The sequence below is a fragment of the Schistocerca piceifrons genome, chromosome 2, assembly GCF_021461385.2.
Source record: "Schistocerca piceifrons isolate TAMUIC-IGC-003096 chromosome 2, iqSchPice1.1, whole genome shotgun sequence".
Classification (NCBI taxonomy): domain Eukaryota; kingdom Metazoa; phylum Arthropoda; class Insecta; order Orthoptera; family Acrididae; genus Schistocerca; species Schistocerca piceifrons.
The window spans coordinates 584,372,613-584,516,791 of record NC_060139.1 but is presented as its reverse complement, the minus strand read 5'-3'; the positions used below and the strand labels follow the sequence as shown (position 1 = coordinate 584,516,791).

Genomic DNA, 144,179 nt, shown 5'->3' with positions numbered 1-144,179 from the left:
AAGAGAAACTCTGAAAGTTTTTTGCAAACATTCAATATGAGTGACCCAGCAGACGCCAATATGGTAATCAAATTCTTGCCATACCCATCCCAGCATGGCATAATCAACTATGGCAGCTGCTTCCCATATTCTCTCCCGAAGCTCTGCTACATCTTGTGGTAGAGGTGGCACATACACCAGATCTTAAATGTGTCCCACAGAAAAAAGCCACATGGAGTGAGATCTGGTGACTGGGGAGGCCATTTCATGAAACAGCTGTCCCCTTCTGTAGCATGGCCGATCCATCAATGCTCCGTGTTCTGGTACCCACTACTTCACGATGAAAATGGGGTGGAGCCCCATCCTGCTGAAAGATGAATGAAGAGTCTAGTTGCATTTGAGGCATCAGCCATTGTTGCAACATGTCCAAGTAGGAACATCCAATGACAGTGCTCTTGGCAAAGACGATTGGTCCATACAGTTTTTGACATGACAAGGCACAAAAAACATTTACCTTTGTGAATCATGCTCAAATTCATTGCGTTCGTGTGGATGCTTTGTACCCCAAATTTGAGAGTTATGCCTGTTCACTTTCCCATTATTGTGAAAAGTGGCTTTGTCACTAAAAATTAAGCAATCAACAATGCCATCCCCATCCTCATTCAATTGTTGCAACTGCGAACAAAACTCAGAATGCTTGTCTTTGTCATAGTCATTGAGCATTGAGGCATTGAACTGCACTAGCTCCAATCTGAATGGTTCCATAAACAGCTTCTCTTGCAGGACTTTCCACACTGTCATTGGAGCCATTTAGAGTTCACGGGATGCACTGATTACTTTAGACTCCTTATGAATGTCTCTCGTATGTGCTCCACATTCACTTCACTCACACTGGGATGTCTGCTTCTCTTTGCCGGGCACAAGCAACCCATTGTAATGAATTTATTGTGCCAGTGGTAAATGGCCTTCCTTGTTGGAGGCTTCTTACTGTACTTGGTTTTAAACATCCATTGAACAGCTGTAGCACACTTGTTTTTGTCGAACTCCAACACACAGAAAGCCCTGTTTGTGACTAGTGCTGACCATCAGCTAATTACCAAACTATGCTGAGGCAATATACAAGAAAGAAAACTTTCAAGGTTTCTCTTCAAAATGACATATGAATGATATCTGTACAATGTTTGGTTCTTGTGCAATAAATAATTGAAAGTGTTCCCAGACTTTATGTACACCCTATATGTACCACCTCCATTTACCATTAATCCGTCTGTTCAATTTGCACTTAGATTTTTCCCAAAAAGTTCCACTACTGTCGATTTAAGGTTCTACTCAGCTTTCTGTACTTGGTATTATGTGAGTTCCTCTGCTTTTTAGGAATGCCTCATGCAGCGATATCTTGTTGCAAATGCTTTGGTAATTAATCACAGCCAACAGTGAGTGACTGTAAGATGATACAAGAAGACTTAGACAGAATTTCTAGTTGGTGTGATAAATTACAGCTGACTCTAAATGTTGAAAAATGTAAGATAATGCAGATGAGTAGAAAAAACAAATAGATAATGTTCAAATACACCATTATTAGTGTCCTTCTTGACTCAGTTATGTTGATTAAATACCTAGATGTAATGCTGCAAAGTGATATTAAATGGAATGAGTATGTAAGGACAGTAGTGGGGAAGCAAATTGTTGTCTTCAGTTGATTTGAGAGAATTTTAAGGAAGTGTAGCTGTCCTATAAAGGAGACAGCATATAGAACATTAATACAACCCATTCTTGAGTACCACTTGAGTGTTTGGGATCCCCACCAGATTGGATTAAAGGAAGACATTGAAGAAATTCAGAGGAATACTGCTAGATTTGTTGTCGGTAGTTTCAAACAGCATGTGAGTATTATGGAGGTGCTTCCTAAATTCAAATGGGAATCTTTGGAGGAAATATAATGTCCTTTTCATAAAACACTATTAAGAAAGCTTAGAAGACAGGCACTTGAAGTTGACTGCATAATGATTCTACTGCTGCCAATGTACACTTTGCATAAGCACTGCAAAGACAAGATAAGAGAAATTAAGGGTTATACAGAGACATATAGAGAATCGTTTTTCACTTGTTCCATTTGTGAATTAAATAGGAAAGGAAATGACTAGTAATGGTACTAGGTATCTTCAGCCATGGGTTATGGAACATGTACGAGGGTTGACTGAAAAGTAATGCCTACACCTTCGTAACTCTTCAACAGTTGGCAGCATTGGTATGTGGCAGGTACTGTCTTGTTCCATAGCCTCTTCTCTACATCGTCCGCAGCTCGTGGTCATGTGGTAGCGTTCTCGCTTCTCACACCTGAGTTCCCGGGTTCGATTCCCGGCAGGGTCAGGGGTTTTCTCTGCCTCGTGATGACTGGGTGTTGTGTGATGTCCTTAGGTTAGTTAGGTTTAAGTAGTTCTAAGTTCTAGGGGACTGATGGCCATAGATGTTAAGTCCCATAGTGCTCAGAGCCATTTTCTTCTCTACATCTGCAGTTGGTGGGAACCCTTATGTTATGGCCGAGTGGTTCTATGCGCTTCAGTCTGGAACCACGTGACCGCTACGGTTGCAGGTTCGAATCCTGCCTCTGGAATGGATGTGTGTGATGTCCTTAGGTTAGTTAGGTTTAAGTAGTTCTAAGTTCTAGGGGACTGATGACCACAGATGAGACCCGTAGTGCTCAGAGCCATTTGAATTTGGGAACCCTTAGCACTGAACAGTTGTGTTGTTACAGTGTAAAGTATGGAACCGTGTGTAGATGGTCAATCAATGCGATTTAAGCAATGTGCAGTCATTGAATTTTTGACAGCAGAAGAGGTCATCCCAAAGGAGCTCATCAGAGAATGAAAGCAGTTTATGGTGATTGTGTTGTTGTGAGTACTGTGTCTCATTGGGTGAGTAAGTTTAAAGATGTTGAGGTGGGAACATCTGACCTGCATGACAAACAAAGAGTTGGATGTCCTGTGACAGCAACCACCATGTTTCACAAGCAAAATGTTGACAGATTGACTCAGGATGATCGTCATATCACTCAGAGAGAAACTGAAAGCACAATTGGCATTTCACAAGAACGTGTGGGTCACATCATAGCTTTGCTTGGCTATCAGAAGACCTGTGCACGATGGGTATCCCAGATGCTGACTCCTGAAGTGAAAGCACACAGACTTGAAATTTGCTAGGAACTCCTCTCTCTTTATATGAATGAAGGTGACGCTTTTCTCCATTCAGTTGTGACAGGAGACGAATTGTGGGTACACCATTATGACCCGGAAACGAAACATCATTCTATGGAATATTGACACAAAGAGTGTCAACTTCTTCCATGAGGGCTTCAGAAAACTTGTTCATCATTGGTAGAAATGTATCCAATTGGCTGGTGATTATGTGGAAAAGTGAATATTGGTAATCAAAGATCACATTCTAAACATTAGTTCTGTGTTTGATTTATTAAAATATTCCCATCCAAATCCAACTAATGAAGATGGAGGCATTACTTTTCATTCAACCCTTGTATGTAGATTTAGATGTAGGATTTTAACATTATCGCCTGTAGGGGGCATTTCTTTGGATCTTATCTGTCACTTCCTAGCTACCTACAGCTATTGTTATGCAGATTGGAAGTACGGTTGCACATTGTACATGATGAATCATGTTCAAAGCAATGGAAGAGTGACACAATGTCTTCATTTATGTGTGATGTCTTTTTTCCAGTACTTGCAAGTGCAAGGTAACCCTTTTTTGTATATAAACTTTTACACGAATTTTGTTCACAAACTGTGTGTTTTTGTACTGCATGTAATGCAGCACGCAAATGTCATATAATTTCAGCAGAATTTTTTGAAGTATCTAAATAAAGAGGAAGTTCAGTTAAAATAGATTTTATTTTATTTTTCATGCTGCAAATGATTGGGGGGGGGGGGGGGGGGGCTGATGAGAGCACTGCCATCTGTTGGGATTAAGGAAGGCTCAATAGAGAGAGCATGAACTGTTGATTGGAATGATATTTGTGAGTGAGTGAGAAAACCTGAACAGAGCCATAGAGTTTTTTTCAAAAATTGAGTGGAATAAATGTAATTATAAAAACAATAATCATCATTTGATATTGCAGTGTATTAATTAATTACTTTTATTAACATTTTTGCTTCTTGGATGGCGAAAGGAAATGTACTGCCTCCTTCTGAAATAATAATGAAATTGATCTGTGATATTATTTGCACAGAAAAGGTTTTTGTTGTGAGATTTTAATGAAGAAGGAGTGCTGAGTACTGAAAAATTTTTCAGAGAATTTAAATAATAGATGTTGCTAATTAATTGAAATGTTAGAAAATAACATAAGAAAGCATTTCATTGCTTTCATTAATCAGATTGTAGACCATTTATTTTCTTTCAGAAATTGAATTACAGCCTTTAAGTGAAAGGAAATCATTATAAGATAGTTCTACTGGTGATGTAAGTAAACTAATGCAAATCAGGAAATGTTACACACATGTGGGACTGGTTACATCCTTATTTTCAGAATGAAGCATAGCAGGGCATCGATTCACTGAGTAGATAAATTGAAAAGCCATTATATGAAAGTAATTCACATTGTGCAGTTGGCATAATGTTTCCTTGTCTGAATACAGCAGAGAGACAGAGAAGGCTAGCAAGATGATCTCGATTAGACAAATCCACTTGCTCTTGTAGTAGCTGCAGCCTCCCAGGAGTGCAACAACATTTTTTCAAAGAACTGGGATGCAAACTTTTATCTACTACCTATGGATTGCAATCTATCACACTAAAAAACTATCATTTCAATTGTGAAAACTAAGTACTGCATATTCAGTGAAATATAGGTCTTAACGTTCTCTCACTTTACCTTACTACATTATTTACTTTGGATACAGGTTTTGAATCAGTATCCTGGTGATCAAATTTGAGCAACCAGTATTTAAAATACTTTGTTCACCTCATGGACGAAGTCCAATACACACAAGCCTTTTTGAGAACTAGGGTAATGTCTTCCTCATCTAACTGTGGTTTAAGTTTAAGCCATCCATATCCAGTACCCCCTTATTGTTATTATATGGTACTGTTTATCAAGATCCTCCCCCCCCCCTCCCTCCCCTAAGGAGCATAGTCCACAGGTGAACAATAAGACCTGCCATTAACAAATGTTAGAAATAGGAGAGGCCACTATGTGGTTCATGCCATATTCTAACTTCCGTTCATATGACAATTATTCTTTGAGTGAATAAAGTCTGTTTTAAAAGTAGGACACCAAGGTTGTATGGCAACACCGGTTACACCAAAGAACTTGCTCAACAATTCCTTAAGTTATGTTCAGAAAAATGTTTTCTTAAGGTCACAAAGTGTTAATACAATCGATTTCTTCTCTTCACATATATAACTTATCTTTCTTAGTAAATCAGACATTGCAGTAGTGTTCATGATCCTTTTTTAAAATCTGTGTTTGAATTATGAAATATGCTGTTATCTTCAAAGCAACTGAAAAGTCAATTTTTCCATATCAATCCATCAGTTATGTCAGTACAGGAATTACTGATAATAGTGTGAAACTTCCATTGGATCACCTTTTAAAATGTGTGGATAAAAATTCTAAGTGCAAGCCACTAAAATTCCTTTATTGATAAATAAATGATTTTTATTCATACATTTTAACATAGCAGATCACCTGTCTTCTGATTTGACAATGTCAAATAACAATGGATTACCTTTTTCTGTAGACCAGTGCTGGTTGAGCTTGTTTCAAAAACTCTGGGAAAACACTAGAAAAAATTTTGTTTATTACTGTGGCTAGTGGTCTTGCAATTTTAAAAATAATTTTCTGTATGGCAACATACGAAATGTTGTTGGCACATGGCAAAGCTAAATGCTTCAAAACTTTCTTGTTGTTTATGATATCATTTGGATGCATTTCTTTCCATTCATTCATGGAATAACATTTGTTTCATACAATTTATGTGACAGTGGCTATAATAAAATCTGGAATCTAATTTACAATTTTTTCCTGCTATTCTCACAAAGCACCCTTTGGACTAAAAGAGAACTATAGTACCTGTGATCTAAAGAAGCTCTAGGTTCCATAATATTTTTCTTGACTAGGTACCAAACTGCCTTGCATGGAGTGTACTTTTTGTCTGTTTTGCTCATGGGACACCTCTTACATACAAATGGGAAAATGCCATAAAATTTATCTCTAAGGTCATTCATTTCAGTTTTTAATTTATCACTTTCCATTTTCCCATAAATTTCATGTTGTCAGTCAACCAGTGATAGCGCGATTTCCAGATGATTTAATTTCCTTTTTTAGTGTTTACCAACTGGTTTTGTGTCTCACTCCATAATAATGTTTGTGAGCACTAACTTGTGGAACTGTTAAGTTAATAATACAATCATATTGGGTTCCTAGAAACTACTAATAATTTACCAGAGTCAAAATGGGGTTATGAAACTCATTCATTCATTCTTGTTTATGCTCATTGCAGTTATCATACATTCCAGTTTGTGTTTCCATTCAAATAAGGTAACAGTATGGGATGAAGTTTATGATGTCATCATCAGTGGAATAGTAAAATGGAATGACAGTGCATCAAAACCTAGGAGCTACAAAGCAGTCATCTCTAAATTTAAGTCAGTGCTACATCTGTAAGTGAAGCTACTGTTGGCTTATACATCCACACCACCATGAAGAGCTGTTTTTTGGTATCATGTTCAGGTACTCACAGTGTTTAAAGTGTTCATCTTATTGTTTTGCCAGCCAGTGTTCACAAGCTGGCTTCACTTCCTCAGCAAAAAATTACAACACATCAAGTGGACTGTAACTGTAAATTCATTTAACTTAGTATTCTTTCCCACTCACACAGGATTCCATTGAATATGTCCTTTGGGAAGGCTGTATTATTTACGCACTGGTCAATTTCTGAAATAAAAAAATTCCAAACCACAAAATTTTTATTCCTAGTTTTTACTGATCATTATCTTGTCTTTTAGATCAAAGTTGACACTAATCTTAAAACTGTTTTTCACACATCTTGTTTCTAACTTCCTAATTACATAGTTTTTATATTGTTGTACTCTTCATCCTTGTGCCACAGTCTATACTCTTTAGGAGCTACAGAACTGAAATTTGACTGATCCTTTGTTTGCTTATCACCCACAAGAGAATTTTTAGCAAAATCAACATTTTTGTTTTTCCTGTTTAACGCTAGTTGCTGACTATTAAAAACAGAAAAAACAGTCAAAACTATTGGGATACTGGTTTTTCCCAGTCTGAATCTGCATTCAGTATTGTGATGTGCTCTGGTCCAATGATATGTAAGGACATAAGTGAGACCAGTGCACCATTTTTAACTATATAAGTTAGCCCTATGTCAGAACACATCAGTATCAGTAATTTATTTGTCCAAGGATAATGTTACATTCTTGTAGGCTCTGTCAGCTCAATACAAGGGCCATCCAGAAGGTAAGAAACATTTCACTCTACCAAGACATTCTCTAACGATAATATAAAAACTGAATGTACATGTTTTGACACATACTTCATCTAATTTTACATGAAATTGCCTTTGACTTCAAGGCATTTGTCATAGGTTGGCACCAATTTGTGTATACCCTCTCCATACCATGTTGCTGCCTGGCTATTCAACAACGTTACAACAGCATACCAGCATGCTTCAGGTCATCATCATTTGTGAAGCATTTACCAGCAAGGTGCTCCTTCAGTTTTGTAAACAGGAAGAAGTTGGACAGTGCCAGGTCTGGATTGTAGGCAGGATGGTCAAAGATGTCCCACCAGAATATCACATGCAACAAGACTTGTGACTGCCAGGCAGTATGTGGACATACATTGTCATGAAACAAAATAATGGGTAGCCAGATGAATACATTCAAGGGCGGCACAGTATGCATCACTATTGATCATATGTAATTCAACATTTGGAGCAAATTGCAATAGCTAAAGGTTTTCTGTAAATGATGTCACACTCCCTTACAATAAGCAAAAGGAACATATAATAAACAGCAGACAGATGCACACTCATCTAAAAAAAGAGAACCAATAAAGAACAAATGACAGTCATTCCAATGAAATTTTCACAGCAAAATGTCTCAGCAAATAGAGAAATGTTTCTGAAAATCCAATGTTAGATACGGATTTCAAGTTAAAAACACCCTGAAATTACAATAAAACATAAGTTGAGAAGGACGTATGATAAATTTGATGGCTGTGGAGTATATAGGATTTATTATAATAACTGGAATAAATATTATATCAGCCAAACTGGTCACTCTTTTAAAGTAGGGTTTAATGAGGATTCACAACCATGTGATAAAACTGCTTTGGGATTGCATTTATCAGAAACTGGTCATTTCATATGGAGCATTGAGAATAATTTATATATTCTCCACAAGATGCAAAAAATTCATGCTCTCAACGTGTTAGAAGAGTTTGGAATTTATAAAGTGGAAAAAGCACTCAGAGGGCAGGGCAGTTTTGTACATAATGCCTAGTTTGCCTCATTTGACAAAGTATTGCTCATTTCATATTTTTTCCCTTTATTGTATTTCAAAGCATAGGCACTGTTCTTCAGCTAAAAGACATTAAGTATATGACAGAAGACATTTAAAACAACATATAGGAGAAGATATGGCAGAACATAGATATAAAAAGGGGTAAGTTTTTATTGATTTATTTATGTATTTCATGTTCCATAGATCCATATGGGAACATATCCCTGGATATAGAATGAGTCAAGGTTTTTTACAGATTATTGTTTTGTGCACAGATACATTGATCTTATCATTAGATTAAAGAAACTGTGAAGTTTAGCATATACCCTTATGTATTAGTTAAGATACAGGACATCTGAAAGAATATACAGTCATACATAAATTTGGGTATTGTTCTTAAGTTATACAGGAGTCATATATAAATTTGGGATTGGATTGGATTGGTTAGGGGAAGAGACCAAACAGCGAGGTCATCGGTCTCATCGGATTAGGGAAGGAAGTCGGCCGTGCCCTTTCAAAAGAACCATCCCGGCATTTGCCTGGAGCGATTTAGGGAAATCACGGAAAACCTAAATCAGGATGGCCGGACGCAGGATTGAACTGTCGTCCTCCCGAATGTGAATCCAGTGTGCTAACCACTGCGCCACCTTGCTCGGTCGTAAATTTGGGATTTGTATTAAGTTACACTGTACTTACAGAGTATGATTAATCAACTGTAGAGGTCACACAGTAAGGTTTAAGCACAAACAGGAGATTCTATGCATTTTTGCTAAGAAATTCATCAATACTGTAACAAGACTCATCTAAAAGGAACTGCTTCAGATTTTCTTTAAACTTTGGCATGTTTCCAACCAGTTCTTTAATGTGCAATTGGAAGGCATTAAAAATCTTGGTGCCACTGTATAAAACCCCCTTCTGGACCATGCTTTTCGTTTTTAGCTCATAATGGATATCCAGTTTCCTTCAGGTGTTACAACTATGGTATGAGCTATTGATTTTGAATAAGTTGCTATTTTTTGAAAGAAAGCAGATCAGGGAAAAATATATTGGGCAGGTGTTGTAAGCATTTGTAGAGCTCTAAACAGATCCCTGCACGAGTGCCTAGGATGTACTCCACACATAATTCTTATTGCTCACTTCTGTGCATGGAACACTTTTTTTGCTATTGGTTGATTTCCCCAAAATATTATACCATAGTCCATAAGTTGGTAAAAATAACCAAAATATGCAGTTTTTATTGTGCTCATTTCCCTAGTGTCTGAAATTATTCTTAAGGCAAACTTTGCTGAGCTTAGCCTTTTGCACAGATCTTGAATATGGTGGTGCCATTTCATTTTGCTATCTACATGCAGACCCAAGAATTTGGAGGACTCAACCTTCAAAATCTCATGCTCACCCATTTTTAGGTTCATTTCATTAGTAACATTTGTGTTAGCAGAGAAATGAATGTAATTTGTCTTTTTTAGGTTGGCTGTAAGGCCATTGGTTTCAAACCAGTTTGTCAAATCTGCAAAAGCTTTATTTGCAGCCTCATTTTACACATTTCCTGAGAGATTATTAACTGATCAAGTGGTGTCATCAGCAAACATGAGTATTTTCCCATATTCTGTACATAGTGCTAAGTCATTTATAAATATTAGAAAGAGCAGTGGGCCCAATACTGAGCCTTGAGGTACTCCTGCAGTAATGGAGCCCCATTCTGAAGATAACTGGCCACCATGCAGTGCTTCCATGACTACTTTCTGCTTTCTACCACACAGATAGGATTCAAGCCACGTGCCGACGGTTCCACCCATTCCTAGGGTCTTGGCTTTACTCAAGAGAATATGGTGACTTACACTGTCAAAAGCTTTTGACAGGTCACAAAATATTCCAACCATCATCATATTATTTTTTATGGCTTCCATAACATTGTCAACAAAGGCACGTATTGCATCCCTGGTTGATACCCCTTTCTGAAAGCCAAACTGGCTACTGCTGAGGATGTTATATTTACTAAGATGCTCAACCATTCTGCTATACATAAATTTCTCTTGTACCTTGGAGAAAACTGAGAGTAATGAAATTGGTCGATAGTTTGTAGCCCCAGTCTTTTCTCCCTTTTTATAAATTGGTCGTATAAGCCCATATTTTAGCCTGTCGGTAAAATCACCTTCTTCCAATGACGTATTACTAATATGGCAGAGGTCTGTACTTATTTCTTTACAACAGTTTTTCAGTAACTTGCTGGAAATGTTGTCAACTCCAGCAGAATTTTTACATTTTAAAGACACAATTATTTTTTCTAATTCTATCACTGTAGTTTTTCAAAGATGCATCTCATCTATTTTGTTAGTTAAGGTGTTATGTAAGTATTCTGTAGCTTTCATTACAGAACCCTGGCATCCCATGGAAGAGAGCATACAACAGGGGTGACTGTAAAAATGGAGATAAAAATCTAAAAAGGTATTCTACACAAAAAAAACCACACACTGTAAAGATTAAAAGAGGATTAAAAGAACACAAGGTGAAGTACGACTGGAGCATAAAAGTTGTGATTACATAGCACACTAATGGCGAAGAACAGACTGGGAGGATCTACCAGGGGTAGGGATATGAGGGAGAAGGGAAGAAAGGAGGGAAGGGATGGTGCTAGAGGGAGGGGTAGAGAAGGGGCGATGGGGTGGGCCTAAATGGGTTGGGGAGGAAAGAATGTGAGAGGAAAACAGCCAAGGAGGGTGGGCAGAGACTTGAGGGGGGGGGGGGGGGAGGAGAAAAACTGCTCTTGGGGAAGGAGGGGAAGGGAAAAGGGGGGGCCCTTGGGAGGGCGGGGGAATAAGACCAGGCTACAGGTGGTAGGGAGGGTAGACGTCACAGTGAAGTTCATCATTTGGGAGGGGGAGGTGCTGGAAATTGCCCTGATGAAAGATATGGAGGATGTGGAGGATGTGGAGGAGGAGAGAGGGAGGGATGTAGCAATAGAGGTGCAGCAATGGGCAGGGGGTGGAGAGGAAGAAGGACACCAGGGGGTGGGGGAGATTAAGCCTGCAGACAGTGTAAAGAATGAGAATATGTTGGAGGAAAAGGAGGAAGTGGGGGAAGGGGATGAGGTCATACTGGAGCCATGTGGGGCAGAAGGCGGATACGGAAGGCAAGGCGGAGAGCGGAGGGTGTGGTGTTCCAGAATTTGGATGGCCTAGTAAAAGCGGAGGGGGGGGGGGGACATTTGTAGGTGTCAAGGATGGTGATGAGAGGATGCAATCCCCATGTCCGGACAGGACAGGAGTTTCAGGAGGTAGAGGTGAATGTGTGCTTTCTACTGGATTGTCAGGAGATGAGGGCTCCAGGTGAGGTGACGGTCAAGGGTGAGGCCAAGATATCTCAGTGTGGGGGTGAGGTAGATGCAATGACCATAAATGGTTAGGTAGAAATCAGAGAGACGGAAGGAGCGGGTGGTGCAGCCTATGATGATTGCCTGGATCTTGGAGGGGTTGATACGAAGGAACCACTGGTTGTACCAAGTGGTGAACTGGTCGAAGTGGGTTTGGAGGTTGAAATGGGGCCTTTGAAGGATAGGATAGAGTGCCAGGAAGGTGGTGTTATCAGCATATTGGAGGAGGTGTACGGGTGGGCATGACTTGGGCATATCAGAGGTGTACAGGAGATAGAGGGGAGAGGACGGAGCCTTGCGGGACACCAGCAGTTGGATAAAAGATACGGGAGTTAGTATTGTGGAGGGTGACATAGGAAGGACAGTGTGAGAGGAAGTAAGTGACCAGACAGACAAAAATTGTAGGCAGGGCATAGGTTTGGAGTTTAAGAGGAGACTGGGATGCCATACAAGGTCATAAGCATTTTGGAGGTCGAGGGAAGCAAATATGGCAGAGCGATGGGAGTTAAGTTGGAGGGAGGGAACGTGGATGAGGTTAAGAAGTTGGTCTTCAGTGGAGAAGGAGGGTCGGAAGCCACACTGGGTAAGGGGGAGGAGGTGGTGTTGATTAAGATGGTGATGGATATGACACGAGAGGATGGATTCGAAGAACTTACTGAAGATGGAGGTGAGGCAGATGAGATGATAGGAAGAAGTGGCAGAAGGGGATTTGATGGGTTTGAGGAACAAGAGGATGCAGGAAGTCTTCCACAGGTCAAGGTAGACGCCGGTGGAGAGGATGACGTATAAATCGGTAAGGACAGTCAGGAAGGAGAAGTAGCATTCTTTGGGGTGGTGGTAGTTGACACAGTTGTGACCAGGAGCCATGTTGCATTTTGATTGGAGGATAAGTTTAATGTTTTGTGCTGTGATTGGAGTGTAAATGTGGGAGGGCGTAACTGCCCTAAGTACTGGAGATTGGGAGCGAGTGGAGAGACTGAGGTATCGGTGCGTTCCATGACAGTGGAGAAAAGGGAATAATCAAAGTGGGGATCATAAGGGACCAAGAAGACATCAGAAAGGTGGGAAGTGAGGTGGTTTGCCTTACTGAGGTTGTCGGGAAGAGGGTGGCTGTTATGGAGAAGGGGGTAATGGGATGTGGAATGGGAACCAGTAAGGCAGTCGAAGGCTGACTAGTACTTGGAGGAGTTTATAGGGAGGGTGGCATTGAGTCACATACAGGTCTGGTGCTAATCCTGGCGTTTCTTTGCTGTCATTAGGTTCAGAACGTGTTGCTGGAGTTGCCTGTGGTGGTGGAGTGTATTCCTGTCACTAGTGTGCAGGAGGGAGCGAAAGAGGCTGTGGGATTCATGGAGAAGGAGGACATTCTGTGGAGCGAGAGTGAGAAAGTGGAAGTGGATGGTTTTAGTAGGAACTTGGGCCTCCATGGCGTCAGTAACGGCCTTCTAAAGGAAGGATGAGGCATGGGTGATGTTGGGATGGTGATAAGTAGGAGGGTGGCTTTTGACCTGGGTGGCAATGGATTCCCAGTGGGCATCCCAGTTAGTGCGACAGTAGTCGTGGACTACCTTGGGAGGGGGTGCAGGGCGAGGAGCTAAAGGTGGGTGGTGATCAGACATTATGGTAAGAAGGACAGGGAGATAGTCACTACCTGTGGGATCAAGGATGTCTAGGGCAATATGCCCAAGGAGGTTGGCAGAGGCAACAACAACATCAGAGCTGGTGTTGCTTTCATGGCAGGTGTGCTGAAGAAGAGGAACAAGGTGACCTTGGATCGTGGGGAGGAACTGATGCCACCACCGAAGGGTGGCAGGGGAGCGGCTGGGGATGTTGATGTCGGTAGCAATGACATAGGTGGAGAAGGTGCAGTCAGTGTGGAAGATGAAGTCATAGGGAATAAGACCAGTGGAGTGGACATAGATGGTGGTGCAGGTGATGGTGAGGGAAGGGAAAAAGACGCTAAGGATGAGGTGTTCAGTGGGGTCATTGAGGACGGGTTGTGGCTGGATGGGGATGTGAGCTCCCTGCTGCTGCTGCTGGATAAGCAGCAGCCAGCAGCAAGTCATACTCTTAGCTCACTTATATGTTTCATAGTTTAATTCTTAATTTATTTGCGTGTTTTTGGATACTTGCATAGTTTAATTCACAAATTTCTGGCATATTATAGTAAGTGAGAGTTGTAGCATGGCGTTTTAGTACTCGTATAGCGTAAATTTGCGTCAGTCATCAGTCATCTGTTTGTTTTGAATGGCTTATGAGATAAAAGAGAGGAAAAAAAAAACATTGTTAGGGATGGATAGGGACTGCGACTTGTGTATGGATTCAGGGGGAATTGGCCACTGTCTGTAAACAACTGGAAGCTGTGTTGGCTGTGGTCGACAGGCTCCAGGCTGTAGCCCTGAGCTGCGGTGACATCGGGACACCCAAGGTGAGCACTTTGGCAGCTCTGGAACCTGTAGCATCGCCTGGGATCTCTGATGCCACTGTGCTTTTGGATTCTAACATCCCTGTTGATCGCACTTGCCCGACGGTGATTGGCGAACCGTGGTGGGGTCGTGAATCCCTGGACGGAAGGCAAAAGTTGGTGCTGGCCTCAAGGCTGTACCCTTATGCCACTGTAACAGGTTTGAGGTGCTGCTCACTGCTGAAAGTACTTCTGAGCCAGCAAGGGTGGCCTCGCATGTTGCGACAGAGGCTGGTCTTCCCGAGAGGTTCGGACAAGTGCAGAGGGTGGGATTGCTTGTCCCTGGGAGCTCCAATGTTAGACGTGTGATGGAGCCTCTTAGGGATATGGCAGCTAAGGACGGGAAGAAAGCCAATGTGCACTCTGTGTGCATACTGGAGGGGAGTCATCCAAGATGTGGAAAGGGTCCATCTGGATGCCATGAAGGGTACAGGGTGCACCCAACTGCAGGTGATGGCTCATGTCGGCACTAATGATGTGTGTCGCTATGGATAGGAAGAGATTCTCTCTGGTTTCCAGCGGATATCTAAGTTGGTAAAGACTGCCAGTCTTGCTAGCGAGATGAAGGCAGAGCTCACCATTTGTGGCATTGTCGACAGGACTGATTGTGGACCTTTGGTACAGAGCCGAGTCGAGGGTCTGAATTGGAGGCTCAGATGGTTCTGCGACTGTGTAGGCTGCAGATTCCTCGAGTTACAACATAGGATGGTGTGGTTTTCGGTTCTGCTAAATATGTCAGGAGTCCACTAGACACAGGAGGCGGCTACATGGGTAGCAGGGGCTGTGTGCCGTGGACTGGCCGTTTTTTTAGGTTAGTCAGTCTTGGGAAAGATCAAAAAGGGCTCCAGTCTCAAAGGGTGTGGCAAAGAAACGACTAGAATTGACCAAGCAACAATTGGTATTGTAGTTGTAAATTGTCATAAGTGTGTTGGGAAAGTACCAGAGCTTCAAGCGGTGATAGAAAGCACTGAAGCTGATATCATTATAGGAACAGAAAGCTGGCTAAAGCCGGAGATAAACTCTGCCGAAATTTTTACAGAGGTGCAAAGGATAGATTAAATAAAGTAGGTGGTGGTGTGTTTGTGTCTGTTGGTAGTAGTTTATCTTGTAGTGAAGCTGAAATAGATAGTTCCTGTGAATTACAATGGGTAGAGATTATACTCAACAGCCGCACCAAAATAATAATTGGCTCCTTCTACCGACTACCCGATTCAGATGATATAATAGCTAAACGCTTCAAAGAAAACTTGAATCTCATTACAAATAAGTACCCCACTGATACACTTATAATTGGTGGAGACTCCAATCTACCCTCGACTTTTTGGTGAAAATACATCCTCAAAGCCAGTGGTGGACAAAAAACATCTTCCGAAATTGCACTAAATGCTTTCTCTGAGAATTACTTTGAATGATTAGTTCATGAGCCCACACAAATTGTAAATGGTTGCGAAAACACACTTGACCTCTTAGCCACAAATAATCCTGATCTAATAGAGAGTGTGTGATGGATACAGGGATTACTGAACACAAGGTACTTCTAGCGAGGCTCAAAACCATATCAACCAAAACCACTAAAAAAACAGCAAAATATATCTACTTAAAACAGCAGATAAAAATTTGCTTGATGCTTTCCTAAGAGAGAGCCTCCATTCCTTCCAAGCTAATTATCTAAGTATAGACCAGATATGGCTCAAATTCAAAGATACAGTATCGGCAGCAATAGATAGATTCATACCATATAAGTTAATAAGAGACGGGACTGATCCACCATGGTACGCAAAACATGCCAGAACACTGTTGCAGAAGCATGCCAAAATTCAGAAGAACGCAAAATCCCTAAGACTGGCAAAGTTTCACAGAAGCTCAAAATTTAATGCAGACATCAATGCGAGATGTTTTTAATAGTTTCCACAACGAAATATTGTCTCAAAATATGGTAGAAAACCTGAAGAGATTCTGGTCATATGTAAATTACACCAGTGGTGAAAATCAGTCCATATCGTCACTGCACGATAGTGATGGAAATGTTACCGATGAAGGTGCCACTAAAGCGGAGTTACTAAATACAGTTTTCTGTGATTCATTCACGAAAGAAGACTAAGTAAATATTCCAGAATTCAAAACCAGACCAGCTGTTAGCATGAGTGACTTAAAAGTAGATATCTTAGGTGTTGCGAAACAACTCAAATCACTTAAGAAAGGGATGTATTCTGGTCCAGATGGTATACCAATCAGGTTCCTTTCAGAGTATGCAGACACAATAGCCCCTTTCTTAGCATTCATATACAACCACTCACTTGACGAACAGTCTGTTCCTAAAGACTGGAAAGTAGTACAGGTCACACCAATATTCAAGGAAGAAAATAGGAGTAACCCATTGAATTACAGACCCATATCACTGACCACAGTTTGCAGTAGGATTTTGGAGCATATACTGTACTCAAATATTATGAATCACCTTGAAGAAAATGACTTATTGATACATAACCAACACGTATTCAGAAAATATCGTTCTTGTGCAACACAGCTAGCTCTTTATTCCCATGAAGTAATGAGTGCTGTTGACAAGGAATCTCAGATCGATTCCATATTCCTAGATTTCCAGAAGGCTTTTGATACCATTCCTCACAAGTGACTACTAATCAAATTGCATGCATATGGAGTATCGTCTCAGTTGTGTGACTGGATTCGTGATTTCTTCTCAGAGAGGTCACAGTTTGTAGTGACAGACGGCAAATCATCGAGTAGCACAGAAATAATATCTGGCGTTCCGCAAGGTAGTGTCGTAGGCCCTCTACTGTTCCTGATTTACATAAATGATCTAGGTGATAATCTGAGCAGCCCCCTTAGACTGTTTGCAGATGATACTGTAATTTACCGTCTAGTAAAATCATCAGATAAGATAAGATAATTTTACTGTCGTTAGGCATTTACAGCAATAGACAAATTTTTGCACAATGGACAAATTTTTGTACAGCACAATCATTAAATTAATAAACAGAATAATAAAGCATTATTGACTTACCATTAAATGTCCCAGTCAAAGAATTCTTTTAATTCATAAAAGGTGTTGGCAACAAGCCACTTATTTAGTCTTTTCCTAAATTCAAACTCTAGAAGATCTTGTACTGTCTGTGGAAGCTTATTAAATAGTTTATGGCCCACTAGCTCATAGCTATTGACTGTCTTTGCTAGTCTACAGTATGATGCATATTGTTGTTGTTGTGGTCTTCAGTCCTGAGACTGGTTTGATGCAGCTCTCCATGCTACTCTATCCTGTGCAAGCTTCTTCATCTCCCAGTACCTACTGCAGCCTACATCCTTCTGAATCTGCTTAGTGTATTCATCTCTTGGTCTCCCTCTACGATTTTTACCCTCCACGCTGCCCTCCAATACTAAATTGGTGATCCCTTGATGTCTAAGAACATGTCCTACCAAACGATCCCTTCTTCTAGTCAAGTTGTGCCACAAGCTCCTCTTCTCCCCAATTCTATTCAATACCTCCTCATTAGTTATGTGATCTACCCATCTAATCTTCAGCATTCTTCTGTAGCACCACATTTCGAAAGCTTCTATTCTCTTCTTGTCTAAAGTATTTATCGTCCACGTTTCACTTCCATACATGGCTACACTCCATACAAATACTTTCAGAAATGACTTCCTGACATTTAAATCTATACACGATGTTAACAAATTTCTCTTCTTCAGAAACGCTTTCCTTGCCATTGCCCTCTACATTTTATATCCTATTTACTTCGACCATCGTCAGTTATTTTGTTCTCCAAATAGCAAAACTCCTTTACTACTTTAAGTGCCTCATTTCCTAATCTAATTCCCTCAGCATCACTCGACTTAATTCGACAACATTCCATTATCCTCGTTTTGCTTTTGTTGATGTTCATCTTATACTCTCCTTTCAAGACACTGTCCATGCTGTTCAGCTGCTCTTCCAAGTCCTTTGCTGTCTCTGACAGAATTACAATGTCATCGGCGAACCTCAAAGTTTTTATTTCTTCTCCATGGATTTTAATACCTACTCCGAACTTTTCTTTTGTTTACTTTATTGCTTGCTCAATATACAGATTGAATAACATTGGGGATAGGCTACAACCCTGTCTCACTCCCTTCCCAACCACTGCTTCCCTTTCATGCCCCTCAACTCTTACAACTGCCATTTGGTTTCTATACAAATTGTAAATAGTCTTTCGCTCCCTGTATTTTACCCCTGCCACCTTCAGAATTTGAAAGAGAGTATTCCAGTCAACATTGTCAAAAGGTTTCTCTAAGTCTACAAATGCTAGAAACGTAGGCTTGCCTTTCCTTAATCTATCTTCTAAGATAAGTCGTAGGGTCAGTATTGCCTCATGTGTTCCAACATTTCTACGGAATCCAAACTGATCTTCCCCGAGGTCGGCTTCTACCAGTTTTTCCATTCATCTGTAAAGAATTCGCGTTAGTATTTTGCAGCTGTGACTTATTAAACTGATAGTTCCGTAATTTTCACATCTGTCAACACCTGCTTTCTTTGGGATTGGAATTATTATATTCTTCTTGAAGTCTGAGGGTATTTCGCCTGTCTCATACATCTTGCTCACCAGATGATAGAGTTTTGTCAGGACTGGCTCTCCCAAGGCTGTCGGTAGTTCTAATGGAATGTTGTCTGCTCCAGGGGCCTTGTTTCAACTCAGGTCTTTCAGTGCTCTGTCAAACTCTTTACGCAGTATCATATCTCCCATGTATGTATGATGTATATATGGACTTGTTTTTCCTTGTGTTGTGATATGGATATTATTTCTACATTTTACTTCATGTAGGTTATTTTTTGTATAGATTAACACTTGGTATATGTACAGATTTATAACAGTCATTATTTTGAGTTCAGCGAACATGTCCTTACAATGTGCTTTATGCTGGGAACATGTAATGACTCTGATTGCTTTCTTCTGCAGAAGTAATATATTTTGATTATGGCTTGAGTTCCCCCAGAGAATAAGTCCATATGACACAATAATTTGGAAGAATGCAAAATACGAAGTCTTAACATAGGCTGCTGGTACATATTTTATAAGACACCTTAATACATAAATTACTATAGACAGTTTGATACTAATAATATTTTATGTGTTGTTCCCTGGACAATTAATTGTCTAAGTATATCCCAAAGAACTTTACATAGCTGGGATCATTAAAATGGCTTTTGTCCCTTAGGCTAAATAACATTATTTCTGTCTTGTTCTTATTCAGGAGAAAACCATGTGACTTAAACCAATATTTTGCTTTGATAAGTGTATTGTCCACAGACTCTTTTAGCTTATTCAGGTCATAATTGTAGTTTAGGAAGGTTGTGTCATCTGCAAATAGGACCGTACTGGAATTTACAAAGGATCAGTTCCAATTACAAAATGATCTAGAGAGAATTTCTGAATAGTGCAAAAAGTGTGAGGTTATCCACAAGGGTACTAAAAGAAATCCGATAAATTTTGGGTATATGATAAATCGCCCAAATCTAACGGCTATCAGTTTGACTAAATACCTAGGAATTACAATTACGAACAACTTAAATTGAAAAGACCACATAGATAATATTGTGGGGAAGGCGAAAAAACCTAAACACCTAAACCATGGTAGAACACTTAGAAGATGCGACAAACCCACTAAAGAGACAGCTTACATTACGATTGTCCATCCTCTGCTGGAATATTGCTGCATGGTATGGGATCCTTACCAGGTAGGATTCCCGGAGGACATGTAAAAAGTACAAAGGAGGGCAGCTCATTTCATGATATCGCGCAATAGGGGCAAGAGTGTCACTGATATGATATGCGAGTTGGGTGGCAGTCACTGAAACAAAGGCAGTTTTCTTTGCGGCAAGATCTATTTACGAAATTTCAATCACCAACTTTCTATTCTGAATGCTAAAATATTTTGTTGACACATACCTACATAGGGAGAAATAATCATCATAATAAAATAAGAGAAATCAGTGCTCGAACGGAAAGATTTAGGCGTTCCTTTTTCCCACGAGCCATTTGAGAGTGGAATGGTAGAGAAGTAGTTTGAAAATGGTTTGATGAACCCTTTGCCAGGCACTTAAGTGTGAATTGCAGAGTAACCATGTAGATGTAGATGTAGATGTGCATAAGGTGCCTGATCATGACTCTACCCTGTGCTCGAGGACCAGGAGCATAAGTTAGGTGGAGGATACAGGGAGAGGTGCAGACAGTATGGTGGGTCTGGAGAAAGGTTTCATTCAGGAGGAAGGTGTCGACCCGGTGTTGGGAGAGGGTGTTCATGAGGGGGTATTTGTTGGTGTGGAAGGAGCAGATGTTCTGGAAGAGGTAGTGATAGGATTGGGGAGGGGATTGGGAGGATTCAACTGGGTGGAGGAGGTGAAAAATCAGGTCACTGTGAGTGAGGAGGTGGTCGATGGAAGGGGCGGACTCCAAAAAGACCCTGATGAGGTAAGTGGGACCAAAGGCATTGTGGATACAGTGGGCAGGGCAGATTTCAAGGTTAGGGTGAGAGTTTAGTTCAGCCAGCACCTTATCCTCCATGATCATTGGGTTGAGCTTGGTGATCGTGGTGGTGTAGGCTGTGGGGCGACAGGGAGAATGGGGCTGACAAGGAGAGGAAGAGGAGAGGAAGGATGTCAGGGATGTGTGGAGGCCAAACAAGATGCATGGGAGTTTACAGAGGATGTTTGTGTGAAAGAAGGGGGAGGGGGACTTGATGAGGACAGAATCCCTGTGGGGAATCAGTTGGGAGATGGGAGCACCTGGGAGATACTTTCGTATTTCCCTAGTTAGGGTACGGGCATTGAGGAACTTGGGGTCTGGGGTTGACAGGACAAAGGTATGGAGGGTGGAGGCCATGGTATGCGTGACAGAAGGAGGGGTGGTATCCATAGAGAGGATGGCAGGAGAGGGAGGGTGCTGTGATTTATTGTTGGAAGGGGCGGCAGCAAAGTTGGCATTGACGTGCTTCTGGGTTTTTTTGGTGAGGGTAGCCTGGGAGGAGGGGAGAGAGATGGGAAGGAGAGGTAGGTGGTGGGCGGCAGATCCTGTAGGTATGGTGGAGGTGCTGGGAGGTGCCATTGGTTCAGTGGTGGCAATTGTGGCCCAGTGTGGCATAATTCAGGTGGGGAAGGCAGACAATGAAGTGATGGGGAGGGTGAAAGAGGGGAAGCTGACCACATGAGGGGTTGCAGCAGAGGTGACAGCTGAGCCATGTGTGAGGGCGGGGGCCAGAGTGGGAGCTGTTGCAGGTGTAGAGGTTGGAGGAAGAGAGTAAAAATGGGGATAGACAGCAGGGGAGGAGATGGGGAAATGGGTAAGTGGGGGAAGGGGAGGCGAGGTGTAAAGGGGAAGGCCAGGGGCGGCACTCCGGAAAGTGATAGTGGAAGTGGGTGTAAATGACCGTGGACGTGGGAGGGCTCATGGCGAAGGTAGTGACAGATGGACAGCTACGGACATGACAGAAGGACAGTGATGGATGGTGATGGATGGACGGACAGATAGCGATGACCACTGGGCAGCAATGGCAGCGGCAATGAGCACCAATGGTGGCAGCAGCAGCAGTGGCGAGCACCAGCAGTGGTGAATGGCAGACGGATGGATGGACGGATGGATGGCGGCTGGCAGACAGACGAATGGACTGACGGCATCAGTAGACGGCAGTGGTAGACAACCGGGAGGGGGGGGGGGGGGCTCTTCCATAAACGTCGATTGCACCCTGAGAGTAGCCCAGGCTGGGAAATATTCTGATTTGGAAGTGAGAGGATCTAACCCTTGAGATGTGCTCATTTCACTTGGCATGCCTCTTTTGTACATCTTGTCTTTGCCTAGTATAGAGAGCTTTACACCTTTACTTCATTCTCTCATGTTGAGCATTTCGTTATCACCTTTTCTTCTCCTTTCTCTGAGTATACAATAAGCTTCTTAAACTAGATAATGTTGTTAATTGAGTGGTATGGTGTTTTATCATTCTTTTCTAGGAACAGTATGTTGCAGAGTGCAAGGGGCACTCTGACGGTTAAGTTACCCTGATCACTTATCGCCTATGCGGCATTCTGGCGCTCATTCCAATAGAGAGCCTGATAGCTTACTATGGTCTGTTTTCATTCATTTGGCTTCTTTCAGTATTTGTTTTGTCATTTGTGTATTATTCTTTGAACTCTGTAACCTTTTGCTTGTGTATGTCATCATGTTTGTACTAAAATTAGCCACAAGAGTGTATGAGAATAATTGTTGCTTAACTATTTCCTTTTTAACAGTCTAACTTTGGTCATGTTTTATGTATTGCAGTTTATTACTGTAATGTCTTACATAACTTGTAAGCCTACTGTACACTTTACCAATTGTATTCTTCTTTTTGTTCCATATCACTCAAGTATATAATTACAGAATATTTGTATACCTACAGCTAGTGACATCTGGCAAACTTGCAACACAAACATTTTGTGGCTACTGTACGTCAGTTTGTCTTGAACAGTAGTGCTGTTAACGAAGTGACTCTTAGTGTATAGGATATTTCATTTATGTCTGATGATGCTGAGCTGATTTTGTGTTTATCTTTTGATGATGCCACTATGGCTCCATTATATTATGACTTGTTTTTGAAACAGGTATGTTTCGTCATAGTTAAAGCACATAACTTTCACATGTATGTCAGTAATACTTTTCATTACAGTCTATTTTGTTCTTTTAAGCCACAGACAATCTGCTAGTTGTATTTGTGTTTTTTGTATTCTATTGATTGCTGCCTTGTGGGGAATAATATCGATGAGTGGGACCACTTCACTGTACCAGGGTACTGAAGCTAGTTTTCGAGTTGATGCAGTTAGTTTCAACTTGCGTGGTTTTGTGGCAACTGCGGATGATGTCATTCTGTAGACTGTCATTTCATTGTTGGGGTGTTACGAGAAACCTATGTTTCATCTCCTGTAACAAGCTGGTCTACATCTACATGTACATGACTACTCTGCAATTCACATTTAAGTGCTTGGCAGAGGGTTCATCGAACCACAATCATACTATCTCTCTACCATTCCACTCCCGAACAGCGCGCGGGAAAAACGAACACCTGAACCTTTCTGTTCGAGCTCTGATTTCTCTTATTTTATTTTGATGACCATTCCTACCTATGTAGGTTGGGCTCAACAAAATATTTTCGCATTCAGAAGAGAAAGTTGTTGACTGAAATTTCGTAAATAGATCTCGCCGCGACAAAAAACGTCTTTGCTTTAATGACTTTCATCCCAACTCGCGTATCATATCTGCCACACTCTCTCCCGTATTACGTGATAATACAAAACGAGCTGCCCTTTTTTGCACCCTTTTGATGTCCTCCGTCAGTCCCACCTGATAAGGATCCCACACCGCGCAGCAATATTCTGACAGTGGATGAACGAGTGTAGTGTAAGCTGTCTCTTTAGTGGACTTGTTGCATCTTCTAAGTGTCCTGCCAATGAAACGGAACCTTTGGCTCGCCTTCCCTACAATATTATCTATGTGGTCTTTCCAACTGAAGTTGTTCGTGATTTTAACACCCAGGTACTTAGTTGAATTGACAGCCTTGAGAATTGTACCATTTATCGAGTAATCGAATTCTGATTAACTTCCTTTTGGAACTCATGTGGATCATCTCACACTTTTCGTTATTTAGCGTCAACTGTCACCTGCCACACCATACAGCAATCTTTTCTAAATCGCTTTGCAACTGATACTGGTCTTCGGATGACCTTACCAGACGGTAAATTACAGCATCATCTGCGAACAACCTAAGAGAGCTGCTCAGATTGTCACCCAGGTCATTTATATAGATCAGGAACAGCAGAGGTCCCAGGACGCGTCCCTGGGGAACACCTGATATCACCCAGTTTTACTCGATGATTTGCCGTCTATTACTACAAACCGCGACCTTCCTGACAAGAAATCATGAATCCAGTCACACAACTGAGATGATACCCCATAGGCCCGCAGCTTGATTAGAAGTCGCTTGTGAGGAACGGTGTCAAAAGCTTTCCGGAAATCTAGAAATACGGAATCAACTTGAGATCCCCTGTTGATAGCGGCCATTACTTTGTGCGAATAAAGAGCTAGCTGCGTTACACAAGAACGATGTTTTCTGCAACCATGCTGATTACGTATCAATAGATCGTTCCCTTCGAGGTGATTCATAATGTTTGAATACAGTATATGCTCCAAAACCCTACTGCAAACCGACATCAATGATATAGGTCTGTAGTTTGATGGATTACTCCTAGTATCTTTCTTAAACACTGGTGCGACCTGCACAATTTTCCAATCTGTAGGTACAGATCTATCGGTGAGCGAGCGATTGTATATGATTGCTAAGTAGGGAGCTATTGTATCAGCGTAATCTGAAAGTAACCTAATCGGTATACAATCTGGACCTGAAGACCTGCCCGTATCAAGCGATTTGAGTTGTTTCGCAACCCCTAAGGTATCTACTTCTAAGAAACTCATGCTACAACTGTTCATGTTTCAAATTCTGGAATATTCCATTCGTCTTCCCTGGTGAAGGAATTTCGGAAAACTGCGTTCAATAACTCCGCTTTAGTGGCACAGTCGTCGGTAACAGTACCATTGGCACTGCACAGCGAAGGTATTGACTGCGTCTTGCCGCTTGTGTACTTTACATACGACCAGAATTTCTTCGGATTTTCTACCAAATTTCGAGACAATGTTTCGTTGTGGAACCTATTAAAGGCATCTCGCATTGAAGTCCGTGCCAAATTTCGCGCGTCTGTAAATTTTAGCCAATCTTTGGGATTTCGCGTTCTTCTGAACTTCGCATGCTTTTTCCGTTGCCTCTACAACAGCGTTCGGATCTGTTTTGTGTACCATGGGGGATCAGTTCCATCTCTTACCAGTTTATGAGGTATGAATCTCCCAATTGCTGTTGCTACTATATCTTTGAATTTGAGCCACATCTCATCTACATTTGCATAGTCAGATCGGAAGGAATGGAGATTGTCTCTTAGGAAGGCTTCTAGTGACACTTTATCGCTTTTTTAAATAAAATTATTTTGCCTTTGTTTCTGGTGTATTTGGAAGAAACGGTATTGAGCCTAGCTACAACGACCTTGTGATCACTAATCCCTGTACCAGTCATGATGCTCTCTATCAGCTCTGGATTGTTTGTGGCTAAGAGGTCAAGTGAGTTTTCGCAACCGTTTACAATTCGCGTGGGTTCGTGGACTAACTGCTCGAAATAATTTAGGACAATCTTGGAAGATGTTTTCTGTCTACCACCGGTTTTGAACAAGTATTTTTGCCAACATATCGAGGGGAAGGTTGAAGTCCCCACCAACTATAACCGTATGAGTGGGGTATTTATTTGTTATGAGACTCAGATTTTCTCTGAACTGTTCAGCAACTATATCATCGGAGTCTGGGGGTCGGTAGAAGGAGCAAATTATTAACTTAGTTCGGCTGTTAAGTATATCCTCCACCCATACCAATTCGCACGGAGTATCTACTTCGACTTCACTACAAGATAAACCACTACTGACAGACACAAACTCTCCACCACCAATTCTGCCTAATCTATCTTTCCTGAACACCGTCTGAGACTTCGTAAAAATTTCTGCAGAACTTATTTCAGGCTTTAGCCAGCTTTCTGTACCTATAACGATTTCAGCTTCTGTGCTTTCTATTAGCGCTTGAAGCTCATGAATATGTTGCCATACCTTTAGTAATGCTAATGCAGCACCCATTCTCAAAGTTTTCTGGTCACCTGTTAGCATGCAGGACACCAGCTGTGCACAGATTTCATGGCACGTTACGTGCTGAGTGATACTTACTTGCAAAATTGAACGAAACTCTATCTGACATTGTTCATGGATGTCGCTGATAGTGATCCAAATTTTGTTTCAGCTCATCTGTGATGATGGAGGGTGCCCCTGATCTCTCTTTGTCATGAACATCTTTTCTTCCATTCTCAAATATTATGCACCACTTCTGGACACTAGCTGCATTCCTTACAGCTTTGACTTAAATGGTAACAAGACTGTGGTGAATGTAAGATAGTCCAACATTTCTGCCTATAGAAAACGAATAAACCTGGCACCTCACAGTCAGGGGGATTTGCAAGTCATAGTCACAGACCTCTCTGCAGTTATCGCGTCATGAGGTCCAACTTACAACTGCATGCTGCAGCTGTCTGCATCTCACTCAACACTACACACCATGGAGCAGGTGCCACAAGACAAATGTGTGGACTGTATTTGCAAATGTTCTTTAGTTTCTGGATGGCTCTTGTGCAACAAAACTCTAAGTCATGTATACAGACATGAATAATCAGACATGTTCCATGAAGAGAGAACAAGTTGAAAATGTATGTCATTAAATATCAGTTATTAGAGATAGGTGACGTATTTTATTGATTAAATGAATTTACCGTATTGTACATATTTTATTCCAAGCTTAAACAAGACTGCAAATTAGTCTGCTACTTTGTGTTGACCTAAGGGAAACACTTATGATTTTCTGATTATAATATCCAGCTACTATTCACTACTGCTACAAACACAGATTCTCTCTGATCTTACCCATTATGTTGGAAATAACATTGACAGGGCAGTTATGGTATTTACATCATGACTAACTTTAAAATATTCAGTTTCATGATCAATTTCTTTGTATGTTAATATTTTGATGGTACAACTACCATATGTTTCTGTGGTCCCACAAGGAAATATTTAAATGGGCAAAGAAAATGATTGGACGTGATCATTCTCTTTTCTCCATAACTTGTCTGTCTTTTTAAATAAACCTGGTAATGGAAAGTCCTTGACAGAATATAAATAGTGAAAGGAGTAGAGGTAACAACTCATCATGCAGTTGTCACACTGAGTAGCTGTTGGCATGAGATAAGAGGGAAAACATTGATAAGCTTCCAGACAATGTCCTTCTTCAGAGATTATAAGCAGGGAAAGCTGCTTCTGTAGTAGCTATCTCTGAAGGAAAAACGTATTGTGTGCTAGTTAGCTCTGAAAAAGGAGAGTATCTGAAGGCTTAGCAACATTTTCACTCTTGTTTATGTTCTATTAACAATACATTCCTCAACTGTACAATGTCTTGTTGGTTTTACTTCTTTCATTATATAAACATAGCCAGTTAGTGACATCAAGTCCAGATTTCAGAACAAAAGGATTTAATTGTTTTAGATTGTGATGAAAGGTTACTTAATGAGCTGGGGGAAAGTGTTCCTGTAACAATGAAAAAAAAATATTGCTTAGACAGGACAATAGTTTTATTGACTGTGAAAAAAAAATTGCTTAGACAGGACAATAGTTTTATTGACTGTGATACACAGTGATATACTGTTTTCTTCATATTTCATTATTTTGGGAGCAGGATTTCATCATAGGGTATGACATTGGCAAAGCTGGTTAGGATTCTCTTCACAACTTGTATGATTGTCTCCTCAATGGGAGCACGGATTTCTTGCATCACATCTCTCCAGTTTTCATTGATGAATTTGTTGACAGAATCTCCTAAAAAGGGAAAGTGATAGTATTAAGTAACATATCAAATTGGCAGGCTTTTAGATTGGGAATGAAAGAAACATTCTGGTGCTGCAACTAGATTGCCAAGACAAGAATATGTGTGAGTGACTTGTCCCATGATCTTCCTCTACTGATCTTTTAACTTGTGTTAGTTATATTTCTTATTCCAAGAGCATTCCTCTGAGTTTAGTAATACATTTAGGTATTTGTGTAACAAATTGTTTATCACTGGAACATTTCCTGACTGGTAAAAATTTAAATTAAGCCTCTGTATAAGAAGGTAGATGAATAAAAAGCATCAAACTTCCATCCAATTCCACTTTTGCTAGAATTCTTGAAAGTTTTAGAAGAGGCAATGTATGAGTGGCTTCTTAATTATCTCACAGCAAATACCATTAATATGTTTTCAAAGCCACAGTTCATACTTCCAAAGGGTGCTGATGTTGAGATAGCTACACACAAATACAATAAAAATATACTTAATTCATTAAACAATACATTTTAGACTACTAGCGGATTCTGTGAGCTGTCAAAGATGTTCTACTATGCAATATCACTAGGATATTGTGGTATAACAGCAAGTGTCACAGAATGTTTCAAATTGTGTCTCTTGAATAGGAAACAGAGGGTATCAATAGGAGAGAGCCCTGTTTCAAGCTATCAGTTATCACCCAACTGGGAATTAATTACTTGTGGTGCCCCATAGGGCTCCAACTTAGACCCCTTACTTCTTCTATGTGTACGTTACTAGATGTTAAGTTTGTTTTGTTTGCGGATGATACCAACTTTGTAATTAATCACAAATCAAGTATAGTTTTAGAAATATTTATTAATGAAATTTCCATGAACATCAAAAACAGTTCCTAGTCAATTATTTCGTAGTATACTTAATAACAACACACTATAGGCAGTTCAGAAATTGTAAGACGTTTCCTCCCAGTACATGTCTAACCTTTGACAACAAGCAGATAGAAGGAGTTGACAATGTTATACTCTTGGGATTACAACTTCATAACAGATTGATCTTAGAGGAGCACACCACAGAATCGCTGAAACATGTAAAAATATATGCAACATGTATATTTCCAGTCACAGGCATTACAAAAATAATAAAGCTAGCGTAATTTGCTTACTTTCAGTCCATAATGTTATGCAGAATAATTTCTTGCGTAGCTCATAAAGCCAAGCTCAAGTTTTCTGAGCCCAAAAGTATTTTATATGAATTATTTGTGGTGTGAACTCAAAAACATCCTCAGACGCCGGTTCAGGGAACTGGGGGGAAACAGTAAGTAGACCAGAGATGAATGGAGAAACTTTCCAATGATGAAATGGGCCACAAGTTGCGAAAGCCGCTGACATAAGCGACTATTTGTGGCCCAGTGTCTGCAAATGAGCATCTTGGAAATGGTGGAGCTGTCTATCTGTTTGCATGCTACTGCCATCAGCATATATGGAAATGGTTGAGGGATAGTGAAGCCACAAGTAGATGAGATCGTTTTTGTGTTTGCAACTTGTCACTGATTGTGAAGGTCAGATGCTTCCTTGCTCTGTAAAGCAGGATGTATGGCGATCTGCAACAGATCTAATGACTGAGTACAAAGCAGGAGCAGACACAAGTGTTTCAGAGTGCACTGTTCAGTGAAAATTGTCGATGTTGTGCCCTGCAGCAGACAAACCTTACATATTTCTATATTGACCCAATAACTTCATCAATTATGATTGTGCTATGCGTGGGACTATCATGATTAGACTATGGATCAATTGAAACAGGTGTCCTAGTTGAATAAATAACATTTCATGTTACACAAGTTCAATGATCACGTCTAGGAGCCCTGTCATCCAGAAAATAGATGCTTGAAACATTCAGTGTTTCACAGACACAGGCGAGTAGGGTTAGTGCTATGCTATGGGAGACAACCCCTCCATGAACCATGGACCTTGCCGTTGGTGGGGAGGCTTGTGTGCCTCAGCGATACAGATAGCCGTACCGTAGGTGCAACCACAACGGAGGGGTATCTGTTGAGAGGCCAGACAAACATGTGGTTCCTGAAGAGGGGCAGCAGCCTTTTCAGTAGTTGCAAGGGCAATAGTCTGGATGATTGACTGATCTGGCCTTGTAACAATAACCAAAACGGCCTTGCCGTGCCGGTACTGCGAACGGCTGAAAGCAAGGGGAAACTACAGCTGTAATTTTTCCCGAGGGCATGCAGCTTTACTGTATGATTACATTATGATGGCGTCCTCTTGGGTAAAATATTCCGGAGGTAAAATAGTCCCCCATTCGGATCTCCGGGCGGGGACTACTCAAGAGGATGTCGTTATCAGGAGAAAGAAAACTGGCGTTCTACGGATCGGAGTGTGGAATGTCAGATCCATTAATCGGGCAGGTAGGTTAGAAAATTTAAAAAGGGAAATGGATAGGTTGAAGTTAGATATAGTGGGAATTAGTGAAGTTCGGTGGCAGGAGAAACAAGACATCTGGTCAGGTGACTACAGGGTTATAAACACAAAATCAAATAGGGGTAATGCAGGAGTAGGTTTAATAATGAATAGGAAAATAGGAATGCGGGTAAGCTACTACAAACAGCATAGTGAACGCATTATTGTGGCCAAGATAGATACGAAGCCCACACCTACTACAGTAGTACAAGTTTATATGCCAACTAGCTCTGCAGATGATGAAGAAATTGAAGAAATGTATGATGAAATAAAAGAAATTATTCAGATTGTGAAGGGAGACGAAAATTTAATAGTCATGGGTGACTGGAATTCGAGTGTAGGAAAAGGGAGAGAAGGAAACATAGTAGGTGAATATGGATTGGGGGACAGAAATGAAAGAGGAAGCCGCCTGGTAGAATTTTGCACAGAGCACAACATAATCATAACTAACACTTGGTTTAAGAATCATGAAAGAAGGTTGTATACATGGAAGAACCCTGGAGATACTAAAAGGTATCAGATAGATTATATAATGGTAAGACAGAGATTTAGGAACCAGGTTTTAAATTGTAAGACATTTCCAGGGGCAGATGTGGACTCTGACCACAATCTATTGGTTATGACCTGTAGATTAAAACTGAAGAAACTGCAAAAAGGTGGGAATTTAAGGAGATGGGACCTGGATAAACTAAAAGAACCAGAGGTTGTACAGAGATTCAGGGAGAGCATAAGGGAGCAATTGACAGGAATGGGGGAAATAAATACAGTAGAAGAAGAATGGGTAGCTTTGAGGGATGAAGTAGTGAAGGCAGCAGAGGATCAAGTAGGTAAAAAGACGAGGGCTAGTAGAAATCCTTGGGTAACAGAAGAAATATTGAATTTAATTGATGAAAGGAGAAAATATAAAAATGCAGTAAGTGAAACAGGCAAAAAGGAATACAAACGTCTCAAAAATGAGATCGACAGGAAGTGCAAAATGGCTAAGCAGGGATGGCTAGAGGACAAATGTAAGGATGTAGAGGCCTATCTCACTAGGGGTAAGATAGATACCGCCTACAGGAAAGTTAAAGAGACCTTTGGAGATAAGAGAACGACTTGTATGAATATCAAGAGCTCAGATGGAAACCCAGTTCTAAGCAAAGAAGGGAAAGCAGAAAGGTGGAAGGAGTATATAGAGGGTCTATACAAGGGCGATGTACTTGAGGACAATATTATGGAAATGGAAGAGGATGTAGATGAAGATGAAATGGGAGATATGATACTGCGTGAAGAGTTTGACAGAGCACTGAAAGACCTGAGTCGAAACAAAGCCCCCGGAGTAGACAATATTCCATTGGAACTACTGACGGCCGTGGGAGAGCCAGTCCTGGCAAAACTCTACCATCTGGTGAGGAAGATGTATGAGACAGGCGAAATACCCTCAGACTTCAAGAAGAATATAATAATTCCAATCCCAAAGAAAGCAGGTGTTGACAGATGTGAAAATTACCGAACTATCAGCTTAATAAGTCACAGCTGCAAAATACTAACACGAATTCTTTACAGACGAATGGAAAAACTAGTAGAAGCCAACCTCAGGGAAGATCAGTTTGGATTCCGTAGAAACACTGGAACACGTGAGGCAATACTGACCTTACGACTTATCTTAGAAGAAAGATTAAGGAAAGGCAAACCTACGTTTCTAGCATTTGTAGACTTAGAGAAAGCTTTTGACAATGTTGACTGGAATACTCTATTTCAAATTCTAAAGGTGGCAGGGGTAAAATACAGGGAGCAAAAGGCTATTTACAATTTGTACAGAAACCAGATGGCAGTTATAAGAGTCGAGGGACATGAAAGGGAAGCAGTGGTTGGGAAGGGAGTAAGACGGGGTTGTAGCCTCTCCCCGATGTTGTTCAATCTGTATATTGAGCAAGCAGTAAAGGAAACAAAAGAAAAATTCGGAGTAGGTATTAAAATCCATGGAGAAGAAATAAAAACTTTGAGGTTCGCCGATGACATTGTAATTCTGTCAGAGACAGCAAAGGACTTGGAAGAGCAGTTGAATGGAATGGACAGTGTCTTGAAAGGAGGATATAAGATGAACATCAACAAAAGCAAAACGAGGATAATGGAATGTAGTCTAATTAAGTCGGGTGATGCTGAGGGAATTAGATTAGGAAATGAGGCACTTAAAGTAGTAAAGGAGTTTTGCTATTTGGGGAGCAAAATAACTGATGATGGTCGAAGTAGAGAGGATATAAAATGTAGGCTGGCAATGGCAAGGAAAGCATTTCTGAAGAAGAGAAATTTGTTAACATCCAGTATTGATTTAAGTGTCAGGAAGTCATTTCTGAAAGTATTTGTATGGAGTGTAGCCATGTATGGAAGTGAAACATGGACGATAAATAGTTTGGACAAGAAGAGAATAGAAGCTTTTGAAATGTGGTGCTACAGAAGAATGCTGAAGATTAGATGGGTAGATCACATAACTAATGAGGAAGTATTGAATAGGATTGGGGAGAAGAGAAGTTTGTGGCACAACTTGACGAGAAGAAGGGATCGGTTGGTAGGACATGTTCTGAGGCATCAAGGGATAACCAATTTAGTATTGGAGGGCAGCGTGGAGGGTAAAAATCGTAGAGGGAGACCAAGAGATGAATACACTAAGCAGATTCAGAAGGATGTAGGTTGCAGTAGGTACTGGGAGATGAAAAAGCTTGCACAGGATAGAGTAGCATGGAGAGCTGCATCAAACCAGTCTCAGGACTGAAGACCACAACAACAACAACATGGGAGACAATCACCATGTCTAGGCCACAAAATTATCCTGTTCTAAACTCAACGGAACACTTCTGGTATGCTATTGGGTGCCAGCTTCAGGCTCACAAATAAACAGCCCATAATTTATGGGAACTGCATAATAAGTGCATTGACAGATGGTGCTGGATACCTCTGGAAACCTACCTAGGACTTATCGAATATATTCCCTGCATAATTTCTGATGTATTGCTTTCTAAAGGTGTGACAGTATGCTATTAAGTTGGTTTTTGGCTCGTCAATAGCATAGGAAGATCTAAAACCAAGACCCATAATGTCAAAATTAAAAGTGAGGGCAAAGTGATAGAAGATGCTCAACAGGTAGCCAATATACTCAATGAATATTATGTGAACATAGCATCAAACCTAATTAAAAGTCTGTGCAATTCAAACAACAAAAAGTACCAACTTGTGAAAAGACAAAGTTTCTGTGCCCAGCAACAGAATGTGAAGTTACAAATACTATTAATAAACTAAAAAATAAAACATCTTGTGGTCCTGACGGAATTCCAGAAAAGGTAATCAAACATAGTTCTACTAGTATAGATACTCACCTAACTGACATTATTAATACTTCTTTCAGGACAGGAGTGTTCCCATCAAAACTAAAACTCTCCATAATAAAGCCAATTCAGAAAAAGAATAGCACAGCTGACATAAATAATTATAGGCCGGTGTCATTATTGTCAAGTTTCTCTAAAGTAATTGAAAGAGTAATGTATGAAAGGCTAGCTGACTTTCTGAGTAAAAATAAAATACTGACTAATGTTCAGAATGGGTTTAGAAAGAACAGATCCACAGAAATGGCAGTCTTCCAATTCATGAAAATGTTTCTAAATGCCTTGGACAAGAACGAATTAAGCTGTGGGATATTCTTAGATTTATCTAAAGCATTTGATTTAATTAGCCATGACTTATTGCTTACGAAACTAGAATTTTATGGGGTCCGAGGACTTGCCTTCAAATGGTTCAAGTCCTATCTCTCTGATAGGCAACAGACAGAACAAATATGTCATGAAGGCAAAGAGTATCTTTGAGATAAAAAAAAAAAGCTATTGAGTCCCCCAGGGTTCTGTGTTAGGCCCTCTGTTGTACGATTTGCCAAACCATCTGACAGTTGGAGAAACGGTGATGTTCGCTGATGACACTAGCATTTTTATAAAAGGATACGCTGAGGATAATCTACAACAGAGTGTCTCTAGGACAATAAATGAGACAGGAAAATGGTTTAGCTATACTTCTTTGATCATAAAAAAGGATAAAATGGTATTGATGAATTTCAGTAATATTAAAAGTAAAGCTAGAAGAAGAGTACAAGCTGAGTTAGCAAACTATGTTATTGCACAAGCTCCATACACAATATTCCTCGGTACATGGGTGGATGAGCACATGAGATGGGAAAAGCATCTATAAGTTTTGAGTAAAAAATTAAGTAAATGCTATGTGCTAAAAATGCTTTGGGAATGTTGCAACATGAATCATTGCTGTGTGCCTATTATGCTTACATGAACGGTTTCCTTAGATATGGTGTGATCTTCTGGGGAAATACAGGTATGGCAAAACAAGCCTTCAAACTTCAAAAAAGGGCTATTAGAATAATGAAAGGGGTTCCCTGCAGAGTGTCATGCAGGGAAATATTTAAAGAATTCAAAATAATGACTAATTCTAGCTTATACATCTATGAACGTGTATGATTTCTGAAAACTCACCAGGAATTTTCAACATTAAATAATCAGGTTCATAACCATGAAACAAGGAACAGGGATGATTTTCACAGAGACACCCACAAAGGAAAAGTGTAAACTACCAGCCCAAAATACTTTTTAGTGAATTGCCTTCTACAATAAAGAAAATTAAAGAATTTCATAAATTCAAGGTAGATCTTAAACAATTTATACTAACACATAGCTTTTATAACATTGAAGAATATCTGAATATGGAAAAGTAATATTATTTGTATATACTGACATAAAACATTTGTATTTATTATCCAAGTTTTTGAAAGATAAGAAACTATATTGTAATTGACTAAACTCATACAATGTATATAGTTAACAGATGAATAAAGAGATAGATTGATTGATTGATCTCTCTCTGTGTGTGTGTGTGTGTTCATCTCATACCACACGATTATGTAGTCTCACGTTATACATGGATTTATAAATGCAGCAACACTTATTACCTTCAGGGTAGGAAAGAGCATAATCAAGATTATGAAAAGAATTGAGGGGGTTCAAACAAGGTATGGTGGTACTGGCTTTCAATTTGGACTTTCTGTGAGAGCTTAAATGTTCCTTGGTTGAGTGTTAACGATATTATCGTGAAGTGGAAAGTCGAATAGAGAAGTAAATTTAATCATCACTCTCATTATGGGTTGATAATCTCAGTACCAGTCACTATTCATCTTTGCCATCAGTGGAATAGGGATGTGACGAATTTTAGTCATGCCAATGCATAATTGCTACTGGTCTCGGAAGCAGTTCCACAACGTGATTTAAAGTGGTTGCATCAGTGCCATCACTGGTCTGTTTTGTTTTCAGGATGTAAACTGTCTGCTATGGTATTTAATGTCCAATGTTTTTCTCCCAATATGTTGATGGTATTAGCTGACCAAAACCGGTAGTCTAAGAACCAAAACTTTTGTAATCGGTGGCGGAAATAAAAGAAATTTATTCTAATCATCAGGATTTACGTCTACATCTACATAGATACTCTGTAAGCCACCGTATGGTGCATGACGGAGGGTGCCCTGTACCACTACTAGTCATTTCCTTTTCTGTTCCATTCACAAATAGAGCAAGGGAAAAACGACTATCTATGTGCTTCCCTATGAGCCCTAATTTCACGTATCTTATCTTGGTGCTTGTTACGTGCAATGTATGTCGGTGGCAGTAGACTCATTCAGCAGTCAGTTTCAAATGCCGGTTCTCTAAATTTTCCCAATAGTGTTCTTCGAAAAGGACGTTACCTTCCCTCTAGGGTTCCTCATTTGAGTTCAGATCTACCGGTAACAAATCAGGTAGCTTTCCTCTGAATTGCGTCGATGTCCTCGTTCAATCTGATCTGGTACGGATCCCAAACACTCGCACAGTATTCAGGAATAGGTAGCACCAACGTTCTATATGCCGTCTCCATTACAGCTGAACCACACTTTCCTAAAATTCTCCCACTAAACCGAAGTTGACCATTCGCTTTCCCTACCGCAGTCCTCACATGCTTGTTCCATTTCATATTGCTGTGCATTTTTAAACGGTGTGACTGTGTTAAGCAGTGCACTACCTATCCTGTATCCGAACATTACAGGTTTTTTTCCCTACTCATCCGCATTAATTTACATTTCCCCACCTTCAGAGCCAGCAGCCATTCACCACACCATCCAGAAATTTTGTCTAAGTCACCTTGTATCTTCCGACAGTCACTCAACATCGACACCTTATGGTACACCACAGCATCATAAGGAAACAATCGCAGATTGTTGCCCACACCGTCCACCACATCATTTATGTATGTAGAGAAAAACAGTGGTCCTATCACACTTCCCTGAGGCATTCCTGACGATACCCTCATCTCTGATGGACATTGGGCATCGAGGTCAACGTACTGAGTTCTATTATTTAAGAAGTACTAGAGCCATTCAGATATCTGTGAACTTACTCCTTATGTTTCTAGCTTCGTTAACAACCCATAATGAAGCATCATGTCAAATGCTTTGCGGAAATCTAGAAATAAAGAACCTGCCTGTTGCCCTTGATCCATAGTTTGCAGTGTATCATATGAGAAAAGGGGAAGCTGAGTTTTGCAGGAGCGATGCTTTCTAAAACCATGCTGATTCGTGGACATAAGCTTCTCAGTCTCAAGAAAATTTATTATATTCGAATTGAGAATATGTTCAAGGATTCTGCAGCATACCAAAGTTAGGGATATTGGTCTGTAGTTGCGGGTCCGTTCTTTTACCTTTCTTTCACACGGGCGTCTCCTGCACTTTTTTCAGTCGCCTGGGACTTTGCAATGGGTGAGAAATTCACGATAAACCCACCATGGTAGCCGAGCGCGGTAACGCGCTGCTTCCTCGACTTGGGTAGGCGCGCCGGCCCCGGATCGAATCCCCCCGGCGGATTAACGACGAGGGCCGGTGTGCCGGCCAGCCTGGATATGGTTTTCAGGCGGTTTTCCACATCCCATTAGGTGAATACTGGGCTGATCTCCACGTTTCATCTCAGTTACATGCCTCGCAGACATTTGAAACACATTTGCACTATCTCACCATGTACACTAGATGCAGGCAGTTATGGTACACTGATTCCATCCTGGAGGGTTCAGGGTGGCAGCAGGAAGGGCATCCGGCCATCCCTAACACTAACATTGCCAAATCCGTTGTAACCACGCCGACCCTGCGATCGTTGTGGGGCTATGGCGTAAGCGAAAGAAAAGAAATTCACGATAAATGCAAGCTAAGTAAAGGGCCAATGCTGTAGAATACTCCTTGAAAAACGGAATTGGGATTCCACCCAGGCCTTGTGACATTTGTTTTCCTCCTCCAATTATTTCTTTACATCAGGGATGCTTATTACTATGTCGTCCATACGGAAATTGTTCGGTAGTCGAACGACCGTTTGTTTGTGCCCTGGACGAACGATTCGTTGAACGTGAAATTTAAGACTTCGGCTTTCGTTGTGCTATCTTCAACTGTCACACCATACTGGTCAACAAGTGACTGGATAGAAGCGATAGACCCGCTTAGCGATTTTACATAGGACCAGACATTTGCCAGGTTCTCTGCCAGATCTGTTGCTAAGGTATGACGGTGATAGTTGTTGAACGCTTCATGCATATATCTTTTCACAGACGCACATATATCTACTAACCGTTGCTTGTCGTCATTTGCGTGTTCTCTCTCGAACCGAGAGTGCAACAGCCTCTGCTTTCTCAGTATTTTCTGAATCTCGTTACTAAACCATGGCGGATCTTTTCTGTCCTTAATCCAGTTACTAGGCACATAATTCTCCAGATTACGATTTAAAGTCTGCTTGAACTTTGCTCATAAGTCCTCTACGTCAATCTTACTTGAACTAAGTGAGATGCTAACAACTGCTGTTCTATCTAGCAGAAACACTCTCATAGTTTCTTGACTGATTTATTAACTTTGGTAACCATAGTTACTTTAGCGACATCATGATCGCTAATCCCTGTTTCTATACTGACATTGTCATAAGATCCGGCCTATTTGTAGCTACAAGGTCTAAGATATTTCCACTGCGTATGGGCTGGCGAGCTAGCTGCTCAAGATAGTTTACAGTAAACGCGTTCAAAAGTCTTTTGCACAATTGTCTGTCAGTACCCCCCGCAATGAATACACAAGCATCCCAGACTATATTCGGTAGGTTAAAGTCGCCTCCAACTGGTACTGCATGATCTGTGTATTTGCTCGCCATTGACCGTAGACTTTCTTTGAATGATTCTAGAACTGTCACAGCAGAATCGGGTACCGGTAAAAAATCCAACAACTAACTTGGATTCACCTAGACCAGTTACACACGTCCAGATAATTTCAAAGTCATACTATAGATAGCCGTACCGTAGGTGCAACCACATTGGAGGGGTATCTGTTGAGGGGCCAGACAAACATGTGGTTCCTGAACAGGGGGAGCAGCCTTTTCAGTAGTTGCAGGGGCAACAGTCTGGATGATTGACTGATCTGGCCGTGTAACACTAACCAGAACGGCCTTGCTGTTTTGGTACTGCGAACGGCTGAAAGCAAAGAGAAACTACAGCCGTAATTTTTCCCGAGGGCATGCAGCTTTACTGTATGGTTAATGATGATGGCGTCCTCTTGGGTAAAATATTCCGGAGGTAAAATAGTCCCCTATTCGGATCTCCGGGCGGGGACTACTCGACATCGTTATCAAGAGTAAAAAATAAATACTTTAAGGTTCGGCGATGACACTGTAATTCTGTCATAGACTGCAAAGGACCTAGAAGAGCAGTTGAACGGAATGGACAGTGTCTTGAAAGGAGGGTATAAGATGAATATCAACATAAGCATAACGAGGATAATGGAATGTAGTCGACTTAAGTCGGGTGATGCTGAGGGAATTAGATTAGGAAATGAGACACTTAAAGTAGTAAAGGAGTTTTGCTATTTGGGGAGCAAAATAACTGATGATGGGCGAAGTAGAGAGGATATAAAATGTAGACTGGCAATGGCAAGGAAAGCGTTTCTGAAGAAGAGAAATTTGTTAACATCGAGTATAGATGTAAGTGTCAGGAAGTCGTTTCTGAAAGTATTTGTATGGAGTGTAGCCATGTATGGAAGTGAAAAGTGGGCGATAAATAGTTTAGACAAGAAGAGAATAGGTTTCTAAATGTGGTGCTACAGAAGAATGCTGAAGATTAGATGGGTAGATCACATAACTAATGAGGAGGTATTGAATAGAATTGGGGAGATGAGAAGTTTGTGGGACAACTTGACTAGAAGAAGGGATCGGTTGGTAGGGCATATTCTGAGGCATCAAGGGATCACTAATTTAGTACTGGAGGGCAGCATGGAGGGTAAAAATTGTAGAGGGAGACCAAGAGATGAATACACTAAGCAGATTCATAAGAATGTAGGCTGCAGCAGGTACTGGGAGATGAAGAGGCTTGCACAGGATAGAGTAGCATGGAGAGCTGCATCAAACGAGTCTCAGGACTGAAGACCACAACAACAACAACGTCAATTCGACCTCAATAAAGACAATATTTTTGTCGACTGCAATGAACACACCCCCTCCTATGGCCTCCAAACTGTCTATCCGATGTATGTACTACGAGTCGCTAAATATCTCACAGTTTTCCACTTCTTGTGTTAGCCAGCTTTCGGTCCCAAGAATAATTTGAGCGCGAGAGATTTCCTGGGGGGAAGTAAATTCGGGACCTTGTTACGAATACTTCGGCAATTTACTGATAAAATTTTGATAGTCGAAGTGTCTTTACTCTGAACGCGGTGTGACTTCTCTTGCTGCATATCGACTGGCGAATGTTCATCAGAGTACCTCAAACCACCGTCTAGTCTTCAATATTTTTTATGAAAATGTTAAAATCTGCCTTACTTGTGGAGAATTTGGACAAAAGGACAAAATGAACTGTGGTACAGATGCGTGTATTACACAGGGTGCTCATTTAGACTGAAGACCCTGAAATATCTCGAAAACTACACATCTGATCAAAAAACAAAAAATATAATTCCAATATGTATATCTTGGAGGAGGACATCCAACAATGCCACACCCGACCCTCTATCCTATCCCGTGCATCGGTGGTGGTGGTGGTGGTGGTGGTGGTGGTATGGCGGGGGGACAACTTTGAAACCTTCAATTGGAACACCCGTTTTTTATTGCAGATTACGATTCTATGGCAAAATGTACATACGTTTTGTCCAACGCATTTTCTTTTTTTCCCCACAGATCGTGCTGTAATCGGAGGAATAGAAATGGGTACACAATCACAATTTACGACACACTATTCGATGGCCCTTCAATATTCAGTGGCACGTGGGATCCCATCTCCAAGCTAGGACAGGCTAGTATTTCATAACTTCTAATTGGAAACCCGATTCGCAACGTTGTATTTTTCCGACACATCGAACCGGTAGTACTAGACGCGCCACAATGGCCTTACGGCGAACTACGACGTATCACAAAAGGCAGTACACAGCGACCGGAGCACATGCATCATGCAGACGTAGAACGGATAGCGGCTCTATACATTACAATACTTGCGCAGTGTTTATTGCCTGCACATCTACCTAACATTTGGAGAACAGACGTGCAAATGGTCGATAACCACAAAAGAAAATTTCAAATGATCCTGATTTAGGGAGAATGTAGGAGAAATGTTGAAGATGCTGTTGCCTTGTATGCTGAGCGTTTTCCAGCGAAAATACGATCATTTTTATTAAATTTTCTTTACAGATTACAAAAATTTCCAAAATCTGTGTAGAAAAAAATTGCAGAAAGGTAGTTTTTACCGAGGGGTGTGGGAGGGGAGAACCGCTTTGGCATTGCTACCAAGGGGACAGGATCAGCGCGGTGCAGCTCTGGTATCGCGTGTATTTGTGCAAGATTGGAAAGACCCGTTGTGGTTCGAAAGCAATTATAGGAAGCTGCTATGAAAGCAAAGAATGCTTCACTGCAGCTTTAAACGTAGCAGGCAGACGTGGTGGCCGAGCGGTTCTAAGCGCTTCAGTCTGGAACCGCGCGACCGCTACGGTCGCAGGTTCGAATCCTGTCTCGGGCATGGATGTGTGTGATGTCCTTAGGTTAGTTAGATTTAAGTAGTTCTAAGTTCTAGGGGACTGATGATGTCAGCTGTTGAGACCCATAATGCTCAGAGCCATTTGAATCATTTTTAAACGTAGCGAAAGTTTCATAGACAAATAAAAACGAAACAAAGCCAAAATAAACATAAGAAGACCCTTGTGTGATGCATTCAGTGAACTTCAAAGCAAAATTATATCTACCGATCTGAAAGAAAATACTGAGACCATTTGGTCTATATAGTTAGTAAACAAATCAAAGCATATGTCCAGGCACTCTGTGACCACAAGCGCAGCGATGCAGGAGATGGCAGAGGGAATATTGAAATACTAAATTTATTTTCCAAAAACTGTTTCACCGAGGAAAATCATACTGCAGTTCCTCCTTTAAATCATTGCAAGAGCATCAAAAAGACATATCGAAATACCTGGCTACAGGATATAAAATTAACTGAAGCCAGGAAACAGAGGAAACATGATTGTATGTATGCAGGTGGAGTACCTATACGATTCTGCATTGAGTTATGCTTACCACACGGGATTAGCCTGGGCAGTCCTGGTTCTTTACTGCGGTCTGGGGTAATGTCCAGTATTGCAGAAATGTCCAGGGTTTGAGAATTTTTTTAAATCTTAGACATTCATGTTCAACATGGTGTTATAAACATTCTCTTACTGGCGTCCCTCGCTCAGTCGACCTTTCCGCAGGCACGGACATCGATGGAGAGTCGTGACTTTTCACTTAGTCATTTGGCAACACAACGGGGGCAACAGGTCCACATTATGTGGTCAAAACCATCCGGACACCCCAAAAACATACGTTTCTCTTATTAGTTGCGTTGTGCTGCCACCTACTGCCAGGTATTCCATATCAGCGACCTCAGAAGTCATTAGAAATCATGAGAGAGCTGAATGGGGCGCTCCGCGGAACTCACGGACTTCGAACGTGGTCAGGTGTTTGGGTGTCACTAGAGTCATATGCCTGTACGCGAGATTTCCACACTCCTAAACATTCCTAGGTCCGCTGTTTCCCATGTCATAGCGAAGTGGAAATGTGAAGGGACACGTACAGCACAAAAGCGTACAGGCCGACCTGACTGACAGAGACCGCCGACAGTTGAAGAGGGTCGTAATGTGTAATAGGCAGACATCTATCCAGACCATCACACAGGAATTCCAAACTGCATCAGTATCCGCTACAAGTACTATGACAGTTAGGCAGGAGGTGATAAAACTTGGATTTCAAGGTCATAAGCCACGCATCACGCCGGTAAATGCCAAACGACGCCTCGCTTGGTTTAAGGAGCGTAAACATTGGTCGATTGAACAGTGGAAAAACGTTGTGTGGAGTGACGAATCACGATACATAATGTGGCGATACGATGGCAGGGTGTGGGTATGGCGAATGCCCGGTGAATGTCATCTGCCAGCGTGTGTAGTGCCAACAGTAAAATTTGGAGGCGGTGATGTTATCGTGTGGTCGTGTTCTTCATGAAGGGGGCTTGCACCTTTGTTGTTTTGCATGGCACTATCGCAGCATAGGCGTACACTGATGTTTTAAACACCTTCTTGCTTCCCACTGTTGAAGAGCAATTCGGAGATGGCAAATGCATCTTTCAACACGATCGAGCACCTGTTCATGATGCACGGCCTTTGGCGGAGTGGTTACACGACAATAACATCCCTGTTATGGACTGGCCTGCACAGAGTCCTGACCAGAATCCTATAGAACACCTTTGGAATGTTTTGGAACGCCAGGCCTCAGCGATAGAGGTATCAATCCTCTCCTCAGTGCAGCACTCCGTGAAGAATGTGCTGTCGTTTCCCAAGAAGCCTTCCAGCACCTGATTGAACGTATGCCTGCGAGAGTGGAAGCTGTCATCAAGGCTAAGGGTGGGCCAACACCATATTGAATTCCAGCGTTACCGATGGAGGGCAACACGAACTTTTAAGTCTTTTTCAGCCAGGTGTCCGGAGATTTTTGATCACATAGTGTTTAAGTTGCTATCTGCAAAGAAACTTGTAAGTCATTTTCCGCCATGTGTCCGGATGCTTTTGATCACATAATGTATGTTATACTTGTGTGTGAGGTAACTTCCACATGTTTTTTATCTTTTTAATTTCTTTTCCTTCTTTGTCTCATTGATAAGCGAGAGGTAAAAGAAAGTGTGTATTTAATGTTAACCTGTAACAGGGATACAAATTTTTGAAACTTTGTAATGATGGTAGCAATGAATGTTTTCATTGCACTCTACGTACTCGAGAATTTTCTGTTGCACAGAAAGGGAAAGGTTGATATTAAAGGCATCTTCTCCAGTTGAGAATTTTTTTTCGATTATGGGGAACATTTGGTCTGCAGAAAGGGGTAAACTTTCAGTATTTATTGTTAAACATTTGCCAAGTGTTAAAATTAATTCAGGGCATTCTTGATGTCAATGTTATGATGTAATTAAAACAAACAACCCATTTATGAAAGACTCATGCCTAGTGAAGTACACAACTGAATAAATAAAGGTTAATGTTTCATTAAACTGCTGAGACTTTAAAGTAATTTAAGAACTATGTCCTGAGTTGAGTCCAAACTAAGTGTGGTAATATATCTTCGGTTCGACTCAATAAAATATGAAAAGTCTACACAGAATATATGAAAAAACTTGGTCCTTTCCTAACGACAGTGTAATGTTGGTCACTGGAGGAGTAAAGTAATGGAGAAAAAAGAGCAGCTCATTTTTGTTTTCAAGAATGGTTGTCGAAAAGACGCATAAACTATAGATCCACATCGCTGACATGGCTTGTTGTAGAATTTTGGAACACTTTTTATGCTCACATATACGATATTTCTGCAGACTGAAAATGTGCGCTGTAGGAATCAACATAAACTCCACAAGCACCAGTCATGTGAAACCCATCTCACTCTGTTTATCCACCAGACTCAGAAGGCAGCAGACGCCACAGCACCCAAGATGATGTCGTGTTTCTTTTCTTTTAGAAGGCAGTTTCACCCAGTGAACAAAATGTGACCACATAGAATATCAAACCAGAATTGTGATTGGACTGAAGAGTTATTAGCAAACAGAACACAACATGTCACTATTAATGGACAGATATATTCAGATGTAAAAGTAACTATAGGTGTACCTCAGGGAATTTTGTAGTAACACTGCTTTTCACAATATACATAAATGACAGAGTGGAAAATGTCAGAAGTTGCATAAGTCAATTCGCAGATGACACTGTTGTATACAGAGAAGTTGCAATCGTAGAAAATTATAGTGAAATGCAGAAAGACACGCTGAAGATCAACGCTTGGTGCAGGGGTTGGCAGCTAAAGAAATGGGACATACAGCGCATAAATAAACAGAAAGACCAACCAGAGCATGATTACACGGTGGCAGAACAATCATTAGAAGCAGTCACATCCATTAATTTTCTGTGAGTGTGAGTACGGTGGGATTCAAAGTGGAATGGCCACAGAAAACTAATAGCAGGCAAGGCAGATGACACACAAAGATTCATTAGAAGAGCCATCAGGCATTGTAGTCCACTCATGGAGGAGGTAGCTTACAAAGCCCTCGTCCGATCAGTAATTCAATATCGTTCATCAGTCTGGGATGCGTTCCAGATAGGATTGATAGAGGAAATGTGGAAGGTCCAAAGAAGAGCAGCACGTTTTTTTACTGGCTACCGCGTTTCTTGCCCAACTGCAGTGGAAGATGCTACAAAGGAGACATTGTGCATCACGGCGTGGTTTACTGTTAAAATCCTGAGAGTGTACGTTTCTGCAAGAGTCAATCGATATGTTGCATCCTCTCACGTATATCCTGTGAAAAGGTCGTGAATTTAAGTTTAGAGGCACTCGAAATCACACAGAGGCTTATCAGCAACCATTCTTCCCGCGGGCCGTTTGCGACTGGAACAGGTTGCAACTATGACAATCCTGTGAGTCAAACAGTATTCACTGAGGTAATAAAAGTCATGGGATACCTCCTATGCAGCAGTCGGTTAATTCTGGCCCAAATAATAATGGTGAAACAACTGGCAACTGACTCTTAGTCTATGTCTACATCCATCTACTTTACTCCAAACTAGTGTAAAGTGCATGGTAGAACACATAATTATCCCGTTGTATCGCTGTTAAGGTTTCGTACCCTTCCGATTGCGTAAGGAACGCGGAAGAATGACTGAAAGCCCCTGTGCGCACTGCGGGAGCCATACGTAGTTGCCAGTAATATACCGGTATTCCTAGAGCTCTCACGTGATATTGGCTCTCGACACATTTTACGAAGGGTTTCGGGGGATAGCTGATATTTTCAAGCGCCCAGCAGTTCATGTATTTCAGCGTTTCTGTGATAATCCCATGAGTCAAACAGTATACACTGAGGTAATAAAAGTCATGGGATACCTCCAGTGGAGCATCTAGACATTTCATGGACTCAACAAGACGTTGGAAGTCCTCTGCAGAAATATACAGCCATATTGTCTCCACAGCCGTCCATAACTACAGAAGTGTTTCCTGTGCAGGAATTTGTGCACGAACTGATCTCTCGATTATTTCACATAAATGTACAATGGTATTCATGTTGGGCGATCTGGGTGGCCAAATAATCCGCTCAAATTATCAAAATGTTCACCAAACCAATCGCAAACAGTTGTGGCCTGGTCATACGGTGCACTGCCATTCATAGAAATCTCATCCTTGTTTGGGAAGATGAAGTCTATGAATGGCTGCGAATGATTTCCAAGGGGCCGAACATAACCATTTCCAGCCAATGGTCAGTTCAGGTGGACCAGAGGACCCAGACCATTCCATGTAGACACGGCCCAAATGGAAGCAGCAGCAGCTTGCACAGTGCCTTGTTGACAACGTGGGTCCATGGCTTCGAGGGATCTGCACCACACTCGAACCCTAACGTCAGCTCTTACCAATTGAAATCAGGACTCATCTGATCCGGTCACCGTTTTCCAGTCGTCTAGGGCCCAGCCAATATGGGCACAAGCTCAGGAGAGGCGCTAAACGTGATGTCGTGCAAAGCCACTCGTGTTGGTCGTCTGACGCCATAGCACGTTAACGCCAAATTTCGCCGCACTGTCTTAACGGATGCGTTCGTTGCCCACAGTGTTTCTGCAGCTGTTTCACGCAGTTTTCCTCGAATGACAACTCTACGCAAACGCCGCTGCTCTCGGTCGGTAAGTGATGCTGTCGGCCACTGCACTGCCCGTGGTGAGAGGTAATGCCTGGAATATGTTCTTCTCGGCAGACTCTTGACAGTGTGGGTCATGGAATATTGAATTCCCTAACAATTCCCGAAATGGAATGCCAACACGTCTATCACCAACTACCATCCTGGGTTCAAACTCTGTTAATTCCCGCTGTGTGGCCAAAATCACAACGGACACCTTCCAACATGAATCACGTGAGTGCAAATGACAGCTCCGCCGAACCGCGTGAGGTGGCGCACTGGCTAACACACTGGACTCGCATTCAGGAGGACGACGGTTGAATCCCGTGTTCGGCTATCCTGATTTAGGTTTTCCGTTATTTCCCTAAATCGCTCCAGGCAAATGTCGGGAGGGTTCCTTCGAAAGGGCATGGCCCACTTACTTCCCCGTCCTTTCCTAATCCGATGAGACTGATGACCTCGCTGTCTGGTCTCCTCCCCCCAACCCAACAGCTCCGCCAATGTCGTGCCCTTTTATACCTTGTGTATGCAATCCTACCACCAGGGGGGCGCAGAAAGCTATGCGCAGAAAGCAACGTGTTTTCTCAGTTGTGCGCATGACGTCACGGTGGAAGCAGCTGTGCCAAACAGTACACAGTTCGAATTGTGTGTGATTGTTTTTCTTGTGTTGTTTTGTGTTTGAAGGAGTATTTTGATTGAGTTCTTTCTTCTGAGGTACTCAGTCAACGGCGAAAACATTCGGAATTCGGGAGTGTTAACGGTTTTTGCTGTAGTTGATATCTGATTCGGAACTGAAATAGTTAGCGATAGTGGACAGCGGAATCAACATTGTGTTCGCCAGCTCTATAGTTTATGGTTCGTCCTGTGAAATTCTTATTGGAGAATCTACAAGTGAGTGAGAAAATTAATTTTTACAATGCCAGGCTGTGCTGTAACGGGCTGTTTTTCCTGCAACTGGAGCACAAAGGGAACTGACGTAATATATCACAGTTTCCCGCATAATGAAACATTACAAAAACTATGGTTGTCGAAATGTTGAGGGAAAGACAGTGTAAATGTTGCGCATGCAAGAATATGTTCTCGCCATTTCGCAGAAACAGATTACTTAAGGGATTTACAGTCTGAATTGCTTAATTTGCCCCGAAAAAGAATGCTCAAGCCAGATGCAGTTCCTTCGCGCAATTTGCCGTGCAGTAGTGCGACTGTCAATGTGTCACCCGCAACAGAAGACAGAACCAAACGGTATAAGAAACGAGAACTACATAAGAAATCTCTGGAAACTCTGGAAAAGCTGTCACCAAATAAGAAACATCATAATAAGAGCACATGTACAGATGACAGTTTTTTTTTTTTTTTTTTTTTTTTGAGACACAGATAAAGTTACTTTGATGAATACTATAGCGGCTTTAGAAAGAAAGAATGCTGTTCTTACAAACAAGTGTGTTCAACTTCGAGCTCTTAAGTAAATTCATTTCAATGCGATTAAATGAATAGTTTCTGATTTATTTGAGCCGAGGTTTCGAATTTCAAGTGTGTGTCAGTGTGGTTGTGTTCTGACCTTTTACCGATGTGTGAGGCATAAGCTGCGAAAGAATATAACTCATCAGTTTTAACTGTAATATTTTAGTAGCAGAAAAGCAGTTTAGACATCTCATTTCTGGTATAAACAAAATCTTCCGCCAAGAACTTGACGTAAACGCGCATGCCGTGTCGTCTGCTTGTGAGCGCTTGCTTCCACGCTGACGTCACTAGGCCAGCCAATGGCAGAGCAGAGCGCTTACTGCCCAACCTTATTATTTAGTAACGACTACCACCATCTGTGTCTGCGCCTATCGCTATCCGATGACTTTTGTCCCTTCAGTGTACATTCGTGCTGGCTGTCCTTCTCCACGTATGTTAAATACATAAGATGGATCGTGTGACTGGTACACTTTTCATGTAGATAAATGCTTAGTTGTGCCCTTCAGACAACGTAAAAGTGGAGCGTCTGTTGGTTACCAGGTTAATGAGTCACAACTAGAGCCAGTCATAGCATGCAGTCATTTGTGAGTAGCTATGTGTAGAAATATGAAGTGGGACGTTCGTATTGGCATAGTTGGAGGAAAAGCGATTCATTGATAGGACACTAATAAACTGACGTTTGCATATAAAAGATATTTCTTACAAAATATTTGTATGGCCTATGCCTGAATATCATTCAGCAGTGTGGGATCCACTGATGGACTAACAGAATGATACTCAACATTTTCATTTATTTATTTATTCATTCGCCTTTGAACATTTTGTGTATTATTGGTGTAACTATTTACATATAAAACTAAGAGAAGGGATACTTAAAATTTCATAATGTTTACATCAATGGTACAGCGCTACTCATAATCTCTGAATTATGTAAGCATGAACCATTATAGACCATTTGATATAGATTATTAGTATTTGCTAGTAATCTGTAGTGTTACAATTTAGTTTGAGAGTAATGAGTCAGAATTTCGTATGTCACTTAAATTTGGTTCCTATTACACTTTTACTGAGTAGTATGTTTTTTTCGTAAATCACTCTGCTAAAACAATTTTAAATGTGCTCTAGGGGACACAATGGTTAGTTTTTTTTAAGTCTGTTGAAAACTCTGAGACCAAGTTGTTTGTCGGTGATATGAACCTTAAGGAGCCTACTGTAGGGTAAATTAATTGATTGCCCATTTCTTATATTGCGTTTGTGTTTTGACAACCTAAAATTAAAACTAATTAAATTCTTTTTAACACTGAGGAGACAACTATACACAAACAGGCTAGGTAGTGTCATAATATGAAGCTCTTTGAAATGATTTTAAGTGCTTCTGTTGGAATACGTGCCTTTATACATCTGACAGCCTCTTTTTGTCATTTGAAAACAATTTTTGAGCCAGGGCAGTTACCCTACAGAAGAATTCCATAGGTAAGGTGGGAGTGGAAAAATGCGAAATATGCATACGGTAATAGACTTTTGCTTACATTTTTCCTCAGTTTACACAACAGGTGAATCACTCTAGACAGTTTGGAGCACAATTTTTCTGCGTGACTCGCTCAGCTGAGTTTCTCATATATGTGGAAACCCAATAATTTAAATATTTTGGAATCGTCGTGACAACACTTGAATTGAACACAATGTCTGCAACTTAATTACCATTACTTTCCAAACAATTTACCTGGAACCAGTTAGTGCATCTGTCCATTGGGGTATCTGCGTCGTCTAGCAGCTCCTCTAAATTATCAACTTGTGCGAACAGAGTTGTATCACCTGCTGATGACCTCATAACTTTAGTTCCATAGTGCTCAGATCCATTTGAACAATTTTTTTTGAGACATGCGTCTCCACCACTGCTGAGAACGGCTAAGACTCTTCTATCATTGGGCAAAATGATGATTGGTTTTTGGGGCTGCTAGGGTGTGGTACTAACGGATTATGCTCATAATAAGCTACCCGTTTCAAGGGCATACTACCGAAATCTCCTAACGAGTATGCAGGCGGCTCTGAAAATGAACTGTCGAGGAAAGGTGTCTAGGTCCTAGAGCAACCTCTGGTGTCCCATGGGTCTGATTCTCATACTTACTTGAGTTCTTGAGGCGCACATGAAGTTTATTGGTGAATAATGCAGTGAAGAATTTTTTAACTGTTTTTCCTCTTATTTCATTCAGCACATTTTTTATTTAATATGCTAATAAAACCTTTTTTTGAACCGATCATTATAAGTGCTCCATCACACGTTACTGCAGATTGAACGTTCCGTTAAGTTTTTCACTTCTTCAGAAATATCTTCACCAGTAGTGGTTCCTTTTGATATCTGTGATGCTAATAATTCTTCCGTTATATTGCAGCCACCGTCTACACCACGAGCAATAACTGCTAACTGAGCAGCCCCTAACAAATCAATGTTCTCGTCCAAAGTGATCGCAAATGCTTCGAATGTGGCAGCAAAATCACAAACTTTGTCATCGGCCTTCATAACAATTGGTCGAATAACAGATTGTCTCGATAAACTTATTTGTTCGGACTCTTTTTCTTTATAAGGATATAGTATATCTGCAGTGTCCAAGCGGCACTCCTTTACAAATTCACCCTCAGCAAGAGACTTAAACCATTAGACAGTTTTTTTATTTATTATAAAACTAGGTTTAACCGAATTGTCGCACTGTGCCCTCGATTTGGCAAAGTATTACTGTTGCTTGTGCAAATTGGAAATGGATATTTTAACTTCGTCTTTTTGCAATTTCGCTATAAGCTGTTGTTGAGTAAAATGTTTCGTAGAAAAGTACATTTGCGTACCATGTTACTTCACAAGGAGTAATGATTCTCTAAACAACAAACAAACAGGTTTATCTTTGTGCACTTTGAAGAAATAATTAGCCGGCCGGAGTGGCCGTGCGGTTCTAGGCGCTACGTCTGGAGCCGAGCTACCGCTACGGTCGCAGGTTCGAATCCTGCCTCGGGCATGGATGTGTGTGATGTCCTTAGGTTAGTTAGATTTAATTAGTTGTAAGTTCTAGGCGACTGATGACCTCAGAAGTTAAGTCGCATAGTGGTCAGAGCCAAAGAAATAATTCGTCTATTTCTCCTAATGACGACATTCATTATATAGTTTTCCATCGTCAGTAAAAACGCATGTAAATACTTGCATGAAATTAACAAACTAGCACAGAACTGACAGCAGATAACTAATTTGTTCAGCAAGTTATGGCGTCTGCTGCCGTTGTCAAATCGTCACATTTCGCGAATAGTCGGTAATCTTAGTGCCGCTGTTGCCCATTAACTACTTTTGTGATCTATCAGTGTGTAATACAGACGTAGGCAGTAAGCAACAAATGACCTGCATTTGTGCTCAGCACTGATCCACAGGCGAGAATACTTCTCCCCGCAACCCTTCAAAGTAGTAAGCTGTTTCCCCCACTTTCCGCGCACTTGGCCCATAGCTTCGCGCTGAGACTGGAGAGGTGTTTCTCTTTGTTGTTAAAAATCCAGCGGCGGTGAAATGGCTCTGCATATGCACTGAGTAATCAAAACTTTCACTGGTCTGCGTAATTAGCCGTAAATCCGAGTACAGTCGAGCGTCGGTGGGAATGTCCGAAAACGTGTACCGGACGGAGTCCAATGCGAGCGCCTATTTCCCTCTCTCTCTCTCTGTCCCTCACGAATTTCTTCTACAGGCCTGACTGAAACCAACAGCGGCCACCCGTGTCCTAGGGTGTGGTTTTCTCCACGACAACGCCCCAGCTCATCCTGACAGGACACATAGACACATGTTGCAACAATATTTTGCCTGTTCCAACTCCAGTCCCCCTCCCCCCACCAACATTCTCGCCATATTAAACCCAGTGCCTTTTCATTCCTTGCTCAGATGAAGAAATCATTGCGTGACAGACATTTACACAATGACTACAAAGTAATTTTCGAGGTGTAAAGTTTCCATAACAACTAAAATGCAGAGTTCTGCTACCAAAGTCTCCGCCCAGTCATCCATACTTGGGAAAAATTTGTCACACCGAAAGGTGAATATGCAGGGAAAAAACAACACCATCACCAGGTTTGATGGTCGCAGTTTGATTTTTTGAAGTGTTAATTTAAACTTAATGACTACCCCTCATACTGATCAGTGTAATGTCATGGAAATATACTGACGGGAAAAAAATCACAACACCAAAAAAATGGAAATGAGCGTACAGCATTGTGGGCCGAGAGTCCCCCTTTCGAGGGCGTTCGGCCGCCGAGAGCAAGTGCTTATTGCATTCGATGCCACATCGGACGACTTGCGCGCTGGAGATGGAGATGAAATGATGATGAGGACAACACAACACCCTGAGTGGAGAAAATTTCCCGCCCCAGCCGGGAATCGAACGCGGGCCTCTGAGCGTGGTAGGCGGTAACGCTACCGCTACGCCACGGAGGCGTTGGACGACATAAACGAAAGTTGGTAGACGTGTTTCTACAGCTGAAAGGTGAAGTTTGTTCAGATTTCGCGCCAGACGCGTAAAAGTGCATTAGTAGCGCCACTATGAGGATGCAAATCAGCTTTGCTATAAATACACGCTGTAACGGTCGTCAACGTTAGTTACCTTTGAGACTGTCCGCCCCCATAGCTGAGTGGTCAGCGTGACGGACTGCCGTCCTACGGGCCCGGGTTCGATTCCCGGCTGGGTCGGGGATTTTCTCCGCTCAGGGACTGGGCGTTGTGCTGTCTTCATCATCATTTCATCCACATCCGGCGCGCAGGTCGCCCATTGTGGCGTTGAATGTAATAAGACTTGCACCAAGGCGGCCAGACCAGCCCCGCAAGGGGCTTCCTAGCCAATGACACCAAACGCTCATTTCCATTTTCATTTTCCTTTGAGATTGGACGTCGTGAACTGAAGTTGATGTTAGTCAAGAGTATAAGGCCAGAAAGACGCCATTATCAGCACCTCGCAGAGTTTGAACGAGTCGTGTAATAGGTTTACGACAAGCTGGATGTTCTTTCTACGATACTGCAGAAAGTTTGGTTCACAGGTAGATGCCATGTTTCTTGACTTCCGCAAGGCGTTCGATAGAGTTCCCCACAGTCGTTGAATGAACAAAGTAAGAGCATATGGACTATCAGACCAGTTGTGTGATTGGATTGAAGAGCTCCTAGATAACAGAACGCAGCATGTCATTCTCAATGGAGAGAAGTGTCCCGAAGTAAGAGTGATTTCAGGTGTGCCGCAGGGGAGTGTCGTAGGACCGTTGCTATTCACAATATACATAAATGACCTTGTGGATGACATCGGAAGTTCGCCGAGGCTTTTTGCGGATGATGCTGTGGTATATCGAGAGGTTGTAACATTGGAAAATTGTACTGAAATGCAGGAGGATCTGCAGCGAATTGGCGCATGGTGCAGGGAATGGCAATTGAATCTCAACGTAGACAAGTGTAATGTGCTGAGAATACATAGAAAGATAGATCCCTTATCATTTAGCTACAATATAGCAGGTCAGCAACTGGAGACAGTTAATTCCATAAATTATCTGGGAGTACGCATTAGGAGTGATTTAAAATGGAATGATCATATAAAGTTGATCGTTGGTAAAGCAGATGGCAGACTGAGATTCATTGCAAGAATCCTAAGGAAATGCAATCCTAAAACAGAGGAAGTAGGTTACAGTACGCTTGTTCGCCCACTGCTTGAATACTGACTGCTCAGCAGTGTGGGATCCGTACCAGATAGGGTTGATAGAAGAGATAGAGAAGATCCAACGGAGAGCAGCGTGCTTCGTTACAGGATCATTTAGCAATCACGAAAGCGTTACGGAGATGATAGATAAACTCCAGTGGAAGACTCTGCAGGAGAGACGCTCAGTAGCTCTGTACGGGCTTTTGTTGAAGTTTCGAGAACATACCTTCACCGAAGAGTCAAGCAGTATATTGCTTCCTCCTACGTATATCTCGCGAAGAGACCATGAGGATAAAATCAGAGAGATTAGAGCCCACACAGATGTATACCGACAATCCTTCTCCCCACGAACAATACGAGACTGGAATAGAAGGGAGAACCGATAGAGGTACTCAAGGTACCCTCCGCCACACACCGTCAGGTGGCTTGCGGAGTATGGATGTAGATATAGTAGATCTGTAGATCTAGAATGTAGCTACTGTACATGACTGCATTGGTCAGGAGGATGTAAAGTAGCAAGAAGACGGGACTCCTGACGGCCACGTGGCACTATCGAGAGGAAAGACCATCGTGTTCGGTGTATGGCTCTGGCGCATCGTACTCCATCTGCAGCCGCAGTTCGAGCAGCAGTTGGCACCAAAGCGACACAACGGACGGCTACAGATCGATTACATGGAGGGCTGCTCCGAGCCAGGCGTTTTGTAGCGTGCATTCCACTGACCCCCCAAGACACAGACATTTGCGACTTCAATAGCGTCGTGCGGGAGTTCACTGTAGGGCAGGGTGGAGGTCAGTTGCGCTTTCTAATGAGAGCTGGCCCTGCCTCGGCGCCAGTGATGGGCGTGTGTTGTCTCACAACCAGGTTTCATCTCTCAGAATTGTTAGAGAAGCATCTGACCGGCCCCTACTGGAGAATGAACGTCGACTTTCAGATGGTTGTTGTACTGTGACTCAGACCTGGAGCCTGTTTTCCTTTATGCCGGTTTCAACAGATCGATTTACCGCTGGTACAAATACGTAGATGACCATGGTGACGTTGGGAAAAGTAATAAGTACCAGTGTTGTGTGTTTCTTTGGTATCTCGAACAAAACCTTACATTTTCAACCACTCTCGTATTTTCTGAGCAAAGCGCAATGTTGACACTGGAGGAAAACGGCTGTTTCAACTTGCTTGTCCTAGCTTCAGAAGTCTACGCACGGATTACTTTTTGACATACGTAATGCCATTTTCGAATTTTTGAGGCTAATATAATTTCGAGAACAATTTTTAAAATTATTACTTGTTGAGTGTTTATGGGGTATACTGTATCGACATCCTCTACACAACGCCTGTCGAAAAAGGCAATAAATAAAAAAACTGAATGAAAAAGACAAGACTGTTCGCATGACTAAAAATAATATGTTGTATTAAGACGGAATTTTCTCTGCGTGTTTATTGTTTACTTTAGTTAGATTTTTTCCGTTATCTGAAATTCGTATATTTTATATATGGAACTTGTATATATTTTGTAATTTAAGAACTGTGCCTATTGAAATCCATATACAATCAGAGGAACAGGGAGTAGTGAAGTCGAGAGAGAAATATGGCGTTTGCTGGTGTGGTCGGTGGCACCTCGCGCAAGAGGGCCAAAAAGTTACACGAAATGATACTAAGAACTAATTATTTGTGTAGAATGATGTTTAAAGTCAAGAACGGTAAAGTCAGGGCAGGAGAAATGGCATTCTGGTAAATTGTTTGGTGACGTGATGCCTGAGAGACATTTGTAAAAGACACAAAAAGTTTATCATTTTTGTGGAAAGCAGTTTAAGATGACTTTAGACTGTTCGATTTTGAAGGGTTAAGTATAAGAGGAATTGCTAAAGAACATGTTTATTCGCCGTGCTGTAATTAAACAGGAAAGAACGTTGTTAGTAAAATTTTTCTGGGTTTGTGACCGCATTGTCAATACGTACAACTATATATTGACAATACGATCACAAACTCAAAAATTTTTTATTGACTGTGACAATGGCTGCGGAAGCCTACGTTTATAAGAAAGAACGTTATTGGAGGGGTCATTTATACAAACAATATTGTGATTGGAAGAATAAGAGTGTGTGGTTAAATTATAGGAGAACATACTTGCACATCGGATTTAGTAAGCGATCGATCATGTGTTCAATTACGAATGAAACCGGTGTCCGGGAGCAATTAATATCAATCCTGTCACAAAACGTTCGATGGATGTTTGATTCCTGGGAACTGTTATATTACAGCAATGCATCACTCATTGAGCTTAACTGTGAATTTCATTATGTTCAAATTTGAGGAATCGCTATACTGGCTATAGGCAGCCAGTGGACTAGAGATCGTAGCGTCACTCGCCACTACATACATCTGATAGAAACAGCTTCCTTGCGTACCTCTTTGGGCACCGAAAAATATTGACAGTAAACAGAGTTGCGAGCAAAATAAACTGTGCAAACATCAATTCACACACACACACACACACACACACACACACACACATACAAATAAATACGTACACATACACAAAATTTTAATGTCTGACCGGCACGATGGATGATATTGTCCCAGAAATAAACTGATATAATTCCACTCCCCCAGACCAATTGTCAGGCGAATGCCATTTTTTCCAAATGGGAACCAATCTACCCCGCTCCCAAGCGCACTGGGACATAATACTGTATAGAACAGTGACAGTATAATAAGACAGATCTCAAATATCCCTCTCTACTCTGTGGAATAGAGAAAAAGAAGCGTAAAAAAGAAAAAAAGCACGTTTTATGGAAGGCCAATAAATTCAGAGCCAAAGAACAACACAAAACCTTGTTGTTGGCTGTCACTAAAGCGATAATCTTTTTTAATAACCAGCAGTAAACTCATTAACAACCTGTAGTGTTACGAATTTTCTAGCAGCCAGTGTTATGTATTCGAAAGAATTTTATATACGTTGTGAACTGAATTTTACGCAAAAGTAAAGATCAACAGTGGGAGGACAACAACAAAGAAGGAAAGATACATTTATAGTTCGATTTCTAACAGTGATGAATTGAGACTGATGGTTTAAATTTGGCTATTACCAATTATTTTTGTTATTGGTGTTCACTTTGAAAATAAAACTTGTTTGAGTCAACACACGTCTCATTACACTGCTTACAACATTTCTGAATGACATTTTCAAAGGCTCCGCTGTGTTTTTCTTCCGTGAGAGAGCTATAACACGTATAACACGTTCATAGTAAATTGATCATTAGTTAGTTTAATGTTCAATAGATCATTTGCACGATGCAAAATAGTAATATGGAAGAAGTAATTTTTCATTCACATCGCAAATTAATTTGTGAATATAGACAAATTTTGAATATTTATAATTTATAATTATTATTATCATTAAATACGCAGATGTGAGTTAATAATTCCTAGCCACCACCTTTTATACGTTACGATAACACAAATTATTCTACAGAATGCAAGTGTTGTCAAGGAGAAACTATTTTAGTTTGTTTTCAAATTGTATTTTGCTGCCTGTCAGTCATTTTATACCACTGGGTAAGTGATCAAAAATTCCAGTTGCAGCATTGTGCACCCCTTTTTGTGCTAAAGAGAACCTTAAAGTGGAATAATGAATGTCATTTTTCCTTCTAGTAGGGATTGTAATTATGTACATCATTGTTCTCGTAACTACAGTTATTTACAATAAACTTCATGAGGGAATAAGTATATTGTGATGCAATAGTTAGAATATTGCCGGCTGGTGTGATCGAGCGGATCTAGACGCCTCAGTCTGGAACCGCGCGACCGCTACTGTCGCAGGTTCGAATCCTGCCTCGGGCATGGATGTGTGTGATGTCCTTAGGTTAGTCAGGTTTACGTAGTTCTAAGTTGTAGGGGACTGGTGACCTCAGATGTTAAGTCCCATAGTGCTCAGAGCCATTTGAACCAGTCAGAGTGCTCAACTTCGCAATCAGACGTCCGCACGATGTTTATGGGTGAGCACTACATATTATTCTTACAGCACGTCTTTGAGCAATGAAGACTTTCTATCTTGAAGACGAGTTACCCCCGAACATAATTCCATATGCCATTACTGAATGGAATTATGTCAACTTAGCGATTTGTCTCTTCCCAATATTTACAATGATTCTAAGTGCAAACGTTCTTTTAGGAGTTCTAAAATGTGCTTTTCCCAGTTTAAATTCTCGTCAATATGGACACCTAAAATTTCTGAATTTTCCTCCCTCTTTATTATTTTCTCGTCGTGTGTTACGCTTATCATTAGTGTAGTACCTATAGATGTGCATAACGGAAAATGTTGTGTCTTTTTAAAATTGAGAGTGAGACCATTTGCAGAAAACCAGTCAATAATACTGTTAAGGAGACTGATTACCATTTCTTCTGTTGCTGTATGTATCGTTCATTGTCGATGAGCTACTCAAACAAGTTAGATTTTGTTTGGACGGGAAAACAGTCGGGTACTAATACTGTACGACAAATAGCTCCTTAGTAATGCGAATTGTCTCCTATCCCTTTTATCAGAACTCGTACATCAATGTTAAACATGATACAACCCTGTGTGGCGATTAGCTCATGGCTCTCAAAGTAAATGAAGCGCAAAGGAACCCGTGTTCGTGTTATTTCTCATACGCCCACAAAATATTTAGTGACTGGAGAGAAGTCTAGCATGTGCTTTTCACACGGATTCTTCGTAGGGATTTTTCACTTGGAGTACTTGACTTGAAATATGTATCCTAACGGTAGGATCACGAAGAAGTCGAAAAAAAGCCCGTGGCGAAGGCGTTTCCCCAGAATTATTGAGTTTCTTCAGAGAGATATAACAAAACTGTCCCGCCTGGTATCCAAGATATATGAGTCAAACGAAATACTCCGACTTCTAGAATATTATAATAATTCCAATTCCAAAATAGCCAGGCCCTGACGGGTCTAAATATTATCCAGCTGTACCTTTAATAAGTCATGGTTGCAAGATATCAACGAGAGTTACTTACTGGAAAATGTAAAAACTGGTAGAAGCTCACCTTGGGGAAGATACAGGGACGTAGAACATTAAAGGGAAACAGTAGCTGAGGAGGGACTGAGACAGGTTTGTAGCCTATCCCTGACGTTATTCAATCTACATTTTGAGTAAACAGTAAAGAAACCAAGGACAAGCTTGGAAAGGAAATTTAAGTTCAGGGAGTAGAAATAAAATTTCATGGATTGCCGATAACATCGAAATTCTGTAAGAGACGGAAAACGACCAGGAAGATCAATTGAAAGGAGTAGATAATGTCTTGAAAGGAGATTATTAGATGAACACGAACAAAGGTAAAACTAGGGCAATGCACTGTAGCCAAATTAAGACTTGCAATTCTGAGGGTATTAGGTTAGAAAATGAGACGCTACAAGTAGTAGATGACTTATGTTCTTTGAGCACCAAAATAAATGAGTATGGCCGAAGTAAAGAGAATATAAAACGCAGATTGACAAAATATAAATTGAAACGTTAGGAAGTCTTTTCTGGAGGTATTTGTCCGGACTGTAGCCTTGGACAGAAGTGAAACATGGACGATAAACAATTCAGACAAGATGAGAATAGAACCTTTTGAAATGAATTTAGTGCTACAGGACAATGCCGAAAATTAGATAGGTAGACTGGAGTGTCAGCATTTGCAAAACGTCTAAAAGGGACATATGCATCGGACATTTAGGACGCCTCAACTACGTAGTGACGTGAAAATGAGAAATATTTTTGAAAATAATAGTAGAAGAAAGTGACAAAAACTGTGGTAAAATCTGACCCTCTGAAATTACTCAAACGTTATTAAAATCGTGGCTATTTAAGCTGAAAACATGGAATTACAGAAAGTACCGTTGCAACATACCTAGTTTCTTGTCGCCGTTGAAGAGGTTTTCGAAGTGTGCACCACCCTTAGCTGCAGTCACCCTTAACGTGTGCTCATTGCCTCTGATGTACTGCTTGCCGTCAGACTTCCTGAATAGGTCGTGTTTGAACGTGTAAGACGCGTGCACACCGTCTGAAACACACAGTGTCCTCTGAAGAGACAAGCTGTTACAGCACTTTTTGATTTTTTCCATCCTTATTTAACAGTGAGCCGTAAACTTGCTTACCAAGAGTGATATTTGCTTTCCCTTTTCCCGTAATCGGTACCACCAATACCTTCCCCTGGATCTCATAGTTTCCCACAATTTCAACATGTGGTACAGACAGGTTGATTTTCATAGTGTGCGTTGGTATCTCCAATCTGGAAAGTTAAACAGGGAATAATTGCTAGACATCTTTTGCTCTCAGAGCGTAGGGAGGAAAATTTTCAAATTCATCATAAAAGTTCAGCATATATTACAGCAGATGTCCTTAACTGTAAGAAAAGCTGCTGTTGCAGCAGTTTCTCTCAAGCAAAATACAGGTATCGTGGCTGACGTTGTTCGCCATTCCTTCACAAACACAGACAGTATCATGCTAGAAAATCTACACTGCCTGAAAAAAAAAGGCACCCATGAGACATGGTCAGATGTCAAGGTAGACTCATACACGTACACAACATGGGCGGGTTTGTAAACGATTACAGTTGCCATTCTGTGTAACGGCCGCCAGCAGAAGAGTGTGTTAGTGTTATTCGTGTTAAGTGTTGTTAGCGGACTTGTTATGTTATGTAAGAGGCATGAATAGCGCCAGATGTTAAGTGTTCACTGTGAAGGGCAAGGGATGCAGCGTACTCGTTTGAGACAGCATTATCAGCATCTGACTGAGTTTGAAGGGCCTCACTGCGTGTCCCCATTTAGATGGCTGATCAAATCGAACAATAACCAAATTTTTAGGGCAGCTGTATGTGACAGTGACCAAATATTGGACTGCGTAGGAACATGAGGATAGGCATATTTACTGTCAAGGTTCCATCTGACCATCACGAGAGACGATCGTTTTATTATGCGCTAAGCACTTTACAGTACCTTCATATCTGTACGTGCCATCTGAGAGCAAGTAATGGACTCCCTGTAACATGTGTCCTCTTGTTCCATTGATCGGGAACTAGCAGCAGCCAGGCCAGGGAACTACCGTCCCACACGTGGGCTGCCATTAACGTCACGACACAAACAGTTGCCTTTGAAGTGGTGCCATGGATGGGAAGGAAGGGCTGCTAATGAGTCGCATCGTACTGTGTTCAGCAATGAATCATGGTTCTGCACTATCCCAGATGACCACCGTCAGCGAGTATGGTGGCAACCTGAAGAACCCATTCTGTTAACGTTTTGGAGAGGCACAGCAGTGTCACTCTTGGCGTCATAGTGCGAGGAGCATCCGGTGACGGCGGGAAATGATTCCAGGAACTTTGACAGCACAATCGTTTGTCACGGATACCCTGCATCCTAGTGTATCATTCCTCGACTGACAGTATCTTGATGCCTTTTTTCACCAGGACAATATTTCCCCACCCATGGTACATGTCTCTGTAAATTGTATGTGTGAAGTTGATGTACTCCCATGGCCAGCAAGATCCTCAGAGCTGTCCTTGAAAGAAGATGTGAGGGACCTGCTCGAACACTAAAGTACGCGTCATTTACGACGGCGGCCGAGTTTAGGTTCGTTCTGCGCATCTGACGTCACAAAACACAGTCAGCCAATGAACAGAGAACGACGTTGCCAGAGCTCGACTGCAGTGCAGAGCACGGACGAGTGGCTTCAGTTTTAGAAACGTTCAGTCATAAATAAAGCAGTTGAGCAAAAGCAATGTCTTGATAGCAGAATTTCTTTTATAGAAAGTTTGGAAAAAAGCATTCTTTATACCAATTGCTTCATATTCTATTAATTAATTAAACCAAACAAGCAATAAGCCTCATAATTCAGGCGATAGCAGGGAAAGGTGTTTGTATCATTCCCATTAACCGCTTTTTCGCAATAAAGAACAGCGGTAATTGTTTATTTCCTATTGTACTTCGACGAAACGTGAGTAATTCATAGTCATACCAACAGTGTTTGTCGGTATTTTGCGTCATATTTTAAAATACTCCAGAAAGTCTAGTGCATGCTGCGCTCTGTTAGCGTAATGGTTAAAGTGTTCAGCTGATGAGCGAAAGATTCTGAATTCAAACCTTGTTCGGTGCTTGATATTTTCTTTATTTAAAAACAATATCGAAGTATCTTACTTCATGAATTTTATTCGCTTGAATGTAATTTTTTGAAATTTCTAGTGGCAACTAAAATCTACCATACGGAAAGTATACGCTATGGACTTTTACCTCTGCAAACTCTTCAAAATTTCGTGCAATGGTTTACTACATTTAATGCTGCACAATAACTGCGTTGAACATCGAAACAAAACTAAGTCATTTACGAATAAAAGAAGGTTGTATACACGGAAGAAACCTGGAGATACTGACAGATTTCAGATAGATTATATAATGGTAAGACAGAGATTTAGGAACCAGGTTTTAAACTGTAAGACATTTCCAGGGGCAGATGTGGACTCTGACCACAATCTATTGGTTATGAACTGCAGATTAAAACTGAAAAAACTGCAAAAAGGTGGGAATTTAAGGAGATGAGACCTGGATAAACGGACTAAACCAGAGGTTGTACAGAGTTTCAGGGAGAGCGTAAGGGAACAAATAGCAGGAATGTGGGAAAGAAATACAGTAGAAGAAAAATGGGTAGCTTTGAGGGATGAAGTAGTGAAGGCAGCAGAGGATCAAGTAGGTAAAAAGTCGAGGGCTAGTAGAAATCCTTGGGTAACAGAAGAAATATTAAATTTAATTGATGAAAGGAGAAAATATAAAAATGCAGTAAATGAAGCAGGCAAAAAGGAACACAAACGTCTCAAAAATGAGATCGACAGGAAGTGCAAAATAGCTAAGCAGGGATGGCTAGAGGATAAATGTAAGGATGTAGAGGCTTATCTCACTAGAGGTAAGATAGATACTGCCTACAGGAAAATTAAAGAGACCTTTGGAGAAAAGAGAACCACTTGTATGAATATTAAGAGATCAGATGGAAACCCAGTTCTAAGCAAAGAAGGGAAAGCAGAAAGGTGGAAGGAGTATATAGAGGGTCTATACAAGGGCGATGTACTTGAGGACAATATTACGGAAAGGGAAGAGGTTCAAAAATGGTTCAAATGGCTCTGAGCACTATGGGACTTAACATCTATGGTCATCAGTCCCCTAGAACTTAGAACTACTTAAACCTAACCAACCTAAGGACATCACACAACACCCAGTCATCACGAGGCAGAGAAAACCCCTGACCCCGCCGGGGATCGAACCCAGGTACCCAGGCGCGCGAAGCGAGAACGCTACCGCACGACCACGAGCTGCGGACAAGGGAAGAGGATGTAGATGAAGATGAAATGGGAGATATGATACTGCGTGAAGAGTTTGACAGAGCACTGAAAGACCTGAGTCGAAACAAGGCCCCGGGAGTAGACAACATTCCACTAGAACTACTGAAGGCCTTGGGAGAGCCAGTCCTGACAAAACTCTACTATCTGGTAAGCAAGATGTATGAGACAGGCGAAATACCCTCAGACTTCAAGAAGAATATAATAATTCCAATCCCAAAGAAAGCAGGTGTTGACAGATGTGAAAATTACCGAACTATTAGTTTAATAAGTCACGGCTGCAAAATACTAACGCTAATTCTTTACAGACGAATGGAAAAACTAGTAGAAGCCGACCTAGGGGAAGATCAGTTTGGATTCCGTAGAAATATTGGAACACGTGAGGCAATACTGACCCTACGACTTATCTTAGAAGCTAGATTAAGTTAAGGCAAACCTACGTTTCTAGCATTTGTAGACTTAGAGAAACCTTTTGACAATGTTGACTGGAATACTCTCTTTCAAATTCTGAAGGTGGCAGGGGTAAAATACAGGGAGCGAAAGACTATTTACAATTTGTATAGAAACCAAATGGCAGTTGTAAGAGTTGAGGGGCATGAAAGGGAAGCAGTGGTTGGGAAGGGAGTGAGACAGGGTTGTAGCCTATCCCTGATGTTATTCGATCTGTATATTGAGCAAGCAGTGAAGGAAACAAAAGAAAAATTCGGAGTAGGTATTAAAATCCAGGGAGAAGAAATAAAAACTTTGAGGTTTACCGACGACATTGTAATTCTGTCAGAGACAGCAAAGGACTTGTAAGAGCAGTTGAACGGAAGGGATAGTGTCTTGAAAGGAGGATATAAGATGAACATTAAGAAAAGCAAAACGAGGATAATGGAATGTAGTCGAATTAAGTCGGGTGATGCTGAGGCTATTAGATTAGGAAATGAGACACTTAAACTAGTAAAGGAGTTTTGCTATTTGAGGAGCAAAATAACTAATGATGGTCGAAGTAGAGAGGATATAAAATGTAGACTGGCAATGACAAGGAAAGCGTTTCTGAAGAAGAGAAATTTGTTAACATCGAGTATAGATTTGAGTGTCAGGAAGTCGTTTCTGAAAGTATTTGTATGGAGTGTAGCCATGTGTGGAAGTGAAACATGGACAATAAATAGTTTAGACAAGAAGACAATAGAAGCTTTCGAAATGTGGTGCTACAGAAGAATGCTGAAGATTAGATGGATAGATCACATAACTAATCAGGAGGTGTTGAATAGGATTGGGGAGAAGAGAAGTTTGTGGCACAACTTGTCTAGGTGAAGGGATCGGTTGGTAGGACATGTTCTGAGGCATCAAGGGATCACCAATTTAGTACTGGAGGGCAGCATAGAGGGTAAAAATCGTAGAGGGAGACCAAGAGATGAATACACCAAGCAGATTCAGAAGGATGTAGGTTGCAGTAGGTACTGAGAGATGAAGAAGCTTGCACAGGATGGAGTAGCATGGAGAGCTGCATCAAACCAGTCTCAGGACTGAAGACCACAACAACAACAACGGGGGGAAGGTATCAGTCAAGAAGATGTGTAAAAATCAATTTTTTGGACCAAATGGTTTTAGTGAAATCGAATGATAAGTGTGTCACAGCAGTCGGAACACCATGCGTCTGCACTGGCGAGCACCGAAAGGGTTAATGCGGCCGTGGTGGCTTTACTTCATAAACTGCGCGCTCCCCCCTAAACGTAACTTTGCTTGGCGCGTACAACTGGCAACGCAGCAATCTCCCGCGTCTGAGCGGACATGCGCGAACCGCCAAGATAAAAGAATTGAACTATATCTCCGTCCCAGTGCTAGACGTAGCAGTTTATGGGCCATCTTGCTTCAGAAGAGGATACAATTGCTTTACGAATCCCTTTCCAATCGAATACGAGCATGCATCCAGACCAGAGGGAGGGGGGAGGGGCAACATCATGCTGATAAGAGAGCTTGTACTGCGAAGTTCTTTGCAAATTTTTGTAATCACGGAAATACTATCACATATCTTCTCAAGTCATAAAGTTTCATTTCATTTTCTGTTCCCCATCTGGACGCTTTTTTTTTTGTCAGACAGTGTATTTTTAAGTCTATATACACTCCTGGAAATGGAAAAAAGAACACATTGACACCGGTGTGTCAGACCCACCATACTTGCTCCGGACACTGCGAGAGGGCTGTACAAGCAATGATCACACGCACGGCACAGCGGACACACCAGGAACCGCGGTGTTGGCCGTCGAATGGCGCTAGCTGCGCAGCATTTGTGCACCGCCGCCGTCAGTGTCAGCCAGTTTGCCGTGGCGTACGGAGCTCCATCGCAGTCTTTAACACTGGTAGCATGCCGCGACAGCGTGGACGTGAACCGTATGTGCAGTTGACGGACTTTGAGCGAGGGCGTATAGTGGGCATGCGGGAGGCCGAGTGGACGTACCGCCGAATTGCTCAACACGTGGGGCGTGAGGTCTCCACAGTACATCGATGTTGTCGCCAGTGGTCGGCGGAAGGTGCACGTGCCCGTCGACCTGGGACCGTACCGCAGCGACTCACGGATGCACGCCAAGACCGTAGGATCCTACGCAGTGCCGTAGGGGACCGCACCGCCACTTCCCAGCAAATTAGGGACACTGTTGCTCCTGGGGTATCGGCGAGGACCATTCGCAACCGTCTCCATGAAGCTGGGCTACGGTCCCGCACACCGTTAGGCCGCCTTCCGCTCACGCCCCAACATCGTGCAGCCCGCCTCCAGTGGTGTCGCGACAGGCGTGAATGGAGGGACGAATGGAGACGTGTCGTCTTCAGCGATGAGAGTCGCTTCTGCCTTGGTGCCAATGATGGTCGTATGTGTGTTTGGCGCCGTGCAGGTGAGGGCCACAACCAGGACTGCATACGACCGAGGCACACAGGGCCAACACCCGGCATCATGGTGTGGGGAGCGATCTCCTACACTGGCCGTACACCACTGGTGATCGTCGAGGGGACACTGAATAGTGCACGGTACATCCAAACCGTCATCGAACCCATCGTTCTACCATTCCTAGACCGGCAAGGGAACTTGCTGTTCCAACAGGACAATGCACGTCCGCATGTATCCCGTGCCACCCAACGTGCTCTAGAAGGTGTAAGTCAACTACCCTGGCCAGCAAGATCTCCGGATCTGTCCCCCATTGAGCATGTTTGGGACTGGATGAAGCGTCGTCGCACGCGGTCTGCACGTCCAGCACGAACGCTGGTCCAACTGAGGCGCCAGGTGGAAATGGCATGGCAAGCCGTTCCACAGGACTACATCCAGCATCTCTACGATCGTCTCCATGGGAGAATAGCAGCCTGCATTGCTGCGAAAGGTGGATATACACTGTACTAGTGCCGACATTGTGCATGCTCTGTTGCCTGTGTCTATGTGCCTGTGGTTCTGTCAGTGTGATCATGTGATGTATCTGACCCCAGGAATGTGTCAATAAAGTTTCCCCTTCCTGGGACAATGAATTCACGGTGTTCTTATTTCAATTTCCAGGAGTGTATTATAAAATTTTAAGTGACTACTGCAGTATTGATAAATCTAATCTGGGAAATTCCCTTAGTTCCTCACTCGTATTCCTGATTGTATACTGAATACTTTCTTACCTAATACATTAGCAATTTACGCTACTGGCCATTCAAATTGCCGCACCAAGAAGAAATGCAGATGATAAAAGGGTATTCATTGGACAAATATATTGTACTAGAACTGAATGCGATTACATTTTCACGCAATTTGGGTGCATAGATCCTGAGAAATCAGTACCTAGAACAACCACCTCTGGCCGTAATAACGGCCTTGATACGCCTGGGAATTGAGTCAAACAGACCTTGGATGGCGTGTACAGGTATAGCTGCCTATGCAGCTTCAACACGATACCACAGTTCATCAAGAGTAGTGACTGGCGTATTGTGACGAGCCAGTTGCTCGGCCACCATCAACCACACGTTTTCAGTTGGTGAGAGATCTGGAGATTGTGCTGACCAAGGCAGCAGTCGAACATTTTCTGTATCCAGAAAGGCCTGTACAGGACCTGCAACATGCGGTCGTGCATTCTCCTGCTGAAATGTGGGGTTTCGCAGGGATCGAATGAAGGGTAGAGCCACGGGTCGTAACACATCTGAAACGTAAAGTCCACTGTTCAAAGTGGCGTCATTGCGAACAAGAGGTGACCGAGACGTGTAACCAATGGCACCCCATACCATCAGGCCGGGTGATACGCCAGTATGGCGATGACGAATACACGCATCCAATGTGCGTTCATCGCGATGACGCCAAACACGGATGCGACCATCATGATGCTGTAAACAGAACCTGGATTCGTCCAAAAAAATGAGGTTTTGCCATTTTTGCGCCCAGATTCGTCCTTGAGTACACCATCGCAGACGCTCCTGCCTGTGATGCAGCGTCAAGGGTAACCGCAGCCATGGTCTCTGTTTGCTGCTGCAAACGTCGTCGAACTGTTCGTGCAGATGGTTGTTGTCTTGCAAATGTCCCCATCTGTTGACTCAGGGATCGAGACGTGGATGCACGATCCGTTACATCCATGCGGATAAGATGCCTGTCATCTCGACTGCTAGTGATACGAGGCCTTTGGGATCCAGCACGGCGTTCCGTATTACCCTCTGAACCCACCGATTCCATATTCTGCTAACAGTCATTGGATCTCGACCAACGCGAGCAGCAATGTCGCGATACGATAAACCGCTATCGCGATAGGCTACAATTCGACCTTTATCAAAGTCGGAAACGTGATGGTACACATTTCTCCTCCTTACACGAGGCATCACAACAACGTTTCACCAGGCAACGCCGGTCAACTGCTGTTTGTGTATGAGAAATCGGTTGGAAACTTTCCTCATGTCAGCACGTTGTAGGTGTTGCCACCGGCGCCAACCTAGTGCGAATGCTCTGAAAAGCTAACCATTTGCATATCACAGCATCTTCTTCATGTCGGTTAAATTTCGCGTCTGTAGCACGTCATCTTCGTGTTGTAGCAATTTTAATGGCCAGTAGTGTATAATGCACAATGGTATCATGAGGGCACTTGACCAGATGAGACCTCACCACACTCAGAAATGCTTCGTTGTGGCGATTCTCTTTAAGCTATTCAGTGTATCTATCCAACAAAAAAACACGCCCAGAAGGTGTGCAATATCCTTATCTGCCCACAAAAACATTGAGAGAAAGTGTCATTCACCCTGGAATTTAGGAACATGAAAATTCAAGAGGATGAGTTAGCTTTTGTGCAATTAAGGTACCTGTAGGAGTGACATTGATAAAATGTGTCATCAATTTGCATGCCAACATTTTGCTGTTCAGATTCCAATCATGTGTCAGTGAGAGTAAGAATCACTGAAAGCGAGGGACTATAAGCCGTAGCCAGTAAAACTAGCTTTTTTCAGGTACCGAAGAGAAATGGAGTCCTCCTCAAGCTGAAAAACTGTCCTCTGCACATGGGTTTCTTTCCTGGGGTGTTCCGCCACAGTTCCACCTGGTAAAATTACTCTTGCAATGGACCCAGTAAACCGACATCATGAGGAGGGTAACTCCAGGCATCTCAATAACCCCAAAGGAAAAGGAGTTCTTCAGTAGCCAAGAACATGTACTCAGTAATCTGACATTGCAGAACACACTGTCCCAATACTTATGAAAAGAGAAGTTATGACACATTACAACACTAACAGCGCTTCTGGAGTCGCTGATCTACTGCGAAAGATATGATGTCACGATATCGTAATAGTTACAACTGGCAGGTCAGACCTGTTATAACTTAGTGAGCGGGAACACAGCCAAATCAGAAACACTAGCCCAAAGGTCGACAATACAATTACTGAAATTTCTTTCGAAAGCCAAATTTTTATACTTTTGGGCAAAGATAGCACGTTATTATGAACTGGATTACGGTACTTCTGAACTAGCGTTTGCTATAAACGTTTTCAGTCTGACTGAGATACATTCTCTGAGGTCAACCCCTTCCAACTCTCCCATACACTTCATAATGTTTATAAGTACCACGGATAAATAATTAATATACACATATTTATTACCCATAAAATGTGAAGTGTGTGGCCTACGTTAGTTTCCCAGATTATAGGCTGTAACAGTGAAGATTAAATAAATAGACGAAACGCGAAGTTATTTATTTTATCTTCTTTTCTTCATCCTCTATATATTCAAACAATCTCAACATATCTTCCCCATTACTCGACCCCGCACCTTCACTCACTCCACAATGCTCTCAAAAATTAACTTAATAAACTTTAAGTAAAGGTTTAAGTCTTAGTTAAAGTATGAATGTCAATCAATATCACACTTAATAGAGATATAATTTACTGAAGTAAATGGTTGTAGTTTCATCATAAGTTGCTTTTATTATTTCTTCATGGTGACTATTTTTGGACACCTTTGTCCATTTTCAAACAATCTTACAAATAAAAACACAGTTGCACTGACAGTTTTATACAAACAAGGCATACATATTTGCAATACAATTATATTAAACTAATATATATGTGAGGTATACAGATTTTTCATTGTTATTTAGTTATATGAGTTGCACGGTTGTATGTGTGACAATACAGGCGAAAGTTTATGTACAAAACAGCCCCTTCAGTTATGATAAAAGTGACACTCTGGCCGACTCAACAACAGTAAGTAGACCACACAAGACAGGCATTGGAGAAATGGCATGCACAGACAACGGTGGTTACCATGTAAAACCCATCCTTTTTTATTTTTGAGTCATCGGTCTTCTGACTGGTTTGATGTGGCCCGCCACGAATTCCTCTCCTGTGCCAACCTCGTCATCTCAGAGTAGCATTGCAGCCTACATGTCCTGTTAGCGTAAGCAGGGCTATGCCCGAAGCGTTCAGTGAATTCGAAAGTAAAATTCTGTGTACCGACTTGACAGAAAATCCTAGGAAGTTCTGGTCTTACGTTAAATCAGTAAGTGGATCGAAACAGCATATCCAGACACTCTGGGATGATAATGGCATTGAAACAGAGGATGACACGCGTAAAGCTGAAATACTAAACACCTTTTCCCAAAGCTGTTTCACAGAGGAAGACCGCACTGCAGTTCCTTCTCTAAATCCTCGCACGAACGAAAAAATGGCTGACATCGAAATAAGTGTCCAAGGAATAGAAAAGCAACTGGAATCACTCAACAGAGGAAAGTCCACTGGGCCTGACGGGATACCAGCCCGATTCTACACAGAGTACGCGAAAGAACTTGCCCCCCGCCCCCCTTCTAACAGCCGTGTACTGCAAGTCTCTAGAGGAACGGAAGGTTCCAAATGATTGGAAAAGAGCACAGGTAGTTCCAGTTTTCAAGAAGGGTCGTCAAGCACATGCGCAAAACTATAGGCCTATATCTCTGACATCGATCTGTTGTAGAATTTTAGAACATGTTTTTTGCTCCCGTATCATGTCATTTCTGGAAACCCAGAATCTACTCTGTAAGAATCAACATGGATTCCGGAAACAGCGATCGTGTGAGACCCAACTCGCTTTATTTGTTCATGAGACTCAGAAAATATCAGATACAGGCTCCCAGGTAGATGCCATTTTCCTTGACTTCCGGAAGGCGTTAGATACAGTTCCGTACTGTCGCCTGATAAACAAAGTAAGAGCCTACGGAAATTCAGACCAGCTGTGTGGCTGGATTGAAGAGTTTTTAGCAAACAGAACACAGCATGTTGTTCTCAATGGAGAGACATCTACAGACGTTAAAGTAACCTCTGGCGTGCCACAGGGGAGTGTTATGGGACCATTGCTTTTCACAATATACCTATAAATGACCTAGTAGATAGTGTCCGAAGTTCCATACGGCTTTTCGCGGATGATGCTGTAGTATACAGAGACGTTGCATCATTAGAAAATTGCAGCGAAATTCAGGAAGATCTGCAGCGGATAGGCACTTGCTGCAGGGATTGGCAACTGACCCTTAACATAGACAAATGTAATGTATTGCGAATACATAGAAAGAAGGACCCTTTATTGTATGATTATATGATAGCGGATCAAACACTGGTAGCAGTTACTTCTGTAAAATATCTGGGAGTATGCGTATGGAACGATTTGAAGCGGAATGATCATATAAAATTAATTGTTGGTAAGGTGGGTGACAGGTTGAGATTCGTTGGGAGAGTCCTTGTAGTCCACCAACAAAGGAGGTGGCTTACAAAACACTCGTTCGACCTATACCTGAGTATTGCTCATCAGTGTGGGATCCGTACCAGGTCGGGTTGACAGAGGAGATAGAGAAGATGCAAAGAAAAGCGGCGCGTTTCGTCACAGGGTTACTTAGTAAGCGTGATAGCGTTACGGAGATGTTTAGCAAACTCAAGTGGCCGACTATGCAAGAGAGGCGCTGTGCATCGCGGTGTAGCTTGCTGTCCAGGTTTCGAGAGGGTGAGTTTCTGGATGAGGTATCGAATATATTGCTTCCCCCTACTTACACCTCCCGAGGAGATCACGAATGTAAAATTAGAGAGATTCGAGCGCGCACGAAGGCTTTCCGGCAGTCGTTCTTCCCGCGAACCATACGCGACTGGAACAGGAAAGGGAGGTAATGACAGTGGCACGTAAAGTGCCCTCCGCCACACACCGTTGGGTGGCTTGCGGAGTATAAATGTAGATGTAGATGTACATCTTCAATTATTTGCTCGATGTACCCTAATCTCTATTTCCCTCTACAGCTCCCTCTAATACCTGGAAGCCATTCCGTGATGTCTAAACAGATATCCTACCGTCCTGGTCCCTCTTCTTGTCAGTGTTTCCCATGTATTTCTTTCCTCGCCAGTTCTCTGGAGGGCTTCCTCATTTTTTACCTAATCCATCCACCTAATTTTCAACATTCTTCTGTAGCATCACATCTTAAATGCTTCGATTCTGTTCTGTTCCTGTTTTCCCACAGTCCATGTTTCACTACCATGTAATGTTATGCTCCAAAAATACATTCTCAGAAATTTATTCCTCAGCTTAAGGCCCACGTTTGATACTAGTGGACTTCTCTTGGCCAGGAATGTCCTTTGTAGACTACGAGCTGCGGACAGATGGGGGACTGGTCCAGAATCTTTTGCTCATGGAGAGATCTTCATGACAGTTTTTCGCTAACAGGCCACATGTCCTGTGGATACGTATTATGTGTCTTTCAAGCAGTGATTTCCATTGCCCTCTGCGTCCTCAGCCGTTGATTATTGCTGATTCTTCCGCCTTTAGGTGTAGTTCCCAGGGGCAAGAGAGTGCCCTGAACCTCTGTCTGCCCCTGCTCCCTCTTTGACGAGGCCTTTGGCCGAATGAGGGTGACTTCTAAAGTCATTTCTGATGATTTTTAATTATATATTTAAGCGATGGCGGGGTTCGAACCCAGGACCGAGGATCTTTTGATAACTAATCAAAGACGGTAGCTCTGGACCCTAGAGGCCGCTGACAACAGACGCTACAGTTGCAAGAGCTGCGCTCAATAGTTGTACTTTTATGCATGACACACAACTGATGCCCAGTTCTGGAAAAGTTACATGTGTTTACTACAACACAAGACGAGAAAGTGCGGCAGCACCCACACCAAAAAGAAGTTAACCTGTCAGTTGTGGACCTATATTTTATCTGCACCATGCTGCAATTTCGTAAATATATTTTAGTTATAAAATTAAATTATGAGATTTCCATGAAATTAAATCATGGCAATAAGTGACGAACACTAATGTGAACAATGACGTTGCATCTCCATGGACAGATGGGTAAGTCGAGTTTCTATGTCATTGTTTTTAATCTTAGGCGTAATTCCAACTTCTAGTCAATAAGACTTCTTCTCTATTTATTCTTGATAAGGCTCATGCTTGAAAATGGTTGTTTGCATGAATATGTGGGAACATCGAGAGCTGTAAAAGGTGAAAACCTCTTTGACGCACCAGGGAGAAGATCGTTGGGGGAGAAAAAGCAGGGACAACCAGTGCGTTTTCGACGTTGTAACGGTGTGGAAGCTCAGTAAATTCATTCTATGCAAGTAAAACCATTCATGCCGTGTCGTATATAATTCAGTGATGGTTCTAGTATACCTTAGTACCCCACTTTCACAATGGTGACCCAGACGTGATATGGACATGCAACATCTCGCTCCCTAGCACTCGAGCTGTCAGAATGCCGTCGGACGGAATCATAATGTCGCACGATAACGCCTTCCTCCACAGTGCCAACAGGACGAAGGCTATGCTTCGGTGATTTGGTTGTGAAGCACTGCACCGTCTTCTGTACAGCCTCGATCATTCACAGTGTGATTTTCACATCTTTGGTGACCTGAAGAAAGACATGTGTGGTCGTCAGTTCCTGTCAGATGAGGAATCGCAACTCTGGTTGCGGTTGTGGATCTCGTCTCCCAGTGGGATAAATGTATTGACACGTGTGGTGATTACTTTTGAATGGGACCATTCCATGGTCCCTTTGTGGTGGGTGTTCGGTTTTCATTTGCCTGTGCTCATATACATTTAAACTTATTAACAAATATCTAAATGAAAACTGAACTTCTTTCCTATTTTCAACATCATTGAGGATACGTATCGGATCTGTGGAAGGAACAGTACCATATAGTCCTTTTTCAAATAGCTAATTTGTATATATAGGTTTAGTGCGGAAGGAAACTGTAAAATGAAAACCGCTGAAGGGATTGTAATGCCATCGCCTATCGAAGAAAGTGTAGTCTCTGTAAGAGTGTTGTGAACCATACTCGTCGCTAGAGGGACACGAGCACGTACACGCTTCGATTGTTCACTGGATTCAGTAATGCTGAAAACAGAGAAATGGAGGGTTCAAAAGGAAAGTGAGGGGATGTAGTGCGTCCCCTGACAGCGGAAGGAGGACAGCGAAGGGAAACTCATTAAACAATGGTAGAAGTGTTCGAAGAGCGCTGCATGTCCGTTGCTAGGGTCAGGGTGTTGCGCAAGTGCTTCAAGAGACGATGGATGCCGTTGGTCGATGACGCACGGCCTGGAACGCCACACCTGCGTGACCGATGCTACGGTCCAGCAGTTGGACGCCCTTATTAGTGAAGGCCGGCGAGTTGACAGCCATTCCCACAGAGGTCAAACTGAGCGTGAGAACTGCAACGGACATGCAATGTTCTCCGTACACTTGTGACATTCTTCGATGAATTTCCATTCGCCACACTCCTTCCACTGTGAGGAAACGCACTACATCTCTTTTCTCTTAATTTACAGCCTCCATGTCTCTGTTTTCAGCACTACTGAGTGCTATGGACGTCGACGTGTGCACGTTTTCACCCTGTCGTCACGTAAGTGTGATCCCATGTCTCTCTAGCAGCGCGTTAGTGTCGTCAGCGCTCTAATAGGGACCGGACCACTCCTTCTTCCGTAGACATTGGCGTATTAATACCTTCGGCGGTTTTCATTTTACAGCACTCGGCTCGTTCCTTTTTGAAAGCACCTTATTTTTTGTAAAATATCAAATGACAAACGCCTTCAGTCGTCTATATTTCCAATATTAGTTTACTTTTGCTAAGTGTTTCGGCGTTACACTACGCCATCTTCAGGTCCCCGAATAAAGACGACAATAATAGCAGTGTAAACTACCCAATGAAAGGGACGGTATCAAATTTAAGAAATCAAATTGTATACAGTCGTAATACATAGTAAACATGTGATAAAAACCAAACTGTGCGGCGAGTGGCATCAAAGTTAAAGATAAATTAAAGGTTAAAATGAGAGAACAGTTACACACTGTATGAATATAAATTAGGGAATAAAATATGCTGACTGAACATTAAAAAAACCGACAAACTGCAGGAACCATTCCCGACTGGAAATGGAGGGAAAAAAGGTCCTATGAACATATATCCGGAAACAGACGGTGTGCGTATAACGACAACAAATCGTCCCGCAACACAGCATAGAGATGTATCGCATCCACGTCACAACGTACACATAATCGTACTTTGGCTTACGCCATGTTGGCAGGCCACTTGCCTGGACGTTGTACTAGGGCTCGTCTCAAAATCCTGTACAATGGTCATCCAAATCTGCTGTACGCACAGTCCGCCGCCTCCCTGCATGAGCATCTGTCTGAAAGGGTCCATTACCTCAAAAACGCCCAAAAAGGTCCTGAAATGTTGTGAGATGTGTTCGGTGTCTGTGAGAGTACTTGTTTTTTGTATAGCCGTGCCGCCTCTTGACCGTTTCCATCTGCTTGGCCGTATAACAATACCATCTCGGCTTGTTGCCGACAGGAATACCGGACTATTCTGCTGCTTACAGTATTCTGCGTCAACCACAGAGCCAATAACACATGACGAGCACACAGCACGTGGTCAAAGGAACTTCCATTCGTCAGCGCCATCTATCGTGGCATAGGTGCTTTTCTGGACACATGTTCATAGGACCTTTCTTTCTCCGTTTCCAGTCAGCAATCCGCCCTGCAGTTAGTCGGTGTTATTAATGTTCACCATGTATATACAAGGTGTACAATTTAGCTTCCGCCGTTTGCCGATAGGTGGCGACAACGGTAAGTAGCGGCCGAAAGAAACAGATCGCAGACGTCAGGCAGTTAGCTTGGACCTCGGTCAACATATCCTCATTCAAACATTAGTCGATTTGTGTCTGCATCATAAAGTTGTTCTTGATTGAAAATGTCAGTTTACGAGGCTAATTCTCGTGATTTGCGGGAGGTGTTACTGTTTTGTTTCAACATGAAGAAAACAGCGGCTGAGTCTCATCGAATGCTCTCAAGTAAGCATTGCAAGGACGCTATTAGTGAAAGAACGTGTCGTTAGTGGTTTCAACGCTTCAAGAACGGTGATTTTAACGTCAGTGGTGGAAGAGAGAATGTTTACGAAGATGCAGAATTGGAGACATTGCGGAGTGAAGACTCGCGTCGAACTCAAGAAGAATTGGCACGATTAGTGGGAGTGACACAGCAAGCCATTTCAAAACGTCTCAAGGCTATGGGCGTGATTCAGAAAGAAGGAACTTGGGTTTTTTGTGAGCTGAAACCAAGGGCCGTTGAACGACGTTTGTGTGTCTCTGAACAGTTGCTTCAGAGGCAAAAACGGAAGGGATTTATGCATCGCATTGTGGCCGGGGACGATAAACGGACGGCCAAACCGAATATTCACAGCTCCGAGATCATGCTCTGCATTTGGCGGGACCAGCTCGGCGTCGTGTACTATGAGGTGTTCAAACCAAGTGAAACAATCACAGGTGCTCGTTATCGAACGCAATTAATGCGTCTGAAAAGAGCATTACAAGACAAACGACCGCAGTACAGTGAGAGGCACGATAAAGTGATTTTGCAGCACGACAACGCTCGACCCCACGTTGGAGAAGAGGTCAAAACGTATTTGGAAACGTTAAAATGGGAAGTCCTACCCCACCCGCCGTATTCTCCAGACATTGCTCTCCCTGACTATCACCTGTTTAGATCAATGGCGCATGGCCTGGCTGACCGACACTTCCGATCTCATGAAGAAGCCACAAATTGGATCGATTCGTGGATCGCTTCAAAAGATGAACACTTTTTTCGACGCAGGATTCGTACACTACCCGAAAGAGGGGAGAAAATAGTGGTCAGCGATGGACAATACTTTGAATGATACGTGTGTAATCATTTCGTTTGATTAAAGCCTCAGATGGTGGGGAAAAAACGGCGGAAGCAAAGTTGTACACGTTGTAGTAGTAAAGAGAACCTACTAATCGGAGGTGAAAATTACATACTACACATAGACAACCACGGAGTCACATATTGACAAATAACCAATACATAATGCTAAAGTCACTGCCCGTGGATCAACTGAACCAAAACCATCACAGTCATTTGCTGACGAGTACCGTGTGAAGGTAAAATATTTATCACGATCATACCCATCAGATATGACTGTGATTGTTTTGCTTCAGTTGTTTCACGGGCAATGACATACATACTGGTTGTTTGTCAACACGTCATACCGTTGTCTATGCATAACTTGTGACTTTGACCCCCAATTAGTAGGTCCTCTTTACTGTCATATAGCATACATATTTTGTTCCCTAATTCATACTCATACAGTGTGCAACTGTTCATTCATTTTATCCCTTCTCTTCAATTTTAATGTCACTCCCTGAACAGTCTAGTTTTTGTTATATGTTTACAACAAATTACCACTGTATATAATTTGATTTCTTAAATTTTACATCATTCGTTTTGTTATGTGGTTTACGGTGTCATTATTGTTGTCTTTCCACAGGGCCTAAGTATGGCATAGTGTAATGCCAAAACTGGTAACAAAAATAGAATAAAATTGGAAATATAGACGGCTGAAGGTGTTTTTGATTCGACATTTTATACTGAACAGCCGAGGTCCAGCACCCATCCTGTATAAAGACGGACTTACAGTCACCTTATATTTTGTTGTCTTGTCATGTTCAACATCATCAAAAATCTCCTAATTACGAGCCTACGGAATGTACAGTGAGTTGTATCAGTTATGTCCAGTCAACTAAACCTTTCTTCCTCAAATTTCCGTTAAGTCACATGCAAGCCTGTTGCACATTCATATAGACTACACAGATTTATTACGTCTCTAAGAATTCTTTCGAAGTGTGCTGTCATGTCTACTTGATAAAGACTCCAAAGGCCAGAGTAGTACTATAGAACTAGTTACATTAATGAGCTGTGTTACAGAGCAGTGGTGTTTCCTGAACCAGAGCTGAATCGTTGAGAAATAAACATTAGTGACAAAATAATTTTTGAGAACATTTCTCGTGGAGAAACAACGGTCTGACGAAAGGTAGTTTGAAAATAGATTACAAGCATTCCCCACTGCAAAAACATTTATTTCGATGGTAACCGGTTTCAACCAGTATTTCACCATCCTCAGACTATCATACTGAAATATGAACATAGAATGGATTTAGAGCAGTTGTTCCCAACCTGGGGCAAATACCCCCTGAGGAGTAAAATGAAATTTTCTCAGGGGTAAAAACTAAACGATGAGATTCTCTTCCAGTCACGAAACTACATTATTTTCAAAATATCATTACTATTATCACAATTTTGTGAGACTAATATTGATTATACAAGTCATTAATAATTACTTTTTCTGAACTAGTAGCATTAATCCGGTGGAGGTTACAGGTTCTGTACAAAGTCCACCCGCTACACACGTATGTTGTGCATTTTCCTGTACATAGATGATGATAAAAGTGAGACATATACGTAACAAATGCTAAGTGTCTCAAGAAAATGTCTTCTCCAAGTTGTAGGCAGTACCTGCAGTACTCCAGAAATTACTTCATTATTCACTTCGAAACAGATAAATGAATTAACTGATAGCACGACACAGCAGTAACTACATAAGGGCTACTATAGTACTGTACATAATATTAATATTATTATTACTATTATTACTATTACTATTAGTGGCTATGGTCAGACGCAAAGCACTAACAGTCTGAGGTCTTCCAATTTCTGCCATTTCAGAAGTAAGGAATGCAGCACGAACAGTAAGCATAGTGCACACATTTTAGTTTGGTTGATTTTAAATAGCTGGCTTTCTGCTTTCCTGAGGAGGAGACGTGGGTAGCATTTGCGATGCACCATGAATTCTTTCGTCATTCAGACTAACACACACACACACACACATACACACACGTAAGCTAAATATCATCCATCTTTCCTCATGTTAAAAGTTAGAGTGTTCCAAGAAAAGTATTTCATCCTACAGTTTAGTTGGTTGTTCAAGTTGGTGATAACGTGGGGGAGAGGGGACAACAGACAGCAGGGGAGGGGGGGGAGGGGTAGGGCGGTGGTACTAGCTAATATCTAATTGTACTTACGGGTAATGGTCTAAGAACGGTTGGGAAGCGCTGATTTAGAGGGATGTCTGATAACAGTAGTAATATATGAAATACATCATATATAACAAATATTAAAAGAAAAAATTATACTCATGATGGAAGGTGGTGGGGGTGAATGGAGCCGGTGTTGTAACTCCACGAGCGTCAACTGATAAGGAGAGCAACGCAGCTGTAATTTACAAACGCGATGCTCTGCGTCAGCAACAGCGATTCAGGCATACAGGACGTAAAACAGTTATTAAGATAAGGCATATACAGAACAGATACACGAACGGTAATAGCAAATGAACAAATAAGTACATTACGCTATATAAAGAAACTGCTATAAACAGCATTGCGTCCATATGTGATAAGAATATATGTAAAAGAGATAACCAATCATAACCTGCTGAGAACACCGGTAGCCATCTGTGGGGATTTATCATAAACTCCTAGATTTATATTAGCAAAGACAGTAGTGGTTAAGTGATGTCAAAGGTTCCCATGCAGATGGCGTCGTCGTATCGATGTATACTATCCAGCAGAAGACGATTTCAGAGCTGCGACAGCGATTGGATATTACAAGCGTACTGCAATACAGGTCGACATGTATAAACGCATTCCAGGAATTGGAGGTTGCTTCTAGATCGTAGAGCCAGTGGAAATACTGGTTGAGTGACGCCTTTATTTACCATGGAAGCGGCGTCGAGGTGTCGACATGCAAGTTTCAACAAAACAGCTTGTCGCTGTCACAACTTTGGTGGTTGTGGTAAGGTCCTATGGGACCAAACTGCTGAGGTCATCGGTCCCTAGTCTTACACACTACTTAATCTAACTTAAACACACACACACACACACACACACACACACACACACACACACACACACACACACATGGTTGAGGGAGGACTCGAACCTCCGGTGGGGGGAGCCGCGCGAACTGTGGCAAGGCGTCTCAGACCGCGCGGCTCGCGACTTTGAATTCGTCTTGTTTTAATATTTGTTATAAATGGTGTATTTTATATATTACTACTATTGCAAAAATCGCTCTAAATCCATTTTATGTTCATATTTCCGTATGAGAGGTTCAGGATACTTACTGTCGAAAGGATATATTTAGTTTTTTTTTTTTTTTTTTGCAAACTGAAGTGACATATCCAACAAGTGGGGATATCACATAGTGATTGATGCGTAGATATCGTCGATCGCATTGATCACATAGAGTACTTACAGCAGATAAAGAAAAGGTGTAAAAACATATTTATGTCCCGAGAGTGACTGGGAAAGAGACGTGTGCGGGTACTGACCGTACGCTGCTGATGTCGGTGGCGTGCAGGCCGATGACGTCGAGGTCTCGGAGAGCGAGGCTGAGCCCGCGGCCCTGCTCCAGCAGCACCTCCGTCAGCCGCAGCGGGTCCAGCGGTTGCAGCCCGTACCTGCGGTCACCTACCAACAACCGGCGCTTCGCTCACGTGGCAGCCCCAGTAGCACATGAAGGTGATCAACACTTGTTATAAGTGTGGCAACTACTGCGTGAGCCTCTGTAGCCGAGGTTGCAAATGTGTGCATGCTCGGTGAAGCTCAGTTCCCAGGTAGCCAGTTCGAATCTTGGATGTGGAAAATTTTTTCGCTTCAAGCATTTCGGCTGTAAGGAGGGGTGGTGGTGAAGTTTAAGTCCCTGATATCCAGCCTTTGCAACAATGTCCATATTAAATTCCAGACCTCTCCACAGTGTCACATGGGCGGACACAAACACGACCACAGAGTCCGAAACCGAGGTGAAACGTCTCCTTAGAAAAATTTATAAATGACAGTGCTGGAAAACCTCTACGTTATTTGATTTTCAAACAGTTGAGCAGAACTGAACGTACTCAGACATTTCTTTCTTTACTTATTCTGATCAATACTAAACTGACACACAATATTTTTAGCGCAACGCAATCTGACTTTCAATCATTCCTACAAAAGAATGGCACTGACTGACAATAACCTATACCTTTCACGAATCACTTACCTCACAAATATCTTCGTTACTCGAACCACTGAGATACAGAGAGCGCCAATACTGCCAGCTAAATAAAAGATTCTAACTACTGAAGGCACTAACTTCTGATAGGCGTAGTTAGCAAATGAAAGATTTTGATAGAGAACAAACAATGTATTTACCTTAATGATATTCAAAAGTCATCATATATATATCAGTTCATGATATACAGTATTACAAATTTACTCTTTCTGATGGACACACGTGCAGATCGTCTGCTCTCAAAATTCTGCCATCTCTCTCCCCACATCTACCGCTGCTGGCGGCTCACCTCCAACTGCGCAACGCTACGAGCTGTTCACATCCAACCGCCCAACACTACAATAGAGAATGTTTCAACAATGCCAACCAGCCACAGACTGCACACAGCAGTCAGTGATTTTCATACATAGCGCTACGTGGCGTTACCAACATAAAAACCTAAACAGCCTACTTACAGAGGAAGGAACACTAAGTGAACATGACTCAGAAGGGATCAACATGTATGGGACCAAAAACAACAATGTATGACACTGCATGCCACAACACAATCACAAACAACACAACAATCATAAAACAAATAAACACTGGCACCACACACTAAGACTGTAGTAATAAGGTAATGTCGCTTGGGAGGAGAAGGCTCGAAGAACTTTTATTCCGAGGCTCCTCCTCCCCAATGGCATCCTGTATAGTGTTTAAAGTATACTTCTCACAAGCAGTCATGTATTGCTCGTCTTATTGTACGAAGACAAAAGTATATTCTCTTCTCTATTCAAAGCTATAATCAATGAATTTCATATATCAGAAATGTATTAAGTTATTTAAGGAATAATGTATTCAATTAGCAATGAATTATATTCTATTTCAACTAACAAATGACAAACATAAGTGTATTTCTCATGTGAAGCTAAAATTCATGTATTCCATGTATGAAGTGCTCTATCAGCATTTAATCTATATAATATGTGTAAAAATACATTAGCGCAAACCATTTCAATGAGAATAGCTTGAGGTTGTACCGAGACCTTCTCATCTGAAATGGATAGAAATAGGCCATTACTAACCAACATGCTACTTAGACTGTATTACTCATCCAAATACAGCAAAAATGGCTCTGAGCACTATGGGACTTAACAGCTGTGGTCATCAGTCCCCTAGAACTTAGAACTACTTAAACCTAACTAACCTAAGGACATCACACACAGCCATGCCCGAAGCAGGATTCGAACCTGCGACCGTAGCAGTCGCGCGGTTCCGGACTGAACGCCTAGAACCCAAATACAGCATATCACTTCCCTCTATATATTAAAAATTATTCTTAACCACGCTCATTGTGTTACATTTTCTTTTTTTATTTTTCTTTGACATTTGCATTGTATAAATTAAATTATATTATCATCAACTATGTAGTAACATTCGACCCACCTTACGTTTCAAGGCGGTTGGTTACCCTGTACTGTTAATGAAATAAATAAATAAAAGTGTCTCATGAAGTGAGAGTATGTGATTAAGTTGATGGTGAATAATCCATCGTATTGGGACATTATGCCTGGCGACCCCTTTGGTGATATTCAAGGGAATAGGCTAATTTCCGCACTGAGTTTAACCACTCCCGTCTCTCATCATCACACAAACACGACGCTACTCTACACACACACCCAGTACCATCACCTACAGTCAACACAAATAAAGGGGCTGGACAAAAATATGGAAACACAAGGAGAAGTACATGCTTGAACATAAATACAGGTGCTAACCGAGCGTGCAGGTTCCGTGCTGTATTTGACCACGAATGGACACTGGAGTTATCAGCTGCGGTCAGAACAGGGTTCTCTGTAGTTGCGAGTGCATTATGTCCTAGTTAAGTGAATTCGAACGTTGGCGAATTGTTGGTGCTCGTATGGTGGGGGCTTTCGTAGCAAAGGTAGCCGTAGTGTTCGGTATTTCAAGAGGCACTGAATCGAAGATTTATACCGCTATACAGGGAAAGGGTAAAAACGTTATGCATTAAGCCGTAATGCGGACGAAAGTCTGTATTCAGTGATCGTAACAGACGGTCATTGAATCGGATTGTGACGAAAAAACGGATGAAGCTAGCTGCAAAAGTCACTGCAGAACTGAATCTCGCACTTGCAAAGCCTGACAGCACCAAAATAATACGAAGGGAGCCCCACAAGCAGCGAACTGTGGGGTGAGCAGTAATTCCAAAGCCTCATCAGTGATGCAAATGCTCATAATAGGAAACAGATGCCGAACCTATAATACCAGCGCTCTGGTGCAATAGAAGAAGGTCGTTTCGTCGGATGAGTATTGGTTAACACTTTTTCAACTTCTGGTTGAGTAGAAGTCCCAACATATCGGAAGTTCGGCGATGATATAGGCAGCCATGTCATGGTATTTCATGGGCACCATGGTTAACTTGCAAGGTTGCATTACTGCCAAGGATTATGCGACCATTTTGGCTGTTCAGATCCACCCCAATGGTGATACCGAGTTCCAAGACGACAGGGGCCCCTGCTGACACAACTCGCATCATCCAGCACTGGTTTTGTATGGACGGGGATAAACTGTCGCATTTTCCCTGGCCACAACAGCCACTAGAACTCAATATCATTGATGCTTCTGCGGTTTACTTTGGAGAGAAGAGTACGTGATTGATTTCAACTTCCACCGTCAATACCTCAACGTGTCATTATTCTGCAGGGAGAGTGGTATAAGATTCCTTTGAAAACCACATACGACCTGTATTTAACCATTCCGTGACGACTGGAAGCTGGTTTGAAAGCCAAAGGCTTTCCTTCATCGTATTAGGCTTCGCAATGTGTTTTTTTTTTTTTTTTTGGTGTTTCCATATTTTTGTTGACTTAAGACACAAATCTCACATACCGCATGGAAAGAGTCCATTGTGTGTGGAAGTAGAAAAGCCCTTTCCGATTACGCGGCTAAATAAACCCTCAGGGCCATCATCTCTTCCCTTCCTTCTTTATGATGTGAGCTGTGTGCCCTTCGCAGGGAAAAAGTTTGAATGCTATTTAACAAGTGATCGGTTCACATAGGGTGCAGAAGACTGTTAGACTTCACGGCTGCGTCCAGCCAGTGGCGAAAAGAGGCAGGGGAACCATTGAGATGAACATCGAGGAGCTGCAGGGAGTGAGGCAGGTCGGATGAGACATAAGTCGAGACGCAGATCGGGCAAGCAGTTTCGAGAACATTCACCGGATGATATTACGTAACGTTTTACAAAATCATTACCGCCATAGCACTCTATTGTGGAAGAGTGCCAACTTGGGGACTGTTTCCAGCAGTAAATACAACTATTCCACTAGTGCTAAGGAACAGACTAATACATTAATTTCTCAATTTCAGAAGGTGCTTTTGTACCGTATCTGTATATTCAGTGAATGAAAAGCCGTTCCAGTTGATGACACATATAAGGGGTGATAAAAAAGTTCCTATCTGAGAGCTTTGCTGCAGCGTATATGAAACGTAGCGCGACTCCGATGCATGTATATAACCACTGACATGTAGGAAAGGAATTAATATGGGTTTAGTGTCTTTCCAACGTGCGTGCGGTAAATCCTGAAAAGTGAACTATCAAATAAAACTACATGGTTCCAGAGATCTTTTCAGTCTCAAACATCCATCATCTATCTATACAGACTGAAACGACGAGTGAAAAATTTGCTCCAAGTTCGGGATTCGAAATCAGGTCTCCAGCTCACTAGGCAGACGCACAAACCGCTACGCCATCCTGTCACAGTTGCCTTGCATAACTGCATGGACTACGCTAGCTCTCCTTATTCCTCAGTCCAAATTCCCATTCACATTTCAGCCCACTAGGTATTCCTCCTAAACTCAAACAGCGTTTCAGAGGCTCTCCAACTGTATAGAAATAGCACCTCAGCATCGAAGAAATGGGGGATCATGCGTGCAGCGGAGATACTCTGCAACACCGTTCGGGTTGCTAGGGTAGTCTGTTGCAGTTATGGAAAACTACTGTGTCACGGTGACATAGTGGTTAGCGCATTTGATCGCTGAGCACAAGACCCAGGTTCTAAGCCTGCCCTTGGTACAAATTTTCATTTGTTGTTTCAGTCTGCATCCATACATCAAAGATCTACATCTACATCTATAATACATACTCCGCAATCCAACATACAGTGCGTAGCGGAGGGTACCTCGTACCACAACTAGCATCTTCTCTCCCTGTTCCACTCCCAAACAGAACGAGGGAAAAATGACTGCCTATATGCCTCTGTACGAGCCTAATCTCACTTATCTTATCTTTGTCGTCTTTCCGCGAAATATAAGTTGGCGGCAGTAAAATTGTACTGTAGTCAGCCTCAAATGCTGGTTCTCTAAATTTCCTCAGTAGCGATTCACGAAAAGAACGCCTCCTTTCCTCCAAGGACTCCCACCCGAGTTCCTGAAGCATTTCCGTAACACTTGCGTGATGCTCAAACCTTGTTGTTGTGGTCTTCAGTCCTGAGACTGGTTTGATGCAACTCTCAATGCTACTCTATCCTGTGGAAGTTTCTTCATCTCCCGGTACGTACTGCAGCCTACATCCTTCTGAATCTGCTTAGTGTATTCATCTCTTGGTCTCCCTCTACGATTTTTACCCTCCATTCTGCCCTCCCTTGATGCCTCAGAACATGTCCTACCAACCGATCCCTTCTTCTAGTCAAGTTGTGCCACAAACTCCTCTTCTCCCCAATTCTATTCAGTACCTCCTCATTAGTTATGTGATCTATCCATCTAATCTTCAGCATTCTTCTGTAGCACCACATTTCGAAAGCTTCTATTCTCTTCTTGTCCAAACTATTTATCGTCCATGTTTCGCTTCCGTACATGGCTACACTCCATACAAATACTTTCAGAAAAGACTTACTGACACTTAAATCTATACTCGATGTTAATAAATTTCTCTTCTTCAGAAACGCTTTCCTTGTCATTGCCAGTCTACATTTTATATCCTCTCTACTTCGACCATCATCAGTTATTTTGCTCCCCAAATAGCAAAACTCCTTTACTACTTTAATTGTCTCATTTCCTAATCTAATTCCCTCAGCATCACCCGACTTAATTCGACTACATTCCATTATCCTCGTTTTGTTTTTGTTGATGTTCATCTTATATCCTCCTTTCAAGACACTGTCCATTCCGTTCAACTGCTCTTCCAAGTCCTTTGCTGTCTCTGACAGAATTACAATGTCATCGGCGAACCTTAAAGTTTTTATTTCTTCTCCATGGATTTTAATACCTACTCCGAATTTTTCTTTTGTTTCTTTTACTGCTTGCACAATATAAAGATTGAACAACATCGGGGAGAGGCTACAGCCCTGTCTCTGAGCTCTTGATGATCATACAAGTGGTTCTCTTTTCTCCAAAGGTCTCTTTAATTGTCCTGTAGGCAGTATCTATCTTACCCCTCATGAGATAAGCTTCTACATCCTTACATTTGTCCTCTAGCCATGCCTGCTTAGCCATTTTGCACTTCCTGTCGATATCATTTTTGAGACGTTTGTATTCCTTTTTGCCTGCTTCATTTACTGCATTTTTATATTTTCTCCTTTCGTCAATTAAATTCAGTATTTCTTCTGTCACCCAAGGATTTCTGCTAGCCCTCATCTTTTTACCTACTTGATTCTCTGCTGCCTTTGATACTTCATCCCTCAAAGCTACCCACTCTTCTTCTACTGTATTTCTTTCCTCCATTCTTGTCAATTGTTCCCTTATGCTCTCCCTGAATCTCTGTACAACCTCTGGTTTAATCAGTTCAGTTTATCCAGGTCCCATCTCCTTAGATTCCCACCTTTTTGCAGTTTCTTCAGTTTTAATCTGCAGTTCATAACCAATAGATTGTGGTCAGAGTCCACATCTGCCCCTGGAAATGTCTTACAATTTAAAACCTGGTTTCTAAATCTCTGTCTTACCATTATATAATCTATCTGAAACCTGTCAGTATCTCCAGGCTTCTCCCATGTATACAACCTTCTTTTATGATTCTTCAACCAAGTGTTAGTTATGATTAAGTTGTGCTCTATGCAAAATTCCACCAGGCGGCTTCCTCTTTCATTTCTTAACCCCAATCTATATTCACCTACTACGTTGCCTTCTCTTCCTTTTCCTACTATCCAATTCCAGTCACCCATGACTATTAAATTTTCGTCTCCCTTCACTATCTGAATAATTTCTTTTAACTCATCATACATTTCTTCAATTCCTTCGTTATCTGCAGAGCTAGTAGGCATATAGACTTGTACTACTGTTGTAGGCGTGGGCTTCGTGTCTATCTTGGCCGCAACAATGCGTTCGCTGTGCTGTTTGTAGTAGCTTACCCACATTCCTATTGTTTTATTCATCATTAAACCTATTCCCCTATTTGATTTTGTATTTATAATCCTGTATTCACGTGACCAAAAGTCTTGTTCCTCCTGCCACCAAACTTCACTAATTCCCACTATATCCAACTTTAACCTATCCATTTCCCTTTTTAAATTTTCTAACCTACCTGCCCGATTAAGGGATCTGACATTCCACGCTCCGATCCGTAGAACGCCAGTTTTCTTTCTCCTGATAACGACGTTCTCTTGAGTAGTCCCCGCCCGGAGATCCGAATGGGGGACTATTTTACCTCCGGAATATTTTACCCAAGAGAACGCCATCATCATTTATCCCTACAGTAAAGCTGCATGCCCTCGGGAAAAAATTACGGCCGTCGTTTCCCCTTGCTTTCAGCCGTTCGCAGTACCAGCACAGCAAGGCCGTTTTGGTTAGTGTTACAAGGCCAGATCAGTCAATCATCCAGACTGTTGCCCATGCAACTACTGAAAAGGTTGCTGCCCCTCTTCAGGAACCATACGTTTGTCTGGCCTCTCAACAGATACCCCTCCGTTGTGGTTGCACCTACGGCACGGCTATCTGTATCGCTGAGGCACGCAAGCCTCCCCACCAACGGCCAGGCCTATGGTTCATGGGGGGAGGGATCAAACCTACCAGCCCGCCTCTGAATTGCTTCTATGTCCTCCCTCAATCAGACCTGATACGGATCCCAAACGCTAGAGCAGTACTCAAGAATAGGTCGTACTAGTGTTTTATAAGCGGTCTCCTTTACAGATGAACCACATCTTCCTAAAATTTTACCAATGAACCGAAGACGACTATACGCCTTCCCCACAACTGCCATTACATGCTTGTCCCACTTCATATCGCTCTGCAATGTTACGCGCAAATATTTAATCGACGAGACTGTGTCAAGTGCTACACTACTAATGGAGTATTCAAACATTACGGGATTCTTTTTCCTATTCATCTGCATTAATTTACATTTATCTATATTTAGAGTTAGCTGCCATTCTTTACACCAATCACAAATCCTGTCCAAGTCATCTTGTATCCTCGTACAGTCACTCAACGACGACAGCTTCCCGTACACCACAGCATCATCAGCAAACAGCCGCACATTGCTATCCACCCTATCCAAAAGATCATTTATGTAGATAGAAAACAACAGCGGACTTAAAAGACTTCCCTGGGGCACTCCAGATGATACCCTCACCTCCGATGAACATTCACCATCGAGGACAACGTACTGGGTTGAGATTTGAGATTTGAAAAGATCTCTGAAGCCATACAGTGTAAGTAGGCTGTTTATGTGTTTGCATGTTGGCAGCGCTATGTAGCGCTCTGCATTAATAACTCTGACAGCGTTGTGTGCACTCTGTAGGAGACTCTGCGGCTGGCTGGACCAGCAGCTGGAGGTGAACAGCCAGCAGTGATGGAAGCTGGGAGTGAGTAGTCAGCATCGATGGAGGTTAGAGGTTAATAATTAGCAGTGTTGGTAGTTTGCAGTACTAGGCGAGCGGACGGTCTGAATGCATATCCGTCATAGGGATTTAAAATTATTGACGATTTTTTGATGTTTTTGAACTGGATGTCACGGACGATTATATAATTTTTTGAACTGGATGTCACATTATTAAGGTAAAATTTGTTAAATACATTGTTTGTTCTGCAACAAATTCTTTCGTTTGCTAACCACATGCCTGTTATTAGTTAGAGCCTACGGTAGTTAGAATCTTTTATTTAGCTGGCTTTATTGGTGTTTGCTGCATTGCTGTGGTTCGTGTAATGAAGATTTTCTGTGAGGTAAGTGAGTTATGAAATGTATGGGTTATTGTTAGGATGCCTTCTAATTCAGGGCCATTCTTTTGTATTAATTATTTGAAGTCAGGTTATCATTTTTGAGCAGTCAGATTGCGTTTGATTTGTATTTGTCAGGAATAAATCTGTAGGTCAGAAATGAAACGATAAAGACAAGCAAAGTGAGAGTACGTTCAGTTTCACTCAGCAGTTTAAGCAGGTTCACTTGCATTCAATTTCACTCAGCAGTTTCAGAATTAAATAAATTAAGATGTTTCAATAGTTTCATTTGAATGCGTTCAAACAGGGCCAACGTGTCGTCATCTTTTTCTTGGCCGCCGAAGGACAGACACTGGTAGACATCCATCGAAGAATGAAGATTGTGAGTGGGGCAGCATGTTTGTCGAAAACCACCGTTGTGGAATCGTCCAGCAAATTTCGAGCTGGTCGCGATTCGACGCAAGACGCTAGTCGATGTGGGAGGCCAGCAAAGTCACGCCAACTTCAGTGGGTGACACTCGAGCATCCGCCCTTTAGTCCCCATGCAATTATCACGCCTTCGATCCTTTAAAAAAGGCGTTGAAGGGTCGACAGCTCCTGTCGGACGAGGATGTGCATCATTCAGTTACAGACCTCTTCACGCAGCAGGACACTGTGTTTTACCAAACGGGTATCTTCAACGTGGTCCTTCGCTGCCTCAGTGCTCACGGCGATTTTACCTGACTGGTACACGATTCTGAACTGTATGGCCTTCGAAAGGAAATTTTTTTGGTCGCCCATTGTACTTTATTTAAGACCACGACCGCTTTTGGCCGTCAAATTCAGGCCATTTCAAGGAAATCTGAAACTGGCACTGTAAACGCATTAGGTGATGGATACAGAAAAAGTTTTACATATCAGGAGATGGAAAACGAAGCTTAGCTGTGTGAAGTGTATGGAAAGAAAGTAAAATATAACTTACGTTGTGCTGTTGAGAAGCAAAGTGAAATGATAAAAAATTAAAGTCTGGTGTACGTGAAAGTTAGGTGCCCAATGCTGTTGCGAAAAAATTTGGGGCTGCATGGTTATAAAAGTTGTACGATTCGATACATAGCAAATATTGAGATGCTTTAACATTAAAAGGTGCTACATTCCGATATGTCCGAAATTTCACATTTCATTCTTTAGCAAAAAAAGCTAAAATGATTTTTAGATTTAATAAAAAAAGTCTAAATAGTTGCAGTGGACGGTGCGTCCAGGTCGAATATAAAGTATGTCCTCTTGTGTGAGCGGAGACTAGTGAGTATACGGAACTTTAGAGACGCCAGCGTGTGTTGGGCGCAACGAAAACAGCTTACAAGAATATACACAGCCGAAAAAATAAACAATACATTTACCTCAAGAGCTGTGTTCAGTGGCAACAGAATATAATACGTGCATAGTGAGGAGTTGCATGTTAGTGATTTACTTGTCACCGTCATCGGGAATCATATGGTGCTAAGGATGCCTGTCTGTACCTCCTTCGTTTTGACACTGCAGGCAGTAACTTTGCTGAGTTTAGAGGTGAACAATGTTTACAACATATAACCATGACCCAACGACGAATACGTATTCCTGGCGAAGAGCTTCGGCGATTTGGGGGGGGGGGGGGGGGTCACAGAGTGGACCTGCGGGTAGCTGGATGGATGTATAGACAGTTTGCTGCATATGTTGGGCACAATGTAAGGGTGATATGTCGCTGCTTTCAACAGTGTCCTGTGGAACATACTCAACCCTGTTGATCAAGTTCTGGACGTCGGCATGGTGCAGACACACGTCAAGATGTGTGTTGAGTGCTCTTGACAAGGGATTTCAGACCGATTCCGTATTTCTGGATTTCAGGAATGCTTCTGACACTGTACTACACAAGCGGCTCGTAGTGAAATTGCGTGCTAATGGAATATTGTCTCAGTTATGTGAAGGGATATGTGATTTCCTGTCAGAGAGGTCACAGTTCGTAGTAATTGACGGGAAGTCATCGAGTAAAACAGCAGTGATTTCTCCCCAAGGTAGTGTGATAGGCCCTTTGCTGTTCCTTATCCATACAAACGATTTGGGAGACAATCTGAGCAGCCGTCTTCCTTTGTTTGCAGATGACGGTGTTGTTTATAGACTAATAAAGTCACCAGAAGATCAAAACAAACTGCAAAACGATTTAGAAGAAATATCGGAATGGTGTGAAAAGTGACAGTTGACCTTAAATAAGGAAAAGTGTGAGGTTATCCACATGAGTGCTAAACGAACTCGTTACACTTCCGTTACACGATAAATCAGTCTAATCTAAAAGCCGTAAATTCAACTAAATACCTAGGTATTACAATTACGAACAACTTAAATTGGAAGGAACACAAAGAAAATGTTGTGGGGAAGGCTAACCAAAGACTGCGTTTTATTGGCGGGACACTTAGAAAATGTAGCAGAACTACTGAGGTGACTGCCTACACTACACTTGCCCGTCCTCTTTTAGAATACTGCTGCGCGGTGTGGGATCCTTACCAGATAGGACTGACGGAGTACATCGAAAAAGTTCAGAGAAAGGCAGCACGTTTTGTATTATCGCGAAATATGGCAGAGAGTGTCACAGAAATGATACAGGATTTGAGCTGGAAATCATTACAAGAAAGGTGTTTTTAGTTACGACAGAATCTTCTCACGAAATTCTAATCACCAATTTTCTCCTCCGAATGTGAAAATATTTTGTTAACACCGACCTACATAGGGAGGAACGATCACCACGATAAAATAAGGGAAATCAGAGCTCGTACGGAAAGATATAGGTGTTCATTCTTTCCGCGCGCTATACGAGATTGAAATGATAGATAATTGTGGAGGTGGTTCGATGAACCCACTGCCAGGCACTTAAATGTGATTTGCAGAGTACGCATGTAGATGTAGATGTAGATGTAGAAGATCGACACACTGTGCGAGCAGTGGCGGCTGACCGAACACTATCCAGAGACTAAATCCGAGCACATGTTGCATCTGCTCTGTCATCAGGGACCAGTGGGAACCTTATGCTTGCAGCGGGATGAAGATCACATGTGCCTCGGGCCAGCCTACCACTGACACCATGACACCACCGAGCATGGCTACTTTGGCGTCGTGAAAGGGTTGACTGGATAGTGTAATGGGACTCTGTTCTCTTTAGTGATGAGAGTAGGTTCTTTCTGTATGCGGATCGTGGACGTACACGTGTATGGTGTAAATGTGGTTAGCTGGCTATTCCAGAGTGAATTGGTTCACGCCACATAGGTATCGTTCCACGCTTGTTGGTGTGGGGTCGGGGCACATTTGGTATTTCCGTAGGGTAAAGTAACCAGGGACTGCTACTTCACGTAGGGTGTTACCCCGTGGTCGCATAGGGTGTTACCCCGTGCTATTGCCATTTTTACGACAGGAGGACTATCTGCTTTTTCAGGACGACAATGCACGTCCACATACGGCTGCTGAGACGCAACGTGCTCTTCGTGGTGTACAACAGCTGTCCTGGTGAGCAAGATCACCAGATCTTTCCCCAACTGAACACGTTTGTGACATGATAAAGCGGGAACTTCCTCGTTCTTCAGTGCCTGAAAGAGCCATTGCTGTACTGGAACGAAAGGTGCAAGGTGCTTGGGACAATCAGTGACAGGATGCCATTCGGCACCTTTGCGATCATTTGCATGAGAGAACACACGCCTGCGTTGCCGCCAGAGGGGGGACACGGTGTACTGACACAACTGTCGTGCTACCCTTTACTGCGACATGCGTGTTTCATCTGATTTGCATTGTTTTCATATACTCGTACGATGATGAACTGCCTGTCACCTCACTTGTCAAGAAAATGACCTTGTCCGTGAGGATATCACATTTTCTGCGGCAGTGTTAACATCTAGATGCTGCTATGTACTTATGGAGTATCTGTAAAGGAAGTTGTTGATAATGGGGCGGCTGGTGTCCAAAAAACTGGTGTTTTTTTGTGTACACAGCTTGTAAAGCGTCTTTTCTCTGGATTAATGGTGATATATGAAGAAACAGAAATTTATGCGCCTCGAAAACTATAGGAAAAAGACCCTCAACGAACAGTGCACACTAAGAAACATGAGTTTCTTCGACATTTACTGCCCAGTTATTGACAACTTCCTTTAAAGACACTCCGCAAATTCTTAGCTGCATCCAGATGTTACTAAACATGTTCTATTCAGTCCACGTTGTGCCTTGTGTAGTTTCCTGTATTGATTAACAGCATGCGTTAATGATCTTTCGGTTAAGATTGGAGGCTCCGTCTAGCTATTCGCAGCCGATGTTACTGTTTACATGAAGATTGCAGAAAAATGCAGTGAGACCTGCTGAGAGTCGACGATTGGGACAGGGACAGGTGGTTGAACCAGAACGTAATTTATCCACGAAAGAACTGGTTTACGAAATACTCATTCCATCGATTACTGAGCACTAATATTGTCTGCCAAGTCATTAATATATGACAAGAACAGCAAGGATCCCAACGTACTTACAGAGGCACTACTACATCTGGCGATGATTTTTGCGTAAAACATAACAACAGTGCTCTCTCTGCCAAGAAATCGTCAATCCAGTCAGAAATATTATTTGATATCTCATGTAGCCCTACTTAAGTTAATAATAGTTTATGATGTACTCAAGTTACCGCAAAATAAACATTTTGATGGTTCAGGCTGCACAAAACCTAGACTACTGTCCAAGAGAAGTATTTAAGAAGATCTGACGGCTATTCTTTTACTCTGTTCTATATTGTGGGACGAATTTAAACAAGACGAAAGGAAGTGTACAGCCCATATTGTCTCCTCCAACCGTAACGAATGACGGAGATTCTATAGTGGTTTGGGCGGAGGTTTTAACATATCTATGTATAAATATCTGTAAACCCATTTAAAGTGCCAACAAGTCACCTAGCGAATGATTACTATTTCTTTACTTATTTATTCACCGGTAAATGATAACATCCAAACAGTTGCAGGATAAAGATTTATTGAAATCCTTGGCCACGGTTTCGGTATATCTAAATATACCTTCATCAGAAGCAAAAAACACCTGAACAGGAAGAAACCATCAGCAAAAAACTTAGCAACATAACTGAGATAGTAGAACTTTTTTTTCTTTATTGTATTTCAATTCCCCATCAGGGCGGGCTGGCAGCAGCATATGCGCTGCCCTTCAGCCGAAAGACATAGAACAAACAATAGAAGACAATGAAAAATATACAAAGGAGAGAATATGGTAAACATAGATACAAAAAAGGGGGAACATCACGGAAGGCAATAGACAAAAAAAGGGGCGACTGTAAAATGGAGATAAAAAACTGTTTAAAAGGAGTGCACACAAAAAGCCACACACTGTGACAATTATAAGAACACAAGGCACAGTATGACTGGAGCATAAAAAGTATCGACGGATGGCGTAGCACATAACAAACACCGACGGCGAACCTCAAGGCAGTACACAATTAAAATCACACCTCTTGACGCACAGGAGAAACAGCACTAAACACAACACTGACGTGGCACACTGACGATGATCAAAACGGAGGATCTGCCAGGCGCAAGGAGATGAGGGAGACCGGAAGAAGGGAGGGCGGGAGGGAGGGAGGGGAAGAGAGTGGGGAGATGGGTGGGGAGTGCGCTGAAGAGGGCCAGGTAGGGAGGGATGTGGGAAGGAAAGAGGCAAGTATGGGGTGCAGGGTCTCAGGGGGGGGGGGAGGAAAATCCGCTCTGGGAGAAGGAGGGGAGAGGAAAAGGTGGCCCTGGGGAGGGGGGGGGGACAAGGCCAGGTTATAGTTGGAAGGAAGGGTAGATGTTATGGCGATGTTCGTCATCCGGGAGGGGGAGGCGCTGGAAATTGCCCTGACGAAGGAGATGGAGGGTGTGAAGGTGGAGAGAGGGAGGGATACAGCGATAGAGGCACGGCAACGGGTGGGGGGGGGGGGTGGAGAGGAAGGAGGAAACCAGAGGGTGGGGGGGATCAAGCCTGTGGACAATGTAAAGGATGCGGAGATGTTGGAGGAACAGGAGGAGGTGGGGGAAGGGGATCATGTCATACAGGAGCCGTGTGGGGGAAGGAAGGCGGATACGGAAGGCAAGGCGGAGTGAATGGCGTTCAAGGATTTGGAGGGCCTTGTAAAAGCGGATGGGGGTGGAGATCCAGGCAACGCTGGCATAACAGAGAATAGGACTGATGAGGGATTTGTAGGTGTGGAGGATGGTAGAAGGATGCAATCTCCATGTCCAGCCAGACAGGAGTTTCATAAGGCAGAGGTGGGAATGGGCTTTCTGCTGGATGGTCTGGAGATGAGGGGTCCAGGTGAGGTGCCGGTCGAGGGTGAGGCCAAGGTACCTCAGGGTGGGGGTGAGCTGGATGGGACGACCATAAAGGATGAGGTAGAAATCATGGAGACGAAAGGAGCGAGGGGTGCGGCCTATGATGATTGCCTGGGCTTTGGAGGGGTTGAGATGGAGGAACCACTAGTCACACCAAGTAGTGAACTGATTAAGGTGGGTTTGGAGGGTACGTTGGGACCATTGAAGGGTGGGACAGAGAGCCAGGAAGGTGGTGTCATCAGCATACTGGAGAAGGTGGACTGGTGGGGGTGGCTTGGGCATATCAGCCGTATACAAGAGATAAAGGAGAGGGGAGAGGACAGAACCCTGGGGGACGCCAGCTGTGGGATAAAAGATACGGGAGTTGGTGTTGTGGAGGGTGACATAGGAAGGACGGTGCGAGAGGAAGGAAGCGACCAGACGGACAAAATTGATAGGCAAGGCGTAGGTTTGGAGTTTAAAGAGAAGACCGGGATACCATACACGGTCACAGGCATTTTCGAGGTCAAGGGAAACAAAAATGGCGGATCGATGGGAGTTGAGCTGGAGGGACAGAAGGTGAAAGAGGTTTAGGAGTTGGTCTTCAGCAGAGAAGGAGGGTCGGAAGCCACACTGGGTAAGGGGGAGAACGTGGTGTTTGGTAAGGTGCTGATGGATACGGTGGGAGAGGATGGATTCAAAGACCTTACTGAAGACGCAGGTGAGGCAGACAGGACGATAGGAAGAGGCGGCAAAAGGGGGTTTGTTGGGTTTGAGGAATAAGAGGACGCGGGAGGTCTTCCACAGGTCTGGGTAGAAGCCAGTAGAGAGGATGACACTATAGAGATGGGCGAGGACAGTCAGGAAGGAATAGGGGCTTTCTCGAAGGTGGCGGTAGGTGACACAGTCGTGACCAGGGGCCGTGTTGCGTTTGGACTGGAGGATAAGTTTATTGTCTTGTGCTGTGATGGGAGTGTTTATGTCGGAGGGGGCAACTGCCGCAAGTACTGGAGACTAGGAGCAAGTGGAGCGACCGAGGTATCGGCACGCTCCATGACGGTGGGGAAAAGAGATTAATCAAAGTGGGGATCATCTGGGATGGAGAAGACCTCGGAAAGGTGGGAAGTGAAGTAGTTGGCTTTGCTGAGGTTGTCAGGAAGGGGGCGATCGTTATGGAGAAGGGGGTGAGATAGGAGAAAAAAAAAACACTTATAGCTTTCAGTAACCATGAAAATTACCAAAGTATTACAAGCACAAAAACTTTTAGTCACTTACTAAAATCACATTCTGCAGTGGAGATGCATAAAACAATCGTTCCAAAGGCGTCGTCAGTAGTTAAAATTAAAATATCACATCCATCTGTACAGAATAGTTATGAAGAGATGGTCGATGCGAACATGGCATATTATCAGTACTTAGCCTGTGAACTAGTGTGAAGAGGGTGTGGAAGCACTAGGGCAGACAGTTTCACCGAGAGAGGGCACTTGTGGTATGCCCGAGACACTCGCGCTCATTGTAACCCAGGTTGTGCTAATTCAAACACTCTGTCTTAATAAATAAAACGCATCAGAACCATTTAAAACACCTACATACAATAGAAAAAATGAACACCAATTTGCCTGTGTCCTAGTGTCAAGCAGGTGAAGCTTACGCTAAGGGAACATCTAACGAGAGAGGGCACTAGTGTTTTACGCGAGGATCTCGCGCAAATTAAAGGTTAGGTTGCATACTAGCGAAAACGAACAAAATGTTATAGTAAATCTAAACCATCTGTCGTCATGAATAAAAAACATAACAGAATCATTTAAACCATACATACACGGCGAGAACCGCGAACAATGATCATCAAAAATACCTAAAATCCCAACAAGACAGGAAAGGAGCATCTCACCAGCATCAACGGATAAGAAAACTAGCTTGTAGTCAGCCAAATTATATTACGTTAGAGCAAGAAGGCTGATATCATTTACCGGGAAGATTTTCGGCAGTTGCTGATTCAGCCATGTTTAAAATTTTGTCATTCATATATTATTAACCGTGACAGAAAAATATCAAAGAGTTAATTAATTTATTTACAATTATGATTATCATGTTCTCCTGCGAAAAGGAAAGTTAGCTGGCACTAATTATTACTATAGTTGGACAGAGTGTTTTAAAGTCCTTCAACTGATTGAACGCCTGACTTTAATTATTATTCTGAATTTTTGTAGAACCAAATGTTTGCTAATTGTACTTTAAGCTCATGCGGCGGCAGTCTCGGTTGATATCGTAGCTCCGTCCGCAGCAGCCCTCGAATTTCCCGTTCGCCTGTAAGAAAGGTTGTTTCACCGGAGAGAAACAACGGCTCCTGCCAGTAACGCTGCGACAGGTCCGTAAAATATTGCTAAAATGACCTACATGTTAATCAGTGTAGATCATCGATGAAATTAAGAATTCAGTGATCTAACCGTGTAAGTAGATTTCGTAGAGGAGTCACTTCAGCAACAAAATTACAAAAAATCTCCGACGATGCCTCATATCCAGACAAGCTAATATATGGAAAAGGAAATAAATTCCATTTGGGCTTTTGAATGACTTGAAATGCATTCAGGAAAGCATACAGCTATTTTCCTGAAAGAATTCTTCCAATACAAGATCTTTATATTTAATGGAAATGCTTTACACGAAAAACTATCCTTAATGGCGGCCAATAATGACTCTCAAATTCCTAAAACGTCCACACTAGTCAATGAGTCCTTGGTTCATAGTTGAAATAATTCACATCAACTTTTCCACAGAGTAATACAATATCCGATTCGTAAACATCGGTTTCTGTTGTCATTTTTCTTTTTCTTAGATACAATGATATTTTATAAGGTATCTTGCTCTTTTCAGTATATGCTATGGTCACTATAAAATGAGAGGTAACTGGCAAGCCCAGTGAATAAGTTTAAGATGACTATGTTTACCCGATGGGATAGTAATTGTTGCCAGCATGGAACTGCATCTTCCAAGGACGATGACGTTCTATTCACAAGAACTAAAATGACCGAGACTAGTGCCATAAGCATGAGGAAGCAATTGGTCATCCTCGCTGATCCTCACAATCCTCCGATTGGAACATTAGCTATCCTTCATGGCCTACAGTGCCCTTCCAAAAATTTCCGATACTGATTTTAGTCCTGGTCTATAAGCTACGACAGCTTGAACTAACAACTGTAAACAGCAGATGTGTATTCGACCAGTCAGTTGTGAGCAGGCAGTGATACGTAGTGGACGTGCGTCTGTGACTCGACAACGTTGTTGTGTCACAAATCGGAATGGAGCAATGGTTCTAAATCAGGTGTTCAGGACACTCCACAGAATGTTTTAAAGAAGAGAAAAGTGTATGCAAAATTCGTCCTGCACACGTTGACGTCCGAACAAAAACAATGATGCGTGGACGCCAGCCGTGACTTGATTTCAATGGAAAACGCGGATAATTCTTCTCTGGAAAGAACCATCATGAGTGACGAGACTTGGTGTTACCTACCAGAAACTACCAAGTTCAGAAATTCAAATGAATGGTCAACGCTGCGAGTCAACACCGACACTGAATCCAATGTGACAAGCAAGTGAATGGTTTTATGAACGTCCTGTGTGCCGTACTCAAGCGAGGAAGTGATGGGGTGGGGGGGGGGCGGGGGAGGGAGTGGGGGAGAGAGGAGGGAAACTGTGTTGTATAACTGAAGCATTAGGACCACCATCCTAACTTTTCCCTACGTTTTTACTCAACCAACATCGAAGCTTTTGCACTGACGGGGTATATCAGAAAGACAGTTGAGGATCCGGTACACTTCTCTAGCATCCCTGAAGACACTGGCGCTGTAAGTTTTCGAGGAGTGATAGAAAGTCCCACTGACCATAACTCTGGACAGTCGCACAGTGCAATGTATGGAGTATCAGATTTAAATGACATGGACACTGAATCACATCTGGATGTATGCAGCTTCACGTTTTATTCTTTTCTGCTCAGCATATTTTAAGATCTCGATACGGTAGGTCTAACATCGATAAATTCAAATGTATATGCAAAGAGCGGTATTCATGATGATTAAAGAGGATTTTCTTTATAATTCTAAAATGCATGTCGAATTCATTGTTCTGGCAGTTAGCGGGGAGTGAATGCATGGCGTCTGCAGTTTCCATTCATTTCGCCTTGTTCTCAGCCAGAGGGTGCCTCCACAAGCAAGTTTTTTGTCTCGTCCGACGGGTCGTTGGCACCTAGAGCGTAAATATGGAGAAGGCGAAGTTACAGAAAGTTTTGGTGGGACAATTTTTGGTAGGTCTGCGTTCACAATATTTGGGAGTAGCGATTTGTCACAGAGAAGCAAGATGAATGGTGACAGGTCGGCGATAGCAATCTTCCGAAAAGTGACTCTGAATCTTCCAGAACAAAACTGTTAGGAGTTTTCGGATTGGAGAAATAAAGTCCGCAATTTTGTATTGGCCAAAATGGCAATTTTGGCGGGCTCACGCCGCGAAGGAGCAGAAGAATGAATTATCTGACGCTTCTCCGCCGCGTGTCGCAGACAGAGGGCACCTCTTCACCTAGATGGGCAGAGAGAGGACTTCTTCGTCGCTAGCAATGGAGAGAGGGACGAACTTGGAGAGGAGCAGTCGATTTGCGAGCAGATGGGCCCCGCCATCCTAGCGCCTGCCTCATCCTGTGACTTCGTCCAATGTAAATTTCACAGCAAAAAGGCCTACGAAATTCATACAGGATGATAGGAACGGTGTTTGATACTAATAAGTCATTCACTGTAGGATGAACAATCGGCTATGATTTTGCTCTTTGGGATTATCTTGATCTTTATTCACTAACCTTCAAATGCAGTCATCACTACTCATCTAATTTCGCAATCAATAGTCAGTTAATACGATTCCTTGTCCTTTCGGCCTGTTGTATGAGAGCTCTTCCGGTCCTTTCCCGCTTTAGATCCACAATTATCACTTTCTCCCGTGATGAGTATTTTATCCTTGTTTGTTCTGAGCAATCATTGAATTTGCCACCAATAAATGTAAGCGATTTGTGGCCCTTCTTTCATTACAGTAGCTGATAGTGCTACTTAATAATTATTAATGTTTAATTAGAACATACAGCTACAGTCCACGTGTTAGGGCCAACCCTTTCCTTCTATTCCCTTGTGCACAATACCTTTATATACACCTGGACCGTAGTGGGGGGGGGGGGGGGGGAGGGGCTACTTGAACCAAGAGCGGGGATACTAAGTGCATGTCAGTGGAAAATTAGATGGACTAGAGCCTTAATACTAGCGGCGCTTTGAAACATCCCCAAGTGGAATATAGTTGTTACACTTTTGAAAAACTTCAAAAACATAGTTTTCGGTTCGACTACGAACGATGAGGTGGTTATTAGCGTGTCGGCCCTCACCTTTGATGATGTCCGGCAGCGCAGTCCGTGCACTGTGTAGAGCACACTCGTCCAGATGGATGTCGTTCCGGGAGCACGGCTTGATGTACGGCGCTGTAACACAACGCCGGACCAGTTGGCAGGCTAGGCTAACAACGTTTCACCGACTGACATACATGCATGAGCCAAGAAACAAAAATACATTATTAAAACAAGATTATTGGCAACATTATCTCAGAAATACCCACGCGCTTTAGCTTTTATCAGAAGGATTAAAGCAATATAAAAATCAAATCTGATTCCTTACCAGTTGAGCACTGTGTCGCCTCATATTAGAGTATTTTTCACAGAAGTAACTACACTCGTGTTACCTGTTTAACGAGACCGTTTAACCACTTATACCGTTTCTCTTACTTTTCGACAAAGCTGGAATTTTTTATGTTAAATTTAGTCTCTTGCGGTTACACTTTACTGCTACTTTACAGCATCTCGTTCAATGTGTACATTTAACATTCAATAATATCGACAATACCTGTCATATAAGAAAAATGTCACAGAAACTGGGTGAAAGAAATACTGTAAAGGTACAGAACTTTCTTACAAAATTTGGAAAATGAAATTAAATGATCATATGACTTCATTGGGTTTGTTCGGTCGCCTGGTACAGTTCTTTCTACTTGACGGCACCTCGGTGGCCTGCGCGTTTTTGAGATGAAGATGAGATGAAATGCTTAAGACAACTCTAACACCCGCTCCCCAAGCGAAGAATATCTCCGACCGCGTCGATAATCAAAGCCGGGATCTCAAGATGACGTTGCGGACACGGAATATGGAAGAAGTCCGCAGCTGTACCGATAACAGTGAAGGGATACTGTAGCGCTGTTGTAAGGAGTTTCTTAAGCCAGCATGAAAGAAGGAATAAAAGTTAAAGAGTTTAATGCTCCTACGATATCGGTGTCATTACACTGAGATCTCTGGATCAGCTGGTAAATGATGGGGACGAAATCAGCCGTGAAGTATTTAATGAGCCACTCCATCATTCACTTGAAGGGATTTGTGAAAGCCACGAAAATTCTGCATTAGAATAGTCAGATAAGGAACTAAAGCTCTTTCCTCATAAATATGAATCCAGGACATTAGCTACTGCACTCTTTCACTCGATAATACTCCGACTAGAACCATCAGAGAAATGATATGTATAAGTGTTACAAAAAAACTTGTACAGCAAAGATATAACACTATTATGAGAAGGAAAATTGCTACTCACCATATAGCGTAGATGCTGAGTCACAGATAGGCACAACAAAAAGACTCTCACAATTAAAGCTTTCGGCCATTGGCCTTCGTCAACAATAGACACACATACGCACACACACACACTACGCAAACGCAACTCACACACACGTCTGCAGTCTCAGACTACTGAAACCACACTGCCACTGTGAGAGTCTTTTTGTTGTGCCTATCTGCGACTCAGCATCTCCGCTATAAGGTGAGTAGCTTCTCATAATATTGTTACATTCCATCCTGGATTTCCCATTGTTTGATAGGTACAGCAAAGAGTTTTGCAAATAGCTCCTCAGTATATACTCTCTGAGACAAAAAAGCGACGCACTGAGAAGGAATCATCCGAAAGGAACTGAAATCGCTACATGTAATGTGCATGTAAATACAAACAAGAGATTACAATTTCAGAAAAATTGGATGATTTATTCAAGAGAAAGAGCTTCATAAATTGAGAAAGTCAATAACGCGTTCGTTCGCATCTGGCACTTATGCAAGCAGTTTTTCGGCATGGCTTTGATTGATAGAGATGCTAGATGTCCTCATGGATGAAACTGCATCAAATTCTGTCCAACTGATCCGTTAGATCGTCAAAATTCCGAGCTGGCTGGAGGTCACTGCCTATAATGCTCAACGCTCTCCATTGGGGAGAGGTCCGGCGAACTTGCTGGCCAAGGTAGGGCTTAGCAAGTACGAAGACAAGCAGTAAATACTCGCCGTGTGCGGGCAGGCATTATCTTGCTCAAACGTAAGCCCAGGGTGGACTACCATGAAGGGCAACAAAACGGGGCGTACTATATCGCCGACGTACCACCGTGCCGTAAGGATGCCGCGAATGACAACCAAAGTTGTCCTGCTACGAAAAGAAATGGCACCCCCGATCATCACTCCTGGTTGGCGGGCGACAGGCAAGGTAGTATCCTATTCCTGTCTGGGGTCTCTCCAGACACGTCATCACTGGTCATCGTGGCTCAGTTCGAAGCGTGACTCATCACTGAAGACAGTTCTGCTCCAGTCAATGAGATTCCAGGCCGAGGAAGTGTCTGACGACGCCCTGGACGTGGGTGGGATACCAGAATGACTGTCGTCCACCACACAGCCCGTGATGGTGTAGGGTGTCATTTCTTTTCATAGCAGGACCCCTTTGGTTATCATCTGCGGCACCCCTTCAGCACAGCAATACGTCGACAATATTCTACGCCATTCCTGTTGCCAATCATGGGAAGCCATCCTGGGCTTACATTTCAGCAAGATAACGCCCGCCTACACACGTCGAATTCCTGTTGCTTGTTTTCTTGCCTGCCAAACTCTACCTTGGCTAGCAAGGTCACCACATCTCGTCCCAATTGAGAATTTTTCGAGCATTATGGGCAAGGCCTTTCAACCAGCTCGTGTTTTTGACGCTCTAATGCGCCATTTGGACAAAATTTGGCACGATATTCCTGAGGAGAACATCCATTAACTCTGTCAATCTAAGCCAAGTCGAATAACTGCTTCCTCAATCTGTGAAGTTCTTTCTCTTGAATAAATAATCCAATTTTCCTGAAACTGTAACAATTTGTTTGTTTGTACATGTAGATCACATCTACTGACGTCCGTCCCATTTGGATAATTCCTTCGTGCTACATCGTTGTTTTTGTCTTATAGTGTGTTTTTGCTTTGTCAAAGCAATTTATCACTAAAGGTTTGTCATTTTGCAGTATCAGAAATTTAAAACAGCAAGTTGCAACTATAATATAATGCCACTGTATTGCCCTCAAGTGTCGTCCTAACAATAACTTCAACGAAGTATTGCTATGAAAACAGCCTCTTAACACTGAAGATCTACCTGTAACGGCGCGAAACTAGGCAAGAGGGCTTGATGTCATAGAAAGGACGCTTGCCCCTGTACACTGGTGCTGCATTCCGCCACGACACCCGCTGTGCGCCGCCACCCGTCTACAGGTCAGTGCCCGGCTAGTTGATGAAAAAGGGGGCCATCGGTACGTGGCGTATGTGACATTCGGAACAGCAACACCACAGTAAATCAGCTTTGGCGCATATACACCACTTGACAATTGTTAAGGAACAGACACATTTTTGGACGGGATTAATTGCAGGCAATGAAGGACGACATGTATTTTAGAACACATGCATTAGAGGATGGAGTGGTATATTCACTCCCATAACGAAAAATGGTACAGATTTCACTCCATGGGAAAGGAGGATAACAGACATAAATAACCTTAATGTTTGACTCTCAGTATGGAATATACCCTCCTCTGGAAATAATGCACATTTTGCACCTGTTATTCATGCTGGCTACCAAACTGTCTCTCAAGGCAGTTTTCAGTTCTTGCACGGTTCTGTGAGGGGGTGCTCGTCGAGAAACACATCTACCAAGAGCACCCCAGGCATGCTCTAGAAGGTTTAGGTCTGGGGAGTATGCAGACCATTCCATAAGTTCCATATCTTCATTTTGCAATGTGTCCGGCGACTCAGCGGTCCTGTATGGCCCGGCATTGTCGTCCATAAAAAGAAAGTCGAGCTACCGCACCACTAAACAGACGGACTTATCGACAATAATCTTCCTGCAATACTGCTGTGCTGTATTGATACCTCGCGCAAAGGTATGCAACGATATTCGGTCGCCGGCCGGGGTGGCCGAGCGGTTGAGGCGCTACAGTTTGGAATCGCTCGACCGCTACGGTCGCAGGCTCGAATCCTGCCTCGGGCATGGATGTGCGTGATGTCCTTCGGTTAGTTAGGTTTAAGTAGTTCTAAGTTCTAGGGGACTGATGACCTCAGAAGTTAAGTCCCATAGCGGTCAGAGCCATTTGAACCACTTTAAGAAACTCTTGTACACGTTTGCAGTGATCAGCCTAGGAGTGAGATGTCTGTTCTTTTTCGCCACTAGGGCTATCTATCGATCCTCTTGCAGTGTGGTTGTCCATCTATGAGCATCGGCATGCTTTCGCATAGCTTTCCACCTTCAGCGGCCCTTTATTTTTTGTCATGAGATGACACTTTAGGGCATACCCACTACTGTGTCAACAGCAGTGACACTTTGATCAGCTGCGAGCAGTCCATCTGCCCGTCCACAGCTGTGAGCACTCAAATGATGTATTGCAGACATGTTGCCGTAGCACACGGAATGTCGCTCTAATCGGTTCCACAACGATCTTCGTGAAATGCCATACTGCATGAACTGTCGAACGCATACAGAGCGTTCGTGCACAAGCTTCGCTGCAGTTTCCACGTCCTACCCTCTACATCTCCTTTTAATATCATTGGCCGGGTGTTCTGTAGCAGTTGTCGTTTATTCCATAGCAATTGGCAGCTGTTCCATAGCAGTTGTCAAACAGTGTAAACACTGCCCGTAGAACCAGGCAGGTCATCGGATCGTGGAGTTTTCGAGTCGGTGTCTGTCACAGTATCCGCACTCTGCCTGACCAAGGCCCGTAGAAAAACAAGATGCTACTGGCTACGAGAAAGATTCATAGGCCTCGCTGCCTGGCGGTGTGACATCACTAAGGAACAGCGTCTGCCTCGGGAACAGCGCTATTACACGTGGGACGCGCAATTCTGCGACGTATTTTTGGTATGTTTCAGTTTCTACTTGTGTAATGAAATGTAAATTGCTGTGCTGCTATTGCTAGACTGTCGATCTTACATTGTGTGATTTTTCCAGCTTTTAAACAGATACTGCTGAAACTTCCTGCCAGATTAAAACTGTGTGCCGGACCGAGACTCGAACTCGGGACCTTTGCCTTTCATATCAGCGCACACTCCGCTGCAGAGTGAAAATCTCATTCTGGAAACATCCCGCAGCCTGTGGCCAAGCCATCTCTCCACAATAGCCTTTCTTCCAGGAGTGCTAGATCTGCAGCATCGCAGGAGAGCTTCTGTGAAGTCCGGAAGGTAGGAGACGAGGTACTGGCGGAAGAAAAGCTGTGAGAACGCGGCGTGAGTCGTGCGTGGGCAGCTTAGATGGTAGAGCACTTGTCCGCGAAGTGCTAAGGTTTCGAGTCTCGGTCAGGCACACAGTTTTAATCTGCCAGGAAGTTTCATATCACCGCACACTGCGCTGCAGAGTGAAAATCTCATTTTAAGTTACTGCTGATTTAATAAAAAAATTCAAGCATACATCTACTCGAAACATGTAAAAACAAGGTAAAAGTATAGTTTGTTTTTGCAGTTTTCTGTCAAAGGAAATGGTCGAAATGAGCATGCAATTTTCTAAGGTGGCACTGAGAAAAGTTATATCAAGTAAATAAGTTTTAATATTACGCTCATTTTCATTTTCTATTCATCACAGGTTTAAAAGAACTTCAGCTAATAGATGGACACTGTCGTTTTGGCTCAAGAAATTATACAGGTGGTCTACTTGTAGGAAACATTTTAATTAGCTAATATAACTAAAACAGCCATCAAAATATCTGATTGGCAACTGAGTCTGCAGTTCATCCGAGAACCCGAGATTGACACTGCAGGTAGGGGAGTTTTCCCTGCAAAAGCTGTAGCTTTTCAGCGAAAAGGGGTGCAAGGTAATCGACTTGCAAATATCCTCTAGTGACCCATCGAACCCGTTTTTACACCTGTAATACATCCGCCAGATGTGGGCTTGAGCTGCTAATACGAATTGTTGGCAAGTATTACAGAGATTCTGCTGTCACCGAGTGGCTTTTGACTCACTTAGACCCACCAAACTCCACCAGAGCACACCTGCATCCACTACGTCAGTATTGGCCTGCAAGTATGTTCAGCTTTTTCTGTCTCTACTACGGTAAGATTTTTGTAGCAGATAGTCTAAGACGTTGAAACTAGCGTAAGCCTGAATGGAATCTCCGGAAAACTACCCGACTTTCGAAGGGACCTAGCTTCCTTTCATTGAAGGGATTCCAGTTGTTTCTCAACACCATTGACACTAATATCTACATCACTTATCTTTACAGTGGCGCGAGACTTGAACTGGAGCAATACACCTGGATTTTCCTTTATAGAGAATCATTTGAAAACGGAGTTAAGCATTTCTGCTCTTGCTTTACCACCCAAAATTTCCGTTCCATTCTCGTTCATGAGTGCCTGGGCACTAACTCTGGCCTTTATATATGAGAGATCTTTCGACAATATCCTGCCACGATAGACGGTGAAGGCTTAACGTATTTCCCTGTTGACAGGCAAACGCGTGTCTTTCTACATCTCTCCATCTATAGCCCAATGTTATTTAATTTTAGACCTGTTACGCAGTAGTCTCCGTTTCTTTAGAGGTTTCTTTTCACTTACTGGATGCCACGGAGTATCCCTACTACTATGAACTTTTCTACTACGAACATACCTATCAAGTGCGTGGTGAATTATGCTTTTAAAACTGAGCCACAGTTCTTCTACATGCTCTTCTGCATAGCTAAATGTTTCGTGTTCCTTATTGAGATATGACGCTAGTGCCTCTTTATGTAGCTTACTGACGCCAGAAAAATGTTCCGTTGTTTGAGTTGCCCTTTGTATTTCACTAATCGTCGTTGCTGCAATTGCTTATGGCAGGGCTTGCCAAGACGTGCCATTCACGCGTACGGGCCGCGGGAGGGCCAAAGCATGGTGCGGCTCGGCTTTTCTCGGTCCTGCTCGGAAGTACTTGGAGCAGCGCGACATTTTATTGGAGTATTGCGCTGTGGCATTTTTCGGTCGTCACAACTCTCTTCAATTCGGCAGAATCGTGGTTTCGGCACTATATACCCGTCGCTATTTGTTCGTGGTTTATTCATTTATTTACACGTCTAGTTCCGTAGGATCAAACTGAACAGCAAATCTCCAAGGTCGTGCAACGTGTCAGTACATGAAATTACAATCTGAAAGTAATAAAAGATCAAAATAAGATGTCTGTGAACCCAAAGAAAGTCAAGCCATAAATTTAAGTAAACGCAGTCAACAATGTAACATAAGAATCAACTTAATTTTTCTAGGAACTCCTCAACAGAATAGAAGCAGTGACCCACGAAGAAACTCTTCAGTTTCGATTTGAAAGCGCGTGGATTACTGCTAAGATTTTTGAATTCTTGTGGTAGCTTATTGAAAGTGGATGAAGCAGTATACTGCACACCCTTCTGCACAAGAGTACATACGGAGGACATTCACAGGTCCAGTGCTGTTTGCACAAAAAGAGACAGCTAGTGATCTATCGTCATAAGGCTTTAAAAATGAATGCGAATGACAGAAGAAAGGGATGGGAGCTCCCAACGTATATTTCGCAAACGCGCGAATAATGGGTACTACAAATTTGCTACGAAACGACATTCCATACCATGCAGAAATAATTTAAATATTTATTTGACAATGATAGAGCAAAAAAAAAAAAAAAAAAAAAAAAAGGTTCAAATGGCTCTGAGTACTACGGGACTTAACGTCTGAGGTCATCAGTCCCCTAGAACTTAGAACTACTTAAACCTAACTAACCTAAGGACATCACACACATCCATGCCCGAGGCATTATTCGAACCTGCGACCGTAGCGGTCGCACGGTTCCAGACTGTAGCACCTAGAACCGCTCGGTCACTCCGGCCGGCGATAGAGCAAAAAATTAAAACGATCGACAGAGGGTCTTCATCGTTCTGTACGTCGGGAAGCAGTCTGTGCGACATTCACAGACATACAGCATGTGAAGATATTGATGTATGAATAGAAAAATTAGTCAACGCGCGGGAATTACTCCACTGTCAGTTGTAACTGTCTTCGATGGAACTGAACGAAGATTATAGAGACTTTATGTATAACTGAAATACATTGTTTAAATCAAGGAGCATGCCTGGAACGATTTTTCGACTTAAAACTCGCCGTTGTTGAATTTACGAAGGAAAATGGAGTGCCGAAATGAAAATTAGAATATCCGGACTGGATTGCAGTTCTCGCATTTTAAATGAACTTGACTGCATATTGCCCACAATAAGACACTGCAAGACGAGAAACAAGTTCTTTCCGATTTGATAGAGATGCATTTTAAAAAAAATCGCGTTACAGAAGGGAGACATTGTGATAAAGACAGTCCATTTCGTTAAGCTCACTTCCGTTAAAGAAAACGGGAGATCTGAAGAATTCATTGCGGCCTTGAAAGAATTGCAAGGATAATTTCCTAGATGTTTTGAGGACATGCCAATGTTACACCTATTTTCGAGACCGTTTGCTGTTTCAGTTGAAAGCCTGCATCTGCATGTGCAGGCGTAACTGATTGATGTGCAAGGTAATTCCCGTTCTACAGACAAATCCCTATAACTTTAAAACTTTCCGGGACGTATGCATTGCTTTCCTCAGGTAGAGTTTCCGCGTCTCCATAATGACGTTGCAAAAATGCTACAATATTTCGATCAACATATATGTTTGAAAGACGTCTTTTCGACTATGAAACTGAATAAGGCACGATTATGTAACAACCTGGGACCGAAAATCTGTGAAACTGTCCGCGTCTGTCTGTATGCTCACAATTTGTACCGAATAAAAATTATATTACGTCTTCGGCGCACCAAAAACAATTAAATAATACTGGAAATTTGTTTTGTTTGTGGTCTATGTTGTTGAGAAATGTGACTTACAAAACCAAGTCACGTGCAGTGCGACTACATTGCCATTTAAATGCAACGCATTCGCTGTTTCCCACTTCTCACCCTCGGACAGCACGGCGTGGTGGTGGAGGAAGTGTGCCAGTCTGGCTGACTGCTGTGACACTCCTGCCGTGACAAGGCCCTTGAACCTCCTTGCCCCCCCCCCCCCCCCTGCCTTATGGTGACTTATACCAGTTTCAGTGCGGCCATCCTCAAATGGCTCACGTCAATTTGTTGCCATTAGATCCAGTGTCTTTCCATCGCGAGTTGGTTTGTGAACCATCTGTTCTAGGTAGTCTTGAGATTTGGCATTTAGTAATATTTAACAGGACGTCTTGTCACCAACACCACTTACAAAACTATAATTTTTCCATTTCATTATTAGACGATTAAAGTCTCCTCCGATGATGACAGTGTGACTGCAGAACTTATGTACCAGCCAACTAAGATTTTCTATAAAGATATCAGTTACATACAGAGGTGAATCTGGTGTTCAATACAATGACCTGATTATAAATTTATGTCCATCCTTGATACTGCTTTTTGCCCCGACAATGTCGCATCCAGATTCAGTGTCTATCTCTGTAGATTTGAGTTTCTTATCTACTGCGACAAATACCCCCCCCCCCCCCCTCCCCTGTCTTCCCTCCTCAACTAGTGTTGTCTCAGCTAATAATATAAAAGCGTAATGAATGCTGTGTCAGACGTTACGTTTCACTCGTCTCCCACAACTTTCCTCTACAGGTTTGATCTGGGCATTAAGCACATCCTTGTCTCAGGGGTAACATGGACACGCAGCGTCACGGAAATGGGTTGTCGTTAGTGGGCAGATCGCTTGTTATGATCCACTGCGACTGATAACCGCCAACCACTGTCGTTAACGAGGAATTCCGCAGCAGGCACCAGCTCTGAGAGACGACGAAAGCTGTCTGATACGCATCCGGTTCCAGATACATTAGAAATCATGTCCTCAGATGTAACATGGAGCCGTGATGGGGTTAGCTGCAAGATTAACTCGAGATGTTAAGACAAAGACTATATTGGATCGAAATGAGTATCGACTGCGTGATATTAGAAGAAGTTATACACTATAAACACCTTTCCTGTGAGTACGGAGAAAATTGACACCTTGTTCTCGAAGCCTCGATGATGACCTACGCTTGTTACCGACACATCAAAGACACGATGGAAACTTTATGTCTTTCTGAAACACCATTGGGAGCAAAATACTGTATTGAAACTCAAGTAAAATTTCACGAAAGAAATAGCTGTTCAACTTCTGTCTTTCTGGGAGCGAAACAGGGATACTAAAACTAAGAGGTCAATGCCAGATCAAAGCAGCAGAAATGAAGTTCCTATGTACAGCAAAGGGTTGGTCCAAAAAGAAGTCATATAAGAAATGATCGCACCAAACATTAGATATCTATTCGATAAGACAAATATTGATGAATACCAAAATAAATGACTCCAGTACGCAACGAGAATGGATGAAAACTGTGTTACGTGTAATGTGTGTAATATAGGGATTTCAGTAAGTTAAGGAGAAAATGAGAAAAACAACAATAAATAGGAGAGTTATAAAGCGAGTAACGCGAAAGTCAAATACGTTATCTGAAAAGTCCTCAGCGTATACCCCTTCTCGATCTCATTACCAGATTTCACGTGTGCAGTGAATGTTTGGAAGGAATCTGCAATCTTGCTCTATGGCTGACAGAGATACACTGTTGAATAGAGCGTAATGGTAGTGATGACGTAGGCTTTAAGCCTCTGTGATTCGATCTTGAAGAGGCGATCGAAATCCTACCACTAGGATGCGTTGTCACTAGTACTTCTGCATCTATGTACATACTTTTCAAGACACTGTACGAGCACAGTGCATGGCGGAGAGAACAAAAGATTTCACTTAAAGAGTGAGATCCATTTACTTCAAACACAATGAAGAAAGAACGCAACCGTAAAACAGTTGTTATCCGATTCGCCTGTGTTTTTAGAATATACAGTGAGATCCTTCGAAGAATTCATAGCCATGTCAGAATGTCACAAGTATAGTAGGGCATTTGTTCACTACCGTGGCCCTAATATTCAGTCTCAAAACGGGATATCACCGAAGTCCTAGATTCGATGCACGGTAAACCCAGTTCGATTTTACTGAGGCGGATGATCACGAACAAGTCATCCACAGCTTCGAGAGGATAAATCAGAACCTGCTTGTATAAATAAACATCAATATTACCACGTTCGCTACTGAACTGTGGCCCGATCGTAAGGTTTTGGCTGAACTGTGAGTAACAGAATGATGAGGCAGTTTAATTGTAATCTATTCGTCTACGTGTACGCCGCACATGCACCTGTACCTGCATTCACCAAACCCAAACCCTACCATCGGATCGTCCCAGGGTATAACGTGACTCGTCACTCCAAATCGCTCGTTTCCAGTCACCCACGGTCGTGCGCTGCTCTTTAGACCACCTCAACTTTCTCTTATCATTGGCTACATAAATGTGTGCCTTATGAGGAACTGCTAAACCACTCTAGGCCATTATTTTTTAACTTTGTAACTCACGAGTGATTCCTCCCACTGATTTCATCCTATTTTTTTACAGCCACACTACGCTATGTTAGATGGTCCCCGTCCGTCAGTACATAAGGTCTTTCTGCTCGTGGCTTAGTTGAGGTTGTTCCTTCTCGTTTCCACTTCACAGTTACATCACCACCAGTCGACCTGGGCAGCTATAGAAGGGTTGGAATGACGCTAATGGACTGGTTACTCAGGTGACATCCAATGACTGATCTACGTCGGAAGTCACTCAGCTGTTACTGATTCTCTGCTAACAACACAGAACTCCCCTCCTCTTTTTATACTGGCGCGTCCGCCTCTCGTGACATGTAGTAGTCAGTTTCGCATTACATGAGAATGTCTGAATACTTTTGGTCATATAGCATATTTTCATAACTGAAATGTGCCCCAATCCATGAATTACAGACTATTCATTTATCTATGAATGTCAACCTCGTTGCCCAGATAGGACCAATGAAAATCGCATTAGAACGCTTCGTCTGCCTATAAACAAAGTTGCTCACAAAATAAATGTCAGTCCACAGTCGAATTGTAAGTAGGCTGCTTAGGTTTTTATGTTGGTAACGCCACGTAGTGCTCTGTATGAAAATCGCTGACTACGCTGTGTGCAGTCTGTGGCTGGTTGGACTCACTGTTGGAATATTCGCTTGTGTAGCGTTGGACAGTTGGATGTGAACAGCGCATAGCGTTGGGCAGGTGGAGGTGAGCCGCCAGCAGTGGTGGATGTGGGGAGAGAGATGCTAGAGTCTTGAGCGGATGATCTGGACGTGTGTCCACCAGAAAAAGGAAATTTGTTTAATTGGATGTCACAAAATTATATATATATATTATGACTTTTGAACACTATTAAGGTAAATAAATTGTTTGTTCTCTATCAAAATCTTTCGTTGGCTAACTGTGCCTATCAGTAATTAGTGCCTTCAGTAGTTAGAATCTTTTATTGAGCTGGCAGTATTGGCGCTCGCTGTATTGCAGTAGTTCGAGTAACGAAGATTTTTGTAAGGTTATAAGTAGGCAGTTTAGGTTTTTATGTTGGTAACGCCACGTAGCACTCTGTATGAAAATCACTGGCTGTGCTGTGTGCAGTCTGTGGCTGGTTGGACTCATTGTTGGAATATTCGCTTGTGTACTGTTGGGCAGTTGGATGTGCACAGTGCGTAGCGTTGGGCAGTTGGAGGTGAGCCGCCAGCAGTGGTGGATGTGGGGAGAGAGATGCTAGAGTTTTGAGTGGATGATCTGGACGTGTGTCCACCAGAAAAAGGAAATTTGTTTAATTGGATGTCACAAAATTATATATATATATATATATATATATATATATATATATATATATATATATATATAATGACTTTTGAACGCTATTAAGGTAAATAAATTGTTTGTTCTCTATCAAAATCTTTCATTGGCTAACTGTGCCTATCAGTAATTAGTGCCTTCAGTAGTTAGAATCTTTTATTGAGCTGGCAGTATTGGCGCTCGCTGTATTGCAGAGTTCGAGTAACGAAGATTTTTGTAAGGTTATGAGAAGGCAGTTTAGGTTTTTATGTTGGTAACGCCACGTAGCACTCTGTATGAAAATCACTGGCTGTGCTGTGTGCAGTCTGTGGCTAGTTGGACTCATTGTTGGAATATTCGCTTGTGTACTGTTGGACAGTTGGATGTGCACAGCGCGTAGCGTTGGGCAGTTGAAGGTGAGCCGCCAGCAGTGGTGGATGTGGGGAGAGAGATGCTAGAGTTTTGAGTGGATGATCTGGACGTGTGTCCATCAGAAAAAGGAAACTTCTTTAATTGGATGACACAAAATTACATATATATTATGACTTTAGAACGCTATTAAGGTAAATACATTGTTTGTTCTCTATCAAAATCTTTCATTTGCTAACTATGCCTATCAGTAGTTAGTGCCTTCAGTAGTTAGAATCTTTTATTGAGCTGGCAGTATTGGCGCTCGCTGTATTGCAGTAGTTCGAGTAACGAAGATTTTTGTGAGGTTATAAGTAGGCAGTTTAGGTTTTTATGTTGGTAACGCCACGTAGCACTCTGTATGAAAATCACTGGCTGTGCTGTGTGCAGTCTGTGGCTAGTTGGACTCATTGTTGGAATATTCGCTTGTGTACTGTTGGACAGTTGGATGAGCACAGCGCGTAGCGTTGGGCAGTTGGAGGTGAGCCGCCAGCGTTCCTTGCCGCCAGCAGTGGTGGATGTGGGGAGAGAGATGCTAGAGGTTTGAGTGGATGATCTGGACGTGTGTCCATCAGAAAAAGGAAACTTCTTTAATTGGATGACACAAAATTACATATATATTATGACTTTAGAACGCTATTACGGTAAATACATTGTTTGTTCTCTATCAAAATCTTTCATTTGCTAACTATGCCTATCAGTAGTTAGTGCCTTCAGTAGTTAGAATCTTTTATTGAGCTGGCAGTATTGGCGCTCGTTGTATTGCAGTAGTTCGAGTAACGAAGATTTTTGTGAGGTAAGTGATTCATGAAAGGTATAGGTTATTGCTAGTCACGGCCATTCTTTTGTAGGGATTATTGAAAGTAAGATTGCGTTGCGATAAAATATTGTGTGTCAGTTTGGTGATGAAAAAAAATGAAATGTCGTGTGACGAGGGCCTCCCGTCGGGTAGACCGTTCGCCTGGTGCAAGTCTTTCGATTTGACGCCACTTCGGCGACTTGCGCGTCGATGGGGATGAAATGATGATGATTACGACAACACAACATCCAGTCTCTGAGCGGAGAAAATCTCCGACCCAGCCGGGAATCGAACCCGGGCCCTTTGGATTGACAGTCTGTCGCACTGACCACTTTTTTTTTTTTTAAATCTCATTTTGTTCGGTTTCTTTCGTTGCATCTGCTCGGGGCGGACGTCGTAAGACATTCATTTAAGTTCGTTGTTGATCGATTAACTCAGTTTCTTTATTACAGAGGGCTGCTAACCCTCTGACCGAACACGCTGAGCTACCGTGCCGGCGTCCACTCAGCTACCGGGGGCGGACAGTTTAGTGATGATCAGAATAAGTAAAGAGAGAAATGTCTGAGTACGTTCGGTTTTGCTCAGCTATTTGAAAATCAAATAACTTAAGAGTTTTTCCAGCACTGTCGTTCATAATTGTTCTAAGGGGACGTTTCATAATGTACAGCCGTAGATTTAAAAAAAAAAAAAAAAATTTAAAATCAGGACAGCTAGGAAAGAGTTCCACCCGCTGCTCCCAGGAGAAAAATGGTACATGTTGACCACACATTAAATAATAAGTCACAGAGGCTCTGCCCCCAAGTACATATGTTTAAGAAAGGTAAAATGTTAATATGAGTAAAGAGCATCTTGCAAAATTATTTCAACGAGTTCTTATAGAACAAAAAGGTTAAAGACCTTGGTTCCTTGTCGTCAGTTGGAACAGTTACAAGTATTATTCTACTTTAAATAAGCTCCTGACAGCAAAATAAAGTTTAATGCGATTATCCATAAAACAAAAAACATGTGCAAGAAAAGGATTCTAATTTGTTTCTTCGGCTGAAAATTTCCGTCAGACGAATTCACAGTTTTGGCAGGAATCAATTCGAAACTCCAGTACCCATATTTATAAGCGAATGCTTATTTCATAGTGTGGGAAAAGGCAACATTACAATATTTTCCTTGATATAAACAGATCTAACGGTTATGGGATTAGGTCGGACTAACAACGGTTTTTCCCTCTGGTCATATTTGGAAGGAAGCTATTAATAATAATCAAAAACGACAAGCAGTAGAAAGGCGAGCATCACTCGATGTAAAGCGTCGACAATTCCGTTAAGGAGCGTTTCAACTTTGCGACCCTGTAGTAGTTAATTTATTCTTATCTCAATAACGATAGACAAAAAGCTGCAATGTCACAGTATGGGTAGTAACCCTCCGTGCAAACCCAATATGGGTTCTAATTTATATCACCAACTCCACGCCGTCATAAATTTTAATCACAAGCGAAATGGTAATAGCTTACATGATACCCGGAATTATTTGAGTGTCTACTTGAAAACATGTTACACAATGGGTTATGGTGCGTTTTTTTGGCAGATTACTTTGTCCAATTTGCTTTTGTGAAGTGTAGCCCCTGTTTACTATTCGTCTGGAACCGCGCGACCGCTGCGGTCGCAGGTTCGAATCCTGCCTCGGGCATGGATGTGTGTGATGTCCTTAGGTTTAAGTAGTTGTAAGTTCTAGGGGACTGATGACCTCAGATGTTAAGTCCCATAGTGCTCAGAGCCCTTTGAACCATTTTTTTTTTTTTTTTTTACTATTCGACTGCCGCAGTTAAGTCGTTATAAAGTCTCATTTTAGTTTTTTGATGTGGCATGATTACTCTGTTTTCTACTTTCCTGCGGGTTAATTCTTCCTTAGGAATCAAGGGAAAAAAATAAAAACTTTCAATAATGCTCGTGTCATGCACTTTCCAGACATATTCACGAGTCACTATGCTGAGTCAAAACGTATCCCATTGCTATTGTGGCTATGAGTAATTGGACTTCAATAGACAAATGAATGATTGTTTAGTGAAATATTAAAATTCGGCTCATCTACATAAAATTCGTAAGGAGATCATAAATCAAACGACATATTTCGATAGTACCTTTCATCTTCAGGTAGGATATCCAAGAAACTTTAAAAAAGATTCGCCTTTACACACAGTCCTCTTCATATCTGGCTGCACCGTTGAGCCCACACACTTGCTTCCTTCTACATATCAGTTTCCTTCCACCAGCATTCACGACTGCCTTGTGGGAAATGCACATCAATATCGGTAACATGGATTTACACCACTTACTGAAGATTTCACATGTCCCTAAGCAGGTGTTAGAGGAGTAGCGGAACACCATTCAGTTGAGTGGGTGTCGAAGTCTCTGTACAGGCACATTTTTATAGTGCTCAACAAAGGTACGTGGGTGGCACTGAGGGTGTTGCCTTTCTGTAGGATCTTCGAAGGACCCTTTGCCATTTTATCCATGCATTTGTCCATATTGCACATTCCCCTGATCACGCCACAAGAGGGCGCGTAACACGAATCCTGGAAAAGCAAAAGCATTAACACCCTTTGCTGATTTGGGTCACGTTCAAATTTCGGTGAATGGTTTTGGAACAGACAACGAGCTGTAGACCGGTGTGGAGAACTGGCTGGCAAGCACAGGCGGCTGCCTTCGGTGACGAGGGTATTGGAAGGGAGGAAGGGAAATTGGGTTTAACACCGACGGAGCACAAGCTCAGATGATGGCAAGTATGGGTAAGGAAATCGGCAGTGTCCGTTCAATGAATTAGGGAAATCACTGAAAACCTGAATGTGGGTGGCCGAACGTATGTTTGAATCGTCGTTCTTCCGATTGCGAGTCCAATCTATTAACCACTACGCCACCTCGCTCTGTGAGGGTATTGGGAAGTTGGTACAATGCTACGACGAATGTCTAAGACGGAGCGGCGACTATATAGAGAAGTAGCTGGAAGATATAACTAGATGTTGCAAACAATGCAGTTTTGATTTTCACTGTGGTCTCCATTTTTTACAACCGATGAGAGGTTGAAATATATATCTACAGTATATACAGTATATATGGTTCCTAGTTGGTTTTAGTGACTGTTGCTTACACTATAATGCCCTCACAAGTGAATAAAACATAATTTTCGCTATGAGGATCTGACTCACGTAGCATAAAATAGTATAAATTTTTACGTCACAGATGGAACAGTCCACACTTAAATGGGCTACAGGGCACTTAAATGTGATTTTCAGAGTATCCATGTAGATATTTCCACAACAATTTAAATGCAAGACTCTACCGTTATATTTTAGAAATTGATTTGGTATGACTGCTACATTTCTATGCCCTTTATGGTAAGATGTTAATCTGGTTTTGACTTTTTTTTCTTTCTCAAAAACGCGCTATGACACTGGAGTGTGAGACATAGACTAACATTGTAAATGTCTGTTAATTTATAGTATAAACTATGTCAGTACGATCAATGATATTCAACATACGTACATTGGACAATATCATTGTATAAATATTTCTTGCCTACGACTATATGAAACTTTGATTGTGTGTAGATTTTGTACGTGAATATGAGACGATCGGACGAATTCAAGAAAACAGTTAACATCTGATCAATAACTAATACAGCTGTATTGTATATGCTCTGACTTACTATAATTCTTTTACGTAAGCAGGTACCTCTGAAGCAGGAAGCCGCTAGGCTCAAGCCTCTAAATCGACCATGTCAAAATGCAACTGAGATCATTTAATTGCAATCTGAGGTAAATTCATTTTTAGGCTCTTTTTTTTAAGATTCCCGTTTATTTTACCTGAAAATGAGAGACTGGTCTCGAAACGTGTCGTGTGACTTGAGATCTAATCACGAATTTTATGTGGCTGAGCCAATTTTCGATATTTCACTTGACAATGATTCATCGGTCTATTGAAGTTCTATTGCACGTGCGCCGCAGCAGTAATGAAACACATTTTCTGGCAACATATTTTCAAATTTTACTACAAGGTGTACAACTTTGCTTCCGCCGTTTGCCGATAGGTGGCGACAACTGTAAGTAGCGGTCGAAAGAAACAGATCGCAGACGTCAGGCAGTTATCCTGGACCTCGGTCAACATTACGTAATTCAAACATTAGTCGATTCGTGTCTGCGTCATAAAGTTGTTCTTGATTGAAAATGTCAGTTTACGAGCCTAATGCTCGTCATTTGCGGGAGGTGTTACTGTTTTGTTTCGATACGAAGAAAACAGCGCCTGAGCCTCATCGAATGGTCTCAAGTACGTATGGTAAGGACGCTATTAGTGAAAGAACGTGTCGTGAGTGGTTCAAAAATGGTTCAAATGGCTCTGAGCACTATGGGACTTAACATCTATGGTCATCAGTCCCCTAGAACTAATAACTACTTAAACCTAACTAACCTAAGGACATCACACACATCCATGCCCGAGGCAGGATTCGAACCTGCGACCGTAGCAGTCGCGCGGCTCCGGACTGAGCGCCTAGAACCGCTAGACCACCGCGGCCGGCTGTCGTGAGTGGTTTCAACGCTTCAAGAACGGTGATTTTAACGTCGTAGACTGGCACTGTGGTGGAAGAGAGAATGTTTTCGAAGATGCGGAATTGGAGACATTGCTGAGTGAAGACTCGCGTCAAACTCAAGAAGAATTGGCATGATTAGTGGGAGCGACACAGCAAGCCATTTCAAAACGTCTCAGAGCTATGGGCATGATTCAGAAAGAAGGAACTTGGGTCCCGTCTGAGTTGAAACCAAGAGACGTTGAACGGCGTTTGTGTGTTTGTCAACAGATCAAAAATGGCACTGATGGTTCAAATGGCTCTGAGCACTATGGGACTCAACAGCTGTGGTCATAAGTCCCCTAGAACTTAGAACTACTTAAACCTAAGTAACCTAAGGACATCACACACATCCATGCCCGAGGCAGGATTCGAACCTGCGACCGTAGCAGTCGCGCTGTGAACAGTTCCTTCAGAGGCCAAAACGGAAGGGATTTCTGCATCGCATTGTGACCGGGGACGAAAAATTGGATTCATTACGATAACCCTAAACGCAAAAAATCATGGGGATATCCCGGACATGCTTCCACGTCGACGGCCAAACCGAATATTCACGGCTCCAAGATCATGCCCTGCATCTGGTGGGACCAGCTCGGCGTCGTGTACTATGAGGTGTTAAAACCAAGTGAAACAATCACAGGTGCTCGTTATCGAACGCAATTAATGCGTCTGAGCAGAACATTAAAAGACAAACGGCCGCAATACAGCGAGAGGCACGATAAAGTGTGATTTTGCAGCAAGACCACGCTCGACCCCACGTTGGAAAAGAGGTCAAAATGTACTTGGAAACGTTAAAATGGGAAGTCCTAACCCACCCGCCGTAGTCTCCAGACATTGCTCTCTCTGACTATCACCTGTTTAGATCAAAGGGCCGGCCGGGGTGGCCGAGCGGTTCTAGGCGCCACAGTCTGGAACCGCGCGACCGCTACGGTCGCAGGTTCGAATCCTGCCTCGTGCATGGATGTGTGTGATGTCCTTAGGTTAGTTAGGTTTAAGTAGTTCTAAGTTCTAGGGGACTGATGACCACAGCAGTTAAGTCCCATAGTGCTCAGAGCCATTTGAACCATACATCAAAGGCGCATGGCCTGGCTGACCAACACTTCCGATCTCATGAAGAAGTCACAAATTGGATCGATTCGTCGGTCGCTTTAAAAGATGAACAATTTTCTCGACGCGGCATTCGTAGACTACCCGAAAGATGGGAGAAAGTAGTGGCCAGCGATGGAAAATACTTTGAATGATACGTGTGTAACCAATTCGTTTCGTTAAAGCCTCAAATGTTGAGGAAAAAATGGCGGAAGCAAAGTTGTACACCTTGTAATGTTTCTCAACCTCGACGTGATCTGGTGTTACAAAATCGCCGACCTCGGCATGCTGAAAACTACGCGCTGAGCCTCACTTGAAGCCCGGACACTAACGTTCCGTGGTGAATGGTCAGTAGGAGAGCGCAGTGTTTGTCCGCAGACGCTCTGCTGCCGGTACTCACGCAGTTTCCGTGACGCGAGGGCGACGGGAACGGCGGACAGCACCGCTACGGCGGCCAGGCTGCACAGCACCGCGCGCCGCAGCCGGGGGGTCATGGCGGCGACTGACGCCGCGCTGCAGGCCGACTCCCAATATACCGCCAGCGCCGGACGCCTCCCACCCCGTCTGCATCTGTCGCATTCATCCACCTACTGGCGGCGTCGGTGCGATGCGTGTGAGCGTCGTGGGCCCCACGGCTGAATGTACCGTACGCGCAACGTAACTTGACACTTTCGCGCGGGGGATTCTGGGAGTGGTGGAATGGACAGAATACCTTACAATTGTTTCCAGCACAGTCGACTGGTGTATGAAGTTATACGAGGCGTGTTTTTTTTTTTTGAGGAAGTACCGTTTTGAAATTTAAAAAAAAAGACGTGCTAAGATATCTCAATAATTTTTTTTTACATGAAAGCCTGCACCTTTATCTACTTTCCTACATAATTTCCGTCAATACTGAGGCACTTGTCATAACGTTGTACCAGTTTTTGAATACCCACCTCATAGAAGTCTGCCACCTGACTTGTTAACCACTGCATCACCACTGTTTTGACCTCGTCATCGTCTTGAAGACGCTGACCGCCCTGGTGTTTCTTCAAGTGCAGGAACAGATGGTAGTCACTGGGCGCAAGATCGGGGCTTTACGGAGGATGATCTAGAGTTTCCCATCGAAAAGATGTGATGAGATCTTTGGTCTGATTCGCCACATGAGGACGGGCATTATCTTGCAGCAAAACGATGCCCTTGCTCAACGTCCATGGACTGTTTGCTTTGCCGGCCGGAATGGCCGTGCGGTTCTAGGCGCTACAGTCTGGAGCCACGTGATCGCTACGGTCGCAGGTTCGAATCCTGCCTCGGGCAAGGATGTGTGTGATGTCCTTAGGTTAGTTAGGTTTAAGTAGTTCTAAGTTCTAGGGGACCGATGACAACAGCAGTTAAGTCCCATAGTGCTCAGAGCCATTTGAACCATTTGAACTGTTGCTTTGATTCTCGTGTGATGTAGGCCACCCATGTTTCATCGCCCGTAACAATTTGGCTTAAGAAATCATCACCGTCGTTGTGGTACCGCTCCAGGAAAGTCAATGCACTGTCTATACGTCTGGTTTTGTGCACATCGCCAGCCGGGGTGGCGGTTCTAGGCGCTACAGTCTGGAACCGCGCGACCGCTACGGGCGCAGATTCGAATCCTGCCTCGGGCATGGATGTGTGTGCAGTCCTTAGGTTAGTTAGGGTTAAGTAGTTCTAAGTTCTAGGGGACTGATGACCTCAGAAGTTAAGTCCCAAAGTACTCAGAGCCATTTGAACCACTTTTTTGTGCACATCCGTCAACATTTTCGGTACCCAACGTGCGCATAATTTTCGGTAATTCAAGTGCTCGGTCACAATGCCACACAAAACACTACGAGAAACATTAGGAAAGTCATCCCGCAAGGAGGAAATCGTAAAGCGTCTGTTTTCTCTCACCTTATTGTCCACTTCCTGCACCAAACTTTCATTAACAACCGAAGGACGCCCACTCCGCTGTTCAACATGCACATTTGTGCGGCCATCTTTAAATGCTCTCACCCACTTTCTTACCATTCCATCACTCATAATGTTTTCTCCGTAAACTGCACAGATCTCACGATGAATATCGATCGCTTTTAGGCCTTTAGCAGTAAAAAATCTTATAACAGCCCCTACGTCACAGTCGGAGGGACTCACGATTATCGGAGGCACCTTAAACACTCAGTACACAACGTAAACAAGGAAGAATCAGACTGTAATGGCGTCAGTGCGTAGATTAAGGTACATGCCACCGTTGGGTGGCTTGCGGAGTATAAATGTAGATGTAGATGTAACAATAAAATTATTGAGATATCTTAGCACGTCTTTTTTTAACTTCAAAATGGTGCTTACTTAAAAAAACACGGCTCGTATGTACATCTATAACTCCGGAAGCCACCACACGGGTGTGTCGTGGAGGGTGTTTCTGAAACCACTACCGGTTGTCGCCTTCTTGTTCCATTTGCGTATCATGCGTGGGAAGAATTACTGTCGGTAAACCTCCGTATTAGCTCTAATCAGTTATCCCCTCGGTCCCCAATTCCTTAAAGAAGCCAACTCCTACGTGTAAAACATCTGAAGTATTTCAATGTTTATAACGTCATATCTCCTGAACTACTTGTCGTACAGTGATATGATTTTGCAGGTTCATTCAGTGGTGTGTATGGATACCGTCTGAAAAACGTGTAGCGGATAAGAGTTTGTAGTAAAGAAGTAATAAATTAAACACACCATACCTCAGGCTGAAGTTTTATTGCACGAACAGCAGAAGCAATAATGTTTTTTGCTTTCTACATCTACATATATACTCCGCCAGCCACCAAGCGGTGTGTGGCGGAGGGCACAATTCGCGCCAAAGTCATACACTCCTGGAAATTGAAATAAGAACACCGTGAATTCATTGTCCCAGGAAGGGGAAACTTTATTGACACATTCCTGGGGTCAGATACATCACATGATCACATTGACAGAACCACAGGCACATAGACACAGGCAACAGAGCATGCACAATGTCGGCACTAGTACAGTGTACATCCACCTTTCGCAGCAATGCAGGCTGCTATTCTCCCATGGAGACGATCGTAGAGATGCTGGATGTAGTCCTGTGGAACGGCTTGCCATGCCATTTCCACCTGGCGCCTCAGTTGGACCAGCGTTCGTGCTGGACTTGCAGACCGCGTGAGACGACGCTTCATCCAGTCCCAAACATGCTCAATGGGGGACAGATCCGGAGATCTTGCTGGCCAGGGTAGTTGACTTACACCTTCTAGAGCACGTTGGGTGGCACGGGATACATGCGGACGTGCATTGTCCTGTTGGAACAGCAAGTTCCCTTGCCGGCCTAGGAATGGTAGAACGATGGGTTCGACGACGGTTTGGATGTACCGTGCACTATTCAGTGTCCCCTCGACGATCACCAGTGGTGTACGGCCAGTGTAGGAGATCGCTCCCCACACCATGATGCCGGGTATTGGCCCTGTGTGCCTCGGTCGTATGCAGTCCTGATTGTGGCGCTCACCTGCACGGCGCCAAACACGCATACGATCATCATTGGCACCAAGGCAGAAGCGACTCTCGTCGCTGAAGACGACACGTCTCCATTCGTCCCTCCATTCACGCCTGTCGCGACACCACTGGAGGCGGGCTGCACGATGTTGGGGCGTGAGCGGAAGATGGCCTAACGGTGTGCGGGACCGTAGCCCAGCTTCATGGAGACGGTTGCGAATGGTCCTCGCCGATACCCCAGGAGCAACAGTGTCCCTAATTTGCTGGGAAGTGGCGGTGCGGTCCCCTACGGCACTGCGTAGGATCCTACGGTCTTGGCGTGCATCCGTGCGTCGCTGCGGTCCGGTCCCAGGTCGACGGGCACGTGCACCTTCCGCCGACCACTGGCGACAACATCGATGTACTGTGGAGACCTCACGCCCCACGTGTTGAGCAATTCGGCGGTACGTCCACCCGGCCTCCCGCATGCCCACTATACGCCCTCGCTCAAAGTCCGTCAACTGCACATACGGTTCACGTCCACGCTGTCGCGGCGTGCTACCAGTGTTAAAGACTGCGATGGAGCTCCGTATGCCAAGGCAAACTGGCTGACACTGACGGCGGCGGTGCACAAATGCTGCGCAGCTAGCGCCATTCGACGGCCAACACCGCGGTTCCTGGTGTGTCCGCTGTGCCGTGCGTGTGATCATTGCTTGTACAGCCCTCTCGCAGTGTCCGGAGCAAGTATGGTGGGTCTGACACACCGGTGTCAATGTGTTCTTTTTTCCATTTCCAGGAGTGTATTTCTCCCCCTCTGTTCCACTCGCGGATCGCACGAGGGGAAAACGATTGTCTGAATGCCTCAGTACGAGCTCATATTTCCCTTATCTTTGGATGGTGATCATTGCGCGATTTGAAAGTTGGTGGTAATAATATATGCACTACATCCTCGGCGAAGATCGGTTTTTGGAATTTTGTGAGCAGCCCCTTCCGTTTAGCGCGTCGTCTATCTGCAAGTGTATCCCACTTCAAACTTTCTTTGAGATCTGTAACGCTCTCGCGATGGCTAAATGTACCAGTCACGAATCTTGCTGCTCTTCTTTGGACCTTCTCAATCTCTTGAATGAGACCCAACTGGTAAAGGTCCCATACAGACGTACAATACTCTAATACTGGACGAACTAACGTATTGTAAGCAATTTCCTTTGTTGGAGGACTGCATCGCTTCAGGATTCTACCAATAAATCGCAATCTGGAGTCCGCCTTGCCCGTTACTCGTGTAATCTGATCATTCAATTTGAGATCATTTCGAATAGTCACACCCAGGTACTTGACGGATGTTACCGCTTCCAAAGACTGGGCATTTATTTTGTACTCGTACATTAATGGAGATTTTCGCCATGTTATACGCAGTAGGTTACACTTGCTAATATTGAGAGATAACTGCCAGTAATTACACCACGCATTTATTTTCTGCAAATCCTCATTGATTTGTTCACAACTTTCGTGTGATACTACTTTCCTGTAGACTAAGCAACTGTCTAATGCCGCTGTCAGTACCATCAACCAGATCGTTTATGTAAATCGTAAAAAGCAGCGGACCTATTACGCTGCCCTGGGGCACACCTGAAGTTACACTTGTGTCTGTTGAAGTCACCCCATTCAGGGCGACATACTGCTCTCTGTCTGTTAGAAAAATTTCTATCCAACCGCATATGTCATCGGATAGACCGCATGCGTGCACTTTTTGGAGCGAGAGACAGTGCGGAACTGAGTTGAACGGCTTTCGATAATCGAGAAATATGGCATCAACCTGGCAGCCGGTATCTAGAGCCTGTTGTATATCACGCACAAAGAGGGCCAGCTGTGTCTCGCATGACCGCTGTTTCCTAAACCCGTGCTGGTTTCTGCAGATGAGATTCTCAGAGTCTAGAAACGTCATTATGTCTGAACACAAAATATGTTCCATGATTCTACAACAAATCGATGTAAGTGAAATTGGTCGGTAATTATGTGCATCCGACTTTCTACCCTTTTTATAGATTGCTATGACCTGGGGCTTCTTCCAGTCCCGTGGCACTTTCCGCTGTTCCAATGATCTCTGATAGATGATGGATAAAAATGATGCTGTATTTGTAGCATAGCCAACATAAAATCTTACGGGGATACCATCTGGGGCAGATGCCTTCCTGGCGTCTAAGGATCTTAACTGTTTTACAATCCCAGATACACTAAACGCTATGTCAGCCGTCCTTGCATTTGTTCGACAATTGAAAGGGGGAATGGTGCTGAAGTCCTCTACCGTAAAGGAGTTTTTGAAAGCTAGGTTTAGAATTTCGGTCTTCTGTTTATCATCAACCGTTACTTTCATGTTTTTGTGGTGGGCAGAGGGGCTGTCAGCGAGAAGAACCTTCTGAAAGGTTCGAAATTATGTGTATAGTTTGTTGGAAAATGCTAAGTGCCGTCTTTCTCAAATACAGGCTGAATATAGTCTGGGAAACATGCGCGCTGTGTGGTAACGTTGCCTTACCACGTATAGAACGCATGTAATATATTACCAGATATTATAATTCCGTACACATGAAGATAGGATTTTAAAATTGCGAAACCGGTCTTGGTTTGAATAAATATTAATACAACTGAAGTGGATCTATTTTAATTATCATGCCTATCAGCTGCAGATGTCCTACGTACCAAATCTTGTGACGTATAGACAGTTTCGAATTTTGGCACTTCACGTATTGTGCTAAACCTTTAATATAAGATTATAACTCTTAGTGAGTAGATAACAGCATTTTAAATTTTTAAGTTTGGCCAATAATTATATTAAAAATAGAAAAACAAATTTTTGTTTCCCCTGGGAGCTGTCACGTAGACACCCTGCAACTGGGACAGTCCATCTTGCACCGCCTTAGCCGTTTAGTGGTACATGCGAGGGCTATCCACAAAGTACATTACGTTTTGGAATTAAAAATAAATAATTGGAAAAAAAATTTATTATATACAGATGAAAGCCACACTTAAATACTACTTTTCTACACAGTTGCCATTTAAATTAAGGCACTTATCGTAGCGATGGACGAGCTTGGAAATTCCTTCGTCGTAAAATTCGGCCGCCTGCGCCTTCAACCACGTGGTTACCTCTTCTTGAAGCTGTGCGTCGTCATCAAAACGCTGCATAGCCAACCACTTCTTCATTGCTGGGAATAAGTGGAAGTCGCTCGGTGCTAGGTCGGGACTGTACGGCGGATGAGTAAACAACTCCCACTTAAAGGATTCGAGAACTTCACGAGTGGCATTTGCCGTGTGGGCTCGGGCGTTGTCGCGAATCAGCAAGATCTTTGAGCCCAACTTTCCCCTGCGCTTGTTTTGTATTGCTCTTCTGAGGTTGTGCAGAGTTTGGGAATACCTTTGAGAGTTTATTGTAGTGCCTCTTTCCAGGAAATCCACAAAAATCACACCTTTTCTGTCCCAAAAGACAGTCGCCACGTGGTTGAAGGCGCAGGCGGCCGAATTTTACGACGAAGGAATTTCCAAGCTCGTCCATCGCTACGATAAGTGCCTTAATTTAAATGGCAACTATGTAGAAAAGTAGTATTTAAGTGTGGCTTTCAACTGTATATAATAATTTTTTTTCCAATACCTTATTTATTTTTAATTCCAAAACGTAATGTACTTTGTGGATAGCCTTCGCATTTATCGGATTTTCTCGTTGCAGTCAACTCACGACAACGTATGAGGGAGGTCTATTCCAAAAATTCTAGAACATTCGTAATTTTGCGCCAATGATGTGCTGGAGCGAAATGCAATTAGCACCCCTCCATACGGCTGTGTTTAATGTGCAGCTGCTGGAAATTTCATTACTGTTTGTCAATTAGTTATTGTTCAGTGCTGTATTGAGAAAAACGTTGCGTCGCCACGAACTTGTAAGTCATTTTCAGCCAGGTTTCCGGATAGTTTTGAACACATCGTGTACCTGTTTCCTGAGATTCAGTGTGAAAATATCCTATGACCATCTAAGCTGGCAGATGGCTGGTGATTATAGCATATCCCCACTGTGTATTCCGCCTTTTCAGCAACACGTACGAGCACTTCCTCTCTTGACGGTGTATCTGCGCTGCGCAACATAATTAGTGTTACTTCTTTGAAACCCAGTAACTGTCTTCCATTACGACGTAGAAGTTTGCAACTTGGCTCGAAGGTGCCTACAACCTTCCTGTGTAGAGGTACAAAAGCTTGACAAGCTGTGACGTCATCCTGAAGCTCGACGACGCTTCAAAAAGCAAGGTGTCGATACGTGAGAGAAAAAGGCCAGAGCTCAGTTCACGTGAGCTGTAAGTTGGGTTAATGATGTCACATTTAGGTACCAAATTCGTCCACAACTGTGACCACTGCAACCGTGGACGTGACACAAGCCTCTAAGGTCGTCACACCCCCTCTTATCCCCATTTCAGCCCTTATTTTTTCTTAAAAAAATAAAGTTGCAATAATGCACCTTCTGAATATTTCTACCCACACTCCAATTTTCTGATAATGCAATGGCGTTTCAAGCACAGTACGAATTTTCTTCATTGACCATAATAGTGTTTTTCGTATGCTAACGTGATCAGAGAGGCGCAACCACGCCTCACCTATATAAAAGGTGATATCAAGAATATCAGTGGTATTGCTCTCAGTAGCACATACAGTATAAACCATTTGCAGTTACGGATTCGCTTTTCACGATCCCCAGCTTTCAGTTCTTGCACTGCTGTCACTTTATAAGGCAAAAATTTGAATGTTAACCTCATCATTTTATGCAAGATTGCAAGCCCGATGCCATTTTCTTGTGGCGACTTGTGCAATGATTTACCTGGGCTCTGTTGCTCAGAGTCAATAACATCAGACAACTTCTGTTCATTTAATTTAGGTGGTCTTCCAGGTCGTTCGCCACCTAAAACTGAGCCTGTTTCTCGAAATTTCTCAATAAGTCGACGAATCACATTGCGATGAAGTACAGGGTGATTAATCCTTAACGCAATAACGTGGCGGGAATTTTGTTGCCCTGCCAGCAGCCAGCCGGTGACGGCGTTGGCAGGGAGAATGTTTCCACTCCGCTGCGAGTCCTTTGCTTGTGCAGGAGCACATGTTTGTTAAACGACGCAATACAGTGTACTGAGTGAAAGTGTTTCAAGTAAAATGGCAAAATACGAGGATTCCATTCGCCAAAGATTATTCATATATGATTCATACGTGCGTACAGAATTAATACGTGTAGTAAGATTATTATTTCAAGAGGAATTTCATGATATTCAAGTTCCTAATCAGAGCACGAACCATTTATTAATAAACAAATTTCGCGAAATGGAAGTTTTACTGACAGGAAACGTAGAAAATGACGAGCAGTAATCACAGAAGAAAATCGGGATAATACTTGGAAAACTCTGGAAAGATCTCCAAAAAATCAGTGCAACGTCTTTTCCAGTAAATGGGAGTTTCTGTGTTCTGTTCAAATGGATACACAATTACTGAGGTTACTGACCTATAAAATAACTGCAGTGCAAGAACTTAAACCGGGTGACCCTGAAAAAAGCTTGCGGTTCTGTGAATCGATTCTGAATAGAGAGCACGAGGGAGCAATTGACCCTTACCTAAGTTTCTTTCTGGCTGAATCATGCTTATACAGAAGTGAATATGTTAATTCACAAAATAATCGTTATTGACGCTTTTGAAAGCCTAACTTAATATTCGAGGCGATCGAATAAATAGGAGGGTGGCGCTCTATTAGCGGTGAGGGAATAATATGCCATACTTCTCCCAAGAAACAACGGTAAGAGATATATGGAAAAGTTGTGGCCGAGCAGTTCTAGGAGCTTCAGTCCGGAACAGCGCGACCGCTACGGTCGCAAGTTCGAATCCTGCCTCGGACATGGATGTGTGTGATGTCTTTAGACTAGTTAGGTTTAAGTAGTTCTACTTAACTGAGATTAGAGGTACTCTGCGACAGCACATACATCCAACTTCTCATCACAGGAAATTCGTGACATGTTTCAAGATAATCAGTAACGATATATGGCATCTTCATTCCCCCGATTTAACCCCCTGCTATTTTTATCTCTGGGGCACATTTAAAAGAGAAAGAGTCCGAATCAAATCCATACATTTTAGATGAACTTAAAACTAACATTCGCCAAGAAATTGCAGCCATTTGTCAGAGAAAACTACGGAGAGTGAGCTGGCGTGGGAAATGCTTGAACGGCGAAGAGACGCAGTTCTAGCATCTCTTAGCTTAATACATGTAATTTATTTTTAAATATTAGGAATAACTATTGCGAGAAACCGTTCTAGATTAAGGTGACAAACGTCACGGGATACGTTCTGATATCGTGTTGGACCTCCTTCTGCCCAGCGTAATGCTGCTCCTCGACCTGGCATGGACTGAACAAGTCGTTGGAAGCCACTGGAGCAGTATTGACCCATGCTGCCCCTATAACCGTCCATACTTGTAAAAGTGATGTCCACGCTGGATTTTGTGCACGAACTGCTCTTTCGACTCTGTCTCATAAATATTCTATGGGATTCATGCTGGGCGAGTTGGATGGCCACATCATTCGCTCGAATTGTCCAGGATGTTCTTCAGACCAATCGCGAACAACTGTGGCCTCACGACAATGCACACTGTCGTCCACAAAAATGCCATCGTTGTTTGGAAACATTAAGTCCATGAATGGCTGCAAATGCTCTCCGAGTAGCCGAACATAACCATTTCTAATCAGTGATCGGTTCATTTGGACCAGACGACCAATCCAGTCCATGAAAACACCGCCCAGGCCATTATGGAGCCACCACCAGCTTGCACAATGCCATGTTCACAAATTGGGTCCATGGCTTCGTGAGATCTGCGCCACACTCGAACCCTACTGAACTGTGTGTTTTTCACAGTTCGATTCCTCTGCTCTTAATGTCGCTTGCAGCGTTAATTTCAATTCCCGCCACGTGCTATATTTGTTGACTAGCGATCTCAAGCAGGCGCTGTGTGCCCTGCGCGAAGCGGTCCGTCGTTGCATCCGCAGCTGGGGGTGAGCGGGAAGGTCGGCAGTGACGAGTGGTCGCAAGTAGTGCGACGGTTGTCGACGCTATGTCTAGTGTGGAAGTTGCCTCGATAAGGTTACTGGCTTCGGGTTTGAATAGAGGTGTCTGATTCAAGATGTTATGGAAATTCTATCAGTTCTGTTTCCTCTATTTTGCCGGTGTGGAAGCAAGACTGTGTCTCGGTAGTCGGAGTGTGCATCAATCAAAGTGGTAGTCGGAGTGTGCATCAATCAAAGTAAGACCTAACATACACCTTTGTTCAGCGGTGGTTGACATTCACATTCCGCTAAAACGGTGATCCAGTAACCCGGCCATATTGCCGAAGTTACTCGTCGTGACTACTGTTGACTGTTCCTATCAGACGCTTTAGTATTCTCTTCCGTTTCTTCCGCTGTGTGCTGTTGAGTTCATTTCAGTGCCAATATTCAGACCAAAATATTAAAAATGAATTTTTGGTGTCTTGTGGTTGAGTCCTGGTTCAAATGGCTCTGAGCACTATGGGACTTAACTTCTGAGGTCATCGGTCCCCTAGAACTTACAACTACTTAAACCTAACTAACCTAAGGACGTCACACACATCCATGTCCGAGGCAGGATCCGAACCTGCGACCGTAGCGGTCGCGCGGCTCCAGACTGTAGCGCCTAGAACCACTCGGCCACCCCGGCCGGCGGTTGAGTCCTGGGTTTGTTTGAATCGATAACGAGCACGTCCCATACCATTTACCAGGCATGACAAGTAACCAAGATACATGCGACTTAAATTTGCATTTGTGTAATTAGTTTATCCTGTTTTCTATGATATTATAGTTAATGACTGTTTAATACTTCAAATTATGTAAAACTTGTCCCGCCCGTGAAAAAGGGTTTAGACATGCGATGTTTTTTTGGGTGGGGGGGGGGCGGTTCTGGTCAATTAATGAGTTAAGTACTTTGTGGAGGTCGATCTTACCCTTTCTGTACCTGCCTCAGCTTTAGGAAGGGGTTTAATTCCTCAAGCTAGCCTTAGGCCAGCGCTGGTCCGTTAGGATCCCTTCTTTGATCTTATAAGCAGTTTTATATAGCTTAGAGAGTAACTTATTGTAGTTGAGTTTTATAAGTGGGCTTTGCACGGCCAATGTCATCCCAAAGTGATGGTTTTAAGAGCAATTTGTAACCCCTTTTGTATGCTGGATAATTCAGGGTCAAAGAGACTTGTGTTAGAAGCCTATATATGTATGATATCTTTAAATTCATTGTGCTGTTTCCAAGATTTAATGTATATGCCCCCTTCAATGGGTGCTAGATTTAACCTGTCTTATTTAGTGTTTAAGTAAGCCCACTGAAATATCACTCTCAAATTAACTGGTCCGGCTTCCTGTAACACGTGAATTTGCTTAGTTCTCCGTGTTCTACGATATATCTCGTCGAAAAAAGTGTTTCAGTGCTATAATGTATACCAGTCGAATTTGAACCAAGCTGTTCTCCAGTTTAATTGTTTATTCCCTAATTTTTGTGAAATCTAAATTTTCTAAATTTGCAAGCCTTAATCTGTTTTCTGTAAATTGTTGCCAGTATAGCTGTGACCTACCTAATCAACTGCAACACGAAACTGTTGGTGTTTTAACTGGTTGTGTTACAATAAATGCAAACTTAAAGTGAAGCTTGTGGGTGATTCACATTCCCCGGTCCCCATCGCTAATGCTAGAATTGAATTTTTATTTAAAGCTTGTGTTAAGATTTTTCGTCGAGATACTGGGAGAAAAGAAAAGGTGCTTCACCTACCATCAGTTTTTACCATCTCAAATCTGGACTCATCTGATCAGGCTACGGTTTTCGAGTCGTATAGGGTCCAGCCGATATAGTCACGAGCCCAGAGAGGCGCTGCAGGCGATGTGCTGTTAGCAGAGGCACTCACGTCGGTCGTCTTCTACCATAGCCAGTTAACACCAAATTTCGCCGCACTGTCCTAACTGATAAGTCAGTCATACACCCCATTTTGATTTCTACGGGCCGGCCGGAGTGGCCGAGCGGTTAAAGGCGCTACAGTCTGGAACCGCACGACCGCTACGGTCGCAGGCTCGAATCCTGCCTCGGGCATGGATGTATGTGATGTCCTTAGGTTAGTTAGGTTTAAGTAGTTCTAAGTTCTAGGGGACTTATGACCACAGCAGTTGAGTCCCATAGTGCTCAGAGCCATTTGAACCATTTTGATTTCTACGGTTATTTCACGCAATGTTGTTTGTCTGTTATCACTGACAACTTTAGGCAAACGCCGCTGTTCACGGTCGTTAAGAGAAGACCGTCGGCCGCTGCATTCTCCATGGTGAGAGGTAATGCCTGAAATTCAGTATTCTCGGCACACTCTTGACGCTGTGGGTCATAGAATATTGAATTCCCTAACGATTTCCGAAACAGAATGTCCGACACGTCTATCTCCAACTACCATTCCACATTCAAAGTGTGTTACGTCCCGTCGTGCGGCCATACTCACGTCGGAAACCTTTTCACAAGAATCACCTGAGTACAAATGACAGCTCCGCTAAAGGACTGCCCTTTTATATCTCGTGTACGCGATACCACCGCCATCTGTATATGTGTGCTATTATTTGTCACCTCAATGTATATTTACTAGAAGGTCCCGTCATCCTCTCCGCAGACACAGCAGCCAGTCTCGTGGGCTGGCCGCTCGCCACGAAAGCGAAGGGTAAGCAAAAGATCGATAAGTTGCTCCGTTTCCTAGTTAATTAGCATTGATATTAGCCAATCAGGCCGTTACGCGCTCAAGTTCAAGCGGCCAGACAGAGACGGTGTTGCAAAACGTGTTCTTCATCTGCTTTGCTAGAACCGAACGAGAGAACGGTATAAAAATTGTAGTAAGGATCGAACCCGTACCAAAGGCTGAACAGTTTCGTGCGCTATCACTTACGCTATAAGAACAATTGACGCTAACGGCATCTGACGGGCCACTTGAATTGGCGCGCGCAATGCTAATTAACACGGAAACGGTGCAAACTTATCGAATTTTTTTCTTAACAGTTAATTCTCAGAACAATCTACCCTGCAAGACTCTTTCAAGCTCTTCGTACTGTTCCTGACTACCCCATATAGGCAAAGAGAACGCTGGTGCTTTTTTTTTTATATGAAAATGCTACTAACTTACCCTACTTTACTTTTCATTTTGAAGCGAATGAGCTAGGTACTTCTCCAAATTCCCTGCAATCCTAGAATGTCGCCGATCAGAAACAATGTTTTTAGGAGATGAAATGTACGTGGCGATATGTCTACTGGAACTTCGTCTTCTCCCACACTGAGGAAGTTAAGAAAAGTCGAGTAGTCTGGACTTCTTGCGAAAATAGCGTCAAATTTTTTCTTTACCCCGTGTCGTCTCTAAAGTCAGTATGTTTGCGATATAGCATTCTGACAATTTCCAACGATTTCTGCAAAGGCAGCCTGATAAATTATAATTCTGTAACGCTACTGCCAAGGAAACCGAAGCTGCTACGGATGTACACCAGAGCATTTTGTGTCTTCGTACTAAAGATAAAGACTCTCTCGGAAATGAATCACGCACTGATTTAACGACTTGAAAATGTTCATTATAAAACCCGATAGCTTCATTCCATGTACTGCACCTCGTTAGGACAGGCTCAGAGGCCAATGCTAGCTTCGGCAACAGCTCTCTAAAGAGCGACACACGACATTAGGATGTGAGATACGCTTTTCGAGTGTATGAAATTATTTTATTTATTTTTATGTAGCTGCTGTGCTTCTTCAGCGATAAGTTGCAGTGTAGGGGGCAGACAGTTGAGGTGGATTAAATGCGGATTGAATACGCGTAGGGCAGTTGCAGCTTACAGCATATAGGCCTTAGCACCTGAGTATACAATAATTTTTTTCTTCTTGAATTCTCTCACACCACAACTGGTAATTAACATTTTCCAATAAATTAGTGATAACTTCGAGGGTTCTTCTTTGAGTCTGTCAACAATGAGGTTGCCAATGAAATGTCCACATATGTCCATAGTTTCGTCGATGGCTATCCACATATGATAATTACTTTTATAGTGCCACACACTTTTCAAAACCTTGTGTTAACAAATATCTAGTTTTCTTTTAATGTTGATTCATCAGGTATCTGTTGACCGCAGTACTTTTGTAAAAACGTGAGAAATTCAGACACTTGAATTTTGTGCAACGAAATGTTCGCAGCAAAAATGGAAAAATTCATTTATGGAGTTTGGATTCTTTTGTGCTTACGTCAGTAACATTTGTTCCTCAGACGCTTCCGCTGATTTGTTTTTCATGGGCTCATCACTACGCATATATTGCTGAAGTTGAGGCTTACAGACTTGGCACAGAATAATCTCTCCATCAGTAGTGAAAGCGTCGTCCATCCTAATCCAACAACTTAGACGATAATTTTGATGCAACAGAAGGCATGAAGGACGCAAATAGTCATGAACTCTTAAGAACTGCGTATATAATGTAAAACAGCTTCCCAAGGCCAGACTGAAAATTGTTCACTTCATAAAATGGATTTCTCAACATAAGTCTTAATATATTGTAAAATGCTAATATTTTGTTGCTGTGAGGAAATATTTGTGAACTGGTAAGTTTTGTTTGGAACTAAGTTATAGTAAACAAATGGAAAATAATTTGCTTATGGTAGTTAGCAGTAAACTGACACATGGAAGACATGAGCAAATGTTGTGCATTATTTCGTTATGCATAAGACTTCAATTGTTATTTTCCGCATTTTGACAGTTTGTCATTTGTCTTATCACTGTGTCACAAGCCAACGTTGAGTTGAAGTTATTGACATCATATTTTGAAGGAAATTAGGAAATGTTTCTGTTATTTAACTGGTTGCAATGAATAGTACTGTTACATATTAAACTTAATTAATGGTTTTGAAGTCAAGTACAGAAATGATGCGAATTCAAACGATGTTACTGCCAGTATGAGTGCAACAGAGGGAAGTCAGGAAATAGGAGTCTTGACAACACAGTTTCACGTAGAAAGCACATAGATATAAATCACGGAGTAAACTAACAATTATCAAGAACACGTTTCGACATGAGAAAATTGGAAAATTCTGTATCTCATGGTAAAAATTTAAAAAGCGTGAGCAACACAATTAACATATATAATTTTACAAATAAACCAAAAAACTATCTGTTGCAATAACGTGCAGAAAACAAATAACAAATGTAACCAAAATCAGATTCACACCATCATAGTAGTGGCCGACTAACTCTATTAATTATTCCTAGTAGTGACAGAAGGGGCAGCCGCTAGGCACTGAACATAAGTCATAAAATATTTTCGATTGCTGTATTATGACTAACAGGCAGCTGCTTTAATTGAACAATATTCAATAAAATTACTGAAATCGTTTGAGTAATAGTTCTGATAAAAAAGAGAATTTTCCAAAATTTGAGAGTACAGACCAGTTTTCCACACAAAACCTTATTTATGATCCATCAGTGCTACTCCACAGAAAAGAGCATCCCGAAATTAAATAAGAAAAATCATAGAGCTAACAAGATCTGTAGCGTCTGTTAAAAAACTAAGTCTTATGGTATCAATACCAACTCCTTGAACTGGCTGCTGCATTATGATATCAGTGAAGAATCAAATGCTCATGTGGAAATATCTTTCAATGCAAATACAAATCATCTACTAATGGGGAAAAATCAAGTATGAAATCATACAATATTTGACATTTTATCAGCTCCTGTTCTCAATAAAAATTATAATAAAGATATTAAAAGACTAATAAATGATAGTGATTCATTCATAGTAATTCATTCATAAATGTATTCATTGTATATTTAAATATATAGTAGTTGAAATTTATTTACAGAGGACGAATAAGTGTGATAAAATATTCCAACGTTTTCTAGTTTTTGATAAAGTAAAATTTAAGAGAGTACAGACCAGTTTTCCAGGGACAGCCTTATTTATGATCCATCATACTATGTATACTTACCAGACACTGCAATGATAATAACTACTGAGACATACAAATAGTTCATCGACTTTTGATGTGACCTGTATAACGAAACGGTGGTGTGGATACAGTTTAAAGAATAAAGTGGTTCAAAACTAACAGCAGATGTAAACAAAAATCAATAATTCAAGATATAACGCTAATGAAGGGAGTTTTCCAACAACGCAAAAAAATAGGTATTATGTTTAATAGTGAGTAAATTAGTGTGTGAAAAAGTAAATATAAGTGATACTGTAGATCTTCCAGAGTTAATCTTAATCTGTAAATAGCTACATGTGGTGAACAGCAAAATGGAGAACGATTTAGACAGGCCACAAATAATGTCATGGAAAAACGATGTGATTTTATGCGTTATGGGAAACATAAAAACACACAATGGTGAATGCGTTACACCAATATACAAACTAGTCATTCAATTGAAACGATAATAGTCGCTTAAACTTAAACTTTTATAGAAATAACTTTACACATTGTTTAGAGATCTCATTCCTCTAACATCTACATCATGATGCATACAACTATTTTAGCTTCATTGGGTTTAATTTATGTGTATATTTTAGAACATAGTAGTCGAAATTCTGGTACAAAATTCCTTGGTTCCTAGCAACGGCCAGTAAACTAAAATGCAAGAAGAAAAGAATATAATTAAGATAACCGAAATACTTAGAACAACTTGCATTGAGACTAAATTTACCTTTATTCTGTTATGCAGCAGACAAACCTAATATTGTTTGAAAAAATGGGTTTCTTGTTTGTCGAAGCGATAATTTTACAGGGAAATTCAGTTAGGGTCGATAATACACACATTATGCAAAGAGACTAATAACGCTATGTAAAGCTGACCACTGAATATATGGCACCTTCTAAAGACATTCACATGACAAAATATTTAATTTCCAATGGAATTCATCTTAACAAAGTAAATTACAGATTAAGGAATAGTCATAAAGCATGATTGGTTAGGAGTTCGTGGATACCACTTCAGCGACTTCCATGACTTAAGCCCCCACCAGCTAAGCTACCAGGGGAAGAGGATGTACAGTTTTACGTGGAATACTAAGTTGTTTTGTTCGTGATGTTCGTTCATATATCTGAGAGGTGAAGGTTAGGGTAAATACACACTCAAAAATTTTAATGCCTGACCAGGATTAGATACCATCACCTTTCGGTTTCCAAGTATGTGCTTTACCTCTAGTCTACCGAGACCATCAGGTAAACTGTACGAAACAAACGTGACTCCAGATATACGAGGCACTAACGTTTCCGATTATTAGGACGTCCTACTTATAACGTTTTACGAACCTAAATTGCAGCGAACGTTCAATTAATACAGACCAAAATCAATGACGTCTGTTGGTGTAGTTGCTTTTCTCTGCTATTGTACTCCTTGATTAGTTTCATGTTGGTGGAGTTCCTCCTGCATGACAAACTCTACAAATCGTTTATGTTGATGCATTTAGTGCCAACTGATAACTACTTCGAATGTCAACTGGCTTTTCTGTCCCCTGTGTATAGTGATCTGTTATATTTTCTATAAAATAAGAGACAAATTATTAGTTCCTTGTTTCAGTGCCACAAGCACACCAACTATCATCTGTGATTTTCACAAAATAATAATTTCATATAAAGTTATTGTTTCCTTAAAACCAATTCGTTCATATTCATAAACGTCAACTGTATATGCTCACAATGAACCATTTACTGATGGTCAATGGATTCTATTTGATTTCGAACTCTTTCTAAGGATAAGGTACACCTGATGTTTGTGTAGTCAGCTGTATGATTATTTAAAATTTGGAGGTATTATTTTTGTTGCCTGAAATAATGGGAAGTCAAACAAGAGTATTCAGTAGATCAGTAATGTCGCTGGTGTTATATGAGTCATACGAGCTGAAAATATTTTCTTTGTCTGATTCTAAATTTGTTACTCATTTTATTTCAGAAGTGTACATACATATTTTTTAAATTTCTTTTTTGAAATGTTCTTTCTTTAGTTTTATTTTTGCCAATTAATATAATTCAGGACATGTGCACCTTCCTTCTGCACCAGTGAAGAATCTGTAGGTAATTGTTCGCCGATATGTTTCTCCAGGCATCAGGATGCAACTCGGAAAATTTTTCTGAAAAATACGAAAAATAATATGAAACTGAATTTGCAGTTGATCAGTTAATTTACCACTGATAATGAGGTACCGTCTTTCGGAAAGAGGAACATGAAGATTTTTATAACAACTGGTGAATAACAGTAATCAAATGGCTAATAAAAAGATAATTGATTAGAAGTGCTTTCCTTGGCTTAATGTAATCATTGTGGCCTCAGCAAAGCGCAGAGCTGGGTTTTCACATGCAGCAAAAGTGAGGTTATTTGGCGGTGACTCGAGCGGCATCACCGAAGCTGCATGTGGAAACGCCCAAATTCCTGTGGCGCCACTCGAATGACGCCGGTTTCCCCCACGTCACGAAAGTTAAAGACGACTTTATAACGCAGCATTCCTACCCCACCATCAATCAGCTTCCTACACCCACCACCAATTAGCGTCAGTTAGCAGCCACCATATATATTTCAGTGTTTCTGAAGGTAACATGTGAATTTGGTAGTTTTCGTATTTACACACACCAAAAAAAGTTTTGCATCAACCCGGTTCCGAGAACTCCTGAAGATAGACACTGACTGTGGATATTGTATCACAGACACAGTCCCTTTGACTATTCAGAGATGTCACTAAACCCTTCCAAAGATGTAAACAACCATGCATGAGCAGCGCCTATTAGACGGAGGGGGTCAGACAGCCGATCAGTTCCAGTCATTCCACCAGGAAGGAGGTACACAGCCTGTGTTGTCTGTAGTTCAACCATGCCTAGACGGTCAATATTGCGGTTCGATCGCTCAGGATTGGCATCACGTTCTTTTCACCGATGAGTGTCGCATATACCTTCAACACGACAATCGTCGGAGACGTGTTTGGAAGCAACCCGGTCAGGCTGAACGCCTTAGGCACACTGTCCAGCAAGTGCTGCAAGATGGAGATTCCCTGCTGTCTTGGGTGGCATTATGTGGGACCGACGTACGCCACTGGTGGTCATGGAAGACACTGTAACGGCTGCACAATACGTAAATGCCATCCTCCGAACGACAGTGCAACCATATCGGCAGCATATTGGCGAGGCATTCGTCTTCATGGACGACAATTCGTGCCCCCATTTTGCACATCTTGTGAATGACTTCCTTCAGGATAACGACATCACAAGACTAGAGTGGCCAGCATGTTCCCCAGACATGAACCCTATCGAATATGCCTGGGGTAGATTGAGAAGGGCTGTTTATGGACGACGTGACCCACCAACCACTCTGAGGGATCTACGCCGAATCGCCGTTGAGGAGTGGGACAATCTGGACCAACAGTGCTTTGATGAACTTGTTGATAGTATGCCACGACGAATACAGGCATGCGTCAATGCAAGACGACGTGCTACTGGGTATTAGAGGTGTGTGTACAGCAATCTGGACCACCAATCTGAAGGTCTCGCTGTATGGTGGTACAACATGCAATGTGTGATTTTCATGAGCAATAAAAATGGCGGAAATGATGTTTATGTTGATCTCTATTCCAATTTTCTATATAGGTTCCGGAACTCTCGGAACCGAGGAGATGCAACACTTTTTTGATGTGTGTATAACTGCGTATTACGAAAATATGAAGTTTCAAACAAACATTACATTAATGATCTCTCATAAATGCGTCGTTTTTAGTCCACTTTGTTGTTCTACAGTGACAGGAAGTGCGACTTTGATATATAAAAGCTTTGAGAGCACATAATGGTTAATTTGCGTGATAAAAGAATCTGCTGTTCCTATTTTATGATGTATGGATAAGAGTTGAGTGTGAGGAATCATTACTGAGTAATAAGGGAAAGTCGATTTGTAGTTTCACAGCAGTTCACTTAAGTCAACAAATGGTGAAAATGGATGCAATACTGGCAGCATATTCAGATTCTAATATACATACTGGGAACTTCAATGCTCTTAAACACTTGCCCAGTGGATTTGAGAAAAGAAGTACCAAAGTTTCTGGTATAACTTGAGACTGAGTGTAGATTTCAGTAAAACAAATCAACTATATTACAGTGTCTTTTAGTGCACTTGTACAAAGTGTAATACTAGATTTCAGTACCAATATAGAATAACATTTTTCGCGTCTGTAGCTGAGGGTTCAGCATGGCTGGCTGCCATGTGGAGGACCCAAATTCGTTTCCCGATAGTGCCAGGAATTTTTCCGTGGTGATAGGACTAGAATAGGATGCACTCAACCTCGTGAGGACAACTGAAGAGCTACTTGACTAAATAGTAGCAGTTACAAAATCAAGAAACACGACAACGACCGGGAGAGTGGTCTGCTGACTACATGTCCCTCCATACGGCATCCAGTGACGTCATTGGCGGACGACGACACAGTGGTGCATCAGGCCTGAATAGTCTGTCTAACGCCGGAAAGCGGAACTGTACCGTCACTTTTATAGAACAGCTTTAATATTATGTCGTATTTAATTGCCGTGGGGCATACGTAAAAAATATTAGCTTTCAGATGAATCTTTAGGATGTTTTTAATAGGATCCAAGACGTTAGACAAGAACAATGGAATTGTAATTTTGAGAATGTGGTATAAACATTGGAGAGATGACACGTAATCGCCAGATGCCAAGTATCAATAGTGTCACTCGAGCAAGTACTGCAACTCTAATATGACTATTGGAATTCTTAATAGAGTTCGATACACAGCTCAAAAAGTAAATAACATTTATTTTTTGTTATCCAAAAGTCGTTCAAGAATTGATTTTCATTTACGAGTGTTACTTCGACATGAACGAAAGTTAGTTGACGCGGTTCTATATCTGAAAGACGATGTCTATTCGAGTTTCTCGGCAGTCATGTAAGAGCGGCGCTAGCAGTGCAACAGAGCTACGCAAACCTGGAAGTTCCTTCTGCGGTATCGCAGGAAGACTTGGCAGGAATGTAACACTGCACATGGTTTCTGGTAGCGGTGGTCACGTGGACGTACGGTGGCAAGACGACCGGGCTCCGGACGAGCACGTGCGACTACCGAGAGGGGAGACCATCGTGTTCTGAGTATGGGTCTGGCGCATCGTACTGCATCTGCAGCACCAATCTGAGCAGCAGTTGGCGCCACAGTGACACAACGAACTTTACAAATCGATTACTTCAAGGACAGCTCAGAGCCAGACGTCCTGTTGCGTGCATTCCATTGACACCAAACCACCGCCATTTGGGACTTCAGTTGTGTCGTGCGAGAGCTCACTGAGAGGGTGAAGGCCTGTTGAAAGCTGGTTCAGCCTCGGTGGCACTGACGGCCGTGTGTCGCTAAGAGGAGGGCAGCTGTGGGCCTGTTTATGTGCTAGACACACTGGAGCTACACCTGGAGTTATGGTCTGCAGTGCGATTTCGTATGACAGCAGGAGCACTCTACTTGTTACCCCACGCACGCCGACTGCAAATTTGTGCGACAGTCTGATAATTCGACCTGTTGTGCTGCCATTCACGAACAGGATTTTAGGGGGCAGGATAACTCCCTCCCACATACTGCTGTTGTCACCCAACATGCTCTACAGAGTGTCGACATGTTGGCTCGGCGTGCTCGATCACCAAATCTGCCTTCAATCAAGTTCATATGGGATGTCGTCGGACGACACCTTCAGCGTCATCCACAACCAGCGTTAACCGTCCGTGTACAAAAGTTGCAATGTTTGCCACCGTGGTACTGAATATGCTTTTCTCTGAATCCAGCTGTGAGATACAAGTATGCACTCAGTGTGCTTAAACAGCTGTGTCGAGGAAAAAATTCAAAGACAAACTGGTGCCGGTAGTGTCTCACTTAATTTATGGTGGCTGGCCACCGGTAGCCCATTAACACCCAAAAAGCAAACCTGCATTCATTTTTATGAAATTTTGACAGCCAATGCCTGTGCTGAAAAATGATTCAATCCTATTGTATATGTGCCTGAATAAATGCACCCTTTTTTATGAGTTACAAAAATCACGAGTGTCGTCTGTAACGAATTTCGTAATAAATGGACATTTTAGAGTTACAGTTGCTGTACGGTCATAAGTACCATATCGGCGTACATTTACTTTATCTTTTCAACATGAGTGTACACCGTCAGTATTTTTCATAAATTTCCGCTATTTTCGAGATTTATATTCTGCATTTTTTTAGTGGTGACGAAATAAAAGAGTTCCAAGTAACTTCTATCCCTGGTTTCTCTGTTTTCATAATAGAGATCTTTTTTGCTGTGTGTAAATCGCGTCAGTTCGATAGGGACATGGTAAAATTCTTGTATCATAATAGACGCAGAAATTAAGAGATTCAGAGAACCTGTTTTAGAGTTATTTTTACTGTTCAGCAAAACACAGTACCAGGCCAAAATGTAACCTCACTCTTAATGCTGATCTCGGGCCTGGGACGAGTTACTTGCTGTTTATGAGCAGCTGGAAATCGCCATAGCTACACTGTCCAGTCACATTAATGTGATCACCTGTCAAAAGCCTGAATAACCACCTTTAGCAGCACTGTAGTGCCTGGAGAATTTCGACGCAAATTCTAGAGACCCTCCGCTTTTCACCGACTCGAACATCGCATATTTTACGTACAAGCGTGAGAAACCGGAGAGTTTCTACCTCACGCCGGTTTTCTGTGTGCGCAAGGTGCACGTGTGTCAAGGGAATGCCACAAGGTGAACGGTTGATCGACGCGGGCACAGAAGTTACAGGACCAGCAGTAGGAGCAAGAGCGCCTTACTCAAATCAAATGGTTCAAATGGCTCTAAGCACTATGGGACGTAAACATCTGAGGTCATCAGTCCCCTAGAACTTAGAACTACTTACACCTAACTAACCTAAGGACATCACACACATCCATGCCCGAGGCAGGATTCGAACCTGCGACCATAGCGGTCGCGCGGTTCCGGACTGAAGCGCCTAGAACCGCCCGGCCACAGCGGCCGGCGCGCCTTACTCCATGACGGAGCAACGTCAGTCATTATTGTGAACAGCTGAATTGTCTAAAAGAAAAGAAAAGACACTTACTTTTACTTACGTACTTACTGACTCTCTAGGGTTGCGGATGGTAGACTTGTGAGAACCTTGAGAGATTATTTGGAACTGGATTTATTGTA

The 144,179-nt window shown here is 42.5% G+C and overlaps 1 protein-coding gene across 1 annotated transcript; it reads right to left on the bottom strand.

The window, feature by feature from the left end:
* Nucleotides 1–27,712: 27,712 nt before the first annotated feature.
* Nucleotides 27,713–120,957, bottom strand: LOC124775617 (protein takeout-like). Its single transcript, XM_047250445.1, has 5 exons — nt 120,864–120,957; nt 80,267–80,405; nt 59,881–60,014; nt 59,634–59,786; nt 27,713–27,867 (listed from the first exon to the last, which is right to left on the bottom strand). The coding sequence occupies exons 1-5, from the start codon at nt 120,955–120,957 to the stop codon at nt 27,713–27,715; spliced, it is 675 nt and encodes a 224-aa protein (XP_047106401.1).
* Between the last annotated feature and the right edge of the window lie 23,222 nt (nt 120,958–144,179).

Excerpts from the sequence above, each read along its gene's own strand:
- LOC124775617 (XM_047250445.1), bottom strand. The coding sequence starts at position 120,957 with ATGACCCCCCGGCTGCGGCGCGCGGTGCTGTGCAGCCTGGCCGCCGTA. Across the intron at positions 59,787-59,880 it reads GAAAGCAAATATCACTCTTG|ACGGTGTGCACGCGTCTTAC; the intron begins GTAAGCAAGTTT and ends TGTGTGTTTCAG. Across the intron at positions 27,868-59,633 it reads CAACGGCGACAAGAAACTAG|GAGATTCTGTCAACAAATTC; the intron begins GTATGTTGCAAC and ends TTCCCTTTTTAG.